The sequence below is a fragment of the Misgurnus anguillicaudatus genome, chromosome 13, assembly GCF_027580225.2.
Source record: "Misgurnus anguillicaudatus chromosome 13, ASM2758022v2, whole genome shotgun sequence".
NCBI lineage: Eukaryota > Metazoa > Chordata > Actinopteri > Cypriniformes > Cobitidae > Misgurnus > Misgurnus anguillicaudatus.
In genome coordinates this window covers 3,765,421-3,909,599 of record NC_073349.2, presented here as the reverse complement: position 1 = coordinate 3,909,599, position 144,179 = coordinate 3,765,421, and the positions used below count along the sequence as shown (strand labels likewise).

Below are 144,179 nucleotides of genomic sequence, written 5' to 3'. Positions count from 1 at the left end.
ATGCAAGAGGGATCTAGGAAAAGAACTAATAACAATTAACTCTGTATTGTCCCATTCATTCTCTCCACCAATCCGTTGGTTTGAGGATGATAAGGGACACACAAGCTTCTTTTAATCCCCAAAATGTCACACACATCTCTGTTTATCTGAAAACACAAAATGTACATATTATGGTTCAGATGGTATAAGCCAACATAAAAATATTTTAATGTTTAGTGCATTTTAACAATTATATTTTGTAATTATTCATTAATAAAATGAAAACCAAGCAAAAAACTAAATGTTTTACAATGGGAAATTATTTGCATTAAGAACAGCAAATGTTATTATACATACAGTATTAACAAATTCTTTCCCTTGATCAGTCAGAATTCGTTTTGGTGCTTCAAACTGATAGAAGAACTTGACAATACACTTAGTGACCTCACTGGCTGACTTAGATTTAAGAGGGTACGCCTGGGGCCACTTTGTAAAATAATCGATTAAAACGCAGATGTACTGATGTCCATCCTCTGTAGTCGTCAATTTCCATATAATGTCCATGCCTATGAGCTCAAAAGGACTGCTGACCTGAAAGTATATAAGAAAACATGCATACAAAGAGAGAATACAAGAGAAATGAGTGAATATTAGTCAAATTGATCAACTATTGAAAAGCCTAATTACTTTAGTACCTAATCTTTCAGAGTTGATTTAAGACTAACTTTAGAGCCAATCTGCAATACCTGTATAGGGGTGTATTCAACCGTCTTCTTTATATCACATCCTTTTGACTGACATACAACACAACTGGTAACCTTCAGTATAACAAACATTATTAAGTTATTACAGTTTTATAAGTAAAAGATCATCAAAATAAATATATTGACATGTGTGAATTAATTTGAGAAAAATTACTGAACATATCTTTATTTACATTGATGGCTTTCTTTTACGTTATGGTTAATACATCCTTTGATTACTTTGATACTGCTTAAAAGAGACTTTGTATGTTCTAATATTGATGTTCATTCACTTCCATTGGATCTTCAATGACTTGAGAAGTAAATTATTCATCTTTAGGTGATCTATTCCTTTAAACTGCATGCATGCGAAGTATAATCACTTTTAGCATGTTGTAAAATAAGTACCTACCCAACCATCAATGTCTGAAGTCATTCCAGGCCAGTAGTATCTCTTGCAGATGGCATCCCTGGTTTTAATTTGGCCGCAATGAGCTCCAAATTGACTGCAGTGGAATTCTTTAAACACCTGGTCAGCAGCCTCCGACCCACAAAGAACTTTAACTTTCAGTTCCTTAGCTGTGCCTTTGTTTCTAACATAGTAAAGCTCTCCATCTATAAATAAGTGCAAACCATGTTAAGTACCCAGAACAGTATGTAGAAAACATATAGTACAGGAACAAAATAAAACCTCAAGCTTTTACAGGTTTGTATATGGATTGTTTATCACTACTGAAAAGACCAGCTAAAACCAGACTGGGAGACCAGCTTAAACCACCCACCCAACCATCCAGGCTGGTTTTAAGTTTTTTTTTTCAGTAGAGTTGGCTGTGTACATTTTTATTCACCAGTAGGTAGGCCAGTGTAGTGTAGCACCCAGAAATACTTAAGTAGTACTTACAAAGCTGTGTTGTTGGTTACTAGTTACTAGGTAATTTAATAAGTTGATAAGAACAATGCATGGTAACATTTTAGTGTAGTTCCAATTCTCACTATTAACTGGTTACTTATTACCATTAATATTACAGAGATATTGGCTGTTTAATAATACTTAAAAGAACACATTGATGCCTGATTCTGTAAAACCTTATTCTAACTCTTTTACCGCCAGCTTTTTTTTAGTTACCAGCACCAGCATTTTTTTATGATTTTCACAAAAGTTTAATAGATACAATATATCAAATTAAAGAACAGACCCTCTGTTTTCAGACAAAAACGTCCTGTCTATTTGATCTCTTTTCAAAAATACCACATTTTGAGAGAAAAGCTGAGATAATTCCATTTTTGTAAAACATACATGGACCTTTAAACTGTTTTTGGACTTAGTGGATGCTTATAAGTTGGGCAAGATCGCCATCTGATGGGTAATAGCGTCTTAATTGACGAGATAACTCGTTAATGGTGAGGAAAGAGTTAATCCTACCCAATTCCTACCAATAGTTAAACTTAACAACTACTTTACTAAGAATTAGTAGGCAGTAATTAGGACTAGGATGCAAAAGTAGTTAGTTAAGTAAAATTATTCGAGCAGTTTCATTTTTTATAATTTACTAAATATGATATATACAGTAATTAGTAACTTAATAATTTTTGGAATTTGTACAGTAATCTAGTTACATGATTGAAGATGTAATTAGTAATTACATTACGCATTAATACTTAAGCAGACACGTGCCTCTGGCCTACTCATAGCCATTACAATGTAGAGCTATATCACAGTTCTCCTCGAACGATATCGCTTAAATACACTTAAACTTTACTGAAGTATACCTAATAAAATAAACTTTATGTACAATGAATGCTTTATTATTAAACCGTGCACAGATATTATTTTTGAAATGTTTAATATCACTGCCTTCAAAGCCACAGGCCAACGTTGCATCTAACTTTACTAGGGTAACGTAATAGGTTATCTGTTTCTAATATATTTGCCAAAATATAGCATCAGATGAGCATTAAAATTGTTATCGAATAAAATATGAATCACTAACTTACTATAACGTGAAATAAGATTAACGTGATCTTAACTCACCTTGAAGGATGTAATTATCTGCCCTTCTTCTGATGACAAATCTGTCACCCTTTGTTGCTGACGCTGGATATTCATTTTTTGAAATGAAATCAACAATTTCTTTAAACATTTTAGGGTCCATTTTCAAAGATTCAAACTAATCACGCAAGTATAATGAGCATTAACTTTAAGATACCGTTAATTGCGATGTGCTCCCCCTAGAGGCTGCCCTGGGATCTATATTAAGTGACCGTTGGTGAAACACACACATTTAAAACATAAAAAAATCTAAATTATGAAGTGGTAAACTGTTGTTACTGTCAGATTGTGTGACCCTGCTGTATGGGTGCTACTGTTAAAATCAGGTAAACATCACCAGAGTGAATTTGGGAAACATTATTGCAATTCTGAATGAAACAGAGAGAGGTCACAGATTTCGGTAGGCTGTTGTTACTGTCCGTCAGATTGTGTGACCCTGCTGTATGTGTGTAAGTGTTAACATCAGGTCAAAATGCATTTGATAATATATTACAGATGAGATTAGACATCACCAAACTGAATTTGGGTAACATTATTCCAATTCTGAATGAAACAGAGAGAGGTCACAGTTTTCGGTAGGCTGTTGTTACTGTCCGTCAGATTGTGTGACCCTGCTGTATGTGTGTAAGTGTTAACATCAGGTCAAAATGCATTTGGTGATATATTACAGATGAGATTAGACATCACCAAACTGAATTTGGGTAACATTATTGCAATTCTGAATGAAACAGAGAGAGGTCACAGATTTCGGTAAGCTGTTTTTACTGTCTGTCAGATTGTGTGACTCTGCTGTATGTGTGTAAGTGTTAACATCACGTCAAATGCATTTGATGATATATTACAGATGAGATTAGACATCACCAGAGTGAATTTGAGTAACATTATTGCAATTCTGAATGAAACAGAGGGAGGTCACAGTTTTCGGTAGGCTGTTTTTACTGTCCATCAGATTGTGTGAACCTGCTGTATGTGTGTAAGTGTTAACATCAGGTCAAAATGCATTTGATGATATATTACAGATGAGATTAGACATCACCAGACTGAATTTGAGTAACATTGCAATTCTGAATGAAACAGAGAGAGGTCACAGATTTCGGTAGGCTGTTTTTACTGTCCATCAGATTGTGTGACCCTGCTGTATGTGTGTAAGTGTTAACATCAGGTCAAAATGCATTTGATGATATATTACAGATGAGATTAGACATCACCAAACTGAATTTGAGTAACATTATTGCAATTCTGAATGAAACAGAGAGAGGTCACAGATTTCGGTAGGCTTTTGTTACTCTCTACCAGATTGTGTGTGTAACATTAAATGGCAACAGCCGCAAGTAAAAAACAAAACATTTGTGATGTTCTGGTATTTTAGAACCGTTTTCGCGTTATTTTAATCGTCGCGTTCGTTTCTCACGAAGTCTGACTGCTTTATTCATACGATAGACTAGAGCGAGCGAGGGTAAATGACGTCATCGCTCAGTGGGCGGTGGCGTATATCGTTAGAAACTCCCTTGCCGCGCTCACGATAATGTGCACGGGCGCCCGGCGCGGTCTCGCGTGAAAAAATTGCTAAACAGCGACCACTAGTCGCAGAGTTCGATAGGTCACAGAATTCGGCACAACACCGGAATTCGCGAGCATGAATTCCGAGCATGAATTCGCGAGCCTGAGCATCCACAGGCTGGGCATGATGAGGGACAGACAGAGTTAACTTCACATCAGCAAGAGGTCCTGTAAGTGCCAGTAGTAGCAGGACACGTGACATTATAATATACACGATATAAAAATAAATAAAACTCGCATGAAAATTAACGTAATGCGCAACTACTGTTAGAGAGAGACGTGATGTGAGTATGTGTGTGTGTATGCGTGCGCGAGAGAGAGAGGTGCGGGCGCGATTGAACAGTGGAAACGTAAAAATAATACATACTCCGTCATTTTGTTCATATGGGACATCATTAAAACTGCAAAGTGATTGCTTATGTTTGTGTACAGTTGCAATAAAATAAAACATTGTGCTTTGGTCAAAGTGTAAACTCTTGTCAAACTGTAACATACAACTGTCATCTAACCAAAATCACACACACACACACACACACACACACACACACACACACACACACACACACACACACACACACACACACACACACACACACACAAGCGCACACACACACACAAAAGCCAAAAACATGTATCCAACCCCATTTAAAACAGTATGTGGGTGGACATTCATGGTATTGCATTGATTTTCATTTCTTTCATTGACTTTATTGAATATGAGAGGTTGTAGTGAGCTCACATTTTTTGCTACAACGAAGACTAAGGTATTGAATTAAACAGGAAAATATCAGGCATGCATTGCTACCACTCTAAACGTGCTGATAATATACAAGAAAGGGGGCTAAATAGTTGACCAAATGTTAGTTTAACCAAAAAATCCTAGCTTGCACTTTCTGTCTGTCTTCCATCAGAGTGCAGTTTTTCTTTGTCTTTCATATTTGTGCTTAGTATTGTGTAATTGGCAAAGAGCAAATTAATAAGGCCTAGCCATTTTCATTATTTCACAGCCTTCTTATACATCAAAGTGTAATATGACATTGACAAAATATTAAATAACTTTGTCTGATAGTATTGTGGCATAGTATCAGGACATCCTTGTGTCTGTTGCGCACGGTTAGGGGCGAATGGCCGGATAATGGGCCTATTCGGGAGAAAGTCCGGGGCTGTTTTTTAGCCCCAGTCCGTCCCTGTGTGCACCCATCCACAAAACTTACTCCAGAACAACCTGATGACATTACTTAAAATGAGTTTGCTTTGCACAACAGTTAAAGGGATACTTCACCGATTTAGCATTCAGCTTTGTATCTGTAGAAACCCGGCAGTATTACTGAATGACCATGTTTCCCTCCCTCATTTCCCCCTGAGAGGAGAGATATCTGCATTTTGGTTCTGCAAAAAAGTCCTCCGATGATGTAATGTGACGATTTTTGCATCATCGGAGGACTTTTTTGCAGAACCAAAATGCAGATATCTCTCCTCTCAGGGGGAAATGATGGAGGGAAACATGGTCATTCAGTAATACTGCCGGGTTTCTACAGATACAAAGCTGAATGCTAAATCGGTGAAGTATCCCTTTAAATATAAGCTCTGGCGTGCCAACTATGACCTGAGAGTGCTCTGGCGTGCCAGCCATGACCGAGAGGGCTCTGGCGTGCCAAATATGACCTGAGAGGGCTCTGGCGTGCCAGCCATGACCGAGAGGGCTCTGGCGTGCCAGTGTAGCAGCGCAAAATACCTCCTTTAAATTCCATCAAGTCAAATTCTAGGTGGACTATCTTACGCAATGTGGGTTGAGTCCCAGCCAATACCATGACCTAAGTAGGGTTGCCACTTTCATTGTGGCAAAATAAGGAACACATTCACACCAAGGCACAGCAGTGACAGCACTCCATCTTATTTAACACTGCTTTACATTAAATCATGTGTTTACATTTACATTAAATGACTGCTTTACATTAAATTATACAATTTCAGTAATTGTTAATTAAATGAATATTTATCAACAATTAAAGCAACACTATGTAGTTTTTTTTACCTTTAAATAATGTCTCTAAAATTATTTCAGTGATAGAACAACTTTTAACTGGACAAATTGTACTGTTCCTGCCACCTGAGCAGCCTCCTAGCTGCTACAAGCACACTCTGAAAGTGGCGGTGGAGGGTAGAGCACACAGCCCCGCCCCTCCCCCTGCCTGCAGAAGAGTGTCTGATACCAGGCACTGTTGCGCTTTTCAACCACATGGTGGAGCTGTACGTCATTTTACATGGAAACTACATAGTGTTGCTTTAATTGTATTGTAATGACACGCTAGGAGACGGAAGCAGTTGCAAGTGAAAACACAATTTATTAAATGACACAATGAAATAAATGACTGAATGAAAGGCCAGGCAGGAAAAGTCCAGTGTTGTTGGCAATTGTCACAGGTCGCAGCGGACCACAGATGTCGTATGCCACGCCCCTTCCTAGTTTCCACCTCGAGGAGGTCCCAAGAACACCCCAATGACCAGACACACGAGAGAAGGTAAGTATACAATTAAAACAAACTTTATTTAAATTAGTTAAAAAGATGGTCGGGGAAGGGAAATCTAAAATCAACTCTCTCTCCACAGGAGAGGGTGGGGCCTGGGGAACCTGGAAGTCTTTCTGTGAGTGACCACCAGGGGGAAGGGGGGGACTCCTTTCTCCTCGCACAGGACTCTCACTGAGATGTCTGACTGATCCTGGATCCTTTCTTGCAGACTTGATTATACGTGGCGCCCTTCGCTTCTCCTGAAGGCAAAAGAAACGCGATGAATAACAGGTGAGACGGAGAGGAATACCTTGTCCCTGTAGTTGTCGTTTCCTCAGAATTCGGCTCGCAGAGCGCCTGAACAGTTTCTCCACTCCAATGGACTTCCAAGTGCATACGGTGCAACCAACACTGGTTCCTGAGGGCACAGGTGAGTAAACAAAGGTAAGTAGGGGTTTAAATTAGTTCACAGGGGGCCGAATCGTCGTGGGTAACAGCCAAGAGCATGTCCAGGACTAACAACTGTAGCTGAGGCGTGTTCAGGGTAAGTAACTGTGGCTACGTGCTACCAGGTAAGTTTTTAATCAGGTGACTGGATCTTCACACTGGGCATACAATGGCGTATTCGAGGTAAGTAGCTTTCAGCTCGTGTAGACAGTTAGGTATTCAACAGGGTATCTGAATCTTCCCACTGGGCTTACAAGGGTGAATTCAAGGTAAGTAGCTTTTAGCTCGCGCAGACAGGTAGGCACTTAACAAGGTAACTGGGTCTTCACGCTGGGCGTACACTGGCGTATTCGGGGTAAGTAGCTTTTGGCTCGTGCAACAGGCATGTATTCAACAGGGTAACTGGATTTTCACACTGGGCTTACAGGACGTATTGGAAGTAAATAGCTTTAACTCGTGCAACAGGCATGTATTCAACAGAGTAACTGGAACTTCACACTGTCCTTACAGGACGTATTCAAGGTATGTAGCTTTAGCTTGTACAAACAGTGTGTATTCAACAGGGTAACTGGAACTTCAGGCTGGACGACGAAGGATAGCAAGCACTAAATACTCCTTGGCAAAGGTGCGGACTCTAGCAGAGAGATGGGGAAAACCATACATCACCTCTTGGCTTCATTCAAGGGGCGAATGGGGTTACAAACTCTAAACTGCTGCTCGTTGGACCTGGTACAGCCGATGGTGTCACGGTGGACAAATTCAGGTAGGTTGGCTACACCCGGTATGTACTGCTGGGCCGACTCGCCCGCTTCCCTTTCCTCTCTTCCAGCCAACCGGACATAGATCTAGATAGGGGCGGACAGCTGGAATCGCTCCACAATACAGTAAATATACACAGCAGACGGTTTCACCTATGATGATCGAATGCTTCCCTCCAATAAATGGTTTTCCCCACAATATCCACACAGTACCTTGTCTTGCGTTCACACTTCGCCTCCTTCAGGCTAGAATATGGGGGCCAGAGTTATAAGCGGGTGTGTATGAAATAGGTGGTCACCACCAAGGAAGCATACGTTCTCTCCAGCAGGAAGTTTCTCGGCCTAGAGGGTGAGTACAGACAACAGGGACACGGCACAGCACTGCAAAACTTCAGGTGTACACACATCAGACTCACCCACTGCACTACACACACTTCAGTGATTTTTAGGGTCGGTACTCCACACCCGGTCAGGATTTGTCCTGGAGGAGGTTAGAGTCGCTGGCACGGTAAGTGATCCAAGTTGAACGTTGTAGCCACAACAAAATAACATCTGTTTATCCTACTTGCCTTTGGCTCACCCACTCATCTCGTCCTCCATGATGGGGCTGCTAAACACGCTGTTACACACTCCAGCAGATATTAGTCATCCATCTCCAGGTATAAACAATGAATGTAAATCCAATGTCCTCACAGTTTTCGTGATACTAATCTTCTCCCACTCTCTGTCTCTCTCCAGTTACTCACAGATACTCGGAAGTGTTGTTGTTATTTCGCCCTGGTGTCGTTGTCCCACGGAGCCTTCATATAACAAACAACTGGTAAGTATCCTCTCTCCAAAAAAACTTTGTCTTTGCAAACCTGCTCTGGTAGCCGTATCTCAATTATCCAGTTCGCGTAGCGAATCTGCTTCGCCCTGTTCCAGCGCCCAAAACACTCCGTCTCACTTGTGGCCTTCTTTGAAAAGCAATTACAACTTCCTGTATTTCCAATGCCCTCTTTACACTCCTCCCGTCGTCCAAATTGCCCAATCTGCGATTGCCACGTTTCTTAACACACCTGTTGTTGATATCCTTGATCTTTGGTGGCCTGGAGTTTCAGGAAGTGATGAGTGTTTTCACATCTCAGTCCGGGCGGAACTTCTTCCCTTACTTTTAGTTCCGCCCTCAAAGTCACTCAGTGACACAATGGTGGCAACAGACTACGGTGGTGAGTTGGTGACAATGATGTTGATGGCGGCGTTGGTGGAGTGGTGAGCAGCGGTGCAAATCCAGGCAGAACAAGGGAACATCCACACGAAGACGACAGCTACAACTTACAATCCAACTTGAAGACACGGTAATCCAGACATGACGACACAGTGATCCAAACAACACGAGAACTGAACATAGATTGAGGATCTGGTGGGGAGTAGAGAGTCATGTGAGTATTTATGGAGAGAATGTAATGATAAACAGCTGGAGCGAGACAATCAACACACAGGTGAACGGGATGAGGCTGATGAGCACATGGCAGAGCGGTGAGTAAACACACACACACACACACACACACACACACACACACACACACACACACACACACACACACACACACACACACACACACACACACATTCTGGTTTCCATGTTTTATGGGGACATTCCATAGGCGTAATGCATTTTATACTGTACAAACTGTATATTCTATTCCCCTTACCTACCCCATTTCCTAACCCCAACCATCACAGAAACCTACTACTTCACATTTTCAAGAAACATCATTCTGTTTGATTTATAAGCTTGTTTCCTCATGGGGACATCAAAATGTCCCCACAAGGTCACAAAAACACTGGTATTCTTAACTTTGTGAGGACAATTGGTCCCCACAACGTGATAATTACCAGGTACACACACACACACACACACACACACACACACAAACACATGACGCGGAGGAAACAATGGATTTCCTACCGTGACATGTATAGCTATTAATTCTATCAGTTATTCTTGAGATCAGGGACAAAACATGTCCACCAGATAAAACCTACCCAGTCTCACGAAATTTCATAGTCATGTATTATTTATTATTTTTTTTTTCGTGATATTGTCACGAATTTTCACCTTTTTCGTGATCGTATAACGAATTCCTGTTTTCGTGTGATTATCACGTATTGGTTACTCAACTGTTTTGTCCTATTTTCTTACCATTGTCGCTTCGGTTTATGGTTAGATTTACCAGGGCAGGCCCTGGCCAATTTGCTGCCCTAGGCAAGATTTCACCTGTTGCCCCTAGAATCCCAAACATTCCGATCATTTTGCTCATAAACTTACACAGAAACAAACTGCACAGCTTTGTCTTGTTTTTCTTTATTTTGAAAACACATGCACACACACACACACACACACACGCACGCACGCGCACACACACACACAATACCCTGTCAGGCATTTGATCTTGACATTGTTAAAATCTTGTCTTTTTTACATGTTTTAACACTGTACTATTAACTTAAAATATTTAATTTTGTAAAAGAAAACAGCTCTTATTTATGAATTATTAGTAGCATATTATGGTGTCTCGGGAGATTGTGCTTATTGTTAAATAGCTGTGTGGCTATACTGCACTGAAGCGCCAGTTTAAAATATAAACCCAGAATTCAGCGAATCAAGAACAAGAAAACGAATACAACAATCAGACCGAGACGCAGGATTTACATAACGTTACACGGATCATGTTTCAATTTTAATGTTTCTGTGCAGAAATACCAACTTGTTCACTTTGTTTGGTATTAATAAGCTGCACATTGGACTGCCGACTGCTCGCCGCGAGCACGATCTCCCGAGATACTATGCTACTAATAATTCATTAATAAGTGCTGTTTTCTTGTGCAAAATTAAATATTTATAGTTAAATGTGTATATACATATTAATAAAAATAATAATTTGGGCGCACGGACGCCCAAGGGGTCGGCGGCGCCAGGGGCGTCGGACTGGGGGTAAAACCAGTACTGATTTCCAGGGCCCCAAATGAATAGAGGGGCCTTGAAAAGTCTAAAATATATTATGGGGTGGGGCATGGGGGCCCATCAGGACTGCCTATGCATAGGGCCCGAGATCTTGTGCAACGCCCCTGGGCGGCGCCCTTAGCATTTGCCTATTCCACCTATGCCCAGGGCCGGCCCTGTAACAGAGAATCCTCCCGGTCCTCCCTATGGCCAATCCGGGCCTGCTTGTTATTGTTTGTTGGTGTGGCTTCAATTTCTTTGAGGAGAGCTTGGACTTCGGCATTCCATTTTAATGTCTGTTTTTGAAAGTAGTTCACAATCCGGATGCATTTTCCATTCTGGCATTCACTCAGGCAACTGCTTATGTCAACACCTGTAAGTGTTTCAAAATGATTGCATAGTCCTCTTTTAGTAAATAAATATGGCCACTCCAGTGCTATGTCATTAATGACAGGAGGGGGGCATAAATTAATCATTTTGCGCTGAGCAATGTAAGTATCTTTCATAAGTTTGTCCACTTCAGACAATTCACAAGACCTTGAGCCTCCAGATTGAAACATTTCTAATAGTGTCTGTCTCTTTATTTCAAGAGATTCAGAGGTCTCTCCGTCTGGCATGGAGGGTAGGTTGCCAACTAATGCACCCGTAATCTGCTGTGATCTGCTGTGTTGGTTCTTTTTGGTTGACGGATTCTGTGTGCTACATTGTCTCTATTAACATGTTCTACTCTGATTCTCAGTTGTCTCTGACGTGAACTATAGCCTTTTCCCAGTTGTTCCCCTTTCTCCGTAAAGTCTCCAAATGTTAGGGGAAATTTGAAAAAATGTTTCTTGCCACTTCCCCACAGTCGGCTAAGCTTCTGTTTGGGCAAAATTTCCTTATAGCTGCTACAACAACTCTTAAAAATTCTCTTCTTGGTCCAAGTGGAGCCTTCTCATTATTGGATGTTGCATGAAGAAGTGCTGGAGGCATGTAGTTCCAAGGAATCTGAAACATATTGAGCCAGTATGAATTTGGAGGAGTGTGAGAAGTGGATGGCTGTTCAGATAAGGACTCTGGTGGTGGTAATGAGGTAAATGTGATTTCTAATGGGGTCTCATCCACTTGGTCTCTCGATGCTTTAAAAATACATACAGAGAAACAAAGTGAGACATTAAATGCATTTATATGAGACATTATATTAGTACATTGTCTAGGACTTTGTTGTGTTTCAGAAAAAAGTCTACGAATATTATGGAATATGATGTTGAAAATAATGATTAAAAATGGAATCAGAATAGATTTGCCTTACCTCTTCGTTTAAAAGCCATCATTAGTTTTCGACATTGTATTGAAAATAAGATGTCCTGAAGGTCTGTCAGCTCTACTAGTGCAAGGTCATAGGCTATGTTCTTTCAACGCCCACCACAAAACAAAGATGATTGACTATTGCATTAACTTTTTGAATATTCAATTCTGGAAGAATTTTTGTGATTTCTTGTCGAATCAGCTCAGTATCTAGTTAAAGAGAACATATTAAGTGATGTAAAGAGACCACAGAAAGGCCTGCCACTTCATACACCAGAAGATTGTCAGCATTAACACACACATACTTAAGATCAGAGTTGTGTAGATAGTGAACTTCAAGGTCAGACAATAGCACAGAGTCAAACAGTTTGACAACAAAGTAGACATCGGCTGGATTTATAAGTATCAGTATATTTTTCCAAAGATGTACCCATAACTGCTGTGATCTACAACAACTACAAGGCCATTGGTATATTTGGTTCCTTTATAAACAACCCCTGATACCTCTGAAGTACTCTGAGTGACACAGTTAGCTGTCCTTATTGAATGTTGTATTTCTGTATTATATAAATGGTCATTGTGTTCGAGTGATTTGCTGACAGACTGAATTTTAGGAGGGAATAAATTACCACAAGCTAGATAGGACTGAAGCAACTGGTGCCTTTCTGCCAAAGTTTTAAAAAGATGAACAAAATGATGCAGTTTCCTTGCACAGTTCTTTAAAATATGAATGTTTACTTTTAAACCTGAGAGTACACAAGCGAATCAATGGGCCAAAATGTAGTATAAGGTCTAATAACAAAGTATAATAACAATTTCCTTCTGTTTAAGGCACAACTGCCAAACCTCACTGTCCATGGCATTTTGCATTTTATGGCCTATATAGATTGGTAAGAGCCTCAAGAGACACCAGTTCTGTGCAGCAGAACCACCAAGTCGTCTGGTATCATCTTTAACCATGCAGGGGGCATTGTTACAGTCACTTTCTAAATGGCACATATTGACAAAAGCGTTCTTTACTAGCTGTGTCAGTGCCTAGATCAGGGGTAGGCAAGTTCGGCCCTAGAGAGCCGCAGTCCTGCATATTTTAGCCTAAGCACTGATAATCTAACCTGATGTCTAAATCCTAAAGACATTGATTAGCTTGTTCAGGTGTGTTTGATTAGGGTTGGAACTAAACTCTGCAGGACTGCGGCTCTGTAGGACCGAACTTGCCTACACCCGGCCTAGATGAATCTTTTTTGGCCCAACAAAGTTAAACTTTCCTTTGAAGAAGTGCTTCCTGGTTTTGTCAGACCTTAACTGACCTTTATTGTACAAAGTTAACAAACCTTGAGACACTAGTTCATCCAGAAGTTTGTCTACATCACATAAGGGTATGTCTGTTGATAACAACAACAACTTTTTCTTTAGTCTGTCAAGCATGTCCTGCATTCCATCAACATGAAGTGCTTGAAACTCCTCAATGAAACACTGAATAGAACCAACAGGCAACAACATTTTGGCCTGCATCTTCAGGTAAAACAGAGCCAAGTTATGTAAAAAAGGCTCTTCATCTATGGCATTTCTTTGGTTTCAATTGATGTTGATGGTACCTCACTTAGACACTGATCTGTAGCAGTTACTTCATTATCAATACTCAAATCTATTGTGGATACTGTCTCACACTGTCTGTGGAGAAAAGACAGCTCTACTGGACCAGGCTGCTTATGCTTCCGTGACAAATGAGTGGTGAATGATGTTCTTACTCTAAAATATTTCAAGCGGCCTTCGACTGGACAGCAAACTTTTCTACCATCTCTGATATGAATACGAAGGTGGACGCACAGCTCTGAAAAAGTATTAGCCGCAAATACACCTCCAGGAACCTGACAGTGGAGGTTCGCCTGAGAATGCCTATGTGTAGCCTGTGTTTGTGACTGTCTGTGATTTCGGTGCATATGTGACCGTGATGAGGAACATTTCTTAAATGTACAATAGCACTGCTGCATTCCACACGCAAACTGAAAATTTGCTCTATGTTGGTGTCAAACAAACAAGTTTATCAAGGAAAATTGGTGACACCTGCACCTGTGTGTGTGTGTGTGTGTGTGTGTGTATGCATGCACATGTATGTGTGTGTTAATGCATTAATCCTTGTTTTCTGACTGAAGATGTAAACAGTTTCCAATAAATAGTGATGTAGTGCATCATGGAATGTAGAGGACAGAAATTTACCAAATAATATTACAGTTATTTCCCTTAATTGGTGCAAAGAGTTTTTTTTACCTGAAAAAAGTTACAGTCGTTCATCCACTCGAAATAGGGTGAACGGCACATTCACATTTGCTTTGCAGCCCTTTATTGGCCAAAACCGCACTAAAGAAGTTTCCAACCGTCGGGTCACGGTCTTGTAGTTCGAGTGAAAACTACAAAATCTTGCTTTACGGCAGACCTACAATCCAATCAGAGCCAGCTATTCTGCAGTATTTACGACAGTGGTAATGGACAATTACACTTCGACTGTAGGGGGAGCAAAGAGCAAAAACTCTTTAGTATTGCTTTAATTGGCGCAAAGAGTAATTTACTGTATTTTATTATTAGTCCAGCAGAACTGCACCTCATATCACAGTAAAATACCTTTTACCAATGTTAAAGCTAAATACTGGCTATTTTACAGTTGTTTACCCAGAAATCTACAGCAAGTGTAGCCTTCTTGTCTATTTTTGCCCCACCTTGCACGGCGCAGCGGCAAGCACGTCGCTGGCGAACGGCCAATCCCATTGAAAATGAATGGTAGCCTGTCGCTCTGTCTCTTTTAGCTAATGTGACTGGCATATGTAACGTAGCTAATGTAACAGCATTGCGACGTGATTATGGTAATACTGATTAGTTTGTGATCTTCTGCACTTTATACAGGAAATGAGCTGACAGTCTGTACCAGTTGTATGAGTGTGTGCTTGCCCTGTATTTGTTGTTTTAATGCCTTGTTTATGGTCTTGCGCCGGCTCTGGTGAGCTATATGCACGTTTTCTTTGCTTACATTCGTTTTATGAATCACACATGCGCGCTTTTGAGAAATGATCGTAAGATCAGATCTAGGCCGTTTTCTATGCGGCATTTTATAAATGAGGCCCCATATGAGGTTACACTTCAGACTCTGGGTAAAAAGGACGTCACCACAATTTTGCCAAATAGGACTTCAATCAATATCTTTTGTTGCTTCTAGAACAACATTCCGGTCAAAGAAACATGTCATAACCTAAAGTTTACATGTCAAATCATAGGACAATAATAGGTTTATAAGAATGGTATATAAGTCCCTAATCCACTCATAAACCTAAATCTAACATTGACTCTACACTTCTACAGTCTCATTTGTCAATAGAAACATTGTTTCAGAACCAGCAATGACGTTGTGAAATCATGTTTACTATAGAAAAGCAATAAACTAGCCTTTGAAAGCCACAGTTTACAAGACAAAAACCATTGAATGTGCATTGATATGTGTGTGGATTTGTGTATGTCTGCAGCGCCAAATCTGAGGAAAAGCATCATGGTCCATTACTCAAGCGTTTGAAAGCCTATGGGAATGCAAGTCTCCTCATGCCTGCCTTTGCAAGCCCACAGAACACTCGACTGTCAATCGGTACCCTCAAGAAACTTTGGCCTCTACGTCCTCAGCTTCAGGTGGTCTTCTTTAGTTCCAGCTACCTCAAGGACTTGGACAGCTTCTGGAGGGAGCATGGCCTGAAAGCGAAGCGCCTCTCCACGGGTTTTATGTTAATTAATGTGGCACTAGAGCTGTGTGATCATGTGCATGTTTATGGATTCTGGCCATTTGACACCAATCTGCAGGAGCAGGAACTCACACATCACTATTTTGATGATGTAAAACCTGGAATAAGAAACTTACACTCAATGCCAGATGAATTTCTGAACTTGCTGAAGCTGCACAGTCAGGGGGTGATAAAACTGCACCTACAGCCCTGCTGGTAAACTCTGTGATGAGGGTTTAAAAAGTCTGAATTAAACTATGCTGCATTTACATGCTATCAGAAATTTGATTATTCCTAATTCTGATGTCGTGATTATAAGATTGTTCTGTTCGGGTGATTTGTTGTTGAAATAAATGGAGGATGTCAGGTTCATACTTGTGTGTTTAGGAAAATGTTATTTAAATTAAATTTTTATCTACTACTTTATCGACAGGGCAAGGCAATAAAGCTGTTGCGGATAAAAACTAATAAAGCATACCCATAACAGGAGAAATCTTTCTCCCATCTGGCATTTTTAAAGTTTTAGAGCTTAGCCCATCTCAAGAATTTGGGTATCAAAAAATATTTCCGAACACGACATGAGAGGGCGTACATATGTGCGATTGTTACCTAAGAAACTTGTGTTTATGATCATTCCGAAAGCATGTGAAGGCAGCATACCAGGCACAATTGTTGGTAACACTACAATAAGGTTGTATTTGTTAACAGTTATTCAATGAAATTAGCTATCATAAACTAACAATGAACAATACTTCTACAGCATTTATAAATTTTAGTTCATGTTAATTTCGGCATTTACTAAAACATTTATAAAATCAAGCATTTTGTAGCTCTTAACATTAGTTAAAGGAATAGTCTACCCTTTTGCCATATTAGACTATTTTATTACCTCAACTTAGACAAATTAATACATATCTATCTTTTTTCAATGCGTGCACTGTACAGTGCGTCGTGAATGTGTTAGCATTTAGCCTAGACCCATTCATTCCTATGGTACCAAACAGGGAAGCCACCAAACACATCCGTGTTTTCCCTATTTAAAGACTGTTACATGAGGAGTTATACCAGTAAGTATGGTGCCACAAAATAAAACTTTTTTTGGTACCATAGGAATGAATGGGGCTAGGCTAAATGCTAACGCATTCACAACGCGCTGTACAGTATGTATTAATGTAACGGGAGGAGAACACTGACCGTTTGACATCTTGTGAGGGTGGGTTAATGTTAATCAGGTGTGCATGTGTGTCTCCAAGCTTTTGTTCGCAGGTGTGTTCAATGTTGCTGATGAGCCAGGGGTGTAACATGATTGGAAGATTCACAGAATATAAGCGACGAGATAAGCTTCACCGCCGTGTGCCGATCGATACATGCAGTGACGACGATTGCGATTGACTCCGGGCAGCGAGAGGTCCACGAGAGACAAACAACGCGCGCTACTTATTCGTGTAGAGGGAAGTGTGAACTCTCCCTGGTTACGAAAGAGTGGACATTGATGTGTAACGATTTGGGACTGATTGCTCTTCCTCTGTTTCACAGATCTGTTCTACAGTTCCGGTTTCTCTCGCTGGCCATCGGGTCCGGGAAATCGTTGGAGCCGAGAGTTGCTTGTGTTTCGCTGTCCTTGCCTCATCTGTAGCGCTTCCTTCCCGCACTACGAGTGCGAAGTGGGCGGGGCCGTGAGTGACGAAACTGTAGACTGTGTTTGATAAAAACCCTGCTTTTTAGACATTATGATTGTGACTTTGTTGCTTATGTAAAGTCTTCCTGATTTTGTGGAATATTGGCTGCTCACCTGTGTTTGATGTATAATTGTGAATTGTTTTTAGAGCTTCTATACTGATCAAACCAAATTAGTCATATTATTTCTAAATGTGTGGGGTTAATTTTGCAGTATTTACACTGATTTAAAATTTGTTATTTGCCCTTGCTGTGTAAATCTCACGTGTGACTGTTTGCCGTGTTATGACTTTATTGGTGTGATTTGTTGAGATAGCCCTTTTCATTCACCGTCTAACCAGGGGGCGCCAGATTGTGATTATTCCCTAACCCTTGAATTTGAATAACCATATATAATTCTTTCCCTTTTAAATTGTGGTTTATGCTATTTGTTTGTTCTAAAATTGTGTATTAATAAATTTTGTACTTTTATATGACTTTTGGTGTAAGCCTGTTACTTGTGTATAACAAGGGTGAGGATCCCTGCATGTAGTTGAATTAAGTTCTCTACACTATTTTGGCGTAGTCGGCAGGGCCCTTGACATACACAAGTAATATGAGTCACGGCGAGCAGCCTCAGGTAAATGCATTTATGCCATGGTTTATGGGGGGGCCATGGGTCCCAAAATTTGGTGAAGGGGGGCCCTCTAAATCTCAAGAATGGAGAAACCAAATTGAGGCTTTTATTCGGGCTCAGGGGCTGAATGAGGTGCAGCGGGTTGATTTTGTACTGAGTGCATTGGAGGGGAATGCTAAAAGGGAAATTATACTATTGGCTGAAGGAGAACAAAATACTGATGTAAAAATTCTAGATGCCTTAGCTTCATTGTATGGTGGTCAACAGTCTGTGGCTCAACTACGTATCCAGTTCTTTAATTGTAAACAGCAACCAGGGGAGGGGGTAGGACCATTTACCCTCCGTCTACGTGAACTGCATCAGAGGTGGCGGGCTAGGGAACCCCTGACTGCTGGAACAGATGATGAATTGCTGCGAACTCAATGCATCATGGGTCTAAGGCATGGACTGATAAAGCAAGAATTGTCAAGACAGATCCGCCGGGCCCCAACATCCACATTTGCTGATACTTGTAGCGAAGCAAAAGCGCTAGAACAGGAGCTGGCCCCAGAGGAAGAGGTTCAGGTTTGTCCAACCTTTTCGATCCCTCCATCAAGGCCAGCAGCGACACCAACTGGAGTGGAGGACGAAAGGATGAGTGCTTCTGACTGGCAACGAATGAAGGATTCATTGCGAACTGAATTACAACAGGAATTAAAGGAACAGCTAACATTCTTGGGGAAATCCCTGGTAGAAGAACTGAAGGGGCAATTGGGCCAAGCCTCAACAACACAATCTCCAGTAACAGAGGCACCGTTCTCATCACATTGGCGTCCTCACTCAGACCGTGATTCCCGACGCCAACGTTTGGGATCAGCCCCCCCTGGCCAACAGCGCTACCAGTGGGATGCTCAAGGCCGCACCATTTGTCATGATTGTGGAGAAGTGGGACACATACAGCGTTTTTGTCCTAGGAGACGTCCAGCTCAGTCGGGTTTTCGATACTCCCGGTCACAGCAGGGCCAGTGAATCGGGAGGGGCCCTTAACCGAGTCCCTACAGAGGCCCTCTATGGCGGGTAAGTGCCCAGAGGTTGAAGTGCTGGTCCAGGGGCGAAGGATCCCATGCATAATAGATACTGGCTCTCAGGTTACACTCTTTAGCCATGCCCTGTTCCAGCGTCATTTTAGCAATTAATGTATACAAGATCCCAGTCAAATATCTTGGTTGGCGTTGAGAGCCGCCAATGGACTTCAGATCCCTTATGTGGGTTATGCCGTGCTGAATTTTAACATTGGAGGCGTGGAAGTGCATGAGAAGGGGGTGGTCATCGTACGAGACGACTGCATAAACACAGAATATGGACTTTTAGGTATGAATGTTGTGGCAGACTGTTGGGCGGGCATTTTCCAGGGTAGACACCCTGGTATTGCAGCTTTTAAATCTGTGTTCTCCCCTTCTGCAGAGAAAGCATGGGATGCAGCCTTCGCCGCCTGCCAGAGAGTAAACAGCTCTATGCCTGAGGTGGAGCTCCAAGGCGTAGCTAAGCTTCAGAGACAACCACCTGTAGTACTACCCCCGGGAAGCGAGATGATTATCTGGGCCCACGTCCCACAAGCTACTAACCAGCCTAATTGTGCCGTCTTAGTTGAAGGGTTGGATCACCATGGTCTGGAGTGGTGTGTGGCTAGATCGCTGAGCTGGGTACAAGATGGGAAGGTTCCCCTACGTGTCTGCAATCCTAACCCATTCCCCCTGGAGCTGCCACAACGGCACCCCCTTGCTTCAGTGACCCAGATAGATTCAAGGAACATAAAGGGACGTTCCAGACTGGTGCTACGAAACATCGAACCCCAGTTGGTTGAAATTGACGTTATGCACGTAGAACAGACGCAGACTGGAGATCACCCAGCCTTTGAGTTGTGTGGTGAGGACCTGACCGGGGGCCAGCAAGCCCAACTGGCCGCCCTCCTACGGAAGTGGTCCCAGGTATTTGCAGCCCATGAAGACGACTTTGGGAAGACTGCAGTTGTCACCCACCAGATCCCCACAGGCACAGCTCCACCGATTCGAGAAAGGTACCGACCAGTCCCTCCTAACCTTTACCCCGACTTAAGGGCACTACTACAAGGAATGTTGGAGAGTGGCGTTGTAAAAGAGAGTTCAAGTCTGTGGGCTGCCCCGGTTGTTCTGGCGAAGAAAAAGGATGGGTCGTGGAGGTTCTGCGTAGATTATCGCAGGCTTAATGCAGTAACGCATAAAGATTCCTTCCCACTGCCACGTATAGAGGAATCCCTCACAAGCCTCACCAAGGCCCAGTGGTACTCAACTCTGGATCTGGCAAGCGGGTACTGGCAGGTGGAAGTGTCACCTGCAGACCAAGAAAAGACTGCCTTTACCACGCCCTTTGGTCTATACCAGTTTGAACGCATGCCTTTTGGCCTCTGTAATGCTCCGGCCACGTTTCAGAGGCTAATGCAACGCTGCCTGGGTGCTCAGGTTTATGACTCTCTCCTCATTTACCTGGATGATGTCATTGTGTATTCGCCCAACTTCAACACCCACATACAGCATCTTGAGCAGGTCTTTCGTTGCCTCCAGGAGCATGGCCTAAAGCTGCAACCTCGCAAATGCCATCTGTTCCAGAAAAAGGTGACCTATCTAGGACATGTAGTCAGCGGCCAGGGGGTAGCAACAGACCCAGAGAAAACTGCAGTTGTTCGTAACTGGGCTATACCAACAACAGTGAAGCAGGTGTGTTCATTCTTGGGGTTCGCAGGATATTATCGGAGGTTTATCCCTGCTTTCTCAAAAGTAGCCGCCCCCCTTAACCAGCTCCTGCAAGGAAGTGCCCACCGCCCCTCCTCGGCCATCCAATGGACCCCTGAGTGCCAGGTCGCTTTTGAGTCCCTAAAACGAGCCCTCCTCAGTGCCCCAATACTGGCCTATGCTGATTTTCAACTTCCATTTCGACTATATACAGACGCAAGTCTGAATGGCCTTGGAGCTGTCCTTGCTCAAGTCCAGGAGGGCAGGGAGAGGGTTATAGCCTATGCCAGCCGTAGCCTCCATCCCTCAGAGCGCAGTGACCAAAACTATAGCTCCTTCAAGTTAGAGTTGTTGGCCTTGAAGTGGGCCATCACAGAGAAATTCAAGGACTACCTGTGGGGAGCTCAGGTTACGGTATACACCGATAACAACCCTTTAGTCCATCTGGAGACTGCAAAACTGGGGGCGACGGAACAGAGGTGGGTGGCCCAGCTAGCAAATTATTCCTACGAAATCCGCTATCGACCAGGAACTGCTAATAGGAATGCAGATGTGCTTTCTCGAATACCAGGGGAGATGGCAGACATTGCGGTACATGCAGCACAGGGCATCACACCTCCGCAGTCACCTGGGAGGGTGGGCCGATGGGAGCATCAGCAGAAGATGGACCCTGACCTGCGGCAGTTGCACATCTGGAAAACACAGGGTGAGCCCCCAATGATAAATGACCCTTCTGTTTTATCTCTACAGCTCTGTTGCTTGCTGAGGGAGTGGGACCGGCTGGAATTCCATAATGGTGCCCTTGTTAGACTTGTCACTGAGCCAGACACCGGAGCCCCAGTGCAACAACTCATTGTGCCAGTAGCTCAAGCTCGACAAGTGTGGGAAGAATATCATAAGGCTGCAGGTCATGCAGGTGGCGACAAAATGGTTTCGCTACTGCGGAGGAGATTCTACTGGGTGGGGATGAGCACAAATGCCAGAACGTGGGCGGCCGAATGTCTTAACTGTGTAGTAGGCAAACGGGGAGTATCACAAAAAGCGCCCTTATGTCCCATCTCTGTCAGTTACCCTTTTGAAATTGTGGCAATAGACTATCTGTCCCTGGGGAGGCCTTCTGACACTTTTCAATATATCCTTGTGATTACAGATTTGTTCTCCTGCTACGCATTGGCAGTGCCCACCAAAGATCAATCTGCTCCCACTACGGCCAAGGCTTTATGGACAGCACTCATTCTTCCATTTGGCTGCCTAGAGTGTATCCTCAGCGACCAAGGGGGAGCGTTTGAGTCGGACCTGATGTACCAGCTTTGTGCAGTGTATGGTTGTAAGAAGAGTCGCACTACGCCCTACCACCCACAGGGCAACGGAGTTTGTGAACGGTTTAACCGTACCCTCCTTTCCCTCCTGAGCACTATGGATGCAGACTCTCACGCTAGATGGCCCAGCCAGTTGCCGGCTCTCTTGCAAGCTTACAACAACACTACTCACTCAAGCACTGGGATGACCCCTCATTATGTGCTTTTTGGCCGCCATGCTAGACTGCCAGTGGATGTGCTCCATGAGGCCGCACCGTCGCAGTACCGGGATGATGTGGAGGGCTGGGTCAGGAACCATCATCAAACCCTCCTTCAAGCTTATGCCACCGTACGCAACAATGTTGAACGTCGCCAGCAGTGGAACCAAACTAGCTACAACAAGCATGCCAGAACCTTGCCACTGTTACCGGGGGAGAGGGTACTGCTAAGGAACTTCCGCCGGAGAGCCAAAGGAAAACTAGCCCCACAATGGCTCCCTACACCCTTTGTAGTGGTGGGCCAACCACGCAAAGATCAACCGGTCTTTAGCATTCGCCCTGAGACGAAAGAGGGCCCCATTCGAACAATTCAGCGCAATAACCTACGACCCTGTCCTGGGGATCAACAAGCGACCAGCCATAGTGAAGAGGGTTGCTCCAGCGAAAGTCAGTATCCCAACCGACGCAGCCTCGGGCAGCACCACTGGCCTTTCACTTCCCCAGCTCCACTTACTTTTGCTCCCCAACACCAAGCCGACCCTCTAGAACAACACCATCGGCCCTCCGCCCCTCTAGCCTCACCCCATTTGGCCCCCCAACTCCAGATTGATGCTCTAAATCCTCGCTGTGAGCCAGTGGACTTAACAATTGGTATTTCCCCTCCATATGCACCAGTCATACAAGCCCATGAAGCCCCTGGGTTTGACATAGACACTCTGCCTCCTGTTGAGCGGGACCCAGTAATGTTGCCTCCTGTAGTTACGAGTCACGACCCCGCCCTAGAGCTTGTTGCAGAAATCGGTAACCAGGACTCTCGTTGATACCCCTTGCGTGCTACTCGGGGCACAAAACCTGCACGCTACAAACCCTAACTGTCTGGACACCCCGTGGCCTTGGACTCTCTGCTTGGCTTTTAAGGACTATGTTCGGGCCGACCATTGTTAAAGGCGGGGGGGAAATGTAACGGGAGGAGAACACTGACCGTTTGACATCTTGTGAGGGTGGGTTAATGTTTATCAGGTGTGCATGTGTGTCTCCAAGCTTTTGTTCGCAGGTGTGTTCAATGTTGCTGATGAGCCAGGGGTGTAACATGATTGGAAGATTCACAGAATATAAGCGGCAGCATGCAGCCCTTTCGAGAGGTTTTTTTCTTTGACGGAGAGGGGAACTGCAACGAGATAAGCTTCACCGCCGTGTGCCGATCGATACATGCAGTGACGACGATCGCGATTGACTCCGGGCAACGAGAGGTCCACGAGAGACAAACAACGCGCGCTACTTATTCGTGTAGAGGGAAGTGTGAACTCTATTCGGTTACGAAAGAGTGGACATTGATGTGTAACGATTTGGGACTGATTGCTCTTCCTCTGTTTCACAGATCTGTTCTACAGTTCCGGTTTCTCTCGCTGGCCATCGGGTCCGGGAAATCGTTGGAGCCGAGAGTTGCTTGTGTATCGCTGTCATTGCCTCATCTGTAGCGCTTCCTTCCCGCACTACGAGTGCGAAGTGGGCGGGGCCGTGAGTGACGAAACTGTTGACTGTGTTTGATAAAAACCCTGCTTTTTAGACATTATGATTGTGACTTTGTTGCTTATGTAAAGTCTTCCTGATTTTGTGGAATATTGGCTGCTCACCTGTGTTTGATGTATAATTGTGAATTGTTTTTAGAGCTTCTATACTGATCAAACCAAATTAGTCATATTATTTCTAAATGTGTGGGGTTAATTTTGCAGTATTTACACTGATTTAAAATTTGTTATTTGCCCTTGCTGTGTAAATCTCACGTGTGACTGTTTGCCGTGTTATGACTTTATTGGTGTGATTTGTTGAGATAGCCCTTTTCATTCACCGTCTAACCAGGGGGCGCCAGATTGTGATTATTCCCTAACCCTTGAATTTGAATAACCATATATAATTCTTTCCCTTTTAAATTGTGTTTTATGCTGTTTGTTTGTTCTAAAATTGTGTATTAATAAATTTTGTACTTTTATATGACTTTTGGTGTAAGCCTGTTACTTGTGTATAACAAGTGTGAGGATCCCTGCATGTAGTTGAATTAAGTTCTCTACATTAATTCCTCTAGGTTGAGGTAATAACATAGTTTAATATGGCAAAAGGGTAGACTATTCCTTTAATGCACCATGAACTAACATAAATAACTGTATTGACATTAACTAACATTAAGTAAGGTGTGTGCATAATTTTTAAATAATTCAACTGACTGGAGTCAATTATTCTGCTTATTCCATGATTACTACAGACAGGTTATTTTAGGACATTTGCCAGGTTAGGTGTGTGTTTATCGATAAATAATGCATACCTGCGAAACATTTCTCAACCAATCAGAATAAAGCATTCAACAGCCCCGTGGTATAACAAGAATTACTACATGCTGAGAGCTGTATTGTTCATTGTTTGTTCATGTATGTTAATGCATTTACTAATGTTTACTTATGGCGCTTTTCCATTGCATAGTACCCCACGGTTTAGTTTAGTTTGGGTCGGGTCAGCTCACCTCACTTTGGCGTGGTTAGCTTTTCCATTGAGTTTAGTATCACTTCGCAGCGGGAGGGATTATAGGCGTGTCGTTATATTTGCGCTGCATAGGGCTGTGACATCATACAATTGAGAGCGTCCTTGTACATTCCCATACATTAATTTATTTATCAGTCCGCCACAAAATTAAAATTGGCCACCACAAACAGATGTTTGCACATCGCGTTTATAACTACCTCTGTATCACATGACAGTTTCTGTTCAAACACCCGTGGCGTCAGTTGACGGCGCTCCGCTGAGCCTCAATGAAGTTGCATCAAAGCATAAATAATACTGACGTGCACGTCGCGAATGTGCCGCCACAAACTGCAAGTTTGGAAAAAAAACTGTTATGTGTTCCTGATTCACAACCTGTGGATGTTTTTCATCGCTAAAAGGGTGTTTGGAAAACTTATAGCAGAGCACAGATGACAACATGTTTGCTCGAGACAGCGCAAGCTAGCAGTAAGCTAAAGCTAATATTTTACATAATAGGATGACGCCGATGACGATTCTCTCAGACCAATCAGTGATCTACAGTGTTTACGCGTCACATTTGGTATCAGCTCGGGTCGCTTGGAACCCCAACCGAGGTGGTACGAAAAAAAGTATCGGGTACTAAGAAGTGATCCCAATGGAAAAGCTCCCAAAAGTAAGCTGACCCGACCCAAACTAAACCAAACCGTGGGGTACTATGCAATGGAAAAGCGCCATTATACAACCTTAATGTAAAGTGTTTTTTTTTATTTCAAATGCATGTAAATGCGATGGAAGCAACAAAGACAAAATAACTGAATAATTTTCCAGTTAAAAGTTTAAGATTTTATGTTTGTTATTTGTTCCCAGATTTATTTGGGGAGGGGGGGTGAACATTTAAGTTTACTACTGTATGAAATTGCCTCTGTAAGAAATTGCACAATTGAACAAAAACATTTCTCCTATAAGAAACATATTGCTCGAAACTGTTCTATTTGTTATCCCTAACAGAAATGAACCATGCATTTTTGTATTAATCATGGTTTTTTTTGGCATATTGACTAACACTGGAAATACCATGGTTTTTGAAACAAAACCAACACTATTTTGTGGTACCTATGGTTTAACTATAATAATCATTTATTTAAAAAAAACATGCTTTTCTCTCTCTCTCTCTCTCTCTCTCTCTCTCTCTATATATATATATATATATATATATATATATATATATAGAGAGAGAGAGAGAGAGAGAGAGAGAGAGAGAGAGAGAGAGAGAGAGAGAGAATAACAGGAATTATTAAACACATTTCACTTCAGAAACATTCAATTCAATTCAATTTTATTTATATAGCGCTTTTCACAATACTTAATTGTTTCAAAGCAGCTATACATTAATAGAAGCAGTAAAAGCACAGAAAAACGACAGATAGCACAACATAATACACAATAGCATAAGCAGTCAAATTTGCTGCGGCTATAACTCGACATTATAAGCGAGCGTATTACTAATGTAACGTCTAGAAGAGGATGCTAAGTTAAGCCCAAGAAGGCTGCCTCCCCGGGGTAAAAAAACCCCTAGGAGAAAAAAACCCCGGGCTGTTTATGAGATATATATGTATATATACAGGGAGTGCAGAATTATTAGGCAAGTTGTATTTTTGAGGATTACTTTTGTCATTGCACAACTACAGTGCTCTTGGTCAACTCAAAATGCCAACAAACCCCCAAACCTGAACATCTAAGCAGCAAAAGGGAAATTTTGGCTTTCTCAAGAGAACACCTCCATGTAAATCACCACTATGCAATCATTAGTGCGCAGAACTACTAGGCAACCAAACGAAAAACAAAGACTTCACCATCCCACTTGTTCCCCTTTCACTTGTTAAAGCGAGAACAACAAACAAACTCCAATCTACAAAAAAAATAATAAAACAATAAAAAACAAAAAAAATATGAAGACTCAGCGACCAATACAGCCACCCTTCTTTTCGATAACAGTCACAAGCCTTCCATTCACGGATTCAGTCAGTTTCTTGATCTGGTCTGAACCAACATTTTGTGCACCCACAACCACAGCCTCCCAGACACTGTTCAGAGAGGTGTACTGTTTACCTTCACTGTAAATGTCCTGCTTAAGAAGGGATCAAAAGGTCTCAATAGGGTTTAAGTCAGGTGACTCATGTCATTAGTTTTTCACCTTTAAGACCTTTACTGGCCAGCCAATCAGTTGAGTACTTTGATGCATGTGCTGAAGCGTTGTCTTGCATAATAAAGTCTTATTGAAAGATGCAGATTTTTTCCTCTACCACTGCTTGAAGAAAGTGTCTTCTAAAAATTGGCAGTAGGTCTGAGTTCTTTTTTATTTCCATTTTCAACCCAAAAAGGTCCAACAAGCTCATGTTTAATAATACCTGTCTGTGCCTGCCTGCCTGTAATGTAGAGGACACTTTATTCGGGCGGTGGTACAGGAAAGGGTTTGCATCTTTCAAGGAGACTGATTATTTTGTAGGACAGCGCTCCATCACATGCATCAAAGTACTCCACTGCATGACAGGCCAGTAAAGGCCTTAGAGATGAAAAACTAATGACATGGCCCCCTTCTTCGCCTGGCTTGGATCCTGTTGGGACCTTTTGGGCCCTTCTTGGGCAGGACGTTTGCAGTGGGGGTGGGCGGTGCACCTCTCTGGGCAGTGTCTGGGAGGCTGTGGTTGCGTCTGCACAAAATGTTGGTTCAGACCAGATCAAGAAACTGACTGAATCCGTGAATAGAAGGCTTGTGACTGTTATCGAAAAGAAGGGTGGCTATATTGGTCACTGAGTCTATATATTTTTTTTATTTTTTATTGTTTTATTAATCTTTCCGCAAATGTAGAGTCCGTTTATTATTCCCACTCCAACAGTCGAAAAAAACCCAAGTGAGATGGTAAAATCTTTGTTTTTCATTTAGTTGCCTAATAATTCTGCACACTAATAGTTGCCTAATAATGATGTACATAGAAATATTCTCTTAATAAAGCCAAAATTTCACTTTTACTACTTAAATGTTCAGGTTTGAGGGTTTGTTAACATTTTGAATTGACCAAGAGCACTGTAGTTGTACAATAACAAAAGTAATCCTCAAAAATACAACTTGCCTAATAATTCTGCACTCCCTGTACACATATAAACGGATAAGGAGATTAAGCAGAGATTAAGCGGGTTCTGCCGGTGATCGTTGGTCAGGCATCAGCTGGGCATCACGTTGAAGGACGACCAGTAGATCAGAGGTGTGCCGACTTTCACATCTACCAGAACTGGGTCTGTTTGTCCCATTGTCCTCGGGGTCGAGGAGGAGACAGGGAGAGAAAAACAAAATCATATTAGCGTAGGGGCCGTTCACATGTAATGCAAGTGTCACACAGTGATGTGGTTTAATCAGCTTAGTTTCAGACAGACTAACTATTGTGCCATAATTATATTATCCACAGTTGAGGATTTTGCAAATTGGGGGCCCACTGCGACGGTATATATGGTAACTAAGGGTCACCTTCCGATCTTTAAGAGAAAATGAAACTTGTTGACCCGTTTGACTAAGGCCTGTAACCCCACTGTCGTCTTTTACGCAGGTTCAGTGGCAAACGGGTCTATATTGCATACTATTTACAAGACCACGAGAAAACGCCAACATCGCAACCTGACCATACGTGTCAACCCGTTTGACTAAGGCTGGAGGCCCCACTGTCGTCGTTAATGCAGGTTCAGTGGCAAACGGGTTTGTATGGCATACTATTCACAAGACACACGAAAGCACCAAAATCACATCTTGTCTGGTCAAACTTGTTAAACACCAAACACACTCTGAAGCCAATCTTACTTTACATGAGTTGACAATAAAAAAAAATAATAAAATATCACAGATGTGCTTTGAACAACTTATAATAACTTTAGATACATGATAAATGTAAAAAACATACTTATTTAAAGTAATATAGACTTTTACACCCCTAAGTGATGTTTTGAGTAATTGTGTGTCATATCAAACTATGTGCCTGCTACAGACACTTACTAAGGGTTTATGATTAAATAGACACGCGTTTGCGAGATACTCAATCTCATGTGAGTATCTCATTCAGTTGTGCCAGCAGCCATATCACCCTGTAGCCCAAGACAGCTTGCCTGCTGAAGCTAAGCAGGGCTCAGCCTGGTCAGTACTTGGATGGGAGACCCCCTGGGAAAACCAGGTTGCTACTGTGTTCTGTGTGGGTCCTAACACCCCAGTATAGTGATGGGGACACTACACTGTCAAAAAAAGCACTGTTCTTTGGAAAAAGCACTGTTCTTTGGAAGAGATTTTAAAACTGAGGTCCTGACTCTCTGTGGTCATTAAAAATCCCAGGATGCCCTTTGAAAAAGAGTAGGGTTGTGTGCCCTGGCATCCTGGCCAATCTTACCCATTGGCCTACTAATCATCCACTCATACTAATTGGCTATAATACACTGTCACTTCTCCACTAATAAGCTGGTGTGTGGTGGGCGTTCTGGTGCAATATGGCTGCCGTTGCATCATCCAGGTGGACGGTCTCATATGGAGCAGTCCGATCTGCACATGTTCCTCTGTGAGGCAAATTGTCTATTCGACCGAATCCAGCTCCATACCGAGAAAGAAGATTCTCTGCATGGGGGAGAGTTTTATCTTTTCTCAGTCAGCTGAGGTGCCTGAACAGTGTGCCTGAACAGTGCACCAGATCCCTGTGTTCACACAATGGATCTTGTGATTGTGCTAGTATAAACCAATCATTAAGGTAGTTGAGAATGCAAATGCCATGTTCTCTAATGGGAACGAAGGTCCACCTCCACAACTTTCGTGAAGACGCGGGGGGACAAGGACAGCCTGAATCGCAGGACCCTGTACTGATATGCTTACCCCTCAAACACAAAGCACAAAAAGGCAGTATTAGTTGAGAATCGAAGCATATAAGTTTGCGTCCTTAAGGGTGATTGCTGCAAACCAATCTTGGGGACGGATGCATCCAGATGATGTACAATAGACAAATACAAAGTTAAAATAAAATAAAAGCTATTTACAAAAACCTTTTGTCCAAAGCAACTTACAATAGAAGCTATTAGAGCAACCCCAAAACAGCAATAACATAGCAACAATAGTGCATAAGTGCACTAGAACTATCAAGTCTAAGCAGTATACATGAATTTTTTTAGACACAAGATAAAATAAAAATATTAGACAATATTTGCACATAACCAAATGACCAGATAAAAATTATCCTTAGCAAGACATAAAACACAAGGAATAAAAATACGTCTTCAGAGAGGATTTAAACAGAAATCGAAGGAGCAGATCTGATAAAGAGAGTAAGACTATTAAAGAGCCTAGAACTGTGAATATAAGTTGGCTAGATGATCTGAGGGGTTTTGAGGCAGTGCGTGGGATAAGAAGATTGTAAATGTATTGAGGGAGCGGGCCAGGGGTTGGGTTTCCCGTCTAAACGGCCACCGCGGGCTGCCTGAAGGATGGCCAGGCATCCCCCTGTAAAGAAATAGACTCAGGAAGCACCTAGAGCTGCGATAAGATGCGAGTGTCCGTTCGGCCCCCTTACTGTCAGGACTCTGCCTTAAAGTCTTATGTTATATTTGTATTGTGTCATGGTGGCAGAGTTCTGGCAGTCCCAGGCCTTGTGTGGAGGTTCATGCCTTGTTTTTGTGTGGCATGTGCCTCCGGTGTCTTGTCTTGTGACCCCGCCCCCTCGTTCTCCTGCTTATTAGTAATCATTGGTTTTCTCCCATCACTTGTTCCCGCTCGTTATCTTGTTAGGTTTTTCTATTTAATGTCATTGTATCTTTCGTTCTGTGCAGGTTCATTGTGTTGTGTTCTCGTGTTTCGTGAACGTTCGATTCTTGCTATCTAGTCAAGTTAACTAGTCAAGTCTTAGTGTTATCTGTCAGTTTCATGTTTTCATGTTGTGTACCCCCTCGTGGGTTTTTGTATAAAATAAAGTGTTTTCTGTTTTTCCCCGACATCATGTGCATTTGGGTTCATCTGTCCTGCTAATCCTCACAGAATGAACCTGCCAGAACTAAACCCAGCAACGGTGTTGGGGTCAGCTGGGTCCGACCCACATCAGAGGTTACCTCAGCCACCGAGCAACACACAGGACCTCCCGGTCTCCCGAAACGTGTTCACGAGCCAGGAGGTTAGGGAATTGAGTGCCCTGATCGATAGGCTGCTTGCTGAGTTGGGGAGATTGCAGTCGACCCAACACGCGCAGTCCGCGCAGTCGACCCAGCCCGCGCAGTCGACCCAGTCCGCGCAGTCGACCCAGCCTGCGCAGTCCGCGCAGTCGACCCAGCACGCGCAGTCCGCGCAGTCGACCCAGCACGCGCAGTCCGCGCAGTCGACCCAGCCCGCGCACTATGCGCAACCACAGCCGGAGCCCGCGCAGTCTACCCGTCACACGACATTTTTTGTAACAATAGTAACATAGCATATACAGTCCTACCCAAAACAGTTTATTAAAATCATTTTCTAGAGATAAAAAGACAGCCAAGTGTAATCACGATAATTAATTACATTTTCAAAAGTAGTTAAAATGATGATGTGCTACAGCCGCGGTCCTCTCTGAAGTATATGAAGTACAGTGGAAGCATTAAAGTTACCAATCTACGAGAAAGTTAATCCGACTTTTCTCTGTCAAGGCGCACATTTCAAATTTCAAAAGTACATCGCCTGAAAGACGCCAATGTCGCAAATCTGTGATGTAGCACGCAAGAGCCAATTAGTATTTGATATCACTGCCATAAAGCAATGTGTCTTTATAGTCGACTCACTGCTAAGAATTGGGATCAAAAATTGGGCACAAGATCGCTGGATAAAGGGCTGACTTTGGATCTGTTCCTTGCAATTGTTTGAATTTTTGAATGTGGATTACAGCAAATAAATATAATTAACATATTTTGTGAATTTATATTGTGTTTTGGTGTAATTATTGTTGCATGGGAAAAAACTGCAGAGAAGAAAACGTCTTCTGTGTGTCATGGGAAACAAACTAAATATTACAAAATGGTTAAATGATTACAGAAATGTTATTCATTTTAAGGTTTTAAAGTGTTGTGTTGTTTAATATTATGTAATGTCCTGAAAGTCATGAAAATTTCATTAGGTATATGAGTAAACTGTCTTAAAGATGCAATTTGTATTATCTGTGCTGCTAGATGGCGCCAGATCAAATCAATAACAATGACGTAGATTAATGATGCTCTGAAGCAGCGTGGACTGATGGGATTTGTTGTCTTTAACTCAAACGCTGGTGGCCATCAATCAGATGGGAACGAGAAATCATGTTACACATGAGGTAAAGTAATCAAGTTTTATAATGTTTGATGACATCGTTTTTTTTCTTCATTATCAGAATAATTTTTTTTTTATTTGGCCAAGTACACTTACATACAGGGTTTTAAATTAACACCTGCCAACCCGCCAAATGCGGGTTAAAATTAATTTTGGCGGGTGTTAATTAAAACTTACCCGCCAGTTTGGCCGGTGATGCATGAGGCATTACATGAATGACACATGAAGCTTTGTTCTCGGACACTTATCCCTCTGGCAGTACTTCCTACATTTCCCATGAACACTGTGCCGTAATGCTACGTGATAATGTTTCATACAGCCACTGGCTGTGCGCAGTTTGAGTGAAACCAGCGCGAGAAACCATGGAAATGAGTGGACCGCGTCCACCAAAACACAAGGAAGGCGGAACGTGCCCCAGAGTAAATCTCAAGTTTAAATTTTAGCAGTTAACTAGTGTATTAATAGCGGTAAAACAAATCTATATTGAATGCAGTTACCCAACTTACGCTTGTAAAAGTGACGCAGCAGTCTCACTGACGCATACATGCACAAATCCGCAAGCGTCTTTGCGTTCATGCATGCACAACCGCATTCAAAAGGTGACGCCACGCGATTGAGTAAGCAGCTTATGAAAACATGACGAAAGTAAAGTATGTTTCTAAAAAATAGTGCTAATCTTATTTTGATTCGATTACTATTGGCTTCTGTAGATGGACACCTGAAATGTTTTATGCAAAGCAGTAAAAGGGAAGCAGAAAGGAGATGATGAGTTTAAAGCGTAACTAAACCCCTGGTCAGAGCCTGACTCCACCCACTGGCAATATTTGAAAAATGCCAGAAAAGTGGGCAGATCCCAACGGAGATAGAGGGGACGAACTAAGCTCGTACCAAGGGTGTGGTGAGATCGTAACAAGGGCGGGGTGAGCTTGAACCTGCTTACGTCACAAGGTCTTTTTTGGACCCAACATCCAATAGGAAAATTCAGCTGCAGTAGCCACCGTTCAACCTGAAGAGGGCAGCACTTTTTTTTACACCATATATTATAGTATTGAAACACTTTATATCCAAATGTCAAAAAACTTACTAAAATCAATGAACAGGACTAATAAAGCATCATTCTTACACATCATTAACTAAAAAAAAGTTGGTTTAGGGTTTAGTTACTCTTTAAGGGAGGTAAGACAAATTACATCCTTACTCAGTCAGGTCTCAAACATTAGAGGAAATATCTCAGGGAAATCTCTTGTCGAGTCTAAAGGATTGCATTGTTGCTGAGAAAATTAACACATTTATGTCTTACACTGTTCTGTATTTTCAGATATTAAATGAATACTTAGTTTACTAATATTTAATTCTAGGACACTACATAACCACTTAGCAGTAACTATGAATGAGATTATTTTAGTATAGCAGTAATAAAATGACTGGTTTCTTAAAATATTGTAAAAATATTCTTGTAAAAATAAGTTATTAATCATTGCTATCATTGTATAATGTTGAAAATATTTCTCTGCTGTCATTATTTCCAAATATTTTATGCCATTTATGCCTCCAAACATGTTAAAAATGTTAGGTATGATGAAGATGAGGGAGACTTTTGGGAGTGAGAGGAGGCAAGGATATAGACAGAGAAACAAAGAAAGCTTGTGTTTGATCACAAAAATGTTGTCATGTTTTGTCAGGATTGTCGCATGAACAAAAAAAAAATGAAACAAACAATTTCGTGGTGGGAACTAATAATTTTAAAGTTGTTGAGGCAGTAAAGGACCATGAGAGTGCCCGAACTCCTCGCAGCCACTCCTAAGATTGTTTGTGTCAGCCCACCGGAATCCTATAGGGCATGTGTTAGTGGATGCAGATAGACTAGTGGTAGGCTTTCTCAAATGGGCTATGCGTCTTAAGGCACCCACTGGGATTTGTAGGTGGTGTTGGAAAGTCTGTGTTCAGCCTTTATGACCCACTGGAGCAAGCAGATATTAGAAATCTTTATATTAAGACGGCTTTTCATTTAGAAGAGTTGATGAGTTGCATGGGCTTTCAGTGAGTCCACAGTGTCTTAGGGCGTTTTCACATATGTTGGCCTCGGACCGCACCAAAATACATTGTATCATTTTTTAGTTAGTGTGGTACGTGTTCACATATGTTGTTTTAACCTTACTCGAAACGCTGCACCGTACACCATGTGACAACGGTCAGCGCTGTCATTGGTCTTTGACAGCTCTTACCATCTCATGACCACCCCCCATGTTTCCACGACAACCAGCCTGACAGGGAGAGCGCAGCTATCAATATGTGGAGATGAACAATGCACGTCTTGGCGAAGTTTCTTTGCTTTAACGCAAAATTGCGCAACTGTTCTATTAAAAGCCCTTCTCACGGAGCCAACACTATTTTTGTGTGTGTAGGACAGCTGTGCATTTATAAAATCATCAGCTCAAACCTCCAGGAGACAGCGAATCTCTGCAACAGACCAAGATCGCCTTGTTTGGTGTTAACCCACAATATAACACCCGGCTCACGTTACGATGGAAGCCCAGTGGATCAAACATGTGAAAAACTTCCTGTATTTGGTTCGGCCTGAGGTCGAGCAGCGTTCACACCACAGATGGGTCGCACCAGAGTTCGGCAGCAGCCGCTCCGAGACCACCTGTTTAGAGTGGTCTCGGAGCGGCCGTTTAGTGCGCACCAGAGTGCGGCTGTTGTGTTCACACTGACCCAAACAAACCGTACTCGGATCAACACGTCATTTGGGCCGACCTAAACAGTGTATGTGTGAATACACCCTTAGATGGTGGTAAGAAGGCCACTTTGGCTAAATCTAGCTTTCCAGACCAAGGTATTTTCAGTGCTGTTTGCAAATCTAGCTGTAGGATTTGACAGAGAACGTTGATGATCAGCTTCATCGTTCCAACAAGACCTGATCGCATTGCTATGGTTTTGTCAACTCTAAACTAATCCTGGACTGTTTGGCAGTGATGGACGAATTACACAAATTGTGTACTTGAGTAAAAGTAAAGATACCCAGGGTAAAATATTACTCAAGTAAAAGTAGAAGTATTTGCTTAAAATTTTTACTTGAGTAAAAGTACAAAAGTATCTGCCTCAAAATGTACTTAAGTACAAAAGTACTGTGATTTATTATGGCCGTATCATTTTTGTCACAAAACTCAAATTATGTGAAATAACTCTCTTGGCTAACCAATCAATTAATAAAAGGACATTAATAAATCAGACACTGATGTATATTAAAATTATCATAAGCCTAAAACCTTAAAAACAAAAAATTTCCTTTAGCATCAAATGAAATAACAGGATCTGAAAGCAGTAAGTCTCATTTCAAGATTTATTTGTTAAATAATTTAACAGTTTAAGTTGACTTAAGCACAGGTTCACAATAGTTTTCAAAACATTAAATACATAACGTTATCTAGAAATCAGTCTCCCTTTCTTTGACAAATAAAACAAGCCTTACAGAATATAATTTAAGAAACGTTTCATGTGGTTTAGCATGTCATATGTATATTGTAATACATAATTAAATGTATTTATTAGGGCTGTCAAAATAAACGCGTTAATAACGCGTTAACGCAAATTCATTTTAACGCCACTAATTTTATTAACGCGCGATTAATGCAACGTGCGATTTATGTTTGACCCTTGATCTAGCCCGTAGTTGAAACAATTGAGAGACGCAGGCTTAATAGACAGTAAATTGTGCAGCAGCATACAGAAATGGAGGTAGGAAAGGGTCTTCTGAACGGAAAATTCATTTATAAAATGATGGCTGATGGTTCTGTCGACAAGACAAAAGTTATCTGCACTTATTGTCGATGTGAATTAAGTTATCACCGCAGCTTGTCGAGTTTAAAATATCACTTGATGGCGAAGCATACAGCCGATGCAGACAGCACCCCTCCCCCTCGCCAAACGCAGACCACACTGACTAGTTTGCAGCGGAGACCGATGGACAACTCAACAAGGAACAAAGTCACTACAGCAATAGCTAAATGGGTGGCTACAGCTTGTAGGCCAGTTAATGTAGTGGAGGACGAGGGTCTACTTGAAATTATCCACATCGCATCTAACGATTATACATATGAACTACCTTCGAGAGCCACCATTACAAGTAAGATTCACAATATCTACGAAGAGGAGAAGACTAAAATTGAAGAGGCACTGAGACAGACAAACACGGTGGCGCTTACCGGAGATTACTGGACTTCCCTTAGTAACCATAGTTACCTGGGAGTCACGGCACATTATTTTGACACACACTGGAATCTTCAGTCACATGCTTTAACCGTTATGAAGACAGAAGAACGACACTATGCTGACGTTTGCGCTGAGCACTTTATGCAGGTAGCCAGACAGTGGAACATTGAACTAAAAATTAGCACACTGACCACAGATAGTGCACGCAATATGATTGCAGCTGCCAGGCAACTCCCGTTCGATCATATGCCTTGCACTGCACACAGCCTCCACCGAGCTATCACAGTATCGCTCCAGAACAGCCCATTTGACAGCGGTTTGGCAAAATGCAGGAAGGTAGTGGGGCATTTTAAGCATAGCCCAGCAAACGCAGCCGAGCTCGAACAGCAGCAGGTTGCACATCATCAAAAGAAACAGTCACTCACACAAGAGGTGTCAACTAGATGGAACAGCACGCTGGAAATGATTTCGCGTGTTCACAGAAATCAAAAGCCATTGAGAGATGCACTGGCGCTACATGCAAATAACATCAACATGCCAACAGCAGCTGAACTGGATAAACTGAAGAGGTTGGAGAATGTGCTGGAACACTGCAGGTAATTTATTTATACTCTCATTTATTTTGTAAGGATGTATCAAAAGGTGTGTATGTGTGTGTGTGTGTGTGTGCGCGCGCGTGCGTGTGTGCGTGCGCGCCCGTCCGTGTGTCAGTGAGAAATTGAAAGTGAGTAAGAGACTCATTATAAACTTAAGTGCTTCTCTATTATTGCAGGTATGTGAGTGAACTTCTAGGGGGGGAGAAGTTTGTTTCTTGCTCAGTTGTGCTGCCAGCATTGTGTCATCTATCACGTGTGATGGAGGTCTCAGAAGATGATCCAAGATACATGATTAAGTTTAAAGAAACTTTCACAACAGACATGGACAAAAGGAAGGACGAAACCAACATCACATGGCTGAGGGTTGCAACAGCACTGGACCCTAGGTTTAAGGACCTCAAAAGTCTGAGCAGGGCTGACAGAGCTGAGGTTTGGAGTTCAATCTGTGCCTTGCTCCGGGAGAGGGGGGACGGGCTTGCACAGCGAGATAAACCAGTGCTAGCTGAGCCACTTAAAAAGAGATCATGTCTCATGTCTGCGCCGGACTCTTCATCTGATGATGAAGATGACTGTATTGAAAAATGTGTGGAGCGCTACAAGGCAGAGCCCCCTATTGGCATAGAGGACTGTCCCCTGCAGTGGTGGTCTAAACATGAAGGGGCACACAGTGAGATGGCCTACCTTGCACGCAGATACTTAGCAGCACCTGCCACATCCATACCTTGTGAAAGATTGTTTTCACTGTCAGGGCATGTTGTTCAAAAAAAGCGAGCTGCCCTGTCATCTGAAAATGTTAACAGGCTTGTCTGTTTGAGCAACTGGCTAAGTGCAAAGAAAGAGAAGTAAAGGTAACCTGTGTTTTTATTTTTCCCTGTGTTAAATAGACATGAACAAGTTCTTTGAAAAACATGTCTACCATATTTAAAACATGCTATGTTCTGTAAGCTCTGTTTAGGGTGATTCAAATAATAATAAATGTACATTTTGCGTGTTCAGAAGAATTAAGCTGCCCTGTAATCTGAAAATGTAAACTGCAACTGTAAATTGCTCAGTGCAAAGAAAAAGAAGTCATTTAAATCTGTGTTTTTTCTATCTTTTCTGTATTTTGTTCCCTATGTGTTTGATAGACATGAACAAGTTCTTTAAAAAGCATCTCTACCATCTTTGATACATGTCTATGTTGTTTATGTGGAGTATGGTTTCACTTATAAACATACATTTCCATAAAACATCTATATTTGTCCATACCCATGTTTAGTAGAGTATTAAAAACTTGAAAATTGGTAAATTTAGAACAGATAAAAATGTGCGATTAAAATGCGATTAATCGCGAGTTAACTCATGAAATCATGCGATTAATCTAGATTAAAAATTTTAATCTATTGACAGCCCTAGTATTTATATATTTTGGAAGCAAAACTTTTGAAAATATTAATAACAATCTCAGTTAATAGGGAGCACTCCAATCCACCTGCCTGTTTAAGCATCATACACTGCATGGCTAGTCAAAATGTCATTTACTGTATATTTTACAACAGTGTTGATAGTGATTAATTGTCATTTCAAAATAACAGAGCACTGAGCTTCAAATACAATGAACTTAAGTGAAACAGCTAACTATACGGCTAAAAATAGCTTCAGCCAGCATAGCTTAAAGTTCATTCATGATAACGTCGTATATATTTTAGCAACACAATTAACAGTTTTCTGCAAGCTACTGTTAAGATTGCTCATTTAAAAATATAACCAGAATAAAAATGGCTTACTTAGATTTGAAAGAGTATTCTTTTAAAACGAAATAGCACAGTTTCAAGGCAGGCAGAGAAGACACGAAGGACTCGTTCTTTTATTCAAGGACTTAAAAAAACGCGCGTAAATAAGGCCATTGTTGTTGTGACGGGTCAGTTATCTCCTCCGTTGTATTTGAATGCAGTTTCATTCTCCAAACGATGCATTGGCTGGCTGCTGCACTCGCGTGACTCGCGTAGCTTACGTGAAACAGCGCGGCAACCAAAACAAGTTTAAAACGAAGCGCATGCTGTACCCTGATTGGTGGTTTGATGCATCACGTGTGCATCTTAGTTTTTTTTGTGCAGCTTTAGTTTGCCCAAGTACGTTTTTTATCCACTGATAAATAAAAAGGAACGACCGATTTTTTAAAATGTAGTGGAGTAAAAAGTAAGATATTTGACTTTAAAATGTAGTAAAGTAAAAGTAAAAGTCTCCCAAAATAAAAGTTGTTGAGTAAAGTACAGATACGTGAAAAAACTACTTAAGTACAGTAACGAATTACATTTACTTCGTTACTGTCCACCACTGCTGTTTGGTGTGGTCAGGGATTAGACTAGTCCTAGACTAAAATAAATTTAAGAGCTGTCAAAGCTGAAAACAACTTGCACTGACATCTTAAAATACATCAGTGCCCTTGGTTTTTCCTCAAAATGCACGCCAGTAATGTTTTTAGTAAGGCCTGTTTGTTAAAAATAGTTCTATTTCCTGATTAAACTAAGGCCTAGTCCTGGATTAAGCTAATCTCTGTCCGGGAAACCACCCTTTGTGTTTACATATAAGTGCAAACATCTAGAACATCTTAAAACACTTGACAAAAAAACAGCACAAATCTACCTCCCCAGATATCAATAGACTCTGGGATGAATCCACCCTGGAGTCTATTGCTACATGGATCGTACATAAAGGACAACATTTATTGAAAATTAAATGAATGCATGTTATAATGTCGGCACGCCTTACTTGGATCAAACTCCAACCACAGGAACACTTTAACTAGAATTCTTCCTTGTAAAAATAAAGCCCCACCTAATAAACACTGTGAACAACATTACAGCTGAACAACACACTAAAAAATACAAGTGTGAGATGATTTTATATCATTCTTTTTACTGCTGTCACAAAAATGTATTGCTGGAGTTTTTTCTGGATTCCTGAAATTGGTCACATGATGTACGTGTGTGTACAGTATGTGGAGGGAAAGATTTCAACAATATGTCAGGATCCCATAGTGCAAACAGCCACACCCATCTAAGCTTAAATGACCAAAATTCAGTTAATTCCTGTGATTTTCCACTAAATTGACATCATATTTAACAGTAAGTCAGGGATTAATTTACCTTTGTGTTTTTTTTTTTTGGTCTAGTTTTGTGTCTGTTCAGGATTTCCATGTAGTTTTGTGTTTCCCTGTAACTAATTTTTCTGACTCTTTTATTATTTACACACAACGGCCTTCCTTGTTTGCTTCTATGATCTTTGCTTCCTTTAATTTCCATTGTAAATCCTTTCATTTGCTGAATCAACGGACATTTGTACATACTCGTTGTTTTAATAGAAATGTCAACACTTTGTTGTTGTACTACAATACAATCTATCAGGGGCGTGCAAGGCCCTTCCAAAAATTAACCATGGTTTTATTGTGGTAAAAGTGTAGTAACCATGGTGTTTTTAGGTGTATTGACTACCATCAGGATAACTATGGTTTTACTACACTAACCATGGTTTAACTATGATTTTTGAAAACCATGGTTGTCAAAACCATGGTAATTTTGTGGTTGCAATGGTTTTACTAAAATAATCATGTTTTTTTGGTTGTAACTGTAGTAAAACCATTTGGGGGGGTGGCCTGGTGGCTAGAGCCACTGCCAATCTGCCCTAATCGGCTGAGGTCCCCCTCTCATCAACCGCCAACCCCGGTCAAAGTGTTCTGTTACCGCTTGTCTAAAGATCCACTGTTTCTGGTAATCCACTTTATGACTTCCCGCCCGCTCCGCAGCATCTCTCACAATCTGTGTCCACTCTTTGAGGGCGGAGACGACAGTTTCCGAAGTTTGTTTTATTAACAGGTAGATTCATTACATTACCTCAGTTGTTGATCAGCTGAATTAGAAATTTGGTAGTTTGTTTTTGTATTTCTGTCAGTAATGATTTGCTCTTAGTCTTCTAAAAGTGCTAACAATTTAGCAAGTAAGTAACAAAAAAAAAATCCACATTCTGTGAATTACAGTGCTTGTCTAATCAAATAAATGTACACGATGAGATCTAATATAAATAACAACAAATTTGCTGTTGTTGGCACACTTTGTAGACAAAAATAAAAAAAACAATGTTTTCACAAAAAAGAAGACAGAGTGGAAAGGAAAAGTTGCAAAGGCAGTTCAACATTGGAAACATGGATTCAAAGCTCAAGCAGGTAAATCATGATGGGGCGGTTTCCCAGACAGGGTTTAGATTAATCCAGGACTAGGACTTAGTTATTTTAGGGCATTTAAGTAGTTTTTACCTTACAAAAAACAATACTGAATTGCATTTTGAAACAAAAAAGTGGCGCTGATATATGTTAAAATATGTCAGTACAAGGTGTTTTGAAATTAAGGCAACTCAATCATGCATTTTAATCTGGGACTAGGATAAACCTTGTCCGGGAAACCACCCCATGGAGTATTAAGCAGTTTTGTCACACTTTAATTCTTGTTATTAAGTATATTATAATCAATTCTCTTAGGTAATACTAATCTATCATATTTATAATATTTTGTAAAAAAAAAACATATAAATTGTGCCCTCCCAGTGCCTCCTGTTTGGTTTGGGACACTGCCCCTCAAAATGTTTGTGCACGGCCCTGCAACTTCCTGTACCCAAAATGCAATCCTGGAAGATGAAAACAACAATATTCTAACATAGCACATCAAAAGATGAAATTCATATGAGCCCAAACTCATTTTCGTTTATTTGTGACTGATTAATTAACTGCACACTTGCTATGCTGCTCTGAATGGTTGTTCATAGTTTACTTAAGAAGACCCAAGGTACTGCTAGCTAGGGAGTCAGAGCCCTTTTAAAGGAAAACCCAGGAGGAAACTTGACACTCATTCTACAGTTTTGGTGTCGGGTCAGATGGAACAGAGTGGGTGCGGTCTGACTTTTGGACTGTGAATTTCTCAGAGGATATCATTACTGAGCCCCTGAGTTATGTCAGGGAAACAGCCACATATGGATTGTAACCAATCGATAACATCTGTTAAATTGTGCTGGATAGAAACTTGCATGTCTTCCATCTTCCAATCATTCTGTTTCTCACTCATTTCTTAAGAACATTGTACTAAGTGAGGACATTAGAAGTCCTTCATACTAGACTCAATCTCTCTATGGGTTTCCAACATCTCAGGTTCCTCATTGTTTGCATCACACCACAAAACAGATTACCACAACATATCTATGTCACATATCTTGAATGGCTGTCATGCTAACAAGGGCATGACACAACAGTATAGTGGACTTTATGAGGAAAAACATGTCATCTTTCACCTTCAGTGAAAATTTACATTATTGTGTAAATTCATCTGTTTTAATCTTGTAATAGTAATTGTGATCTTTTCACACCTGTCTGCTAATATACCAGATATTGTAGTGATTAATGAGGAGTGCAAAGAGATGTTTGTTTTGGAAGTTGCATGTATCTTTTACTTTAGTATAATTGTGTTGAGATGCAGTTTAGTGTGGGAAGTGTAGAGGTTCATGCCCATTATTAATAAGCCCATCGAGGGAAGTTTATTTAACTAAGTTCGGGAGAAGCATGGTCATGTGATCCAACCAATCATCACAAAGAGGTGCCTAAAAATAGCAGTCACTCACCTCTTTCCCATTAATGTTTTTTGCAGCATCTGGGCTGAAATTGAATTCTTCCCGTCAGACGATGAATCTCTAATCTCTGCGTAAGCTGCTGAAACGGAGCGAATCCTCTCCTCCTGTTTCCCCTGTCGACCACCAAACTCGGGGGCGGCAGCCATACTTCAACTCTCTTCGCACACGAGATGCCCGCCATATTCCTCTTCATCATTGGCCTCCTCTCCAGCCCATTCAACTATTCAGAAAATGGACAGTCAAAGTGCTAAGACAAACGTTGTTAAACTCAAACACCAATTTTTCAGGCAAATTAAATGAAGCTGAATTATACAATCTGTATGTGTCTCTTCAGACCACTAACCCTTCTCCGTCAGCATCCAGCAAAGCTCATCGGGCCCAGAAGCTGCTTCTCCGCTCAAGCCCAGTGCAGCGCCAACTCCTCCTTGCGTGCCTCGCCGCTGCTGTAGGCCCCCAGCAAGCCTGGGCTGCGCCCCGGATTCCCAGGCAGCTGAACCTCAGTCAGCTTCCATGTCCGCTCAAACCTCCAATCGCAGCTTCGTCGATTACTGCGCCGCTCTGTCCAGTTCCAACCCCCAGCTATCCTTTGTCTCTTCCTACCATGTCAACTTTTTCTCATTCATGGCTGCTTACTCTAGCGTGAGGTTGCCTCCATTACAGTGCTAATTTTGGCAGCAAATTCTGATTTAGTCTTAGTCTTTTGAATAACACACCATTTAGTTTTAATCTTATTTTAGTCATCTGAAATCCTTTAGTCTTAGGCTTGTTTTAGTCGACTAAATATCATAAGAGTTTAAGTCTAGTCTTAAGTTTTTTAGTCATTAGAAGTATCCTCAGCATGGGCGAGGCTAGCCCCTTTTTAGGGGTGCTTCAGCACCCCTAAAAAGGAGCTCAGCACCCCTAAAGATTGGGGCAAGAAATTTAATTATTCTAAAATGTTCGTTCGTCTTTGACCAGGTTAAATAATGTCCAAAACATACTCCGTAGTTTGTGGTTTAAAATGTATAATAAGGTAGAAAATGAAAACCTCCCCGCTTAGCAAATGGTGTCATCCTCTTCTTCTACTTCTTTGTACCTGCATCGCTTAGCCCGTCCGTCATTCAGGGTGAAACACACGCAGAGTGAGAATCAGTTAAAAGTGTTGTGATGCAACTTTTTTGTTCAAATCTTACAAAATGTTTACGTTATGTTTATAATGAGCGATTACATCACAAATCAATCTTTCAAGCCGTGTTTTTGTCTTATAATGAATCACCATGGTACACGTATAATAAGTGTTCATTTTCGGCTTATTTTAGTCCGGCGGGTACCCGCGTGCTGCGGAGTAGCACAGTACCTGGGTGACTCGTCCATAGACTTAAACGGAGAGAAGTAGCGCCGGTTACAATGTTCTTCCGCAAGACGCATGCAGTTTTGTGTGTCTCAGTGGGTATTTGCATACAGTACGTGTGTCTCCGTTGTTAAAGTTTATTGTATGATTTATTGTTAATTTGAGACTTATTTTAACAATCGGGAGTCATGTAAACATGACATCACGTGCGTCTTTTCTGGTCAGTCGTAATGAAAACATGCCGTTTGGAACAGATGAAAACAAACTACATATCACTGTATACTGTACCACCAGTAAGTTATGTGTGAAATCACTAACTGTCTGACTATCAAACTAGACAATAAATATTTTTTTTAGTTTGTCACATGTAGACTAATATGAAGGGGATAGCGTTTTTAACCCTTAGTGCAGGAATCACAAGTGTTTTGTTTTAGACATATAGTAAAGGTAATGGTTCAATTAAAGGACTGTTAAAAGAAAAGCTGCAAATTAACAAACTATTAATAAACCTACCATATGTTGTAGGCATAAAAGTTATAAATTAGGAGATTTGTCATTCAAAGGCTTAAAACGATACACTGTATATTCACATAAAACCATGCTCACACTGTTGCTGTAGCCCACCTTTTGTCCTGAGACTTTAAGAATGTGCTAGCTCACCATTAATTAGAAATTAAAAGGTTGGCAAAACAAATGCATCTGAAAACTCAGATTGATGCTTTAAAATATGTTATTTTAAAAGAATTCTAAGGGGGAGCATGCTCCCGGACCCTAGAGGGGTAATATTGTTCTCATCTTTTTCACCCCTGACCCATTTTCATGCCTGAAAGGTCACCAAAAAAATCTTTATTTTGGAGTTAGTTGAACCAATGTTAAAATGATAGCTATTTTACAATAGACATGTGGCAATGTGGAGCACAAAAGGGAACTACAAATTATAATGTCCGACTACGCCACCCAGAATCTACCGGGAAATTTAACAATAAAGCACGAAGGTTCGTTTGCCATAGATGGGGCGAGGAGGAAGCAACACAAAATTAAAAATATAAAGTCTTTATTTTACATATTTAACAAGAACTACAATAACAATGATAACCATAAAAATAACAACAACAGACAGGACCAAAAGACAATAGAATTTAAAGTGGATGGTCAGCAGGGAGCGTGTACCTTACACACCACACTCCAAAAATACCACAGCAACGTTCGTAAAACACTGCAAATTACCAAACATATCACGTTAATTAAAAACATTAATACAAACACGAATTTACGCGTACAGCCAACACTTACCATCCATTCATAAAAACCCGCGTCCACCGAAAGGGCGGTAACGCTGGATGACGCTTCACGTTTACAACCCACTCAGAGCTCTTATAGCCTCTAGAGTGCTCTCTAATTGGTTCGTGGATTTGCCACACGTCAACCAATAACTACGCTATACGTCATCCTGCTACAGACATATTATTGGTTTCTGTAGGAAAAGAGAGCGGGTGGTGGCAGTGGAGCTCATTGGGTGCTCAGCACCCCTAAAGCTCAAACCCTAGAATCGCCTCTGATCCTCAGTCTGTTATGGAATGGTAAAGTTTGAATATGCAATACAGACACAGATTTAATAATTTAAAAGATAATCTCACATAAAATAAGCATAAGGCCTGCTCTACCCAAAAAATATACATGGTCCCTGAAAAAGATATGCATTCTCCCTAAATGACATGCACAGACACACGCGTGCGCAGAAACACACACACACACACACACACACACACACACACACACACACACACACACACACACACACACACACACACACACACACACACACACACACACACGCACGCACACACTTTGTCCAGTCATGTAACAGCACAACATCTACTATAATAGTAACGTTACACATTTCATTCAATTTGAGGACACTGAATATTTATACTCCGTATTAATTCAGGCAATCCAATACAATCAATACAGTTCAGATATGTATTCCTTTAGTTTCTATGTCATTCCAAGTTTAGCGAAAACACGGTGGTTTATCTGATAAAATAACCTTAGCGCGTATGCTTACCTTCGCATGTATTTCTGGATGAGTCGTTTTTACAGGCAGTCTTGTTGTCATATTTGAAGTGTGACCAGATTAGCTCTGATATTTGTGTTGTTATTGAGACATGTCTTCGGACCGGGTGCACCGCAAAACGTTAGCGTGTTGCTAACGAGCGAAGTCAACTGACATCAGCCAAAGCTGGGTAACTAAGACTGTACAACTAAATATAATGTAAACAACCTGTTATGAAAACAAACTTTGCCGTGGGTTTTTAAAAAGCCTCTGCTGCCTGCTTCTGCATAGATCAACTTACCCCCAAAGATTTGCTCTGATTGGATTTCTTCACAACTTGTCCCACAAAATGAGTAGCTCTGATTGGATCTCTTCTCCATTCGTCCCTCCCTAACATTTTCATCTTATTTTTATTCGTAGACTAAAGTGTCAGTTATATTTCGTTATAGGCTTTGTCATGATATCTGACTTTTATTTAGTTTTCGTCCGTGAATATTTTTCGTAATCGTCTTCGTCAACGAAATTAACACTGCTCCATTAGCAGCTCAAGCTTTTCCCTCTTGCAGGACGCAGCCCTTGTGTTTGTTGTCTTGTACGGGTTCGTTTTGTGCATACTGTGAGTACTTTGTCTAGTGTTTTGAGATCTAGTTCAGGTTATGTTAAGTGATTGTTTATTTGTGTAGTGTAGTGAAAGTTTAGTGTTGATTTCGTGTTTACCCAGTTATGTTTTGCCCTCTCGTGGGTTTAGTTTTTTCCTTTTTGTTAATAAAGTCCTTCATTTTTCATTCGTGTCTGCACTTGGGTTCATCCTCCTGCAAATCCCTGACAAGCGCAACTTGCCACATAAAAGAAGCTTTTATACCACTTCTAAATATAATTTTAGACAGTGGTTATCGGAGTCGACTCCGATTTTTTATATTTGTTTTATATTTAATAGCTTTATTTACAATGGAAATTAAAGGAAACAAAGATCATAGAAGCAAACAAGGAAGGTGTGTGTGTGTAAATATCATGAAATGAAATGTCAGGAAAATGAGTTTCAGGGAAACACAAAATCCATGGATCAAACAAAAAAACGTCTCTAGGTTAAGTTTGTAACCTCTGCTCCCTGAGAAGGGAACGAGACGCTGCATCACAAAGCTGATGCTTTGGGAACGTCTATAGCGTGACAACATCTGAGTATGTATGTAATGACCTCGATTAAATCATCATATGCTGGGGTAGAATAGCTGTACATACACTCTCCCCAGCCTCAATACTCATAACATCAACCTTGGAGGAGAAAGATAGCATGAGATCGTGTCCCTCCTTCTGAGGGGAAGTAACTGCACACCTAGAGAATGAACAGCAGGAACCCCTGAGGAAGGAAGAGATAGGGCAGAGCCTGTCTCAGCCTACTTCGAGGAGATCCATCTGCGAACCCTAAGACTGCAGCCCCGAGCTGCCTCAACAGCGGCGGGATCTTAACCCTGAGGAACACCCCCTCAAGAAAGGCGTGAGCGTGCTCAGTTGCTAAGCACACAACACACATGTTATGCGAATTCTCCCCAGTGATGAAGCGGGTACAAGTAGGAACGCACTGCCCAAAGCCTTTGTTTTCTTTATTGCTTTCATTATCAGCCACACAGTTAAACTATTCAGACACTCTGATATGCACACACACACAGATAGCGGCTGAGGCATAAAAAAGCTAAAGTGGCCGTTTCTTTTCATCCTTTTATGCTATCTGGCTTCCAGTAGTGACGTCACGCCCAATCATTTGTCGAATTTAATATACATACTCGGACGCTGTCATGATGTAGGTATAGCTGTCATATCATGGCTGTTTTTTCCGGAATTTTCCACATCTTAACATGATATCCCGCCATCATCCCGTTTAAATAATTTCCTGTATTTCTCCCATTCTATAAACAATCCCACTGACTGTATTTTGTGTTTGGTACATTTACCTCCTGAATGCATGTGGCGTGGTTTTTTATAACTTTGTGTGTTGGAAAACGTCTCAGGTTACGTATGTAACCCTAGTTCCCTAAGAAGGGAACGAGACGCTGCGTCGCCATAGCAATGCTTTGGGGAACGCCTCGGCGTGACTGATCTGAAGCACGTGTAACACATAATCAATAATTTGATGATTGGATATAGGCTGGATGCCGTGTGGACCAGGGGTATAAGAAGGCATCCCACACAAACACACTCGCTACCAAGTGCCGAAGCAAGTGCCTACAGGGATGCAGGGAGTATGGCATGGAGACGCAGCATACGTAACCTGAGACGTTCCCTTTCGAGGAACTCGAGCTGCATCGCCATAGCAACGCTTTGGGGAACGAGATGCCCCACGCTTCCATACTACCAAATGCCAGTAGCGTGTATAACTGAACACAGTCAAGGCAAAAGAACCTGGGACCCTAAAGAGGAGTCTAGGTCTAAATTATAAAACCTAATGACGGTGAGCGGCGAAGACCAACCGGCCGCATCACAAACGTCCTGGAGTGAAGCGCCTGACCCTAAGGCCTTAGAGGCAGCCATATCCAGGGTAGAGTGGGCACTCACAGCGACGGGTGAGGGCATACCCTGGTGTTCATAAGCCAGTGAGATGGCATCCACTATCCATCTCCTGAATGGGGGAGGACAAAGTAGCCTATGCCACACCTGTACCATGGAAACCACAGTGGGCAAAGTGTGGTGTCCTGGGATGCAAACAGATCTACCTCTGCGCGTCCAAATCTTTTCTAGATGTGGTTCACCACATCTAGAAGTAGTCTCCACTCCCACCAGAGATGTTGGTTGTCTCAAAGGGGCATCTGCCACATTCAGGTGGCCTGGTATGTAGACTGCCCTCAGAGAGTCCAGAAGTGTATGGTAGGCAGAAACTGGTGCCACCTATACCTTAAAGGTGGAGTAATGATATGGTCTCCACAACCTCAGTTGGTAGCATGACATTCTTCCAAAGGAGTATGGTAGGCAGAGACTGCTGCCACCTAAACCTTAGGGTGGAAGGAGTTGATTCAGCAGAGAATTGCTCCTGCAGAAACCTCAGTACCACGTCAAGGGGCAGTTGACTGGATCTGTCAGGTGAGCCGAACACAGAAAGGTGAAGTTTCTCTACTGAAGGGCATAAGCTTCCTCATTGAGGGAAGTGATCATCTGGTTCCCACAAACTCATTCGGGAGCATGAGGTCCTTCCAAAGGAGCATTGTAGGCAGAGACTTCTGCCACCTAGACCTTAAGGGTGGAAGGAGTTAAGTCAGCAGAGAATTGCTGCTGCAGAAACCTCAGTACTACATAAACAGGGCAGTTGACTAGGTTTGTAAGGGGAGTTAAACACCAATAGGTGAAATATTCTCCACTTAAGGGCATAAAGCTCTCTCGAGGGGTTGTCCAGACGAGATATGAGGTCCTTCCAGAAGGAGTATGGTAGGCAGAAACCGCTGCCACCTAAGCCTTAATAAGGGAAGGAATTAAGGCAGCAGAGAATTGCTCCTGCAGAATTCTCAGTACCACATAAACAGGGCAGATGACTGGGTCTGTCAGGTGAGCTGAACACCATGAGGTGAAGTTTCTCCACTTAGGGCCTAAGCTCCTGAGGGAGCTCTGGAGTAATCATATAGTCTCCACAACCTCAGTTGAGAGCATGACATCCTTCAAAAGGAGTATGGTAGGCAGAAACTGCTGCCACCTAAACCTTAAGAGTGGAAGGAGTTAAGCCAGCAGAGAATTGCTCCTACAGAAACCTCATCACCACATAAACAAGGCAGTTAACTGGGTTTGTCAGGAGTAAAGTATGGTCTCCACAACCTCAGTTGGGAGACCTGAGCCTACAAGCCTGGCCCCCTCAGAGGCCAAACCAACAGGCCATATCTCTGGCAAGCTTCCTCCAGAACGTCTGTGCAGAGTGAATGGGGAAAAGAGAAAGCCACATTGGGCAGTGTGTGTGGTCCTGAGACGCAAACAGATCCACCTCTGCGCGTCCAGATCCTCTCCAAATGTGATTCACCACATCTGGCTGGAGTCTCAACTCCCCAGCAATGGGTGTTGCCATACAGGGCATCTGCCATATTCAAGTGGCCTGGGATCTAAACTGTCGTCAACGAGCACAGTTTGTCCAGAGACCACAATGCCATTATCCAAAAAACAATAATGTAGTGATTTTGGCCCTCTCTGCTCTCCATACTGTACTCCAACCTGTGGGGAGTGCGTCTGGTCAGCGTCACACGCCAGTAGCATGCACCCAAAAACAGGCCTTAGGATGGAAACCAAGGTTTTCTCCACACCACCAGAGCACGCAGGCAACGATGCGTGACTTTGATTGCAGACCTCCTTAGAAATTTATTTAAGAAACCACCAATGTGATGCCTGTCTAGACAAACACGTGATGGCTTCAGGTCTAGAAGGAAATGGGACTCCAACCCATACCACCATCATTTCCATGGCAATTTCAGTGCCATAGCCGATAATGAGTTCCAGCGAAATTGACCCTTTTGGCTTTCCATATGTCACGGCCGGAAGCGGACCCGAATATGCTAAAGGTCACGCCCCTCTCAACTCTTCCACCTCGAGGAGTTTCCCAAGACCACCCCAATGACCAGACAGACGAGTAGGCTATAGTTAAAACAAACTTTATTAAATATTTAAAAAGGAAAGGGGGAAGGGGAAAAGGGCAATTTAAAACTAGTGTGTCTCTTCTTCGCCTCCAGGGCCACTTGGGGGAAAGACTGGGGACAGGGGCTCCTTTGGGGGCTCTGGCCCAACAATCCGTGGCGCGCTCCGCTTCTCCTGGAGGCAGAATCAAATAATAGTCAGACAAGGGTAAGGTACTTCGTTACTAGTCGCTGTTCGTTCAACACGGGACCTTCGTTGGAACAGTAAGTGATGGCTATAGCCACAGGTCAAGTTCTCTCCACAGGTTACGTTACCCACAGCACTGGAGGATCTTCGTTCCCACACAGAGCTTCACCGGCCTTCGTTTCGCACAGAGCCTTCGTCGAGACACAGATAAGTGGTTGCTGTAGGCACAGGTCAATTTCACTTCCCAGGATACGTTACTCACAGCACTGGGGATCTTCATGCACACAGAGCTTCACTTGTACAGGTAGGTAATTGCTATAAGCACAGAACAGGTTTACTTCACAGTTTACGTTACTCACAGCACTGGGGATCTTCTTGCACACAGAGCTTCACTTGAACAGGTAGGTGATTGCTGCAAACAGTGGATTTTCGCTACAGTGTCGGTGCACCGTATTCCTTCGCCCATCCACTCCGGCTGTCCGGGCGTCGTAGGGACTAGTGGGTCCGATGACACGGAGCCGAACGCTTCCCAAACTCCCCCTCCTTCTTCCACGACCGGGGTCACGAGTTGGGGCGAACCTTCGTCGGGGCTCCGCTCACCACGAGCTTCTGTTGGAGAGGTCAGTACACACACCGTTACTACCCACAGTCCGCACGGTACACTCTTGATAATACTCACTGGGTTTCACCACTGTCTGCTCTATGGACAAACGAAGCTCTCGTTGACACACCCCGGGCACAGGGCTCAATTTTCTCGCTCTCCTTAGGACCCAGGCCACAACGGATGTCGTCGTCTCGTGACTCGTCGGAGGCTAGGCAGTTTGAACGCTACAAGCACAGCATACACACAGCAAGTAAAGCGTAAACACCATCAATCAGTGAAACTCACCCACAGCACTCTTATACAACTTCACGTGATTTTTAGATCGCCCTTGCCACCTGGCTACGACGACCTCGAGAGGATGGTTGGGCGATAGCTGGACCGCCAAATGAGAGTGAGAGGTGTGTTATTCACAAGCCCGGCGTGTTGATTATCACTCCTCTGGCTCACCTGCGCTTCCTTTTTCCCACAGGGCCACTGTTTTACTGGTGAACGGTGCTTCCTACCAAGTGCTTCGTCCGTGCTTCCGGTCAACCCGCGGCTCACCCACGCTTTCCTCTCCAGTGGGGCCAGGGACCTCAAAAATACAAAGGCACACACCAAAACAACTCTTCGTACCAGTATTGCACAGATAAGTACCACAGCTGTTACTCACGCTTGGTTGTCAACAACTGCTATTAACTGCACTCTTGATGGCTCTGTGTCCACTCTTTCTCGAATGAAACTCCACAATATTCCTTCGTCAGCTGACTATCTCTTCCTCTCTTCTCCAGGAGAGCGATCCGACCAGCGTGGTTTGTCTGCAAAGCAGCAACACAGCGTATACAAAGTATAGCACAAGCACACTCCGGTGCAGTGCTCCTTTAAAATCCACCGCTCCGTCCTTTTCGCCTTTCTTGGCTGCCGCACTCTTTCCATGCGCTATAAGCACTTCCGTGGATCAACGGCGCCCTTCGGCTCCTCCAAGGACGGAGCGTGTGATCGGGTCTGCCCTAGGCAGTGCAGCAACTCGTGCCCAAAACAACTTCTCCTCTTTGGGCTTCTTTGGGCCTTTTTATGTGCGTCGTCTGTTCCATCCTCCAATCATGAGTGCTCAGCTTGATTTGTCACACCTGTTGCTCGTTTGTCCATCATCTGTGTCGCTAGGGAGACCAGGAAGTACAATGGTGCAGTTAAAAACCGGGCCCGGGCGGAAACCATCTTCAGGCGGAACCTTTCTTCGCCACTTTTGGTTCCGCCCTATCATAGTCACCCGGTGACATCCCCCCCTGCCAAACCGTTCTCGTCCCGAGAACGGTCTGCGGGACAACAAGTAAAAATAGAGTGGGGGCTTCAAGCCTCTCGAGCACAACGTGGGGTGGGGCTTCGGGCAACTCGTCGTCGGCCATTGGAGGGCCTTGGTCGCTCAACCCGAGGTACCCTGCCGACTACGCCAAATCTGTCACGGCCGGAAGCGGACCCGAATATGCTAAAGGTCACGCCCCTCTCAACTCTTCCACCTCGAGGAGTTTCCCAAGACCACCCCAATGACCAGACAGACGAGTAGGCTATAGTTAAAACAAACTTTATTAAATATTTAAAAAGGAAAGGGGGAAGGGGAAAAGGGCAATTTAAAACTAATGTGCCTCTTCTTCGCCTCCAGGGCCACTTGGGGGAAAGGCTGGGGACAGGGGCTCCTTTGGGGGCTCTGGCCCAACAATCCGTGGCGCGCTCCGCTTCTCCTGGAGGCAGAATCAAATAATAGTCAGACAAGGGTAAGGTACTTCGTTACTAGTCGCTGTTCGTTCAACACGGGACCTTCGTTGGAACGGTAAGTGATGGCTATAGCCACAGGTCAAGTTCTCTCCACAGGTTACGTTACCCACAGCACTGGAGGATCTTCGTTCCCACACAGAGCTTCACCGGCCTTCGTTTCGCACAGAGCCTTCGTCGAGACACAGATAAGTGGTTGCTGTAGGCACAGGTCAATTTCACTTCCCAGGATACGTTACTCACAGCACTGGGGATCTTCATGCACACAGAGCTTCACTTGTACAGGTAGGTAATTGCTATAAGCACAGAACAGGTTTATTTCACAGGTTACGTTACTCACAGCACTGGGGATCTTCTTGCACACAGAGCTTCACTTGTACAGGTAGGTGATTGCTGCAAACAGTGGATTTTCGCTACAGTGTCGGTGCACCGTATTCCTTCGCCCATCCACTCCGGCTGTCCAGGCGTCGTAGGGACTAGTGGGTCCGATGACACGGAGCCGAACGCTTCCCAAACTCCCCCTCCTTCTTCCACGACCGGGGTCATGAGTTGGGGCGAACCTTCGTCGGGGCTCCGCTCACCACGAGCTTCTGTTGGAGAGGTCAGTACACACACCGTTACAACCCACAGTCCGCACGGTACACTCTTGATAATACTCACTGGGTTTCACCACTGTCTGCTCTATGGACAAACGAAGCTCTCGTTGACACACCCCGGGCACAGGGCTCAATTTTCTCGCTCTCCTTAGGACCCAGGCCACAACGGATGTCGTCGTCTCGTGACTCGTCGGAGGCTAGGCAGTTTGAACGCTACAAGCACAGCATACACACAGCAAGTAAAGCGTAAACACCATCAATCAGTGACACTCACCCACAGCACTCATATACAACTTCACGTGATTTTTAGATCGCCCTTGCCACCTGGCTACGACGACCTCGAGAGGATGGTTGGGCGATAACTGGACCGCAAATGAGAGTGAGATGTGTGTTATTCACAGGCCCGGCGTGTTGGTTATCACTCCTCTGGCTCACCTGCGCTTCCTTTTTCCCACAGGGCCACTGTTTTACTGGTGAACGGTGCTTCCTACCAAGTGCTTCGTCCGTGCTTCCGGTCAACCCGCGGCTCGCCCACGCTTTCCTCTCCAGTGGGGCCAGGGACCTCAAAAACACAAAGGCACACACCAAAACAACTCTTCGTACCAGTATTGCACAGATAAGTACCACAGCTGTTACTCACGCTTGGTTGTCAACAACTGCTATTAACTGCACTCTTGATGGCTCTGTGTCCACTCTTTCTCAAATGAAACTCCACAATATTCCTTCGTCAGCTGACTGTCTCTTCCTCTCTTCCCCAGGAGAGCGATCCGACCAGCGTGGTCCGTCTGCAAAGCAGCAACACAGCGTATACAAAGTATACCACAAGCGCACTGCGGTGCAGTGCTCCTTTAAAATCCACCGCTCCGTCCTTTTCGCCTTTCTTGGCTGCCGCACTCTTTCCATGCACTATAAGCACTTCCGTGGATCAACGGCGCCCTTCTGCTCCTCCTAGGACGGAGAGTGTGAGCTGGTCTGCACTAGGCAGTGCAGCAACTCGTGCCCAAAACAACTTCTTCTATTTGGGCTTCTTTGGGCCTTTTTATGTGAGTCGTCTGTTCCATCCTCCAATCATGAGTGCTCAGCTTGATATGTCACACCTGTTGCTCGTTTGTCCATCATCTGTGTCGCTAGGGAGACCAGGAAGTACAATGGTGCAGTTAAAAACCGGGCCCGGGCGGAAACCATCTTCAGGCGGAACCTTTCTTCGCCACTTTTGGTTCCGCCCTATCATAGTCACCCGGTGACACATAATCGCAACAACCTGTGAGGGATGCGTCTGTTGTCAGCATCACACATCGACAACGCGCACCCAACACAGGACCTTGGGAAAGAAGCCATGGCTTTCTTCCTGTTACCAGAGCATGCAAACAACGGTGCGCGACTTTGATCATGCGAGATGGGTTTCCCCTCAGGAAAAACCCTCCCGTGTTAAATGGAGACATAAACTCTAATGTAAGGAATCAGTCCTCGGATCTGATTGCATCACAATCGGTTTCAGTGACAGCATAGAACTGAGCCGCATCACTGAACGATCCCCCTCCTTTTGGAACAATAAAGTAAAGGCTGTAAGCTGTCATTTCTCATGTGGAGGTTCTACAGCCTCCTGCACAAGAATGTAGCCATGCTCCACTACTGGAGCCAGCTGTATGCAGATGAAGGTTAATGGCGGCTGCCTGTCGTACTACGGACCGAAGGGAAGCAGGCACCATGAATGAGGTGTGAGCTGCTTTGCTTCAATAAGAAAGTGAGTGCCATGAACAAAGACGTCACCCGCCTCAGCAGATGAGGGTCTCGAATCGTAACACACAAAATCATTATCTGACTTATGGCGCACCAACGGCCGTTCAGGAGAATAAATGCTGTGCACAGCTGTACAAGCAACACACAGCATAGACACAAATTCACTGTTTGACTCATCAAACAATGACAAACAGCTCATGCAGGCTGTGACAGGCAGATACACATACATAGTCTACACATACAGGTGTAAAAACGTATAACGTATGTATATATAATACCTCCATACTGTAAAAAGAGGAGGCTTCACGTGGAAACTGCACGTTTAGCTTTAAACAATAGGCGGATAATGAAGAGGATCCATTGGAGATAGAAAATATATGGCTCTCACGCAGGGCGCCTTCCCGATCCGGCGAGAGAGAGAGAGGGACTTCACGTGCAGGCGAAGATACCGCCGCCTGAACGAAATCATATGGCGACTCCCACGAGTGCAACCGCCGCTGAAAAGCGGGATCGCAACCGCGAGCCAGGCTTCCTAGAGAGTGAGAGACAGATGTCACCCGTGTAGGCGGGGATACCGCCGCCTGCACGCACGAGTGCAGTCACCGCTCTGCCTTGACAGAAACGGGACCGGATCCGTGAGGGCGCGAGCTCGATATATCCTTTTCTAAGCACGAAGCTGGAGCGCAACACGTGCACGGGAATGCTCACAGTGCACACAGCCAGTTTCCTCAAAAGCCAACTGTGCGTGCTGCGCTAAAGACACATATACATCTGTATCCTTGTCTGTGATATCGCGCCGACAGGGAGATACACATTACTTGAACTTCTTAAACATACTTCAGATTTATGCAAACATACACGCAGTCACTTGCTGAGGCACTAAAAAGTGAGTGTGTTTGTGTGGGATGCCTTCTTATACCCCTGGTCTGCACGGCATCCAGCCTATATCCAATCATCAAATTATTGATTATGTGTTACACGTGTTTCAGATCAGTCACGCCAAGGCGTTCCCCAAAGCGTTGCTATGGCGACGCAGCTCGAGTTCCTCGAAAGGGAACTGCTGTTTGTGCTTTACTGCTTAACTCAGAAGGTGTTAAGGCAGGGGTCTCCAACCTTTTTGTGAGCAAGGGCTACCACAATGGATAAAACAATCTGGAGGGCTACTTTTTGATGTAGTCTACTCAAAACCTTTTTGTTTTACTTGTTGATTTTATTTTACTTGTTAATATGTTTTATTATGGTTTAAAATGTTAACATACATAAAAGAAGCCAAGCTTATATAAAAAAATGTAATAAATAAATATTACAATTGAGACTATTAACTCTTTCCCCGCTGTATCTGCCTTACAGTTTTAGCTAAGTTTGTTATTGTCTTTTTGATTCATACCTGGAAATAATAGGAGATCGTTTAGGCGGAACTAATTAGCGCCTTTCTGGTGTTCTGCACGCAATTACAGGGGACACAACGCCTGAAGTGAAGCACTAAAACAGCATGACAAGAGCTCGTCAAGCTAAGTAATATTAAGAATATAAACATCTGGATGTATATTATCTAAGGAGAAAGGAGACAAGGAAGAAGATTTGAAGTTTAGCCCCTCTTAAGTAGAAAGCAGCCTACGAGGTATGTTTCTTTTATATCCGGTTTTAAGATATTTCACGTGCATCGTTTGTGTTAACTTGTGATATGTTTCACATGAATCGCTTGTGTTAACTTGTGATATAATTCACATGCATAGCTTGTGTTAACTAAGTGTGTAACTATAGTGACACGATCTGAATTCAAGACATACATTCATTTTATTTATAGTATTCTTTTATTTTTTGTTTTCCTTTAACCCAGTTCTCAAGGGTTGACATGACATGTTGGAGAAATAAAACCCCGTTTTTTAAACAAGATCTCGTGCTTCGTGTTTACTACTGGAGGGAGCTACACCCGCCAGCGTTTAAAAAAAGTTGCCAGCCAGCGCCAGCATTTTCCATGATTTTCACAAAAGTTTATTGCCTTCCAGAAACCTACCTGTCACACCACGGGGGCGGACCCGACTATGCTAAGGGTCACACCCCTCTCTACTCTTCCACCTCGAGGAGTTTCCCAAGACCACCCCAATGACCAGACAGACGAGTAAACTACAGTTAAAATAAACTTTATTAAATATTTAAAAGGAAGGGGGAAAAAGGGGAAGGGATAATTTAAAACTAATGGGTCTTTTTCTCGCCTCCAGGGCCACTTGGGATAAGGACTGGGGACAGGGGCTCCTTTGGGGCTCTGGTCCAACAATCCGTGGCGCGCTCCGCTTCTCCTGGAGGCAGAATCAAATAAAAGTCAGACAGAGGTAAGGTACTTTGTTCTCGATCGCTGTTCGTTCATACGGGACCTTCGTTGGAACAGGTAAGTGATGGTTATAGACACAGGTCAAGTTCACTCCACAGGTTACGTTACTCACAGTACTGGAGGATCTTCGTTCACACCGAGCTTCACTTGTACAGGTAGGTAATTGCTATAGGCACAGAACAGTTTCACTTCACAGGTTATGTTACTCACAGCACTGGGGATCTTCGTTCACACAGAGCTTCACTTGCACAGGTAGGTAATTGCTATAAGCACAGAACAGTTTCACTTCACAGGTTATGTTACTCACAGCACTGGGGATCTTCGTTCTTACAGAGCTTCACTTGCACAGGTAGGTAATTGCTATAAGCACAGAACAGTTTCACTTCACAGGTTATGTTACTCACAGCACTGGGGATCTTCGTTCACACAGAGTTTCACTTGCACAGGTAGGTAATTGCTATAAACACAGAACCGTTTCACTTCACAGGTTATGTTACTCACAGCACTGGGGATCTTCGTTCACACAGAGCTTCACTTGCACAGGTAGGTAATTGCTATAAGCACAGAACAGTTTCACTTCACAGGTTATGTTACTCACAGCACTGGGGATCTTCGTTCACACAGAGTTTCACTTGCACAGGTAGGTAATTGCTATAAGCACAGAACAGTTTCACTTCACAGGTTATGTTACTCACAGCACTGGGGATCTTCGTTCACACAGAGCTTCGCTTGCACAGGTAGGTAATTGCTATAAGCACAGAACAGTTTTACTTCACAGGTTGTGTTGCTCACAGCACTGGGGATCTTCCTTCACACAGAGCTTCACTTCCACGGGTGGGTGTTTGCTGTGAGCGCAGAGCGGTTTCACTTCACGGGTTGTGTTGCTCACAGCACTGGGGATCTTCGTTCACACAGAGCTTCGCTTGCACAGGTAGGTAATTGCTATAAGCACAGAACAGTTTCACTTCACAGGTTATGTTACTCACAGCACTGGGGATCTTCGTTCACACAGAGCTTCACTTGCAGGCAGTGGATTTTCGCTACAGTGTTGGTGCACCGTATTCCTTCGCCCATCCACTCGAGCTGTCCGGGCGTCGTAGGGACTGGTGGGTCCGATGGCGCGGAGCCGAACGCTTCCCAAACTCCCCCTCCTTCTTCCACAACCGGGGTCACGGGTTGGGGCGAACTTTCGTCGGGGCTCCGCTCGCCACGAGCTTCTGTTGGAGAGGTCAGTACACACACAGCTACAACCCACAGTCCGCACGGTACACTCTTGGTAATACTCACTGGGTTTCGCCACTGTCTGCTCTGTGAACGAACGAAGCTCTCGTTGACACACCCCGGGCACGGGGCTTAATTTTCTCGCTCTCCTTAGGACCCAGGCCACCCAGGTGTCGTCGTCTCGCGACTCGTCTGAGGCTAGGCAGTTTGAACGCTACAAGCACAGCATACACACAGCAAGTAAAGCGTAAACACCATCAATCAGTGAAACTCACCCACAGCACTCCTATACAACTTCACGTGGTTTTTAGATCGCCCTTGCCACCTGGCTACGACTACCTCGAGAGGATAGTTGGGCAATAGCTGGACCACCAATGAGAGTGAGATGTGTGTTATTCACAGGCCCGGCGTGTTGATTATCACTCCTCTGGCTCACCTGCGCTTCCTTTTTCCCACAGGGCCACTGTTCTATTGGTGAACGGTGCTTCCTACCAAGTGCTTCGTCCGTGCTTTCGGTCAACCCGCGGCTCACCCACGCTTTCCTCTCCAGTGGGGCCAGGGACCTCAAAAACACAAAGGAACACACCAAACAACTCTTCGTACAAGTATTGCACAGATAAGTACCACAGCTGTTACTCACGCTTGGTTGTCAACAACTGCTATTGGCTGCACTCTTGATGGCTCTGTGTCCGCTCTTTCTCTAATGAACCCCTCAATATTCCTTCGTCAACTGACTGTCCCTTTCTCTCTTCCCCAGGAGAACGATCCAACCAGCATAGTCCGTCTGCAAAGCAGCAACACAGCGTATACAAAGTACACCACAAGCACACGTTTGATGTCTTCAAAGGTCTTTTTATACACTGACTCTTCTCCTTGTCAGCCTATTAGCAACCGCTGTGTAAATTATTCCCACCTGAGCGTGATCATGCTTAATTTTGGTTTCGGGGAAACCCCGGAAATTCCGGTGTTCTAAGTGAAGTGTCCGGGCGGAACCATCGTCGGGCGGAACCCGTCTTCCACACTTTTGGTTCCGCTCTCACAAAACGTCACCTGTGACATACCCATATTCAAAAGCTGATTACAAAAGAACTATTGAAGAACTACTGTTTTTGTTTGAAAGCAGAGGATCTGTTCTTTCATTTGATATATTGTATGTTTATATATTTAAAGAAGAACATTTTCTGGAAGGCATTAAACTTTTGTGAAAATCATGAAAAACACTGGCGCTGGCAACTTTTTTAAAAAACGCTGGCGGTGAAAGAGTTGAACAGTGTTGCATAGTGTTGCATGACTCGTACTCGCTCCTCCCGTGGTAGTTACTCCTCCTTCATTTTTCCGTACGTTATCGGAAAGAATCGTTAAAGCTAATCTTTCTTTTATAAATCTGATTAAACTAAAGACTCTTCGGAGTTATAAAGGATGTAATAATACTCTATAGGTTCTCCAGAATAACATCAGAAATGCAGAAACAGCATTTGTTATGTAAGCTTTAAGTGTTTTGGCAGAAGTCTTAAAGTTTTGGGCCAAAATTGACAGATTTTTGGAGCTATTCATCTTTTCACCCAGCATAGCATGATTGTTAGAAAATTGGAGGAGGCGAAATCTAATGCAAGTGATTTATTGAAGACAAAATAGAGATGAGCAGATGAACACAATGCAATCACAGCTGGCAGTAGAATAATCAGATGCTCAACGGTATACGTCCTGAAGTCGAGGAACACTGCGGCAGCGCAGTCTCTGGAAAACTGGGGCTCTCACTCTCTCTGAACAAACAGTACACAGATAATCCTCCGGTATACGCCCTAAAGATGAGGAACACCGGCAGGGGCACCAGGAGAAACAACAGTTAATCTAGAGCAGAAACAGAGCAGGAACCGAATCCAGAAACCACACGGCACGACTGCTAATCCTGGTGTAAGAAGACGACAGAGGTGAGTAATCCAACAAACAAACGCTAAACAAGCGCTGAGCAACAGCGTGGCTCGGGTCACCTGGAAGAACAAACAAAACACGCACGTGACGAGAACGACAAAGGAAGGGGTTTAAATAACGCGCGAGAAAGACGAGACACAACTGGAGAGTAATGAGAATAACAAGGGGGAGGGAATAAGGTGAACATGCGAGGGGTGATGGCATACACAAAACAAAACACATAGCTATCGATCAGACAGAGGTCTGGACAATAATGTTACCACCTCACATGCTTTGCTGTGGGAATGGTGTTCTTTTGGTGATGTGCTGTGTTTTTTTTTGCACCAAAACATATTTTGGTATTACGGACAAAGTTCAACCTTGGTCTAATCAGACTATAATACATTATTTCACATGGTTTGGGGAGATATAATTTTTTTTACAACCTGTAGATGCTCTAGGATGTTTTTTTGTTATAAAAGGCTCATAATCTAAACATGAAGAATTTGGGAGATTATTGTCACATGTAGGGAGCAACCAGTACTTTCCAGATATTGTTTATTATTTTAATGTTGCTGAAGGCCTCTTGGCAGCCTCCTTACCTGTTTTCACCTGATCATCTCAGCTATTTTAGGTGGATGTTGTAACAATGTACTCCAAAGACAACAGAAGACAGATCTATATACAGATAACTTTAAAATGAATAACATAAATCCATGGCATGGCATGGCAAGACAAGAAACAAGACAATAAACAAGACATAATGACAAGCAATTGCAATTACAAGCAACAACCCACTGCGCAAAGTGACGTTGGAATGACATCTTTTTCATGTAATATTTGGATGTCCGAATCCAGTCCATAAAAGGGGTTGTTTTGTAACGCCAGGCGACGTCTTTTTTTCGACGTCTTCTGCACATCTAAAGGTTGACATCCATATGACCTCCGTGTAAGGAAAATAGACATGAAAAAAGCAAAAAGAGATAATTGTCTCTGCAGTTCACCCATCCATTGCAACACCAAAACACTTTAGTCATTTTGTGCTGGCTGCGGGATTCAAACTACCGATCTCTGGGTGCCAAGCAAGTCTCGCTAACCACTCGGCCACACGGCCATATCTTCACATGTTAAATTGTTAGTATGATCATATACTTTTAATATAACGAACTACACATTTAATTACAGATTTTTAATTGTACATTTAGATGAATTTGTATATAATTCAAGAGAGCAGAAAAAACAGTAATGTATAAATAATATAGACTATTCGTAAGTATTAATCATGTTGGTACAACAATCTTGATATTTATAAAAAAACATTTTTATAGGCCTAATCATGTAATATAGACATAGGCCTGTCATAGACGTCCAAATGACGTCCAAAGAATCACCCAGTTCAAGCATTAAATGTTGCCCGTAAATATGACGTCCAAAAAATTACCCAGTTCAAACGTCAAATGTTGCCGTAAATATGACGTCCAAATGACATCAAAAAAATTACCCAGTTCAAACGTCAAATGTTGCCGGTAAATATGACGTCCAAGTAGGGTCATGGTTGGACGTCCAAATAGTGGACCTAGTTTGGACGTCAAATTGGTCATGGACCGACGGACCCAATATAGACATGAGCTGCACGTTTATCCGACGTCCTGTGTTTAGTGGGAATAACCAAAGGACAATGGAAACATGAGTGCTATAAATACAAACAATGAACCAGTGAGAACATGACACATAGGACAAGGGAACCATCAGGTAACAGGGAAACTAGAGACAAACATTAACACAAGTCCATGGGTGGGTGGGTCAGGACCTTAAGGCATTGGCAGGCCTCTGCCATAAAGTAAAGGCAGGCCTGGGCTGTGGAGCACTGGCTTAGACTCATTGGCAACCTCCTCTGTGCTCTTGGCCTCATCCCTTCTTACCCTCCCCCAAATAATATTTAGGGAGCAACCATCTTGGTTGTGGGCTCTGGTGACGCATGGTAACGCATGGTGGCGTCTATCATGGGAACAGGTTCAGACGTGGTGGCAGCCATCTTGGGAACAGGTTCAGGCATAGTATCAGCCATTTTGGGATCAAGTTCAGGCGTGCCAGCGGCCATCTTGGGAACGAGTTCAGGCATGATGGCCGGTGGCTCAGGAGCCTCAGGTTCATGGGCTGCAGTGAACTCTGTGGGAACTGTAGTGCAGTGTGTGGCCCGAACACACCACAAAGCTGTAGCCCCCACTGGTAGCACTGCAGACAGGGGATAGATCTCTGATGTCTCTGGAGATACCTGATTTGGGACCACAAGACCACAGGCTTAATGTGAGCAGACTCTGATTGAGCAGACATGATGTGAGCAGGCTGTGGCATGGCAGGCATGATGTAAGCTGGCTGTGGCATGATGGAAGCAGGCTGTGGCATAGCAGGCATGACGTGAACAGTCTCTGGCTTGAAAGACTTGGCATCTTATGGGTAATCAGGCCATAGCACTCAGGGCATCTGCTAGATCCATATTTGTGGTTGGTCCAAATGCAGATAACTTTAATAATTAATGACATGAATCCGTGAGAACAGGGAAACTAGAGACAAAATGTTACAGCGAGCTTCTTTTATGTGGTGAAAAACTAATTATATGTCATCCATTTTTTTCATAAAAATCTTTTTGCAAACAATTCCATTTCTCTTGTGTCATTGATACTGTATTGATAATGTTCAGGTTACACATTATTTTAAAGTAAACATCATTAACAACACAGTTCAGGCACAGAGAATTTTCACTGTCACAGACGATTGCATCAAGAAGTGGATTATGTTTTAATTTGGTTTTCAGCAAACCTAGCCATATTGCTTTGTAATATACAGCATGAGTCGCCTGATATCATTTTGTAACGCTTGTGCATCCTTTTAAAACACTCGCACTGTGAAAAGAAAACATAAAGACACTATTCATCTGTTTTGGATTTAAAGAACAGAGAAAAACATCAGGGGTTTGAACAACACGTGGGTGAGCAAATACATTTCACATACAACTAACCCTTAAATGTCAACATGAAATGAAAGTTGGAATTGTATTTTATTCCTAATGTGACTTATACCCGAGGGAAATGGCTTCAGGGATGAAACACATGCATGATGACATTTGACTTCATCCTGTAGGATTGGGACTTTGGAGTCGAAAGCAACAGTTAATTGAGTCCCACCCTCATGCCGGAGCATACAGTACTGTATGTGTCATGCAGAGAAGAAATGATTTATAACACTACAATATTGCTTTTACATTACAAACTGGAAAGACAAGTGTGTGTGTGTGTGTGTGTGTGTGTTTGTGTGTGTGTGTGTGTTTTTATAAGTATGTGTGTCATGATACATTTGAGTAGTTAGACAGAGAAAGACAAGACGGATGTGACGGGGTATGAGTCAATTAAACACACACTGCCAAAAAAACTGAGGGAATGTGGTGAGGCTCAGTATTGTGAAAGCAGTAATGTCTATGCTGTGGTCACCCTGTTAAACAGTTAATTGACTCATGCCAGATACTTATAAGAAACAGCTGGGAAGATTGCATGCAAGTATGTTCAGACACACACAATACAATACTCAGTCCATCAAGAACATTCTCACAATCTCATGAAGGTTCGAGCCACACGGAGTATGTTGATCTGGTGGTGCTGTGTATGTACCTTAATCATATCAGATTACATTTTACTGATTTCCTTATTGATGGGTTTTATTTCCAATACACCTACAAGTCTCTTTTCAATAGAAGAGTTCTGGCTACATGTTTTATTTATTTTACCATTTAAAAATGACTGTTTGACCTGACCTGGCAAATCTCTGTATGCACAGTATTTCTTGTTTTCCAATAAACCAACATGGGCATTTCTATTGAACTGTCAGCTGTCAAGATGTCGTTTTGTAGCCTACTCACTGTCTACAGATTTGACCCTTATAATGCCATGTAAGCCACACCAACGTTTAATTATATCTAGAACGTGTAATATCAGCCTTCGAATTCGGACAGCCTTCGTTGCAGCCCTGTGACGTAATTTGCCATCATATACAGCCTTTGAAGGCCGCAGCCCCTGAATTGGGATGCATCCTACGTGTTGCCAAGTCCGCGGCCTTTGGGCAGAGTAAAAAATTGGGCTACTAGGATAAAACATTTCTGACAAACAAGAGCTTTTAGTTGTTGTTATAATGACTTAATAAATGGGTGTGGCCTTATTAAAAGCATTTCCCATGTAGTTCAATGTGCTTTCCTTTTTTGAAAAAATGCCTTAAAGTTGGTGCAGGTTTTCCGGCATGTGGCCCAAACTGCATAATGTGCCTTTGTATTTCCTAAGATTATTTGACATTAATGTGAAACTTGTTCATAATTATTATTTGTAACAAGTAGGTCTGGGCAATACTTGTTAATGTGATACATTTAATTTTAATTGAGTTTTAAATGGTTCATACAGTTTGTGGCATTAGAGGAGCTAATGTAGTTCTCCAAAAAGATAACTAAATGTAACTAAAATCGCCCCCAGTTTCTATGGTGCGCACATTTAAAAAATCCGGTGGTCTTACATATAGTTTGCATTCAAGCTGCATTCTCTGCTCTGAAATGCTGGGAGCGTGGTTTGAGCGTTGACAGTGGACACGCCCCCAGCATTGACAGCAGAGAATGTTGCCATCTCTCTCAACTTTCAAATACTGCTACAACCTGAATGCATGCTTGCGATTGTGTTAGGGGCAGGGCCATGCTCGGGGGCTCCAGTGCATCATCGAGCCACCATTTTAGCCCCACCCAAATAATCCTGAACACAGGAAATATGGTAAAACTGTTTAATGCTGTAGTACTACAGTGTACAGTCTTTGTAACGTGTTTCAGCAATATTTATTTACAAATAAGTCTCTAAAGTGACATCAGACTTTAAGATGTTAAGGGGTTAAAATCATAGACTGTAAAAAAAAGATGGACGACGCGACGTCGCCTCCCACCATTGTAATGATTGAAGCCCAAAAATGTCCGACCACGGTCGCCGCCATGTTACGTAAAAACGTCAGTTTGGAGCCAAGGCATGCGCAGAAGGAATCGTCCGTGGAGCCAGAGGCGGAGCCGCGGTATCAAACTTCCGCCCAAACGTTCGCGCGACCAATTCAACCACGCCAATCATAACGACACGTCCCGTTTCTGTAGCATTAAATTACTAGCTATAATGAAACTTACCACAATAATGAACACTTCAACATATATCAGCATGATAAGAACTACTTGAAAGCACCAAAACCATCTTTCGGAAACTTTTATTGGAAGTGTAATTTTTTTTTAAATTTAGAACAGAGTCCCGTTCGTTTCAATGGAGAGGGCGGTGTTTATGACTTGTACTGCAGCCAGCCACCGGGGGGCAATCAAAGAGCCAGAGGCTTCACTTTTCAAGGCTTATGAGGCACACCTGGGCTGCGTTCAGCCCTGACAAAACGTTGCACAACGTTTATTAAACAGAAACAGTGATGCGTTGAACGCCCTGTTGTTATGACGTAAGCGTTGCAACTACGGTAGCTGAGAGGCCATTCTTTGTGTTCTTTTTTAAATGTTTCTGAGGACTGATGAAATCGTTATAAATGTGTGTTTAATACTGTAAAAGACCCTCAATGTTACAGTCAACTGACCTTGCCGTCCAGAATGAAAGACAACATTCCAACTTGAACCCATTGAGCAAGCTGTCTCTTTACTACCGCGTGGTTTTATACATCTTGCCGCTGATTGGGCCGACATTTCTGACACACCCACCAAACAAGAGAAAATGCTTCTAAAACCTGTTGCATTCCGTTGCACACCGTTTCCAGGAAACATGTCGTTCAACCCGGAAACCGTAGCAAAACGTTGTGCACCGGTGTGAGATTGAACGTGCCCCTGGTTAAAATTGTCACTTGTATCAAACATTATGACTAATCAGCCATTGTCTGCTGACTACTACAGTAGATGGATCGACTAGCTTTCACACAAATGAGTCACAACATCCTTGACCTCTGTGTGGCAATTCAAAAAAGCATAAGCATGCACAAAACAAATATTTTGTAGTATAGTAGGCCTCCCTCGAAATCAATGGAAAATTCCCCAGCAGATAAAAATTATTATGCAGAAGTGCCTGTGTTACTTCCTGTTCACACAAACTGTACAAACAAAACGTTTAGACACTTTGTGTGAAATGTACACTGCAAATAGTATAAGGCATGTCAGAACCTGCCTCATCTAATGGGTAAGTGTAAAATTAAAGGTGCTGTATGTATTGTTCCTACTTAAACTAATCCCTTTTCAATTGCCTTTGTGTGAAGGGGTTGTAATCTCACATTAAAATGATCCACTTTGCAGGTTTTGCTATTACCTCTGAATTTTTTTAAAATTATTTTAATGTAGAAGTACCGGGTCGTATTTGTCGTGAAATCCAGTGATGTCACCTGCATGTGCGCTTCCGAGCCTCTCGCCTTGTCTACTGACTTTGCACTCAACAGCAACGACACTGCAACATGTCTGATAACTAGGGATGGAAATCTTCTTAAGAACCGGTGCCCAGTGAATCGATTACTTTGAACCGTTAGCATGCCTGCTTAACGATTCCGCTTATCGTCCCGCCCGTTGCAAACGTGTCGTGACGTCACACACACGCTGTGTTGTTTTGGTTTAAACATTGCATCAAGGCAGAACGATCCAAAGTTTGTTTATATTTAATGGTGGGCAGAGCGAGGCTTCGTGAAACACTGAAACAGTTGAATCAATAACTTATATTTCACGCGAAAATACAACAATACGGTCGCGTGTTTGGTACACTATTACACAACAACACCAGCGAGTCAAGCACCAGCGGAGCTAACGGGACGCCATCTGTTATTAATGCCGAAGGTAGGCTATGTGTTAATGTTAATGTGAGCGCCATTTCATTATGTAAACTTTTACTAAATGGATAATCTCCGTTGTCATTGTCCATCAAATTGATGATGGCCAGAGTCTGGCTGGCTCTCACACTGGCTCAGAGAGATTGCAGAAAGTATCTCTCGTGCACCTCTAGCTTCTCCATTTATAGAGGCAGGGAGGAATAAAATGACCGAGGCGAGGATAAACAAATTTCACCGAGCAGTAGAGGCGGACCCTACTTAAGTATTTCTACTTAAAAGTACATTTTCAAGTATTTGTATTTTATCAGAGTTTTTTATATCTTTTTGAAAACATACATTCCAAAGCATATTAGCATAATTTTAACTACACTACATTTCATACTTTCAAGTTTTTGGTTTATATTTGATATTTAAGTACATTAAACATCTAGTATTTTTTTTACTTTTACTCTAGTAAAAAATACTTTTGTACTTTTACTCAAGAAAAATAAAAGTACACAATTTTTATGAAATTATGTATTAAATCAATTTTAATATGCAATATTAAAGGAATACACAGTATGATTCTATGCTTTAGAATGTAGTGAACATTTTTTAGTAAAGTAATTTTTTTCCCAAGACAAACACTCTGATAAAGCACAGATTCTTGGAAAATGAAACTAAAATACTCAAGTAGTGTCTGCCGAGCAGTGACTAAGTTTGTGGTAAAGGGTTTGCATCCGTTTGCCACAGTAGATGCCTCTGCATTTCGGTAGGTTAATTTGCTGGTCCAGCATCATGTCTTTTCAAAAGAAAATAACAAATGCACGCATGACCAAAAGTTGCATGTTTTATGTCAGTCTAGTTATGTTTTATTAATTCCTAGTCCTATGACATATGTACTGGTTGAGAAACACAGCCCTAGGCTATAGGTCCCTGGACTTTACTTTAAGAAGTAGCTCACCTACTTTTAAGTTTGTTCTGAGGTTGCTACACATAATTTGTGTATACTTTGTTCTGTGTCTTCTGAACAGATATTAAAGCGAGTTAATACAAACATACAAATTTGTGCTTATTCCCTCACCCAATGAGAATCGATAAGAGAATCGATAAGGAATCGGATCGATAAGCAACATTGATAATGAAATCGGAATCGTTAAATTCTTATCAACTCCCATCCCTAATAACATTAAGAAACGACCTGCTCCCATCACAACACAGACTTCAACACAAACTCCACATATTGTGAAGAAAAAAAAATTCTGCTGAAGCTCGTAAAGCCAAACGTGAATCGGATCAACTTCGTACAAAAACACGGATTAACATCGGTAGGGCATTTGAATTATGGAGAAACCTCCGCTTTGTTTTGGGTATAAAAACGGATCCGGGGTTGGCTTTTATCCTATTGGACAGGTAAGCTAACATTACTACAAAGCATTTAAAATATATTTCGATTTTGTGCTTTAGTTCTTTAGATGTTGTTTCGGTTTGCTAGCCTTCGCTTTAGCGTGTGTTTGCCCAGCCGTCGTAGATCGATGACGTAAAACTGCGGACGTGTTTGTTTGCGTGCGGCCAATTTTTAAAAGTCTTTAAACTCGTACAGTCTGACATTGATGGAAACTGAGATTATACAGTGTGACATGGACTTAACTACGATATTGATCGCACAGTGTGGCCAGCAACAATCCTAAAGGACTATTTAAAATAACACAGTGTATCCCGGGCTTTACTGTTACACTGACATTTTTCAGTGTTCACTTACCGTTTTCGTTATCTTACCGTAAATGTACCTATGTAACACCACATAACATAGGCTAAATGCAGTCAATTTAACGTTGCAGTGGGAGTTTACCTGAGTTTCCAGCATGTTGTGCTTTCTCCGTTGTGTTGCATCTCCCTCTGGCCATCGCTCATGAGTTCGAGCATGCGCTTGTAAACTTATTGGTTGCAATCTGAAACATCACCGCTAGAGGCCGCTGAAAACTACATACAGCTCCTTTAAAATAATACATTTATTTCACCTAGCAGCTACTGAACCGAACTGGGGTGCGTTTCCCAAAAACATCGTTAGCTAACTATGGTCATTGTTACCATTGAACTCTATTGGTAACAACTAAGTTTGTGATCATAGTTACAGATAATGAGGTCAGGCAGGTACTCTCTCTACTTTAATACAGATTATATAATTTTTTTTATTACAATTAGTTTGTTTAAAAGTAGACATTTGAGGCTTTCTTTGAATATTTGTATCATGGTTGTATTCACGGAGTTTCAGTTGAGTTTTGTAGCATGTTTTGAGAGACAGCTGGCCGTGACAGAGATGTCTAAATGTGCACCCTGTTTATTTTCTATATTTGACAAACACACAACGATTTGTTGTTATTGTGAATGTACACAAATTAAAGAAGACCCTTCAAATGACCTGCAAAGTATTGATTTCTGTGTCTGACACCTTTGTTCTAGTCACCCCCATATTTGACTCGGGGTCACCCAGGAACTCAGCCCAGCTCTGCCACTCTCCCAATATCCAGGGTATCGGATAAAAGCTTTCAAGCCCACTCTATAATGAGCTTGAAAAGAATCCAGAAAAAGCTTTCAAGCCTATATGGGGAAACCTTTAAGTAAAGCCCTCATATGCCATAGCAAATAATTTGATGACACTGACAGTGGGCCTATTACATCAAGAGGAGGCAGAGTTTAACTTTTGCACAGTAAAGTTCAAAAGAAGAACTGCCCATCATTGTCCCAACTCTTATTTGTGTTTCTCATTAATTATAATATAAACACAAATAAGAGTTGGGACAATGATGGGCAGTTCTTCTTTTGAACTTTACTGTGCAAAAGTTAAACTCTGTAACACCATTACTTGTTTCTCTTAGATAATGAACTGGGCAACATAACTTAACTCTGTGATCATGCCTACCATGGCCCAATGTTCAATAATAACTCTATACACAACAATCACCTCTGTCCTAGACCCTGACCATAAACTTCTCTCTTTTTGCATAGAGAAAGAAGATGCAAAAGCAAAACTTGCTTTAGAAATTGCCACTGTGGTAGATGAAAAAGAGACAATCCCCCCTCTTTGGAAATTAATCCTCTGGACTGATTGCTGCTTATTGATAATGTAATGTTGAAAATGTGATAATTTCTGAATCCCTAATGTGGTTGATCTGTTGCTGCTGTTTGCACATTCAAATTAAATAAAATGTTTGTATTGTTTTTATCGGGTCACAAACAACCATCAACTGTATTTTCACATGACAATTTAATATTAAAATCAGTTAATGTTTGGTTAACAAGCTGCAGTTGTTGTTCGGGAAAATTAACTGAAATGAACATAGTATGTATGTGTAAAAACTGAAACATATACACAAACAGAACAGGATAAAGAACACACAGAATAGACAAGCATTTCTGTGAAATTAACTCTCAATGTTGATGTATACAGTTATCTGGAATATCAGACAATATTATATATATTATATATAAAATAAAGAAAACTGACAAAGTTTTGCATTCACTTTGCATATTAAAGTTAACTAAACTCTCCTTAAAGGCTCTCTAAGCGAATCGCTGTGTTGATTTTTGAAATGTGTTTTTCAAACAAACTGAGCGTAGTTAACTCCTCCCCTCCCCCCCTTCCGTGCTTTCATGAACGCGCCCAAACCCAACCCCCAAATCCTTCTTGCCGTTTTCGTATATAGACAGGTTATTTATTATGTCTTATTTGTTTATTACAGAAACTACCTCAGTTGTATACTGACATGTGTACAAGGTTGAAACTTGCATAAATAAAAGTGGAAACGAAATCTGATGATTCCTCCCTAATCAGAGTACTGAAGTGGTTAACAGCCTTTAAAACTAGCAATCAGTGGGGCAATTCCCAACAAATGGTTTATTGGCTGGAACACTTTGTTTTGTTTTGTGGTGCAGGTTTGGCCACTGTGTTTATATTGAAGTTTGTAGAGCCGGGGCTGTCTACAGAGATCGCGTTTTTTTACAGTTTGATCAGCGGACAGGCAGCAAGCAGATAGTGAGGAGATGTTTGCTGTATGTAACAAACAATGTTTTATGGTCTAAACGCGTGAATTCATTGGAGTTAATAAATGACACATTTAAAAATTGTCTACTGGTTACTGTTATTCTAGTTACATTTTGACTCAAAGTCAATATTAACTTCAAGTAAATATTGTTTAAGTCTCAATGTGCCAACATTTTCAAAAGTTCTAAACTTACTCTGTTGGGAATGGATCTCTTGAGACACTTATAGAGTCTGGAAATTAAGTTATTTTGTCTTTCTACATTTTGCTATGGAGCCTACAGTGGAGATCTGAATTAGAGAACAACCCACAATTTCCTGCTTAGAGTCACTGCTTAGTCCTATTTGAAGTTATCCTAACAGGTTTTTAAGCATATTTCATGAGAAATATTAGAAAAAGAACGCTGATCGAAATTAGAGACCACGTCAGGGCTCAACACAAATAATTTTTTATACTGGCCCCATCGGGCCAGTGGTTCAAGTTTTCACTTGCCCTTCCAAAATGTTCGGTGGCCCCACCAAAAAAAGATTTAAATGTCACATATTTAAAATAATTATTCAAAAGTCAAATATAATTGTTTACATGTACATTTTATTCCTCATTTGTTAAGAAAATGTGCAATTTTAAATAAACTCTAATTCTGAAATTTCAGAAGAATATACAGACAAACGGCCACAGGCAAAAAACATATTTAAGTGACTGAGAGCAAAGCACTGTCCCGATCGGTCAAGTGACAATAGTGTTTACTGGCCCGAGCATCTCTCACGCTGGCCCCGGACCACCAGGCAGTCCTTTATGTTGAGCCCTGCACTGTCAGATACCTCCCAGTTTTTGGTGTTAATCTGGCACCTAATGCTAATTTCCTTAATTACCTGACAAACCCACTTGACTGGCAGCCTTACTTTCCACTTTTTACTAATTTGCAGGATGGTGAGGCATTCTAAAGTCACTGAAACCTTCAGACAGCAGGTTGTCCAGATGAAGGCCAAAGAGATGACCCTTTAAGCCATAGCAAGAGAAGTTGGTCATTCAAAATCTGTGTCACTAACTTAATCAAGTCCCCCAAAATGGCTGGTCAGTTCAGTTCTGAACAAGGTAAGGATCTGCCTTGGCATACAGCGTTTCGACGGTTAAGAGATTTTGGACTTTAAGAGAAAGCCCACTTTGCAGTAACTTAACCAGAATCAAAAGGCTAGACTAACCATTGCTGAGGATCATGTTGTGTGGACATAGGAGAACTGGTCCAAGTTCACTTCAGCGATAAAACTAAGTTTAAGTTATTTGACTCTTAAGGGAAACAATATGTCTGTTGTCAAACTGGGAAAAGTCTGAACTCTATGAGTGCGTTTACATGCACAGTCTTACGCCCATTATGTTTAAAGGCGGAGTCCATGATGTTTGAAAGCCAATGTTGATATTTGAAATCACCTAAACAAACACGCCCCTACCCCAATAGAATCTGGACCTTCTGTTGATAGACCCGCCCCACACATACGCAACCCGGCATTTGATTTGATTTGATTGGCTATTAGTGTGTTTTGGTAGTCGGCCCGTCTTCTTTTCCAAACCGTTTTTCAAACATCGTGGACTCCGCCTTTAATAACCTGACAACGTGTGGGGTCATGTAAACACGTAAAACGGTTTTCCTTTATCGGAGAAAGCCCCAAAAATGATCAGCACAGGTAGTTTTTTGCTCATTACGCCGATTTCGCGTGGCATGTTAACACCTTAACCGGCTTTCTCACGGTTTTGTCCATGTGCGCATGTCTCCGCGTGTGACGTTTATCTTTCAGTAAGCGCAAAGTAACACATAAAAGTCACCGCTCGACTAAAGCAGTTGGCAGAGAAACTGTTAAAATAGAAGCTCATGTTACATTTACATTTTCTGCAGATATGAGAAGAGATACAACAGTATAGCTTAAGACAGATATTCCGTCGGCTTTTATAAACGACTATTATGTACTATAAGTGGTGACGTCACTGCCTGCGAGAAAACTGATAATTCTTCAAGTCCCATGTAAACGAAGTTGTCTGCATAGCCAGCTTATTGATTTGCATGTAAACGCATGAAAACAGGTTTCTATAATAAGCAGATTTGTAATAGTTATCTGCTTATTCTGTGCATGTAAATGCACTCAATGTGTGTAAAGAAGTCACTGGCTATGTTTACATGCACAAAATTTTGTCAATCCGACTGAATTTAATACGATTGAAGGTAACGGAGATACAGTTTACATGCACCCTAAACATTGCAATCTGATTTAAATGTTCGTTTACATGTACATTATATAGAATCCGAACCGAACTTCTGCGCAAGCGCACAGCCAGGGTTGCCAGATTCACGTATCAAAACCATCCAAATGAATGTTCAAAACTAGTCCAAAAGCACCCCAATGACTATTCACAGCCCAACTACCAATAACTAAACAAAGGACTTGGCAACGCTATGCTGCGGACAGCATCTCTTGAGTTCACGCTTTACCTTTGGATAAAAGTCAAAACTGAGTTGGAGAAAGTTGTTCTTAAAGGGCGATTTATAGTCGTGTAAGTTCTACCGTAGCCTGTGCGTAGCTCTGCGTAGCCTGACCTCGCACCTCGCAAAATTTTTAACAGCGCGGCAGTTCTACGCAGACCGCAAGCGCTGTGATTGGTCCACCAGAACCCCTCCCGTCAGGTAAAAAAACTGCGTCATAGTTATTTCCGTTTGCGACGGTGAAAACAAAGAATGGCAAAGTTGAGGAGTGATTTAACTCAAACTGCAACAAAAGTCGCTGTTTATTTACTTCCATCCAGTGGTGTCAAAAGTACTCATATTCATTAAGTAGAAGTATAGATACTAGAGTTTAAAAAGACTTTTGTAGAAGTTGAAGTATCAACTCAAGCTTTTTACTCAAGTAAAAGTGAAAAAGTACTGGTTTCAAAACTACTTAAAGTATAAAAGTAAAAGTAATGTAAGGAAAAAAAATGTCATTACGGAAAAAAGCCTAGGCCGCGCCACAGGGGCCTATTGTGCACTACCCTATCTCCTCTAAAAATGTTTCTAAAGGCCATAATAACTATAGTGTTATATTAAAATGTTAATGTTAAAAAATGTGGGATGCACTAGGGCCAGGGGTATGCAATGTCAGTCCTGGAGTGCCGATGTCCTGCAGATTTTAGCTCCAACCCTTACAAAACCTTGGCTACCTGTAGTTTCAGGTGACTTTTTCAGGGGCTTTTGATTAGACCTGGAGCTAAACTCTGCAGGACATCAGAACTCCATGTTGCCTACCCCTGCACTAGGCTATCTGTTTCAACTGCATACAGTATATGCCCATTAAAAATGAACGCATTTTAGTACAATGCAAACAAGTACATTAAAGCAGTGGTTCTCAAACTGGGGGCCGCGAGATGGTGCCAGGGGCCCCAGTTTTATAATATTTCATGAAATACATTACTTTATTATAAATTCTGTGTAATTAAACCTCAGAACAATAAGGCTACTAAACAAAATCAATACATTGTATAATTTAATATGTTTTGTTTAATTCAAATTTTATGTTTTAGAATGATTTATGTCATACATTTTTGGGGGGGGCTGTGAAGGAATCCACTGTACACAAGGGAGGCCGCAAAAAAAATGGTTTCATAACCACTGCATTTAAGAACCTTATATGTGTACTACTGAGCATTATATATAAATATTCAAATATTATAATTGTGCAAAAAGTCAAAATTCAGAGCAGGGCCGCTGCTGGCCAAACTTTTACAGTGGTGCCCTCTCTAGTTAAAAAACAACAAACTATAGTATGTGTGAGGATAGAAATATGCTATTGTTATCATTTATAATTGTATTTTGACAGCAACACAAACTACAATTACACACATATGCAATTATATATTAAAGCCTATATTTCTGCATCTGTACCAGTGTAGCTAATGGACTTCAGCTTAATCTAATGTGACAAAGCTGATCTTACATGTCAGTGTAAATCCAAGTAATTTTGAAGACAGTCTTTCTTGTAAGTAAATTAAAAGTCAGGTTTAAGGAAACAGCTGATGTCTATTAACAAAAGCAAAAGTTGGTATGTATGTTTATGTGTTTGATTGATTTAACACTCAAGCATTTAGCCAAGTAGGTTTTGTTAATGCAAATAAAATTTAGGGCAGTCATTACAAAACAACAGATGTCTTTAGCATAGATAAATTTGCCATGCTTCAAAACGCAACGCAGCACAATGTCATTTAAGTTGAACAACTGAAGTTACATGATATAAATTGGTACATTGTTATACTATTTAAATCACACAGATGAGTTGGTGTCAGCAGCCAGCTATATATTTACACAGGCTTGTGAATGTGAACTGACCTGAAAGTGATTCGCGAGTTTTATTTCGTCGTTTTCCATTTGAAGGCAGAATGCCGCGTTCTGTTACTGTACAAACGGATGGTGGCGGATGATATCAAAGCATCGCGAGAGCAAACTGCTCCAACTGCTTCGCATGCGTTCTAATCGCTCTCGCGGTTCTTTTATGTTTATCTTTGCAGCGCTATCAAACAAACTTTTGATCATCTGCAGTCAGCTGGGGGGCGGGGATTGCGTACGGCGGGGGTGCGTACAAACCAATAGGGTGTCGGAATGGTGTATGTTTATACTTCTCATCCAACCACAGTCGCATTCATCCGGATGATGCAATTTATCAAGATAGTTTTTTTAATGTAAAAAAAAGAAAACAAGCCGAAATTAAAAGAAGTAACGAGGCGATTTTTAAAATGTAAGGAGTAGAAAGTACAGATAATTGCGTGAAAATGTAAGGAGTAGAAGTAAAAAGTCGTCTGAAAAATAGTTACTCAAGTAAAGTATAGATACCCAAAAAATCTACTTAAGTAAGGTAACGAAGTATTTGTACTTCGTTACTTGACACCTCTGCTTCCATCATTGCTGGTCTTCTCAAATTATACACAACAAGTTGCTGTTTCTTCTTCGCTTGTGGCTTAACTTGCAAAGCTTCTTCTTCTTTGGCGTTCGCACTGCTACTGGTTACACGCGTGGTTACTGCCTACCAGCGGCCTGCGCACGTGTTTGCACGTCGACGCGGAGGACGACGCAAACGTATAAATGAAAACCGACGCGGATCCTACGCCGTCGCGGCTACGCCGTAGGACCTACGCACGACTATAACGAGCCCTTAAGAAGTTTTCAGATATAGGTAATGAAAACACACTTTTCAAAAGCCACAATGCTATTTTTATAACTTTAAGTAGCCTATATTGTTTTAAAGGTTCCGTTCTTTCTGTGTTTTTGAAGCTTTGATTGTGTTTATAGTGTGCAATATAACATTGTGTTCATTTTTCACGTGTAAAAAAACGCGGTATTTTTCACACAATTTACTTATCTCTATAGCTTTGTTTTCACTGTCCTAAAAACAGTTTGTTTAGTGTGTTGTGATTTGATAGCAGCTTAGCTTGCCGTTAGCTAAGCTGGCGACTGACGTATTCCTGTGGGCGGAGTTTAGTCAAAAAACTGTTCAGTGACGTCATTAAAGCAGGAAGTATAGGGCTGTAGTCCAAACCGGCTGTTCGCTGTAGGTTTTGAAAGAGGAATTATATTAAAGAAAATATGAAGGGTTTCATTGCAAAACGAGATAACCACCGTTTTTTTTTATTGTTCAGAAATCTCACCAGAGCAGTGTGAGAGTATAGTGATGTCCTGTGGACGCAGATGTGAAGTCGTCATTCAAAACAAGGGCCTTTATACTTCCTACTAATGTTTTACTGCTGTAACATTCAGAAATTTTAGTTGTAATGTTTCTTTGTACAACAAACAAATCTGTTCTCTTATTTTAATCACTGTGTTTTCCACAAAATATAGTTTTTCTTTCTTTGTTGTTGAAGTTGTTCATTTTCTAAAACACTGTTCTACTAGCATGGTATAGCCACAACTAAAACAATGAAGATTACATTATTTCAGGGAAAAAAATCAAGTGTTCATAAATTACTTTCTAATTTTGATCTCCACTGTAGGTTTATTTTATAGGGCATGTTCAAGCTCAACGTTCTGTTCTGTCTAACCCTTAGCTGTGATATTTCAGTTTTTCTTTTTTAATACATTTGCAAAAAATTTCTACATGTCTGTTTTTTCAGTCTTCTGTTTTTGATTTTAGCAAGTGATTCCAGTTATATGTTCGTCTTCTGTTGTATAATGGGAAATAGTGGGTGATTCTCAATTCTTATTTGTGCATTCTCGTTTCCTTTTCTTGCAAGGACAGAGGAGATGAATCATTACGTGAAATGGCATATCTTCATTCCTTAACTCTCTGTATAAAGTTCATTCTTTATGATCAGGTGCATTAAAAACCCAATATATATACACAGTAACAAGAAAAATAAAGTTAAATACACACTTGAGTTAGAGGTCATAGCCTTGATACATTAAAGCTCCCATTCTGTCTGTGATTTTGAAGCTTTGATTGTGTTTATAGTGGGCAATATAACATGTGTTCATGTTTCACGTGTAAAAAAACGCAGTATTTTTCACACAATTTACTTATCTGTATAGCGCTGTTTTCACTGTCCTCAAAAGAGGCTGATGTCTTCCTTGTTATGTGAAGTCCCTCCTTCAGAAATACGTATCGAGTTCTGATTGTGTAGTTTGTTTAGTGTGTTGTGATTCGATAGCAGCTTAGCTTAGCAGAGCCGTTTGAACCAAAGCGGGTGACTGACATATTCCTGTGGGCGGAGTTTAGTCAGCGAACTGTTTTACTGACATCATTAAAGCAGGAAATAGAGGGCTGTAGTCCAAACCGGCCGTTCGTTGTAGGCTTTTAAAGAGGAATTCTATTGAAGAAAATATTTCGCCTGGCAGTGAACTTTGAGCTTTATCATTTTACAGGTATTATTTATGCTATTATAGCAACATTACACACAGGCTCGGACTGGTAATCTGTACAACCGGGCAAATGCCTGGTGGGCCGGTGGCCTCCGAGATTTTTTTTTTTTTTTTAATGACAAAATGTTTAAGTTATTTATTTTCGGCATGTATAAATGCAGTTGCATTTGGCTTGGGGGCACTTGAGCAGAGTTGTATGCATTAGAGGTCTTCATGAAGGACCCGTACGGTTCCGGGTCTATATTTTAAACCGGCAGTTGGGTCTGGCTTGATCCCAGTTTAATTACTTCGGGTCCTGGGTCTGATCGAACAGCCGTGATCAGAGTCATTCGGCGCTAATGCGTTAGTGCAATTATAGCTCAAATGGGCAAACATTCCTTATAAGCTGACTCAATATATAAAAACGCAAAGCTGTAATTTAAAGTCACCCGTCACAGTGACAGCAAGTAGAATTTTGAATCTGACATAATGAGTGGATTAAGCTCTTTTAATCTGCAAGAGAGGAATAGAAAGAGAGACACTTTTACTGCTTCTGCTCTATCTAATAGAAAGTGAAGTAAGCTACATAAACCATTATAACACCCGTCACATTTATAATCTATAGACCTATTTATAATCTATAGACCTGCACTGTCTGTCATTAATATACTTTACATATTATTGTATTCAATAGAGTTTGATTAAAGGGGTCATCTACACAAGTATTGCTTCATATATCAGTGCAAAAATAGTCAAGTGGTATGAATGTGACCTTTAAAATAAAGACATTTTTTAAAGTGCTATAAAATTAATATATGTGTCAACCACTAATAATTAATATAGACACCTGTAACTTACCGTAGTTTTAAATTTATATTATTACTGGCAACGTTTTGTTCAAAGTTAAATGAACATTAAACATTTACAAGTCTTTGTCTTTACAGAATAAAACTAGAAAAACAGCATCAAGCTAAACATTCTGGGAAACAGAATCTGAAGCAAAAAACAGAAAAAGTTTGATGATGATTTCTGGCTCCCAGAAAGCTTTGCATGAGGCTGTTATTGTATAGTTTTATTCTGTAAAGATAAAGACTTGTTAATATTTAACATTACTCTTGCCAGTAAATAGCATAAATTTAAATCTGCTGTAATTTACCGGCAACCCAGCTGCAATACCATTGTAATTTTTACGGATTTTTTTACAGTGTATGTTTTAGCGAAAATACAGATTTGAATAACAACACATTTTTGGTAGATTGTTAATGGACGTTTCTGAGTGGAAAGTTTGTGTGTTTTTTTTTTCAGAATGGACCTGCAAAACGTATTTGTAAAGTCGATAATGGAACTTAATGCTTGCAAATAGCATTAATTAGCATGTAGCGCTAACTGAGCAGTCACAACTTTGTTTTTAGCATTTTAACATCTTTGCACTTGATTAAATGTGCAATTCAATGTTGGGGCGCACATCTCGACTGTGACGTCACAGTTGGTGTTATGTTGAGATTGCACAAGGTTTACATGAAAATGAGGAAACAAACGCATTTGAGGCTCACAATATGTCATTACCATGTACAGAACTCTTATTATTCATCTATGCCTGGGTAAATAAAGTTTTTATTTTATGGCACCTTTAAACTTAACTTATTTTTTATGCCAAATGCATTAAATTGAATTCATAAAAATTATAATGTCTTGGCATGATATGTTTTCTAAAATGTTTAAAAATGAACAAATGAGTTGTGTGAAACTACACAGAAATAATTTTTTTTTAAAACTAAACACATTCAGGGGTTTCAGTGGCTCATGGTGGGGTACGTTGAACCGCTGGTTGAGTTTACACCACAGCATTTGGTTCACTTTGCCCCACAGCCACCATTTTGGGAAAAAAAGTAATTCAGGCTAATCTTTAGCTAAATTATTCACATGTTTTTTATATATTAGCCTATCACCAATATGTATGTGTCATGACACGGAAGTGGAGTAAGGACGCAAACGCAGAGTTCGAAAATAAATAACATTTAATGATAAAATAGGAAACCAAAAACACGAGGAATGACGAACAGGTAGCAAACACAGGAACATCCAAAACATGACACTGGAAACAGACTGGGTAGTAATGACAATCTTCCGGCGACAAGTGTGACACAGACAGCAGTATAAATACACAAAGACTACAGGGAGTGCAGAATTATTAGGCAAGTTGTATTTTTGAGGATTACTTTTGTTATTGTACAACTACAGTGCTCTTGGTCAATTCAAAATGTTAACAAACCCTCAAACCTGAACATTTAAGTAGTAAAAGTGAAATTTTGGCTTTATTAAGAGAATATTTCTATGTACATCATTATTAGGCAACTATTAGTGTGCAGAATTATTAGGCAACTAAATGAAAAACAAAGATTTTACCATCTCACTTGTTTTTTTTTCACTTGTTAAAGTGAGAATAATAAACAGACTCTATATTTACAAAAAAAAAAAAAAAACAATAAAAAAAAAAAAAGATATAGACTCAGTGACCAGTATAGCCACCCTTCTTTTCGATAACAGTCACAAGCCTTCCATTCACGGATTCAGTCCGTTTCTTGATCTGATCTGAACTAACATTTTGTGCAGACGCAACCACAGCCTCCCAGACACTGTTCAGAGAGGTGTACGGTTTACCTTCACTGAAAATGTCCTGTTTAAGAAGGGATCAAAAGGTCTTAATAGGGTTTAAGTCAGGTGAATAAGGGGGCCATGTCATTAGTTTTTCATCTCTAAGGCCTTTACAGGCCAGCCATGCAGTGGAGTACTTGTGATGTATGTGCTGAAGCGTTGTCTTACAAAATAATCAGTCTTCTTGAAAGATGCAAACTTTTTCCTGTACCACTGCTTGAAGAAAGTGTCTTCTACATTACATGCAGGCAGGCACAGACAGGTATTATTAAACATGAGCTTGTTGGACCTTTTTTTAGGTTGAAAATGGAAATAAAAAACAACTCTCAGACCTACTGCCAATTTTTAGAAGACACTTTCTTCAAGCAGTGGTACAGGAAAAAATCTGCATCTTTCAAGAAGACTTTTTTATGCAAGACAACGCTTCAGCACATGCATCAAAGTACTCCACTGCATGGCTGGCCAGTAAAGGCCTTAAAGGTGAAAAACGAATGACATGGCCCCTTCTTCACCTGACTTAAACCCTATTGAGACCTTTTGATCCCTTCTTAAGCAGGACATTTTCAGTGAAGGTAAACAGTACACCTCTCTGAACAGTGTCTGGGAGGCTGTGGTTGCGTCAGCACAAAATGTTGGTTCAGACCAGATCAAGAAACTGACTGAATCCGTGGATGGAGGCCTTGTGGCTGTTGTCGAAAAGAGGTGTGGCTGTGCTGGTCACTGAGTCTATATCTTTTTTATTTTTTATTGTTTTGTGATTTTTTTTGTAAATGTAGAGTTTGTTTGTTATTATCACTTTAACAGGTGAAAAAAAAACACGTGAGATGGTGGAATCTTTGTTTTTCATTTGGTTGCCTGGTGGTTCTGCACACTAGTGGTTGCCTAATGGTGATGTACATAGAAGTGTTCTCTTAGGGAAGCCAAAATTTCGCTTTTGCTACTTGGGTGTTCGGGTTTGAGGGTTTGTTGACATTTTGAGTTGACCAGGAGCACTGTAGTTGTACAATAACAAAAGTAATCCTCAAAAATACAACTTGCCTAATAATTCTGCACTCCCTGTAATGACACACAGGTGGAATGAATGAGGTGATAATTAACAATTGTCCAGGTGATGACAATATGGAACAGACACAAAACATGACACGGATCACCGTGACAGTATGGTATTAATATTTAGACCTGGATAAATCTGCTTTGACATAACAGCCATTATACGTGACATGTATACTTATCTCTTTAACATGTGCTTCCCTCTACCATAGCCAAATAAATGATGGTTGCTACCTGGATCTGTGGTCACATGGCTAAAAATCCTGATAAATGGCTGATAAATTAACACTTGCAGACAAGACATTTCTGATTTAACATCGCAGGACTAGGGTGAGCGGCACAATAAATAATAACACAGAAGGTGTGTTAGTATAGGGACAACACATTTAATGTGTTGTCCCTATACTAACACACCTTCTGTGTTATTATTCATTGTGCTGCCCACCACGGTCCTGCAACATTAGATCATGAATGTCTTGTCTGCAAGTGTTCATTTATCATAAAACAGAGTAAAGCGAGTAACAAACTCATTTAAATTTCAGTAATTGGAACTTGATTTAAAAAAAATACGTTGTTACAGGTATATTACCGCCAAATGTGGGGGAATTACAGTAACGGAATTACTTTGTAACCTGTTACTCCCATCACTGTTTTTAACACAACTTGTGTTGGCCCTTTCATTTATTTTAACATGAAATAACGCCGTGACACACACAATGTGTAAAAAATGAACACATAATTTTTTGCAGTGTGTGTCTTCCATGCTGAAAAAAATAATTAAACCATTACAGAAAATTCTAATGGTTTCCATTAAAATACCAATAGGAACCATTAGCTTTTACCATTAAAACCACTACACTGTAGTGTGTTTTGGGCCATATTCCATTAGAACCAATAAAATTCCCAATAAAACCATTAGAATTTTCTGTAATGGTTTTATTGTTTTTTCAGCAGGGTTGTTTAGTTCCTCATCAGTTCTGTGTATTTATACTCATGCCTTAGTTTTGTTTCCTTGTCAGTCCTCATATAACCTTTGTGTTTAAAGTCTAGTCTTATTGTATTATTTTGTTTAAGGTTTTTAGTAAAGTTTATTTACATTGCCTGTCTCCTCTAAACCCTGTCTGAGAAACCACCCCTATAATTATTAATATATGATGACGTATGCAGCTTACAAATGCGACCTTCGAAGGCTGCAGCCTTCTGATAGAGTGTTTTTAGGCACTAGGGTGCAGTATTGGAGCAGAGCAAATGTGTGCGTGCGTGCGTGTGTCACTGACTCATGCTTAAAGAGATAACATGAAGGGATGCATGCGGTTATAGTGCCTTGGAGTTTTTCCTTTTGTTCCGTCTTCATTCCACGAAGAATTGGAGGAAAATGAGCAATGCTAATTCAGCCAACATTAACTTTATTGTACGTTGTTAGTTTTTATTCTTGCTTCTTACCCTGTAAATCAATGAAAACGCGATATAATTTTGCCATTAGTTAAACATCAGTGTCGTAGTTATCAAGCAGATTTTTACTTTAATGATGGCTTATCAATTGACAGCGTCGTTACGGAATACTACAAGCGACTTCGGGAAATCCACCCATAAAGTCAGAGAGAATTATGGGAACTTAATTATTTTATTGCCGCTTTATTCAGTAAAACGGCACTGCATGTGAAACAAAGTCGCTCCGCCTCTATGTTAATGACTGACCATATCTCCTCATATTGAAACCTACTTATTTTCTATACAAGAAGATATCTTGTAACTTATCGTCATACGGATTTTACACCCACACTTTAGCCAAAGTTTCAGATGGACCACAGGTTTATGAAACTGATCTTCGCACTGACAGTTATTCTGCTGACCTTAACAAGCGCTGTTTTATACTACAAAATAAATACGGCCACGAGGTGAGAGATTATTTATTCCTATTCATTTAATATTGGGGTAATGGGGTAGTTCTTACGTGATTACATGTATACTGACTAGTTTGTTAATAAAGACAGACATGTATAGTAACAACCTACTCTAAAGTAACTAATTTATTTAACTTTATTTTCCGTTCGATTCCTTATATGGGTTTAAAATCAGGTTTATATTACTAATAACAGTTAGTTATGTGATTTTCAAATCAGTAAACCAAAGTACCAAAAAAGATGCTGCCAAAATCCTTGTCTATTTGTTTAGTATAATGACCAATACTGCTTTTAAATTATGACTCTTTAGGACTACATAAGTAGTATTCACTTGGCTTATTGTCAGATTTCCAGATATGTTTTATGGTAACTGTGGGTCAAGACGTCTTGCCCAGTCCTTTCCATATTTCTTTGGGTTAAACAGTGGAATTTGTATGCCATAAAGAGTAATCAACGTCAAGTCTATACTATTTAAAACAAGAATCGAAGACCTCTTGTTAATCATGATTTCTATAAATCTGGAAATAAATTGACATGCTGTATGTGGCAATAATAGGTGGAAACAGCACATACCTGTGGATTAACATTGTTAAGTCTTTACTTTACAAAGAGAAACTAAACCTCTATTCAAATTACTGTATGCCACAAGTCGGCCAACAATCAACTTCAATAATGTGGATTTTAACCCTTGCTGATAAACAAACACATACATACAATAACACTACACAACTCTGATAAATCATTCTTTAATCGTTAATAAAAATCCCAGCTGTGCCCAATGTAAAAGAATAGATCCCAGTACCGTCGACAATATTTCACAAAGTGCATATACTTTTTTTCAGATATTACCTCAACATTGTTACTGAACGATGCAAGTTTTAAAATTGTTTTACTGCATAAATGTTATAAGAGTGCAAATTTGCAATGACAAGTCACAACAGTTTGGGAAAAAAACATTATCATGTAATTTCAATATAGATTTTATGAATTTCTGTAACTTTGGAAACACAGCATCGCAGTGTTTGGGGTAAAAGATGATTTTTGAAGTAAATGTATGTAGTGGCAAACAATACCTTAAGATTTTTAAGCAGAGTTAAATTAATTAAGAACACTAAAAATATATATTATAAAGAAAAGGAGAATACAGAAAGCTTGTGACTCACTGGAGGGCTATGGAAGTGATTTTTGATTTGTTTCAATTCATCGCCTGTCATGTAATTCTTTTGTATATAAAAAGCTGCAACAGATATGTAAATAAACTGCGACACACCACAATGTCATAGGCTGCGTTTACACCTGGCATTAACATGTGACCTGTATCCGGATGTTGTCCACATACACATTGGGGCTGTTTACACTTGGTTTTAAGATGTGTTTTCATCGATTGGATCACAAGTGGACGAGAGAGACACATTACGTTTACACCTGGTATTTAAATCCGTCTCTTTTGTCCACTTTCGACCGCTTCTGTGCTGAATACTATGAGGAGGTGGTCTGTCAGACGGTGGGCGAGTCTCTCTGCTGTCATTCAAACCCGAGCGGGAGTAATTATGAGTTTATATGGACGCAAACTAATATTTTGTCGGAGTGCACTGCTTGTTTAGCAAGTAAACATGCTGCACAGTGTTTTGTACATGAGTATGTAAGAGCTTTCTTTGAATTTTCAGCGCAATTGATGAAATAGGATCGCGCAACTTTCACACGCTTTCAAAACAAAACTACGGAGATCAGCCACTTAGTTTTATCAATGAAAGGCTAAAAATAGCGCTGTTCACCGAATGTTCACGCCAGAAGTCAAAAAAGACATAAAACTTGTGTTTAATACCTCAGATTAGATAAATGGGTGGAGAGAAGGCGGTCGCGTGTGGCTGTTCGAACGCATTAAACCACATGTGCGTTCCGCAACTCCAAAGCGATCCGATCGAAAGTGGTTTCGACCACCTCTGGATGTGGTTGAAAGTGGTCGAAAGTGGACGAGCTCAAAACGTTTTGAACACCGTTTACACCTGGCATTAACGTCGTCCACTTGTGATCCGATCGACGAAAACACATGTTAATACCAAGTGTAAACAGCCTCATTGAAAAGACAAGTGTAAACGCATTTGTGATTGGAATGTTATCCGATCTGTGTGTCCTGATGCAGATAGTCGAGGACCAAGGGCGTAACTTTGGGTCTACCATTGGGGAGGGTTAAACTTGTGGCATATTTATTTATTTATTGAATCATTTTCTTGTGGGTAACATGCTAATTTGCCGTTCCTGTAGTAGAAATACATTGTGATACTTTTACTGATTTAGACTACTTAACGTAAATGCAGCTGTTCACTTGACTATTTATGCCATATTGACACAGTAGTTAAATTAAGTGTTTAAGCACTAGCCAGCTATTGCAGTTTCCACATTTTTTGTTTGTTCAATATTTTATCAAAAAAGAAACAAGAACTTAAAGATTAACCAATTTCATCAGTGTATTGTTGGGCATCACCAAAACTCACCATCCACTAACAAATCTAAACAAAAGCATGTAAATACAAAAGAAGGCCTAAATCACATTTAAGGTATGTTACAACATATTAGGCTGCAACTTAACACACATACCATTCAGCACCAAACACCCATTTACGTCTCAGTGTAAAAGAAATGAACTGTGCACACACTGACTTTAGTTAAGAGGTCCAAGTTGTCCTGATGGATGTGACACTGCAACATAGTTCAGCCTCTGCTGTGTCATAGTTATGCGTAACCTGGGGTCTGTTTACACTTGGTATTAAGATGTGTTTTCATCGATCAGATCACATGTGGATGAGAGAAACACATCACGTTTACACCTGGTATTTAAATCCGTCTCTTTTGTGCACTTTCTACCGCTTCTGTCCTGAATACTGTGAGGGTGGTCTGTCGAGACAGTGGGCGAGTCTCTCTGCTGTCATTCAAATGCGAGCGGGAGTAATTATGAGTTTATATGGACGCAAACTAATATTGGCCCTCATTTATCAAAAGTGTGTACACCAAATTTCCAATGTACACCTGGCGTACACCCAAAACCACGGTGACTTTGAGATTTATCAATATGGACGTTGGCGTACGGCACGCTCAAATCCTACGCCAGCTCAGGAGGTGGTGTACGCACGTTTTGAGTTAGGAAATGCACAGAAAAAATTCCTAACACAACAAAACGCACCGACAAACTAAAATAGTATATGATATATTATGACCCACTGTAAAAAAACAACAACAACATAGTAATTATAAAAAAAAATTTTTATTGTAACACGAACTTCAATGTTTAATTTGTGTGACTCTACCAAAGCATTTGATTTATATGTATTCCTTAAGTTACGAGCCGTTTCAGGGCAGAGCACGTGAGCAGAGCGGAGCGTTGAGCGGTGCGGTAATACCATCCAACCCTATATCACACAAATAGGTTACTATTTCACGTATGGACCAACGTGAAAATGTCACGTTTTGCGGCGTTTGAACGTGAGCATGTCACGCTTTTCTGTTTGTGTCACTGTCACGTATTGGTTACTCAACTTTTTTGTCCTATTTTCAAACCATTGTTGCTTCGGTTTAGGGTTAGATTTGGTGCTTGTGTTATATGTCACTTTAAGTATTTGTCACTTTAAGGATTGGTTTATAAAAAAAGATACAAGACTTATTCTTTTATATTTTCTAAACTTTAACCAATTGTCGCATGACGTTGGGGTTAGAGTTTGTTTAGGTAAGGATGTAATTTTATGTAAATCCAACCCTAAACCGAAGCGACAATGGTAAGAAATTAGGACAAAAAAGTTGAGTAACCAATACATGACAGTGACACAAACAGAAAACGTGACATGCTCACGTTCAAACGCGGCAAAACGTGACATTTTCACGTTGGTCCATACGTGAAATAGTCACGTATTTGCGTGATATTGGGTTGCACCATCAGAGCACCTTTTCCGAAAATTCCACTCGCTCAGCACCGCGCGTTGAACCCAGAACACCCTTTGATAATTTGCTAGTTCAAGAATCTGTAAAAACGTCTAGCAATAAGTTATGGAATTCAAGCCTTATACATAAATGTAAAGTAAAAATCAAAGTTAAGATTGGACAGGAAGAAAACATTGAAAGGGAGTGCGAAGAGGCTGTAAAAGTTAGCAAATATTCATCCTGGAATCTGAAGCGACACATTGCAAGAAAGCACAAGGATGTGCTACGAAAACATGGTAATGCATCAAAAGGAAAGCTAGTTACATACCATTTGATGATAAATAAATAGCTACACATGAATAGGTAAGGTATGCTTGTGTTGAATGGAACCATAAATCCGATCATTTCATTTCAAGTTTATTTAATGCACATCAATAATACATTTAAGTAATGTACAATGTGCCAGAATTAGCCAAAAGGCTATTTTACATCTGTTGTCCCTGGACAGATCGCATGATGTCACACCTAAAAAGATAAAAAATATTATGACCATACATACAATTATAATACAATAAAAAAATATGAGTACAAGTATACAAAAAATAAATAAAAAACAAATAGTCAATATAAAAAGTTCGACTCAGCACTTTGCACATGAGTGACGATAACACAAGTGGCTCAAGCAAACTGACAGGACAGGAAAGATGTGGTGTCTATGTGTAGTGCTGACAGGCTTGTTTACCTATTAGCCATTTCTTTAAGTGAAATTTAAAAGAAGCGTAAGTTTTAAAATTCCTAATGTGTATTGGAATGAGATTCCATTCACGAGCTACCCTAACTGAAAAGGCTGTTTAGCCAAATGCACTCTTCCTCAATGGAACAATACAATCACCTCTTGTTGCACTCCTTGTAAATCTATGTGTGTTTGGTACAAGATTTACGAACTGGTTCAATACACGAGGAGCCAGTTCATGTTGAATTTTGTACATTAGACAGAGATTTGTGAATTTTATCCAATTTTCAAAACTTAAAAGTTTATATTTTTGTAAAACATGACAATGATGGTGATTTATGGGCTTCCTATCAAGTACTTTAAGAGTTTCATGAGATCATGATGACATGCAGACAAAATCATGGCCACAAATAATCTTTTATGCTACATTATGGACACTCACTTCTTTTTCTTATTTAGTCTAAAGTATGGCCATAAATTTAGAATTTGTTACCAATATTCAACAGTTTGTTTCTTGGAATTAATTATTATAATATTTCGTAATTACTATTACAATTATTATTACTTCAAATTATGAATTAGCTTAGTAAAACATGTGGATGTCGTGGAAACAAATTGTTAATTTAAATTATATCCGGAGCTCCGTATCAAACTGGATCTTAGCTAACAAACAACTGTATGTAAATACAGAACAATACACTACAAAAGTTACTACATCATTTTAAAATATTATTTAAAAAATGGTAAATGGACTGCATTTATATAGCGCTTTTATAGACCAATGGCCATCCAAAGCGCTTTACAAGTTGCCTCACATTCACCCATTCACTCACACATCCATACACCGACGGCGGTGTCAGCCATGCAAGGCGCCATCCAGCTCGCCGGGAGCAGGTGGGGTTAGGTGTCTTGCTCAAGACAAAAAACTTAACCGAACAATTAAGCAGACATATAATTTAGATGTAGACAACAGTAAATAATAATAATAATAATAATAAATAATTATTCTTTTAAATATCAATAATCGTCATTAATAATAAAAATAATAACACAAATATTACAAATTGTCATGCAATTATTAATGTGTTTTTAATCCCATTCTTTAAACTCCCAAATAAAACAACTTTGTTTCTTTCCACTTCCCCGATTTCTCTTCTTTGCCGTCTTCCTTGTGTCAATGGCGTAACATGAGGGCGTGGGGGAGGCGGAGACTTGAATTTATATGGGCATGTTATTCTAATGACAATCACAGCTCGTTAGGTCAGCACGTTAGGTCATGGAGCACAGGTGAGAGACGCATAAATTCATATTTGTTAAGCAATGCTAGCTAAGCTTAAAATAAATCGATATACAAAATCATTTTAACACTGCTGACTGTATTAAAGTTCAGGCATATGTTTAATATGTTACAACTATTCATGAAGAGATTCAATATTTAATGGCAGAATTGAATGGATCGTTATAATGTTTGAGTTTCCATGGCGACATATCAAGGTCATTACGTGAATGTTGCGTTTCTTTCTGGTCAGTCGGCTGTTTATCTTTCATTGAGCACATTTTAAGTTACTTGAAAACACGTACAAACCATAATAACATTAACCAAATACATTTATTCAGTGTTGGTTTTATGCAAAGTTACTTATAAATGTGTTTGTAAATTACGTTACTTCTTACACACTATATGAACAGGAAATTTAGGTAATTGTTAGCTCTTTTATTTAAATCATATTAAAATTACCAGGAAACATAACTAACAACAGTTTATGGGTGATATAGAAATATATGAATAAACAAATACAGTCTTGTTCAAAATAATAGCAGTACAATGTGACTAACCAGAATAATCAAGGTTTTTAGTATATTTTTTATTGCTACGTGGCAAACAAGTTACCAGTAGGTTCAGTAGATTCTCAGAAAACAAACAAGACCCAGCATTCATGATATGCACGCTCTTAAGGCTGTGCAATTGGGCAAATAGTTGAAAGGGGTGTGTTCAAAAAAATAGCAGTGTCTACCTTTGACTGTACAAACTCAAAACTATTTTGTACAAACATTTTTTTTTTCTGGGATTTAGCAATCCTGTGAATCACTAAATTAATATTTAGTTGTATGACCACAGTTTTTTAAAACTGCTTGACATCTGTGTGGCATGGACTCAACCAACTTGTGGCACCTCTCAGCTGTTATTCCACTCCATGATTCTTTAACAACATTCCACAATTCATTCACATTTCTTGGTTTTGCTTCAGAAACAGCATTTTTGATTTCACCCCACAAGTTCTCAATTGGATTAAGGTCTGGAAATTGGGCTGGCCACTCCATAACATTAATTTTGTTGGTTTGGAACCAAGACTTTGCCCGTTTACTAGTGTGTTTTGGGTCATTGTCTTGTTGAAACAACCATTTCAAGGGCATATACTCTTCAGCATAGGGCAACATGACCTCTTCAAGTATTTTAACATATGCAAACTGATCCATGATCCCTGGTATGCGATAAATAGGCCCAACACCATAGTAGGAGAAACATGCCCATATCATGATGCTTGCACCTCCATGCTTCACTGTCTGTGAACTGTGGCTTGAATTCAGAGTTTGGGGGTCGTCTCACAAACTGCCTGTGGTCCTTGGACCCAAAAAGAACAATTTTACTCTCATCAGTCCACAAAATGTTCCTCCATTTCTCTTTAGGCCAGTTGATGTGTTCTTTGGCAAATTGTAACCTCTTCTGCACATGCCTTTTTTTTAACAGAGGGACTTTGCGGGGGATTCTTGAAAATAGATTAGCTTCACACAGACGTCTTCTGACTGTCACAGTACTTACAGGTAACTCCAGACTGTCTTTGATCATCCTGGAGGTGATCATTGGCTGAGCCTTTGCCATTCTGGTTATTCTTCTATCCATTTTGATGGTTGTCTTCCGTTTTCTTCCACGTCTCTCTGGTTTTGCTCTCCATTTTAAGGCATTGGAGATCATTTTAGCTGAACAGCCTATCATTTTTTGCACCTCTTTATAGGTTTTCCCCTCCCAATCAACTTTTTAATCAAAGTACGCTGTTCTTCTGAACAATGTCTTGAACGACCCATTTTCCTCAGCTTTCAAATGCATGTTCAACAAGTGTTGGCTTCATCCTTAAACAGGGGCCACCTGATTCACACCTGTTTCTTCACAAAATTGATGACCTCAGTGATTGAATGCCACACTGCTATTTTTTTTTGAACACACCCCTTTCAACTAATTCAACTAATTGCACAGCCTTAAGAGCTTGCATATCATGAATGCTGGGTCTCATTTGTTTTCTGAGAATCTACTGAACCTACTGGTAACTTGTTTGCCACGTAGCAATAAAAAATATACTAAAAACCTTGATTATTCTGGGTAGTCACATTGTACTGCTATTATTTTGAACAATACTGTACATACTTTTATACTTTACGCGTTTCTCATCTTCTATCCAGTTTTCCTGACCTGGACACCTGATATCTAAGACCTTTATTCTTATCTTTAATTTGTTTGGTGTTAATTTGGAAGTTCCCTTTCAGTCAGTCACACGAATTGGGAACGTGCCTCGCGGGACCAATCTACTTCGAGAAACTTCAAACACGCCAATGAACTTGGCATGCAGGCCGCCTCACCGCTCTGGTATTTAACGAGAGGCAGGTGCAGAAATTAAATCAGCTTTTTTGCTTCGAAAGCTGGCAGCAATTTGCTCACAAGAAGCTCTCTTTACTCTCAGACTGATAGATCTCTGTGCTTTCTTGGTCAAGCGAAGGCACTTCAGCGAAGCCTACGCATGTTCCACCTCTTTACTTTTTTTCTTTTTTTGGAGAGTGTGAGTAGCTATTTCCCTGTGTGCTGTATCAACATGTAAGCACCTAAAGACTGATTTCCACTAAAAGAGTGTGCCGTGTTTTGCGTCTTTTTAAAGACAGCACTCACTTTATTGAGTCCGGGAGCGTCTTTTTAAAGATGTCTTTCCGGCCGTGTTCGACTTCTGGATGCGGCAAATACATGGGTCCTCGTGATGGACACGATCGTTGCGTCTTGTGCCTTGAAGCAGCACGCAGAGGAGGTGTTTGTGGGAGGTACATGCCCCACTTGTGAGTGCATGACTCTCGCTGATCTGCGTGGTCGGGTGGAGATCCTTTGGGATGCTCGCCTTCCGGTGCCTAGCGCCCCTAAGAAGGCAGCTGTGAAGCTCCGAAGAGATGACCTTCGCATCACGGTGCTGGGTATGACAGCTGGTTCGTCTAGCGACCCCCAGCGCCCTGATCAGCGGCCAGTTGAGGTGCCGATGGAGACGAAAAGTATGTGTTCTATGTTACCGCCGTCCACTGTTGGTCCTCCCGGGGATTCTGTGTCTGTCGTAGCATCAGATGGGGGGCTGTCCTCCTCGGACGCCAACACGGACCCCCCTCACCTCCCTTGATTGCTGGGCTGCCAAGGGATATGTCTGCTTACAAGGCTTGTGGGGAGGCAGCTTCTGCCGTGCATGCAATGGCTTTGCAAAAAGAGCGAATTCCTCTTCCTCCTCCAGGTCTCCAGAGGCATGTAAGAGTTTCGGATGGGCTCAAAACCCTACAAACTCCTCTTCCTCATTTGCCAGCGGATGTGTCGAGCGTCCCGGGACATCTACAAAAAAGCCCCTGCTTTACCATCCATTGCGCCATTGCCATTGCGCACGCTCACTTGAGCACCCCGTCTCCGCTCGCTGCGGATACATCGATTGTGCCTCTGATTCCCCTCGCTCGGCATCTGGGGGCTTGGGAAGAGCTTCCCAACCCATCGCATTGGCTTTTACGCACGATTCGTCTCGGCTATACAATTCAATTTGCCCGGCATCCTCCCAAATTCTCAGGTGTTCGCTTCACTATGGTGAAGGCTGCCGATGCGCACATACTGCGTGCAGAGATCGCTGTCTTGCTGGCGGAGGACGAGATCGAGCCGGTTCCTCCAGCCGAGATGAAGTTGGGGTTTTACAGCCCTTAATTCATTGTACCCAAGAAAAGCAGTGGGTTGTGACCGATCCTAGATCTGCGCATACTGAATCGAGCACTTCACAGAATGCCATTCAAAATGATTACGCAGAGGGGCATATTTCAATGCATCCGCCCACAGGACCTGAAGGATGCGTACTTTCATGTTTCAAAACTTCCCAGACACAGGCCGTTTCTCCGCTTTGCATTTGAGGGGAGAGCATATCAGTACAAAGTCTTACCGTTCGGGCTCTCTCTCCCTGTGTCTTCACGTAAGTTGCGGAGGGCGCACTGCAGCCCCTGAGAGAGAGCGGTGTTCGCATTTTGGCGTATCTAGACAATTGGCTCATAATAGCTCAGTCTCATCATGCTGTGCACACACATAGATCAGGTACTCAAACACCTCGCCCTTCTTAGTCTTCAGGTCAACTGGGAAAAGAGCAAACTTTGCCCTACACAGAGGATCTCTTTTCTCTGTATGGAATTGGATTCGGTCGATTTAACAACACGTCTCACAGAAGCACGTGTTCAGTCAATTCTGACTTGTCTCAAAACATTCAAAGGCATGGCTGCGGTTCCACTGAAACAATTTCGGAGGCCTCTGGGGCATATGGCAGCATCTGCTGCTGTGACACCACTCGGGCTGCTCCATATGAGACCGCTTCAGCGTTGGGTTCACGATCGAGTCCCGAGGACAACGTGGCTTACCGACTTTCAACGTATTATAATTACACAGAGATGCCGTCTCACTTTCACCCCGTGGTCAAACCCAGCGTTTCCCCAGAGTGCGGGGGTGCCTCTGAGATAGGTCTCCAGGCATGTTATTGTTTGCACAGATGCCTCAACCACAATGTGGGGAGCCACGTATGGCTGTTTTTTGCTTCGGGGGTCTGGTCGTCACCCCAGCGACATTGGCACGTAAACTGCCTTGAGCTGTGGACTGTATATATTGCGCTCGTCCATTTCATCAATGCAATTTGAGGCAAAGATGCATTAATGCGCACCAACAACAGTGCGGCTGTAGCATATATCAAGGCGGTCTGCGCTCTCGTCACCTGTCGCATCTCGCCCGTCAACTCCTCCTTTGGAGTCAGAAGAATCTGAGGTCTCTTTGTGCCATTCGTTGACCCAGGAATACACAATCAGAGTCGTGCTTATTTATCTCCAACATCGCTTGGACAGAAGGCTGTCTCCCTCTACCATTAAAGTATATATCGCAGCAATATCCGCGCACCATGCTTCAATAAACGGTAGGACAGTGGGTCAGCACGACCTGGTTGTTAAGTTCTAAGAGGCGCACGAAGGCTGCATCCTTCTCGTCTTCCCTCTATTCCTCCTTGGGACATGTCCGTGGTGCTGAAAGCCTTACAGGACGCTCCCTTTGAGCCTCTGCATTCTGTGAATGTAAAGTTTCTAACTATGAAAACTTTAACACTCCTTGCTTTGGCGTCGGTTAAGAGGATAGGAGATCTTCATGCATTTTCGGTCAACGATTCGTGCCTTCAGTTCGTGCCCGCTGAATACAGCCCCAGCCCAAAGTTCCCACTACTCCCTTCAGAGACCAAGTGGTGAACTTGCAAGCGCTGCCCACGGAGGAGGCAGACCCAGCCATGGCTTTGTTATGTCCGGAAAATAACACAGTCATTTTAGAGTGTTGATGATGTGATCAGATAGCAACCAGCTCAGAGTGAGAGGCACACAAATGCTTCAAACATGTTGGTAAAAGCATTTTAACATGTCAGAGAAAGACCCAAAAACATACAGTTTCATTTATCCTTTAAAATCAAGAAACAGCGGCAGCGATTCTTGGTATTTGTCTGCTTAATGCACAAGCATGGAGAACAAGAGACTTTAGCTCTTCTTCTCATGTCATGGATGAGAAGAGGAACGATGAAGAGTAACTGCAGTATGTAATAAAAACTTCCTGGAACCAGTAAAGTCCTACAATGACAAACAAGCTTATATTAAACCAGAAATAAAATGTTTATAACAAAAGCATTTTGTCAGATAGAAGTGTTTAGTTGAGTGCTTTTTTTCTCTGTCATGCTCCTGAGTTATGTCAATAATCGAGCCATCTCTTACTCTTCTCTTTCTCTCATTGTGAAACATTAGACCAAAGCGCTTTGTCGAGCGCTTTTTCTTTGCTCATGCTCTCTTTATCTCTCCATGTGCTCTTGCTTGACCGTGTCGGCTGCTCAACATACAGTTCAGTGCTGCAAGACATTTATCTTTATTTCCTGTGTTGGGTGCGCGTTGTCAGCATGTGATGCTGACAGATGTGTCCCTGACAGGTGCAATTATGGAAGGCCGAGAGGGTCAAAATCATTGAAAAAAACTCATCATCGGCTATGGCACATAAATTGCCTGGAAATTATTGCGGTATAGTTTGGATTTATTTCCTTCCATACATGAGGGGCCATCGTGTGCTTGTTCGGACAGACAACACATTGGTGGTTTCTTAAATAAATTACCAAGAAGGTCTGCAATCAAAGTCACGCATCGTTGTCTACATGCTCTGGTAGTGTGGAGGAAACCTTGTTTTCTGTCATAAGGCCTGAATTGAGTGTGTGCTAAAGATGTGTCCCTAACATGTTGGAATACGTTTATGGAATGCAGAGAGGACCAAATAATCACAAAAAAACCCCATTATCGACTATGGTTTGTAAACTGAGGGGAAGAATTACAAAACCGTGATCACAGATTGTCGTGGATTTTTTCAGGAGAATCAGAGACGGTTGATATCTAAACTTCTCTTCAAAGTATTTTATTAAAGTATTGTGTCAGCTTGGAACACAATACTGGTAATAGGGTGGACACCTGGTAAAATGATAATGACAATGACCCCGTTCTGAGTTTTTCAGTATATTATATAGTGGTCCAATATTGGTCCAGTAGCCCTGCCTTTCTTTCACTCTGTACTGTCCCAATGCCCAGCACTCAAAACCTTCAGGCCCCTTAGCTCCTTCTCATAACTCATGACAACTTGGTGATGCTGTGGCTTTATCTCTATAACATTCCAAGCTGGTACATAAATCCTCCCATGGGTGGTAAAGCTCAGTGTCTTTGTTCTCTAACACATCATACAACTGTTTCTGCAAACTGTTTTGGTTCTGCAAAAAAGTCCTCCGATGATGTAATATGACGATTTTTGCATCATCGGAGGACTTTTTGCAGAACCAAAATGCAGATATCTCTCCTCTCAGGGGGAAATGATGGAGGGAAACATGGTCATTCAGTAATACTGCCGGGTTTCTACAGATACAAAGCTGAATGCTAAATCGGTGAAGTATCCCTTTAAGAGTTTATAAACAGAGAAAAAAATAAAGATATGATAAAACATTTTTTTTTCAGCAGAGGGTCTGTTCTTTCATTTAATATTTGCATGTTTATATTTTAGAAGAACATTTTCCTAGAAGGCATTTTGTGAACTTTTGAAATGCTAGCAGGCAACTTTTCAAAAACAGGCTGGCAGGGAATTAGTTAATATAGAGTTTAAGCCCATGTCAAGTACCGAATTCAATTTGAAATCAATGGTGTGCTAACTCATAAATAGATTTTGAGACTATAACCTGGATTTTACACATGCTCTTGTGCTGGCTTATGCATTGACAATGATACTTTAAGAGCAATTGTCTAGGTCAGTGGTTCTCAAACTTTTTTGGCTGAAGTACACCTTTTTAATGATTTTTTCAAGCCGAGTACCCCTTAACCAGACAACAACATTTAGCTTTAAAATGCAGTGAAATGAGAGTGAGACAGTTATTATATCTGATGCCCCAGAGCAAGTTTATTGCTTATTCATCACGAAACTTGTGGTATTTTTGAGGATCTGTTTTTTTCTTTTCTTTTTAGCATCCTCTTTTAAGAAGCCACCTCTACTAACTTAAATTATTTCGCGCAGACCCTGCTCCTGATTCTGGATTCATGTCTCAATAAATACTGTTAATGATCTTAGTACTGAACATATTAATTAACAAAAGGTTTAAACTTACAGCAGTAAGCAAGTAACAATATAGCAAAGTATAAACTGCAAGCTGCAAGTTGAATATGGCAGTATTAAAGCTTAGTCTGCTGGCCTCTGCTACTGCAGCTGTAACATACATTTGAACAAATATGGCATAAAGATATATTTAAATAGATTGACATTAAGATTGAATTGAAAATAAACCTTTGAATTATCGATTTTGTGTGGATTACAGCTGCCCAAGGTTATTATGGAAGCTCTAATGAGGTACATTTAACCAAATAAAACTCATACATATTTACAACACTGACGGATGTCACTTACTCGAATATATATATATATATATATTATCCTTTAAACAAACAGTACTGTAAATAATCATGCAAACATACCTTTATCTTGCTCTTTTTTCTCCTTCTCTGTCCTTTTCTTCTTTCTCTTTTCGGCACCAGAGGGATACATACTTTTTTGTGACATGGCTTATCATTTATTACAGTTACGCGTACTGCACGCCGGCGCAAATTGTCAATGCACGTGAGGTGTCTATATTGAGCATGACTCACACACTAGCACTGCAGACATACAGCAGTTGTCTTCAAAGCATATATTTTTTTGTCTTGAATTATTAATTTATTCATTTGTGTTCATTCATTCATTCATTCATTCATTTATATTACTTGTTTAAGTTATATAATTGTTAAAAAAAAACAATTGGGGGCCAAGCAGCTACTAAGTTCGCTTATGTCTTGGGCTGGCCCTGCACAAACGTTTTAAAATATGAAAAATTAAAGGATTAAAAAGTAGAGGATTATTATTGAGTCTCTTGGACATAAATCAGAACTGATCATAAGACGTTAGAAGGTGTAAAGAGCAGCTTTACCTGTAGCCTGGTAAGTAATTAAATGCTTTACTTAAAGAGCCACATAGATCCAAAATCGAAACTGACCTGTATTACAGTGTGTCATGTAGCTGTCCATCTACAGTATAAACAATGTGCAAAGTGGTTGAACCAAAAAGTGCACGATTAAGTTATTGGCTTCTAAAGTAGGGAGTCGACTCTGAATCGCTGAAACGAGTCGTTATATGGATTGGATATCCCACCTGACTTTTTCCATGTCACACAAACGCTTCCACCTCACACGAGATACTAATCTCCGCCTACAGCCTTGCCCACAGGAGAAACGAAAACTATTACCTGCCCACAGCTAGTTAGTGTGTAAACATCATATCACGCTGTGTTTTCGGTTTGTGTTGTTTTCACTACCAAAAGAGACTTTTTCAAGGAGGGATATACTAAACATGTCTGGCTGTGAAGAATGAGTGGTTTAATTTTTAACAGAGGGATTTAGACGTTTGAAAAGTTGAGAAATGTTCAACTTCTGCCACGAGCAATTGCACTGATGTGGCGCCGACGGATCCACAATTCAGTTTGGCAACGCATGACGTCACCCATTAAAAGTGAATGCGAGAGGCACTCGGGAGACGGTTGCTTGTTCTCCCGACAGCATCTGTGAAGTTTATGTGATTCTAACACATTGACCCCAGGTGATCTTATGAAAAACTTTCCATTATTTTAAGTCAACGAAAATCGAGCAGGACCAAAACATTTTACAGCGGATCACTTTGAAAAATGTTAAGCGACGACGTCAAGTATAACCGCAGCAATGACAGTGTTCTTAATATGACAAAGTAAGTGTTTTGATAAATGGCATTAATGTTTATTTTTTTAGTCAGTGTGTTCAACTGTTCAACAAAATAAATATAAAATGGTAAAGATGAATGCACATTTATACATTGATTGAATAGATTTACAGCATTTCAAAAAAAAACTTGTCATGGATTTATTGCATTTTGTGGAAAAAATAATACGTTTTTATAATAAATCTTTGAAAATCAAGTTATGGATTTGAATTTTTTATGTTTTTATAACCTAAAGATGCTATGTGAAAGTTTGTAACAGAAAATAGTGGTTTTCATCTTGTCACTTTCTTGGTATAGAAAACACGTTTTTACCTAAATTTGTCAAAATGGATTTATTGCGTTTTGGAACCAAACTCTTCGTATTATATTACTGCATTTGTAACTGTGTACAGTAGCTAATGGACTTACATGTCAGTATAAATCCAAGCAATTTTGGAGAATTACTAAATGTCTTTCTTGTAAGTAAATTAAAAGTCAGCTTTAAGAAAACAGCAGATGTCTATTAACAAAAACAAAAGTTGGTACACAGCAAACTCTGGAACCTCAGAATAACTCTATAAGAGTTAATTTCAACACTTTAAAAGTGTCTCATGGGGTCCACTCCCAATAGAGTTATTTTAACACTTTTGAAAGTGTTGGCACGTTGACTCTTTTAAAGTGTTAGCAATTGACACTATACAGAGTTAAAAATCTAACTATAAATTTACACTAATCAGTGTTAAATATTTTTTATTTGTTAAAAATTAACTCCCTCTGTGTAATTTGTTAACTCCAATGTAGTGTTATATTTTTTAATATGATGTTAATATGGTAAATGTAAAGACAGAAACATATTAACCCCCTGGGGTCCAAAAACGCGGGGCCGCGTTTTGACGCATTTTTTCCTGTTTCCTGTGACATCCACTTAAAATACTCCGTCATTCATAATCATACACATACATGTAATACATCATTCGAAACTGTGAAGTCTCTACTTTAATGTGAGTGCCTTCATAATAACAACAAAACTGTGTGCTTTTGGCAAATAAAGAAAATAAACAGGGAGTGCATTTCGACATCTCTGTCTCCTTGACCATTTTCCTCAAACACGTTTCAAACATGAACTGATAACTCCGCCAATACTTGTCACACGAACATGATACATATGTCTAAAGAAAGCCTGAAATGTCTACTTTTACATGATGTAATTAAAATCTGAAGAACTCATTGTCTGTTTGTGTAATCGACATGTAAGTAAAGAGAGGTACAGTTTTTCTGGCTCGACCTCATTAGCGCTAATGTAATCCCACCTTCCCTTGTGCGCGCCATTCAAATGGAAATTACCTGATGCGGGCTATGCAAACAAGATCAACGCCCACAAACAATGCTTTAAGAAGCAGCGAGTTTTGACAGTTTCATCCACTTATCAACGCGTTCGGAAGATGACACGCTTTACAGGTGAGGAAGCTCTATGCTCCTGGACAGCGAGGAAGAAGAGTTCACGGTTTCTTCAGACGAAGAGCAGGACTCCGACGATGAACGTTTGTATTTTGAAGAGCGACTTGATCCAGCTGAGGATATAATTTCTGAAGAGTAAGTTTTACCTACATTTGTTTAAATGTTGTGTAACTTTTATATACTGTATACTGACTGTTTGCAAGCAGATATTCATAATGACTTTATAAAAAACGTCTCGTAATTGGCAATTTGTATTAACATTAAAATTATAGTTCTTACATTAAACCGTATGCTGATAAGTGTAATGTGAATGTTATAAAGCAATATCACTACTATAACTATAGTGTCCATGCCGACTTATCAATAAGGCTTCTTTATTTGCTTGGGTGTAACATTGTGCTGTAAATGAGCCCGAAGATATGTCATGCGTTAAACAGTATGATTGTATGGTGTAAATATTCAATATGTCATAAAACAATATCACTATTTAGAATATATTTTGACTAGTGTGTTTATGCCTCAACAAGTCTTGTTTACGCGACTATCTGTTCGGGTGTAAATGTATCGATGTAGTATCGATGTGCTGTAAATGTGTCCGGAGATTTGTAATGTGTTAATGTTTAGCCATAAATATGTCCGGTAATGGCCCGTTAACAAAGATATACCGCATCTATGTACCCAGTTATCTTATCTCAACTATGCTTTACCGCCTTAGTATTGCTTTATAAGTTTGTTACTGTGGAGAATACATTATATTAATTATTAAAAACTTTTGTAGGAATGTGACAGCATCACTCTCCTCTTCAGCGGGCATTTGCAGAAATGCGACGGACATTCATACAGGGTAAGTCACATTTGCGGGCTTTTCTGTTTTATTAGTAGACTTTTACTGATGTTTTGCGTAGTAATTTGGAAAATACAAGATGTATATATATAAACATATCTGTATTTTCCGAAAATACATGATACAAATAATGTTTTTAATTTTTTTTAGTAACGTGGCTTCATCATCATTTACTCGCACGGGGGCATGCAGAAACGAACCCGAAATAAATAAAGTGATACAATTTATATATATATTTTTTAAGGTAAAATGTAAGGCAAAATTTGTTTAATTATTCCTCATAACATTTTTATGCCACGATCTACAGAACATCACACAAAAAAACATTTTGAGAACTAAACCTAAAAAATAACAAAGGTGATCCTGCCTTGGAAACCCCGGCTACAATTTAGTATTTTTATTTAATTCGGAGATTAAGCGCGTCAAAGCCATGACCAAAAAAAGACAAATGACAAATAATTTGTGATTGTTACTGTAAATGATAAAAACTATAAGCTATAATGTATACAATTCATTAAACGTTAATTTATAACAAGAAAAACACTGAAATTAATGATTTTATAGACACTCCGCGTTATTGTTTAGCACAGAAATACCTGCTTGCTTGCTTTGACTTTGATCATCTCTGTATTCACTTTAGATACAGAAAGACCTGATGATATTATTTATTTCAGGAATCTCTTTGCTATCATTTGAAAGTGAACACCGACCATAATAGATAACCACTCGGTTTTAAATACATTTTAAAACTTATGCCCGCCGCAAAACATCCGTTTTGTAATGTTTAGTTTGATGAAATTCTAAATATGAGACGCAGAGCACCTATAGCACGTTCGGCAAAATTGCATGCGCAAACATGGCCAGAACGCAATAGCGCAATATCGATAGAACGAAAAACAATCCAAAATGTACAGACTTAAATTATATCAGAATTTACGTTTATAATAAATACATTTTTTAAATCAAATAAGGTCAGAAGTAACAACGTGCAGAACAAATGTGCAAAATGCCTCAAGTGCACGGAAACAAAACACAAGCCAAATAGATAAATCAGATAAACCAGAGTGATTTATAAATAAAATAAATAAATTAATAAAAAAACGAAAGTATTGCCAGAATTGCCAGCTTCGTCTTTTAAATGTAGAAACAAAGAGGCAATGGTTTATTAACATAGGAACCTCTTTTTGGACGTGTAGCCCTGTCACAGGGATTGTTGGATTTATTAACGCATTTTAAAAATATTTATTGAAAGCTGCTACATCACATATTATTGGCAGCATTATAATAATATGCTGTATATCAATATATTGGGAGAAAGCTGTTATGTGCGAAATCAGATAATGTGTGCACCCATATACGGCCAAAATTGAATGATCCTCATTTCATAACACATCTGCAACGATTCGACTGTGAGATTGGTAGTCGAATCCGGCTTCTCCGATGCATCGAATCTTTAACTATTCGGGGTCACCCCTATTAATTATTAAAAAAAGTTCTCAATATTAGTAATACTGATGTGTTGCTTTGTACTTTGAAAATACATAATATTAATTAAGATATGTTTTCAGGAATGTGTCTGCAACACCAACTTCGTCTGGTACTCGCATGTTTTGAACAATGGCACGACAACATTTAACTCCATTCCCAAAGACTTACAGTGTGTGATGGTTTACAAATGTATACCTTATTTTTTATATTTGGAAGTATTTTTAGATGCACACCAAACTTTCACAGCTGACATTTAGAATCATTTTCTTTTAATTAGAGCCATATTGTACTGGTCATAGAATATTGTTACATGTATACATATTGTTACTTTATTATTTATAATTACAATTAAGCTTCTTTGTTTATAATTACAATAAAGCTTCTTAAATCTATTGTATTGTTCATGTTGTTAGCATTTTTTGCAACCCTGTAAGACTTTTATTTTACTTAAAAGGCCTTTTGTACTTTATTTTAACCTATTTTTTTTTAACTACAAGCAAAAGTTTTTCTCTTTAAGTCTCCCCACAGTCACAGTTCTTTTGTCCCAACATTCCTCACTGAGCCATTAGGGGGTTGGGTCTCCTCAGGTGTAAAACACATCAATATTCATGACCATTGACCCTCCCATGCATATTGCCTTTACACAGCAAAAAGTGTCTTACAAAAGTTAAATCAATGTATTTTTTCACGTGAATGAGTGGGTTAAATGGTTTTTACATCTTTTCGTAGCAAATTCTCTACTCTACAAGAGTAGATAACTTTTTTGCTTGTTAACAAATGTTTAGGGTGTGTTTCTTGGCCTTATTTCAGCAACTTTTTGTTTTCTTGTTTTTACTAACCACGCATAAACATCATTTACTTAAAAATACAAACATGTACATACATTTATCTTACATATTATTATAGCACAGTTTGTGCTGAATACAGTGTTATGTGATATTGGCCATTAATGTGTTTTAAAGCAACTGAAAAAAGACCAAATGTGAGAGCATGTCAGAACCTCTGACTGTGTCCAAAAAGGGTCCGACCCCAGAGGGTTAAGGTACTTTAGGGATAAAAAACTTTATTTTAAACAGTTTTTTAAATGTAACAATCTAGCAGTATAATCTATCATTCTCATTATAAAACTGTTAAGGATTTTGTTTAATGTCATCTGATCAACATTTATTTATGACAGAAAAAATGTCCTCAATGTATCATGCATTTAAGTGTTCATTAAATTAACATATTAACATCCGAGACAACTAAAAAGCACATTCCCAATGTATAACAACAGTAAACACAGTTTATGGGATGCTTCAGTTCATACAAACAAGTTTGACTTCATTTCAATCCAAAATCCATGTTGGTCTTCACATAATAACAGCAGAATATGATGAACCAGTAGCTGTAAGGTGGTGATATGATCCTCGACGGTCAGACCTTCAGACTGGATATTGAACTTTTCTGTTAATAAAACAAAATAAAAGGGAAAATTTCAGTATTAAAAAACAATACAAAATGCAAAAAAAAAAAATAGTTTATGTTTTGCACAAAATACTCACTTTGTTATAAAATTGCTCTTCGTCTGAAGAAATTTTCATGTAGGCCTATTTCTGTGCTCCTCAAAGTCCCCAAAGCAAATCTCCTGCACACATTAATGGATTTAAAAATATATATACTAAACTTAAACAGCATATAAAGCAAAAAAAACAACAACAACAAAACTCCCAAAAACATTATACGAGTATGAATTGCTCTACCTGAGGCTAAGACCTAAACTCAACTGCCGGATTCATATAATGACAATAACACATGACACTTAATGTTAAACTTGATACTAACAGCAATATAAAACCTCGCAACTCACAAATATTATTGATCAAAATGTTATTTATTGAACATTTACTTACCATTTACAGTAAAAGAGATGACCTTCTGCTTGTACTGCATCATCCAAAAACACGGTTCAGTGTGTGCTTTAAAAAGGGGGAGGTCTTCTCTATTTAACACCCTAAGAGTTAACAAACTCCACTAACATAACACTGTAGGAGTTGATTTTTAAAAAAAGTGGTAACACTCTGTTTTGACACCAACTCTTTATTTTTATAGAGTTAAATAAAATAGTTTTAACTCAATCCAGTGTTAAATTAACTCCGAACTCTTTATATTTCCATTAACACCGTACACTGTAAAATGTAATTTGTTGACTTTACTTAAAAAAACTTAGGAAACCGATTGCCTCAAATTTTTAAAGTAAAGTTGACAATCAATTTTTAAGTTGTTGTAGCTGAGAAGAAATGTGTTAGGACAACTCATATCATGGTAGTACACTTGAGTACAGTTAACGCAAAATCATTAGTTATGATGACAAAAAAATTTTTAGTCAAGACAACTCATGTCATGGTAGTACAGTGAACTTAAAAATAATTAGCTCCCGTCACTAAGGAAATGTCAGTTCAGACAACTGAGTTATGTTCAGTTAGCAGTACTCATTAAGGCAAGTTATCCTTACAAGGCTAAGTGTTCACATTACTAAGGAAATCTTAGGAAACCGATTGCCTTAAAATATTCAAGTAAACTTTACTCAAAAGTTTTAAGTTGTTGAAACAAAGAGAGACAACAGTTTGAATGAATCAATGAAACACTTTATTTGATTGAAACAGATCAATACAGTGAACTGCACATCCAATAAGAGAGAATTTGAATTTTGAAAAAAGACATAAAAACCCAACAAATCACACATTCACCATTACACAAAACCAAGACCAAATGACAAAAAGAAAAAAATATATATTTCCATCAATAATGTAGATACACCATAAATGTAAGTGTGTGTGTGTGTGTGTGTAAAACAAAGAACTTCACTACTCACTGCACAGAAGATTTTTGAGTGAAGTAATTTTGGGCCTTAAAGGAACACGCAGACATTTTGGGTTTTTACCAGAGCCCGACCGATATGCGTTTTTTGGGGCCGATGCCGATACAGATATTAGGGAGTAAAAAAAGACCGATAACGATATATCGGCCGATATTCTTTATGTGTATATTATAGTTCAGTATATACTACAGTATATTATACTAAAGTACTGTACATAGAATACACTATATACTTTAACATAATATACTATGAATAAATACAATGCAATGCAATGATCACTCACATATGTGGTGATCACTCACAAATGTGGTGATCCAACACTTATATTGATGTGACAAAGATATGTACTATAGGCAAGAAGTTAACAATAAACTTTATTATCCAAAATTAGTTGGATATCAGTGCACTAAACAGTAAACTTGACTTATTATAAATAACTTTAAAACACAAAGAGAACAAAATACATAAAACTTGCATCATTTGCAGTTTTGACGAGAACGTTATAAAGAGAAACTTATGAAGTCATTGATTAATATTAGCTTTACAGTAAGTTGTGTTCTTCACAAATTAGTTAACGTTAGCCACTCACAGTTACGAAGACAATGCTTGACGGAGCACATACTAATGTACACTATGTTTAATGTTGTGCACAACGTTTTTATAACACAAACCCAGGGTTCCGTGCAAACTTTAGACTTTTATAAAAATAAAGCGTCTTCGCTCCGCCTCTTTTATTTAGCAAGGGTGTAGAGTTGCGCGAGCTTATTGAATCAATTGCTCTGAAATGAGCATGTTACCTAACAACACAAGCAGCAGTAATCTCATATAGTGTTATATAAGTGCACGGCTGCGCGTAGTTTAAACGTGTCATTTCTCCGTCTCGCGTCATTTCTCCCGCTTGCGTTTTAACTCGCAAGTCGACAAAGAGACGGATTAAAAACACCAAATGTAAGCGGGAATGCGTCTCTCTTGTCCATTTATAATCCAATCGACCAAAGCGCGTCTTAATACCAGGTGTAACAATGTTGTGAAGAAGACACTGCGTGACTGCAGCCACCTGAACTGAGAGACTGACTGACTGAACTGAAGGGGGTTGGGGATTGGCTGGTGTCACTACAGTGAGTGATCTGGGTCGCCATTAGCAACCAGTATGGCGCACTCTGCTGGACAAACAAGTACTTACATCTTTCAAACGCATTTAATGTGTTCTGTAACAAACGTTCATATCGGCGCATATCTGCGGCTTATACGCCGATACAGATATATCTGCGACATGCTCATATCGGCCGATAAAATCGGCAAAACGATAAATCGGTCGGGCTCTAGTTTTTACCTTATTCACCGTATCCCCCAGAGCTAGATAAGTCCACACACACCCCCTTCATCTCTGTGCGCCCTGCAACTCCGTCCGACGCACCCACCGCCAGCCCGGCCCAGCAAAAAGACCGGAAGTAAATGGCTCCAGCCAGCACACTGCTCCAAATAAGTGACAAATCAACACGAACATTTTCCTATTTACATGTTGCGATCCGCATAGTCACAGTGCGCAAAAACAACAAGGTCACATGAGACAGACATCCTCCAACAGTATACATACAGGAAACTATATTCTCAGATGAAGCACTGATACTTGGGCGGAGTGATTAGCACAACTCTCTCCTCACCAGGGGGCTTCTCAAGTGCTGCGAACAAATCACTCCACCCAAGTAGCAGTGCTTCTATAGTTCCCTGTATGTATATTGTTAGAAGATGGCTGTGTCTCATATGACCTTGCTATTTGCACACGCTGCGACCACACAAATCACAACATACAAACAGGAAAATGTCTGCGCTACTTTGTCACTCATAGGGAGCAGCACGCTAGCTGAAGCCATCCACCTACAATCCCTGTGCCAAGCCAAGCTAGCGGTGGGCGCGTCAGACAAAGCCACAGGACACACAGAGATGAAAATGGCATGCATGGACCTATCCAACTCTGGGGAATTCTGGTGAACAAGCCAAAAACCCAAAATGTTGGTGTGTTCCTTGAGGTGGGGTACCTTCCGGGATTACTGTTAGGATCTCAATGGAGGTGTTGGCCAGTTCCGGTTCATCACAGTCCTAAAAACACAAATTACATGAGATATTATTACACAATTCCACATTGATGTACAACCTTGCATTTAGGTAGAAAACACAAAGCAGCCACTTTAGAAAGAAGGTTGATAGGTAGTTCTGATCAGGACCAATTGAGGGTATCTCACATCTGCTCATATTTACATCTGAAGAGGCATTGGCTGATGACACATTAGCCTTATTGAGTTAGCCCCACCATTTGCTCCAAAAACGCGACAGAACACCACCTCCAATGTCTTCGTTGTAGCGAGATATCTCAAGACAACCTTTTTACTAGTAAGTCACCATTGTTTGTTTGACCCATAATGTATTATGGACCGTGACGTAGACCGGTCCAAGCGCCGCTACAAACAAAAGGCAAATAAACTATAACATTATCAAGTGAAGCGACCACCTCAATTAGCGAGCGAAATGTCTGCCATTCAAGACTTTCCAATTTGAGCCTAAACATGCCGTAAACACGGAGGAAGGTATATTTCGCTCGCTAACTGAGGCAATAGCCTATCCTGACAACGCTATTGTTTATTTGCCTTATGTTTGTAGCAGCGCTTGGAGCCATCTACATCAGTCCAGAATGCATTATGGGTAAAAATGCTGTCTTTAAATATCGCTACAACGAAAACATTGGTGTGTTCTTCTATCACGTTTGTGGGGCAAAACGTTAGGGCTAACCCAAAAAGGCTAATTTGTTAAACTAGCCAGAGGTCCTTTTAACTAAAATTTCCAATAAGCATAACCTATGCATTACACATTGTACTGAGCAGTAGGGCTGGGCGAGAAATCGACTGCGATTCTCATGCGTATCTCATCAGTAAAGCTGGCTCCGTGATTAATAGTAAATCACCATCACCTGCTTTCAGGTGGAGCAGCATTTACTACACAGAGCCGTATTTCACAGAGAAGCTCGGCAAAATCTCATGCATTATCAGAGGCGATTTTCCACGATTACGAACACGATTTTGCCTAGCTTCTCAGTGAAATACGGCTCTGTGTAGTAAATGCTGCTGCATTTAAAAGCAGGTGATGGCGACTTACTACTAATCATGAAACCAGCTCCACCGATGAGATACGCATGAGAATCGCAGCCAATCTATGGCCCAGCTCTACTGTGCAGTTTGCATTGCATGTCGAAATTGCATATGGCATATATGAAAATAATAGGCCACTTTTATGACACTGTTGTTTCCAAATCTGGAGGTGCTGTGGCATTTGCAATGCATGTGTTGTGACCCCTCTCGGCCATAGGGTTGCTGCGGTGACAGAATTTTCCCACCGGTTAATCGGTGCGTGACAACCCCGATGATACCGGTTTCACAGGGTGGGAGGGGCTTACTTTCAATTTGAATTAGATGCAACTGTTTAAATGCAGTGCTTGCGTACGCTGTCTTAAAGGAATAGTCTACTCATTTTCAATATTAAAATATGTTTTTACCTTAACTAAGAAGAGTTGATACATCCCTCCACCATCTGTGCGCGCGCACGCAAGCGCTGGAGCGCGCCGCGACGCCCCGACAGCACTCAGCCTAGCCCCATTCATTCAATGGCACCAACCAGAGACAAAGCCAGAAGTGACCAAACACATCAACGTTTTAACTATTTAAGACGAGTAGTTATACGAGCAAGTTTGGTGGTACAAAATAAAACGTATCGCTTTTCTAAGCGGATTTAAAAGAGGAACTATATTTTATGGCGTAATAGCACTTTTGGGTGTAGTTCGACTCGGCGCAGTAACACCCTTCCTCTCCCATTATGAGAGTGAGAAGGGGAGCGGACTTTTCAGGCGAGTCGAAGTACTCCCAAAAGTGCTATTACGCCATAAAATATAGTTCCTCTTTTAAATCCGCTTAGAAAAGCGCTACGTTTTATTTTCTACCACCAAACTTGCTCGTATAACTACTCGTCATAAATAGGAAAAACGTTGATGTGTTTGGTCACTTCTAACTTTATCTCTAAACGGTACCATTGAATGAATGGGGCTAAGCTAAATGCTATCGAAGCGTCGCAGCGCGCTCCAGTGCTTAACGTGCACGCACACAGATGATAGAGGGATGTATCAACAATTCTTAGTTAAGGTAATAACATATTTTAATATTGAAAATGAGTAGACTATTCCTTTAAACAACATATATCTATATTATAACAAAAATGAGTAAGCATACGGCTTCTGCCATCGTCTGGTCAGTCGCTCGCCTCACACACTCTGAAAGGAATAAATGAAATCTGACACCGGCTGCTCTGTGATGACGCGCGTTCAGCTCTGCTGAATTCAGGCAGAAGACACATTCATGTTTGCTCTCTCTAACGAAACTAAATTATTTAATTACAAAAAAATATCAAAACGACGGTGAAAGACGGTGTCGCGGTGGGCAAGTGATCTAACCGGTAAGAGGCTGACACACTGGTAATCACCGTTACACAGACTATCGCGACAAGCCTACTCGGCCACTGTAAATTAGCACCTGAAACTACTTACAAAGTATGTCTTGAAGAAGTCTTTGTTCTCATCTCCAAGGAGGATGGGAAGGCCACGGAGGACTGCTGTTCACTAAGCAGTAACATCTGTATTCTGAAAGATAATTTCATACATATCACCAATAAATGGTCAAGGACCATCAATTAACAGCTCTGAAAATACAATGTGGTTACACTATTTTGCTGACACCATTAAATCATTAATGTGCATGAGAAACGTACCCCCAGTGCGATTTGATGATGCAAATACGCCTTAAGTATCTGGCCGGTACATCCACCCTTGGACTTGAAAATGTCAAGACAGCGAGGAGTGTATTTGTCCAGTTCTTTGAAAAACTCGATTTTGAGGTTTTTGCTGGTTAAGCGAAAGAACTCTGACAGAACCTAAAGAAACAGACAAATGAGCATTTCATGAAGTCATTTTGGATGCGTTTTAATAACAAATCACTAGGTCACACTGGCCAGAAAACTAGTATTACACAAGCCTCGAAAATGAATATATTACTGCAACTTCTGCATCCAATCAGCTCTAATTAACGCTTGCTTGTAAGGCATAAAGGATACATGTATGTATATTACCCTGCTACTCATTCCATTACAACAGGCTATCTGAATATAACAAATTGTATATGTAAGTTATGTATTTTATGCTTAGAATTAGTCAAGGGGGTTTTATAATTATTTGGTTCATATCATAACTTTCTATTCTGAAAGTTTCATTAATTTAGGTTTAGTATCTAGTATTTTTCAGTAATGCAGTTATTTTGGGAAAATTTTAAATAATTGCAGGCTGAGTTGAGGTGCCCTTAATTTTCTGCTTGGGCCAAAATGTTAAATAAATAACCTTAATTATTTTAAAATCACAAAAATACCAAATGCCCTTTCAATAGAAAAATATATCCCACCTTTAATATTGGAGCACATTAACAGTAAGTTACAAACCTTGAGCGGGAGCGTGAAGTGCACCTCCTGCTTGGCAGTCTCTGCATTAACGCTAATGTTAAAAACAGAAAAAAAATTCGAATGTCAAAATTAAAAATCGAATGAATATATGAATATTCTGATACAGACCTCCTGCTTAACAGCTGAGCTAGCAGATAAGTTAAAGTTTTACTGTGCCATCGCCAGTTATAGCCGATGCACGCAACAGTTAACAAGCACATTGCGTTTGGCGATATGAATTCATATTTAACGTTACAGTTTAAGAAATTTGAGATTTACAAGGTGGGACTATGACAAGGTGGTTAGCTAGCTTTAGCTTAAACCTTACCTCACAAACAAAACTCAGCTCAGAACATTAACAGAACATAGTCCTGACTTTACTAAATTGTAGAAATACATTTAACCTACAAACAGACTGAATTATTACATGCATGGCCTCTCCAAATTAACATTTTGCATGCTCTTACCTTCAAACCAAATTCAGACAAACGTTCTTTTGCCGCGTGATGGTTCAAATCCAACGTCTCAGGAGGAACTGCGCACGTGCAATCTCTTCTTCGTTGATTTGTATTGGCGGTTGGCATCCAGCATGGTGCATTACCGCCACCAACTGTTGGGAGGGTGTGGAGACACTCATACTTCTCAAGTAAAGGTTACTGAAGTATGATCAGTTTAATTACTCTCCTCACCAAAATGCTGTGTCAACTTATTGTAAGCTAGTAGAGTCAACAAATTATGGAGCAACTAGTTATGATAACTATTTATTTTTAAGTAAAGTTAGCTATTACATTTTACAGTGTAATTTTAACTCTGCTAAATTTGCTGTGTATGTATGGTTAAATTGTCAATAATACAGGTGATTGATTGATTTAACACTCAAGCATTCAGTTAAGCAAGTTTTGTTAATTCAAAAAGTTATTAGCATATAAAACAAATGTTTTAGCATAGATATCTTTACCATGCTTCAAAACGCAACGCAGCACAAAGTAATTTAAACGATTGAAATTACATGATATAAATTGGTACATTGTTATATTATTTTAATTACGCAGATGATTTGGTGGTGTCAGCAGTTAAAGCCATACATTTACACAGGCTTGTGAACTGACCTGAAAGTGATGCACAGGATTTATTTTGGACTTTTTTCCGTTTGGAGACAGAATCCTGTGTCTTCCCGGTCATAGCGGTCCATCAATTGTGATGTGTGTTACTGTGCAAACGGAGGTGTATGATATCAAAGCATCGTGAGAGCAGACTGCTCCGCATGCTTTCTTTTCGCTCTCGCAGTACTTTTTATTCATCAACAATATTGCTTTATATATTTAATTATAGTCATTGTCACATGACCAGCCTTTTCGCTGCATCTCATCTCGTTTTGATCACGTGATAAAGGTTCGTTGACGACTATATTTAGTAATACTTTTCATTGATGAAAGCAACAACACTACATGGAACTAAACCCCTGGGGTAAATTATAATTTTTTATAAATGAATGTACAACGACATCCAGTCTGGCAAGGAAGTAATAGCCTACATTTCGGTAGCTTGATTTTGCGAGCTGTAGCTTTTGTCTAGAAGGGATACAGCAAATGCTGAAAAGTTTAGGATTAGATTTGAATGTAGGATTAGGATGAAAACAGCAACCCTGGCTAGATGGGATACAGCTACATTCAAAAACTCATAAAATGTTGTGTTTAGGGTTAGGTTTGGGTGAAGTATTGGGATAAAACAGCGCTCATCAGGCAAGATTTCGTTTTAAAATAAACAGCCTGTGGTTATGGCTAGAGGAAACCACAAGTGGTTTATTTTAAAACGCACTCACCACGGCAGAATGCATGTAGCGAAAACACTGCTACCTACTTTTAGCTAGCATCCTGGTAACCTAGCTCAGCAACAACCAGTGACAAAGAGCTCTCACTTACACATACACACACAGACACACATACATCATGAGTGTGTGGTCACTTTTGAATTAATTACTTGTACATACTGTCACGTGTTACTAACTGCACATACGCTTCTTTAATCTGTGTAACCTATATGGGACAAACTGTGCCATGTGTGGCTTTAATATGCAATGTGACTTTGATGTCCTAAATATGGGACAATTGGCAACCCTACCTGCAACCCTTGGTCCAGCAGGCTTTACAGTAAACGCAGAGCATTGAATCATTTTCATATCGAAGCTATGATCCATGTTAGGGTATACCGGCAGTGAAGGTGCAATGACTATGGAAGAGAATATACAATCCAGGATGTTTATTTTGGTGCAAAATCATGGTTCTCAAGCAAAATGAAAAAGTAAGCAAAGCAATAAAGTCAAAAAGAAACAATATGTGTTTATGTTGACTATGCCAATTAGTGATGGTCGTTTTCGAAGCACTGCTTCATGAGGCTTCAAAACTTTTACGAATTTTGTTTCAAATCAATGGAGCGTGTTTCCAACTTGCCAAGTCACGTGATTTTAGCAAACGAGGCTACATTATGTCATAACTGTTTCGAAAATCCGATTATTCTCCACTAGGGGGAGTTTATCACAAATAACCAGTTTCTAATGCAGGGGTGGGGATTCCTGGTCCTGGAAGGCCACTGTCCTGCAAAGTTTAGCTCCAACCCTAATCAAACACAATTAGGGTTTTTATTTTAGTTTTATTTTGTTTGCCCTAAATTTTGTTTGCCCTAAATAAAACGTAATACACAGAATGCACTTTTAATTATGTCTTAATTAAGTTAAAAGTAGTTTCTCCCATCACTAATTCCAATATCTAGGCCCCAAAACACAACAGCTGTGTCCCAATTCAAAGGCTGCGACCTTCTAAGGACATATTTTAAAACCGATTGCATCACAGCAGCCAGACTTGAGGCCAGTAAGGCCGTCCCAATTCAAAGGATGCTTAGAATGAAGCCTTAAAATGCGTCCTTATTTCTCCGCGCTGTTAAGGAGAGAACAAATGGATCCTTAACAGCCGAGGATATCTCAAGATTCATTGCACGCCTGCAACGGCTGCATATAATGGATGGATATTCTAAAATATACCATTAAAACCTTTATTAAATAAAAGTGTATTTATCAGAAAACATTTTTCTTGTCATTGTTTTAGCATTATAAGTTATGTTTTGTGTTAATATTATTCTTTTTATGTTGTGTATATTTCTAAGGTTGATTAATTTTATATACTGTTGAATAGTTTAATCTACATCAATGTGTCATATTTTCTGAGACGTTTCTGACTTATTAACATAAACATGAAATCAGAAAAATATTAATTTATTTTAGAAAATATGACACGTTGATGTAGATTAAACTATTCAACAGTATATCAAATTAATCAACCTTACAAATATACACAACATAAAAAGAATAATATTAACACAAAATATAACTTATAATACTAAAACAGTGACAAGAAAAAATGTTTTTTGATAAATACACTTTTATTTAATAAAGGTTTTAATTGTTTATTTTAGAATATCCATCCATTATGCAGCCGTTACAGGTCGCAGCCTTTGAATTGGGACACAGCCTATGCAAAAAAATCTACCCAAACCTCTTCTTCTTCTAGGATTTAATGGCGGTTGGCAAACCAAGTTAAAGGTGCATTCCCGCCACCTACTGAAAAGGAGTGTGAAGTGCATAACAGAAAGGAAGTTTAAAGCTAGAACTACTCTTTAAAAAAAAATAATAATAATAACCTGCCCAAAATGGCTACCAGAGGAACTTTTTTGTGGAACTTACCATGTGGTATTTTATAAAACATCATGTAACTATACAAAATAAATGGTATTAAAGGCAGGGTATCTGATTTTGAAAAATTCTAACGGTAGCCTACTAGCACTGAAATCACCATCCCACCCTCCATTCAAATTACCATCCAAAGCCACACCTCCTCCAAAACACATGAACACAGATCAGACATCCATGGTCCACATCCCATGTCTCATAGAGACAGAGCGCAGTTATGCTAATTTGAAAACCACGCCCACCAGGGGGGAACAATCCAACCGTCTCAATTGACTTTGTATTGCGAGAGGCGGCGATACAAAGTCAATGGAGACGGATGGATTGTTTCCCTCCTGGTGGGCGTAGTTTTCAGGTTATGATGCGTTGCGCTCTGTCTCTATTCACCAGTGAGAAAACTTTGCAGTACAAAGTGAATATCATTACCAAAATAACAAACATAAACAACTTTTAAAATCGGAATTAGTTAAAGCACGTTGTCGGTACTGTAGACATAACTGTTGGTAGTATATCCTTACCCTAATTCATAAAGGAACAAAAACTACATTAGCAACACAATGTTTCATCAAAGCAGAATATCTGAATCCATCTAAATACAAACATATCGTGTACCTACCTTACCAAAATAAACAGTTCAACGACCCTTTCAGACCATTTGCCTCCCGCAGCTGTTTGAATCTCATGGTAAAGCAGTAACGATGCAAATTTAGGTTTTTGTTCTTTGCTGATCCAGATGTTTTTTTTTTGTGTTTTTTTTAAACATTTCTTTTATTTTGTAAATGTATAAGTTAATTTTAATTAACATTGGCAAATAAACTGTTGTTTGTAAAAGAGTTTGGTGAATTTTCTTTGAGTTGTGAATCTAACAAAATATTAAAACAAAGCAAACATACAACAAAAGAAAAAAGTTACAAATAAATTAAGCAAAGGGCCACAATGGCATATGACTACACATAAACCAAATTAAACACACTCTACAATCTAGGGTTGTCAAAAGTACCTGGTCTCCAGTACCAAGCCGGTACAAAAAAATAAAGTCATCGGTGACAAACAAAGGCGTCAGCTGGATTCATTAGAGTTCAATCAGGTGTGCTTTAGTTTTAATAGCGTTTGCATTACGAGTGTTGTAGCCTTTTCAATGTTGGATTGAAATAAACCCCTGTTTGCAAACTTAATAGTAAGTGCAGTACTAGTGGGGCTAATGCCCTGCTGAAAAAAAACAATAAAACCATTACAGAAAATTCGAATGGTTTCCATTACAGTTTTTCTCGATTGATAAAACACTATGGGCCCTATTTTAACGATCTAAGCGCATTGTCTAAAGCGCACAGCGCAACGTCTAAATGGGTGTGTCCGAATCCACTTTTGCTAATTTAACAACGGGAAAAATGGTTTGTGCGCCGAGCGCATGGTCGAAAAGGGTTGGTCCTATTGTAATGGGAGTATTTTGGGCGTAACGTGCAGTAAACCAATGAGAGTCTCAGCTCTCATCCCCTTTAAAAGAAAGTTGCGCTGGCGCTATGTCTAATCCCTATTTAGATGACGAACTTTGTAAACTGAAAAACAGTTTAAGATTAATGTTAAATAATTGTGTTGTTTTTCACTTGTATTGAAATTGTTATTTTTTTATTTAAACCTTCAAAACCTGTTTTCTTTTAGTCATGGAAGTAAAAAAGCAGGCTTGTAATTGCTTTAAATGTATGGCTATCCAATATCATCAAAAAATAATTTACAAGTATGTAAGATAAGGTTTGTACTCTAAAAATACTTTATTTGTAACAAACAGGAGATAAAGAATTTACAAACAGCTCTCCGCAAGCGTTTTTTTTATCAAAGATTTTTTTTTAAGTATTACTTAAAAATGTTTCTTATCTCACCATATCCACAGGTACAGAGTCATCATATACAATAAATCCGTGAGGTAGCATTAAAAAAAAAACATTTAAAAACAGATGCATTTGTTTAAAGCAAAGCATTTATTTACTTACAGCTACAGGTGAAAGCAGCTCTTTGCGCGTTCTAACGTCTCATAATTAGTCCTCATTTATGTCCAAGAGACTCAATAATAATCTTTTACATTCAATCCTTTAATCTTTCATATTTAAAAGCATTTTTGTGCTGCTGCGCATTCATGTACTTTGTGATAAGCAAACCCGCGTTGTCCTCCCCTTTATAGGTGCATATTACTAATGCGCTCTTTAAATAACAAAAAAAACATATTGCGCCATTGACTTTAGACTTTAGACCAGGTTTTGGTTGGTCAATGGCGTAGTCTATTTTAGTTGCCTCAAAATAGCAACGCGCCAACAATGCGCCTGAACACACCTCGTTTTCAGACAAGAACGCCCATGGGCGCAAAAGGGGGCACAAATGCATTTGCTATTTAAACAACGCGGCACTAAACGTGAAAATTAGGGTGGAAACTAGCGAAAGACACTTGTGTCGCACATTGCGCTGCATTGCGCCGGGTGTAAGATAGAGCCCTATAACTAGGCTTTTGAACTAAAATTTCCAAAACCATAACGCCATTTTTCAAGAAGCACAATCATTTTGCTAAACTATAAACACTACTCCCCTGTTTTAACACATGAGTCAGATTTGGTGAACTTTTACTTCAAAACTCTACACACATCCCTACATTTCTCAGTGTTTACATCATCTGGTCATATGGAAAGCACTAGCATTCAATACTGAATCGTACGAGAGCCGTACATTTTTACAGCTTTTTACTGAATTTTTGGTACCGTGACAACACTACTACAATCTATTATTACTTATGTTGTTTTGCTGGCATCTAGATTGTGTGATGGTGGAAATTGTTAATGTGAGTGCATGCACTTTAGCAGTCTTTTTAAAATATAAGTTATAGGTCACAGTCCATCTGTGACAATCCACATCTCTTATCTGTTACTTTAGACGACAAGTTGGGGACACACCTAATGATTTTTACACAGTAATTTGATCTTAGCGACTGATCATGTCTATAGTCTTTTCCAACTGTGCTCAGTCTTATATCACAAATTAAAATAATTTATGCAAGAAACACCCTTTAAGTGTGTTGAGTCCAATCTTTGTATGTTTCAGAAAGTTGTTACTGTAGGTGTGTCCCCAGCATTACTAAACAAATCTCCCAGTGCTTTTTCGTCGCTCTTTACATTAAGAGTACAGATTGGTTCCCTGTCACGTGACAGCAGAGAATTGTGAAAGTAAGTGATGAACAGCTAATATTTACGGTGCCCAGTAGTGCACATACTTCAACTTTTGAAAAGCAAACAGAAGCACACAACGAAACCCGGACTGTGAAAAATGCCTTCCAGAAAATGTTTATTCTATAAATATATAAAAATACAAATATATCAAATGAAAGAACAGACCCTCGGCTTTCAAACCAACCATGAAACAAAATGGGAAAAACATTTCATCCTATCTTCATTTGATCTCTTTTTATAAATATGGGTAGGTTTCTTCAAAAATACCAGATTTTGAGCAAAAAGCTGAAATAATAGCTTTTTTGTAAAGGAATTTTGTTAGAGATCAGATTCAGAATGATTATCAAAACATACTGCTGCTGTAACATGGCTGCAGGAGGTGCAATGATATTACGCACTGCCTGAAAATAGTCCCCTGCAATTGAAAGTTACTAAGGGGACTATTTTCGGGCGGTGCATCATATCGTGGCACCTCCTTGTACCGCCAGACCCGGAGATTGGCTGAATGGAATCCAAAATGGTAAAAATTAAATATTTAACTCAAGGGGAGCTGGAAAATGAGCATGTTTTCAAAAAAAGTGGAGTGTCCATTTAAAGCAACAGGAGTATCTATTTTCTGATCAGAAAAATGATCCAATCTGTAACTGGAAAAACATTATATGAGCACAAACCAATTTTAGGGGTGTGCTGTGTCTGTAACAATCTAAAAATAATGTCATATCCATTATGCTGCAGTTGCCCAAGACAGTAATATAGTATATATTATGCATACCGTATTTTCCGGTAGTCGCACTCTTTTTCATAATTTGGCTGGTCCTGAGACTTATAGTCAGGTACGACTTATATGTCAAAATTTATTCACACTGACTTACATGACCCATTACCGTCTACAGCCACAAGAGGGCGTTATATGTTGCCTACCCCTGAAAAAAACCTGTTACTACTGAAACATTAATTTGGACAATGGACAATGGAGAAAGACTTAAAGGAACAGTATGTAGGATTGTGGCCAAAACTGGTATTGCAATCACAAAACTTGTGGCTAAAACTGGTACTGCAATCACACAACTGGTGGCCAATACACAACATGACAACATAAACATCATTTGAGGGCTGCAACTCCACTTTTTAAATGACAATATCCTGGCCATACCACTGTTGTCAGTGATATAAGTATTTAAAATGAAAATGATTTCTTAATGTCTAGTGACATATCAGGCCCATTTCATGATTAATTGATATACATTTCTTACATACTGTTCCTTTAACATACAAAATGCCCCCAAAAGAATAATAATTTTCTAAATAAATATGACTTATAGTCCAGTGCGACTTATATACAGTCTTGTTCAAAATAATAGCAGTACAATGTGACTAACCAGAATAATCAAGGTTTTTAGTATATTTTTTATTGCTACGTGGCAAACAAGTTACCAGTAGGTTCAGTAGATTCTTAGAAAACAAACAAGACCCAGCATTCATGATATGCACACTCTTAAGGCTGTGCAATTGGGGTATTAGTTGAAAGGGGTGTGTTCAAAAAAATAGCAGTGTCTACCTTTGACTGTACAAATTCAAAACTATTTTGTACAAACATTTTTTTTTCTGTGATTTAGCAATCCTGTGAATCACTAAACTAATATTTAGTTGTATGACCACAGTTTTTTAAAACTGCTTGACATCTGTGTGGCATGGAGTCAACCAACTTGTGGCACCTCTCAGCTGTTATTCCACTCCATGATTCTTTAACAACATTCCACAATTCATTCACATTTCTTGGTTTTGCTTCAGAAACAGCATTTTTGATATCACCCCACAAGTTCTCAATTGGATTAAGGTCTGGAGATTGGGCTGGCCACTCCATAACATTAATTTTGTTGGTTTGGAACCAAGACTTTGCCCGTTAACTAGTGTGTTTTGGGTCATTGTCTTGTTGAAACAACTATTTCAAGGGGATGTCCTCTTCAGCATAGGGCAACATGACCTCTTCAAGTATTTTAACATATGCAAACTGATCCATGATCCCTGGTATGCGATAAATAGGCCCAACACCATAGTAGGACAAACATGCCCATATCATGCTCCATGCTTCACTGTCTTCACTGTGTACTGTGGCTTGAATTCAGAGTTTGGGGGTCGTCTCACAAACTGCCTGTGGACCTTGGACCCAAAAAGAACAATTTTACTCTCATCAGTCCACAAAATGTTCCTCCATTTCTCTTTAGGCCAGTTGATGTGTTCTTTGGCAAATTGTAACCTCTTCTGCACATGCCTTTTTTTTAACAGAGGGACTTTGCGGGGGATTCTTGAAAATAGATTAGCTTCACACAGACGTCTTCTAACTGTCACAGTACTTACAGGTAACTCCAGACTGTCTTTGATCATCCTGGAGGTGATCATTGGCTGAGCCTTTGCCATTCTGTTCTATCCATTTTGATGGTTGTCTTCCGTTTTCTTCCACGTCTCTCTGGTTTTGCTCTCCATTTTAAGGCATTGGAGATCATTTTAGCTGAACAGCCTATCATTTTTTGCACCTCTTTATAGGTTTTCCCCTCTCCAATCAACTTTTTAATCAAAGTACGCTGTTCTTCTGAACAGTGTCTTGAACGAACCATTTTCTCAGCTTTCAAATGCATGTTCAACAAGTCTTGGCTTCATCCTTAAATAGGGGCCACCTGATTCACACCTGTTTCTTCACAAAATTGATGACCTCAGTGATTGAATGCCACACTGCTATTTTTTTGAACACACCCCTTTCAACTAATTCAACTACTTGCCCAATTGCACAGCCTTAAGAGCGTGCATATCATGAATGCTGGGTCTCATTTGTTTTCTGAGAATCTACTGAACCTACTGGTAACTTGTTTGCCACGTAGCAATAAAAAAATACTAAAAACCTTGATTATTCTGGTTAGTCACATTGTACTGCTATTATTTTGAACAAGACTGTATGTTTTTTACCTCTTCATGACACATTTTTTGACTGATGCGACTAATATGTTATACTGCAATATACAATATTTTCATATGTTTTTAACTGTTAAATTTAAGGTCTTACTCTGTAAAAATAATTACAGTTTTTCTCCGTAAATTCTAAGGTTATCACATGTTTTGTGAAATCGGTTTTATCCTGTAGCATTTATATGGTATTTTACTGTTAAATTTACAGACATTTTGAAATGATATAAACTCCTTGTAGCTAAGCCTGCAGCATCTTGTCTGCATCGAGAAGGGCTGTGTTTCATTTCATATAAAGCATTGAAAATAAAAATGTGTACCAATCAGTTTTGCAGTGGCACCGGTGCAATCTCTTAAAATAGTTAGTAATGGAGTCCTGCATTATGCCTGCATTTTAATGCACTAAGAAAGTCCAAATAAATATATAATTATATAAATACGGGCTTCATAGAAAGTGTTAACCAGTTTTGCATATTGAAATATATATCTTGCTAGATTTTTGTCATTTTACACTTCTGTCAAGTGTAAATCTTATCTCTACAATTGGTTAGCACCAGAGATGTTAAATTTAAAGCAATGCATTAAACATTTAACTGTGATTGAAATGGTTTTACATTTATTTTTTTTAGTTCTGCTATGTAATACATGAAGTTGTTCTTTTATTTTGCAGAGTGAGATATACAGAAAGAGAGACGCAGTACTGCAAGCAACTCCGTCACAAGTTTTCCATCATCACTTCAGACAGGTGTGTATAATGACAGAATAATCCAACACAGTAAGGCTACTGTCACACTGCAGTCAAGAAGTTTCTCATATGTGACCCAGATATAGGTTTTTTTTTTTTTGCATGACTGTGAGAACAGCACAAAAATCTGATCTGATTTTGAGCCTCTTTCATATGTGCTTCTAAATCAGGGCTGCACGATTATGATAAATCAAAATTGTTGTTTATTCCCATTGAATCAAACAATACAAAAAATTATACTATTTAAAACAATATTTAATATATTCATATATTTCATATATTATGAATATAACATACATTCACAAAATGTATCACTTTATTTCCTAAACTGTAATTCTTTTATGTTTTTTTTTTCTAAACACCAAATGGCCAAATTCAACACATATAAATATCTAAAACAATTTAAATCAAATTTAGATCATAATTTATGTGAATTTTTCATAAAACATTTATATTTTTTCAGGCAAGCTAATGGTGTAGTTGAGGAATTGAGTGGTAAACGGGTACAAAAGAACTTCATATCTCCCAAAACACAGCATTATAGTTTTTTACAGACGCTAGGACACATTTCTCAATACTTAGGTCACTTTTGCAAAACTCTTCACACAGTGAGCACAACAGAAGTCTATGTGGGCTAAACTGAGGATCAATTATCATTGCTTTGGCATAAAATTCATTCAATGACTACATCTCTCAAATTTCATAAATTCTTTTGTCACTTAGACACAACAACTGCCAAAACTTTTTATACGTACAGGACAATTTGCAAATGCTTACATACTGTTTTCAAAACTGAAAAAAACGTATGTTCAAAACAATAGCATAATACAAAACTGAATAAGGCAGCAATTTGCTACACTTCTACAGTAATATTTTAATAAAATATATTTTAAATCTTAAAATTAAATGCTATGAAAACAATTGGCCAAATGGAGAAGACTACTAGAACACTACTATTGAATCTGTATCAGTGGATGGTATGTATACAAATGATTGTATTTTGGAATTACTTGGAGTGCAAAAAACTAAAAATAAAATACATAAAATATTGAAGAATTCTTCATCATGTCTGATTCATTCGAGTAACATATATTGTAGTGAATTATAAACAGAGAAAACATTGTATAATGCTACATGTTGTTAGTGTTTTTTAGGTCATTGTTTTATGGGTCAAAGTGTGTTTGTCGGCTGTCAACCTTTGCTAGTGTTCTGAAAGAATGAGTTGATTTGAGACCTGAATAAAGCGTTTTGGTAGTTGTAGTGCATTTTGAATGTGAAATGAACTGCTTTGCCAAGCTGAAAGTTGGTTAGGAGAACTGTGTGAAGAGTTTTGCAAAAGTGACCTAAGTATTGAGAAATGTGTCCTAGCGTCTGTACAAACTGTAATGTATAGATGGGAAGTAAGCAAAAAAGATATATTATTTGTATCATTAAAAATGTATATATTTTTTGTAATCACTCTTTTAATCTCTGGGGTCATTTTTACCCCCAAGGAACTGTAACGTATACAGGAAAATATGGCTTATGAGGGTTAAACAGTATTCAAATCTATTATGGGCCATTTTTGGATGCTTTCATTATTCAATCAAAGCTATTAATTTCAAAAATATTATTTTGAATTTTACAACTTTTGCTTTGTTTAAAACATTTTCCTCTGAACTTACTTTATTTTGTTTTAAACTAAAACTAATTTTAACGGTTCAGACATAGCCTAGGGTTTTATTTCAAAAGGTTTTAAGATCATGAAGTCTACAGTATGAAGGAGAATGATTTGTAAAGATTTTTGTCCAGCTACACGTAAAATAAGTACATTTTGTAAAGACACAGAAAATGTAATAAGGTGTCCGTGAGTTTGTGCTTGTCACTATCACATCCTAGCAGAGTGAAAGCATGTGTGTGAACGATGCGTTCTTAACTATTAACTTTAATGCTGTTTGCATTTAATCTAATAATAAATAAATGCATGAATTTCTGGTTTATTGTTATAGTTGCAGTTGACATATGCACACAGTGGTTCAGCTGCACACGAGAGATGCTGACGGATTAAATGCGTGTTGATTTCACGCTGTTAACACGCAGGTCACACTTTGCTTTTAAAGCAGTCTGTGCAAGACAGGCGTTAAAATAGACGCACCCACATTAATGCTTTCGATAAGGGTGTGATTTGTGAAGAACTCAGAGGGGAGATGTTTTTTTTATTCATATTGATTATTTAGGGTATTAGGCTATTTCTTGGAACTGTTCAAATAAAATATGTATAGAAATGTAACCAGTCCTACTCAGATTCTAATTGCTCTGGGGTGCGTTTCCCGAAAGCAACTTTGGTCGCAAGGTCTGTCATTACCAATAGAGTTCAATGGTAACAACGACCAGTTATCTAACGATGCTTTTGGGAAACGCACCCCTGGTCTGGCATGAGAGTCGGACGCTCTAACAATGAGGCTAAAAGGCCATGAGCTTTAACATCTGTCGCTAGAGCACTTCTTGAGGTTGGAGAATGAGGTTTACTTTTGCTTCACAGATCTTACTGACTAGCTGGCCTCTGTTACAGGGCATGTGTCCCCTCAGTTTTTTCATTTTTAAAACTAACCTGTCGAAAAAATCTTTTTTTTTGACATTTAGTTTGATGAACTCCTAAATATGATTTTAAATATGACACGCAGAGCACTAATGGTGTTTTTGTATTGCATAGTACCCCACGGGTTGTGTCGGGTTAGCTTATTTTTGGGGGCTTTTCCACTGGGTTCAGTAAGCAGTACCCAATACTTTTTAGTACCATCTCGGTTAGGGTTCCACTACCAGCGTAATTGCTAACACAATATTAGCTTTACTTTTGTGCTTGCATTGTCTTGAGCAAACCTGTTGTCTTCTGTGCTTTTTTGTAAGTTCCCAGACTCCCTTTTAGCAGTGAAAATCATCCATAGACTAAGAATCAAGAACACCATACCAGTGTTTTCCTGCAGTTTGTGGCGACACATCTGATATGAACATTTTGATATGTTCTTACAGAGCCTGCCAGCCTCTTTAAATGTAGTAACCCATGTGTTTCTCTGAAATCCTATGACCTGTCAAAGTTGGCCCCAATGTTAAGTCGATAGGATTTTTTGAGTGGTTTTACGGTCCCCATTCGGAAATCCTGTACCCGATCGCTTATAAAAGTCACAGCCAGGGCCGCCTTAACCTAATGTGAGGCCCCGGGGCTAAGAGGTTTTGTAGGCCCCCCTTCCCCTCGATTTATGGTCTATTTTTTTTTAAGTGTAATATCTAGGTAATCTACATATCAAAATGCATTAGTTTCTTTCGAGACATACAACAGTGAGTTTTCCCTCTTTGAGCCAGAAAACACCATAATATTGTTATTAACATATCACTGAGCCTACTTGAGCATAAACACAAGACACTTTATTTAACAACCACACAGCAACATGTGGTGATAATAAAACCAAAATGTGTGAAAGTATATATGTTTATAAGCTTTATGTTTATATAGTTTTTGGAATATACAAATTTGCAGAAAATTGCCACTCACTAACTAAATGCTCACCACAGTTTTAAAAATATAATGGGCCCTATCTTGCACCCAGCGCAATTGACTTTGTCAGTGACGCATGTATCATTTCGTATTTTGCACCGGCGCACAGCGGGTTTTTCCCTCCACAGACGCACGTCGGCAAACTAGGGAATGAACTTACGCTCCCTGGGCGGTTCAGCGCAAAAAAGGAGGCGTGCTCCGGCGCAAACCATCTCTTATGCTTTTTTGCAGTTTCAAAAAACATTTGCGCTACTAAAAAAAAAAAACTAGTCTAAAGTCAGTGGCGCGTTGCGCGTGGTTCATTATGCTATTTTAAGGGCGCATGCTTGACCATAATGTATAGCGTGCACAACGCGCATTGCTTATCTAATCTACACAGATGCAACAGTTATTTTTGCAAATCATAAATTCTTACAATAAAAAATATAAGATAAGGGAAATCATCATAAATTGTTACAATAAAAAATATTAAAAGGGAAATCATAGTGGTGAGCATTGTGGTGATAGTTTTTATTTATTTTGTGTGGCAGCGTTAAACAATTATCATGCAAATAACGATTAAAATATTTTCATAAGTTTGTTGTGTGACTGTATTACGTTTATTTTATGTAAATAATAATTAAAATGTTTTCATAAGAAACCTTTATGTACTGTATATGAACTTGATTTGCAAGTGTAGGCTACTTTGGGGTTGGACCTTGCGTTTCTTGTGTCCGATTTCAAAGCCCCCAAACCCCTTCAGCTGTGAGGGTGGACACAGCGATGTCCTCCTGTGTGCCCGGCGTGCCCGATTTATGCTGGCAAGCTTGGGATCCCTTCGTCTTCTGACATCATTGTAGTGCTTGGCGCAGCTGATGAGACAATTGCGGCTTTTCCTCTCACGCCTGTTTAACCGCGATGCTGGTTCGGGTGGGTTTCTCCCATCCTCATACAAAACAACTTCTCTGTCTTTGACTGCTCTTACAAGAACGTGGGTCTCCTCGGCTGTGAACCGCTCCTGGGGTGCGCCTGGTAAATCCGTCATTATAATAGCAACCCGCCATGGAACTTGCGCCCTTGCATTTAAAGGGAATGTTGGATAGCGTTCTGATTGGTTTATTTGACGTTACGCCCAAACCACACCTATGAATAATGAACCTACTTCAGACCAACCCCTTATTGATTTGCGCCCGGCGCAAGACTTATTTCTCCCGCCGAGAAAATAGCAACAGCGCCCAAGATCCGCCCACAAAGTCACTTGCGCTCTGCGCTTCGCACTTGCGTTTCAGATCGTTAAAATAAGGCCCAATAAGTTAAAGTTAGTTTTAAAGTGAAAATGCATTAATGATAACAAAAGATAAGTCTTTATAGACAGAATCTTGTTTTTTAATTATTTATTTATTTTGTAGGCTACTGAAGATATAGTATGCATTGTATTTAGTATTTATGCATACATAAGCATGTGAAACGACCAAGTATGAATATGCACAAGACAGACAGGGAACATACCTATATATAAGATCTTTAGATAATGAGATTATAATGGTGCTATCAGGGGATGATCATTTGAGATGGTCTTGTCGCTCTTTACTTTCTTAGACTTGCACCTTTACCGTTGCGTCTCTTTCTCGTTTTTCTAAACCAACAGATGTGTGTACTGAGCTAACGTCGCGTCAAACTACATCGCTGCAGGAGCACAGAGAGAGCGAACGAGCGAGCGCGCGCACGAAAGAGAGAGAGACCTGCACCTCACTAATGCTTAATATGAAATTTCAGAAATTACTCTTTCATTTGTTGGTGGATTATTTCCCGTTTCTCTGTCACACTCAGTCGAACGTGCAGGAATGTCAAGTTGACAACGCGCACTTAATTACATTACGCGGAATAAAAAATGTTACGTCTAACATTTTATTTCACGTTAAGTTACAACGGACCAATCAGCAGCCATGTAACGTGCAATTAGAGTGATTGACAGAAAACCTGACAAGTTACAAAACAATATGACCTTTTCAGCTCATCATGAACGCAAACTTGGGAGGCCCTTGAACTTGGGAGGCCCTTGAACTTGGGAGGCCCCTGGGCTTCAGCCCAGGTAAGCCCGTGCATTAAGGCGGCCTTGGTCACAGCACACCTCTCCTCAATAAGCCAGATTTGAGCCCTCTTGCAGGGGTCAACTACAAATGCTTAAAGTGCCCATATTATGAAAAACTCACTTTTTCTGGGTTTTGGGGTGTTATTTTGTATCTCCGATGCTCCCACAAGCATACAAACTTGGAAAAAAATCCATCCATGCTGTTTTGAGTGAGATACAGGTTTCTGAATGTCCTCTGCCTTGAGTCTCAGATTGCGCGAGTTCAAACTCAGCTCCGTTGTTACGTAACTAACCGTTTCGTCACATTCAGTTTGAATTTTCCTGCCCACCACCCCACTCGCAGGTCTCCACCCACCAGGGAGCTAGAGAGAGCACAGAGCAGTCAGTCACTTCGCTGATACCCTGCTGTTATCATGTCTCACTGAAATAACAGCGCTATTTGGATATTATGGATTATACTCCCGCCCAGTGTTGGGGAAAGTTACTTTTAAAAGTAATGCATTACAATATTAAGTTACTCCCAAAAAAAGTAACTAATTGCATTACTTAGTTACTTTTCATGGAAAGTAATGCTTACGTTACTTTTAGTTACTTTTGCGTTACTTTTTCTTGGCTAAAGCTTGATCTCTTTCAGGCCTTGCAGGTGTTTTTATGACTGAAAAGTTCTGCCTTCAGAAATTGCATATTTCATCACAAAAATTTTTAGCTCTGGCCTGCCATCTCAGTTTCTGACTCAAACTGTTTCCACACAGGCACAGAGAGTGCATACGTTTAGTTTAATTCAGTACATATTTTTTAATCAAATTAATTAATATAAAAAAGTAACTTGAGTTACTTTTTTGAAAAAGTAACTCAAATATTAATGTGTACATTTAAAAAGTAATGCGTTACTTTACTCGTTACTTCAGAAAAGTAATATTATTACGTAACTCAAGTTACTTGTAATGCGTTACCCCCAACACTGCTCCCGCCTACTTTTAAAAACAAAGTTTTAACGCGTGGTTATTGGAACCCGGAGTAATCTTATATACAGTGTGTTACGACGCAAATAATCGCCTACAATCTGAGGACAAGACGTCGAAGATGTGAAATCTGATGTAAACAACAGACTATGTATCTATATTTTTCACGGATTATACGCATTTGTGGACAAAAATGGTCATTGGATTTATTTTATTGGACTTTCATGTATCATTCACACATCTGGAATAGACTGGATTCGATTCGCGATCGTTGTATTAACACAAAAGGTAAGAAGTCACGTTATATTTTACATGTTGTCATCTTCTGTCACAAAATACTACATTACTGAAGCTAGACTGAGCATCTGTATCTCAAAACAGAGATCCTACATTCATGCTAATCCCGTAAATTATACCTTTTAAATGTATAGTGATGATAAAATTGGTTGTAAACAGTAAGCTATATAGATATTTTTGCAGGCTATATAGTTTACAGCGTGGTTTCGAAAGTAAAACAAAAATTAACGGCTTTATTTTACAATTCTACAAGAACTAAGTAATAGTGCTTTGCCAAACTAAACGTTTTTTGCCAAACTAACCGAGACCGGGCCTTACCGCCCCGGCTTTTCTGTCGAGGCTAACATACCCCCGAGCCTCTTATAACTTTCCGGTCCGGACCTCCCGCTAGCTTCTAGCAATTAGCACGCGGTCCACAAGCAGTATACATCTCCCGCCGGGTCTTAATTTCTGTAATTTGCGAAAAGGTTTATAAAAGGAATATGTTAGCATTGTCCAGGGAAAACGAGTGTATTGTTAAGACTGCTACATCACAAATTACTCTGGAATCATTGTGTGTCATGAGTTTCTTCTCCTGTAGTGTACTTTTTAGTGATACTTTTCTGCATGATTTGTCTGTTGGCAACATAAACCGTTAATAATAATATATAAAATAATAACACAGTATGGTCTGTACTGCTCACGATATCACTATGCACGCGCACATGACGTTAGTAGTGGGGCGTGATCAAAGGAGCAGCAGCTCATAAATATGTAATGACTAGCTCAAAACGGCACAATCTTAAATGCCCTGAAACAGAGGCTCCTAGAGATGGGTAACAATCTTTTCCTACAAGCTATTTTGTGCAAACAACTTTTGAAACATGCTTTATGGAACTCACACACCTATTTAACTTGTGGAAAAGCAGTCATAAGATGGGCACTTTAATAAATGTTTATAGATAAATCCTAGTAGAATTTCTGAATGGCCGGTAACAAAAAAAATGTAGTTGCCAAATGGTTGGTAAGTGAAAAAGTTCATTTCAATTACAAGGTATACAGTTTTTATCTGTGTATGTTCCATGGGTTCGAACTCGTGACCTTTTGCACTGCTAACGCCTTGCTTTACAACAGGTCTATACAAGTGCATGAAAAAAATATTCCCAAAAGAAACAAAAAACAGGTAATAAACTTCTTTCTTTCTGTCTCAGTACTGAAATCAAGAACCTCACAGAGGGCCTCTCAGCATTGATGAGGTGTCCACCAATGTCCAATATCACCCAGAAAGAACTAAACAGGTATGTACCACATATACACAAGAAATCACATTTACCTTAATAAATACTCAAAATATGAAGTTTTATTGATGTATTACACATAAACTGTTTAGGTAAATTGTTTCCTTTCTGTCACGCACATGACATTGTGTTGATGTAGTAAGCCTAGGGCTTCGCTTTTAGGAGGCCCAATCAACTCTGATTTTTTAATAAAAGGCCAAAGAGAATTTGACGAGTGAAATATGCATACCAATCTCCGCCCTGGTTTTCTGGGTATAAAAGATGGCATTCAGCCACTTATTCAAACTTTTTCTACTTTCACCTCTGTGTTGTTGGGTGTGGCCGTTGTATCTCAATGTCACATTGGACGACCATGATCAATGTCTCTAGTGTTTGGCTTGCCAGCATGACAAGGCAACAAAAAGGTTATGGATTGCAGCTGTAAATGTGTCAGAGAACTGTCTCTCTCCCGGCTGAGCCTGTTTCTCAAAAGGTTTTTTCTCATTTTATACAATTGGAGTTTTGGTTTCTTGCCACTGTCACCCTGTTTACTTGGCTTGTTTACTAGAGCCCTTTTTACTGACAGACTACAGAAAATACATGAAACATAAGGAGATTAAGCGGGTTCTGCCGGTGGTCATTGGTCAGGCATTAGCTGGGTATCACGTTGAAGGACGACCAGTAGATCAGAGGTGTGCTGAATTTCACATTTACCGGAACTGGGTCTGTTTGTCTCATTGTCCTCGGGGGTCGAGGACGAGACAGGGAGAGAGAAACAAAATGCAAGTGTCACACAGAGATGTGGTTTAAATCAGCTTGGTTTCAGACAGGCTAACTATTGCGGCATAAGTATGTTACCCACAGTTGAGGATTTAGCAAATTTGGGGCCCAAAGCGAAGGTATCTATGGGGCCCCCATCTGATCTTTAAAAGAGAATGAAACACGCCAACCCGTTTGACTAAGGCCAGAAGCCCCACTGTCGTCGTTAATACAGGTTCAGTGGCAAACATTTCTGTATGGCACACTATTCACAAGACCACAAGAACACGCCAAAATCGCAACCCGACCATATGTGCCAACCCGTTTGACTAAGGCCAGAGGCCCCACTGTCATCGTTAATGCAGGTTCAGTGGCAAACTATTTACCGAAATTAATTTTGAAGTGTTCATGATGATAAGGTTTTTATTTATTTATTAGGTTGGTTGGGAGCCCCCTATGCCTCTATGTTAAGACCGCCTCTGATTACCCAGATAAATTATGTGAGTGCTTTGTTCCGTACAAACTAACTATTGCAAGATAAGTACCTTTACTAGACAAATTATATGAAAGCTTTGTTAAAGAGAAAAGTCTTAAGTCTAGATTTAAAGTTATTGACTGTGTCTGATTCTTGGACATCGGTTGGTAAATCATTCCAGAGCTTAGGGGCTAAGTAGGAAAAGGATCTACCACCTTTAGGCACCGTTGATATTCTAGGGATAATCAAATGACCATAATTTTGAGACCGCAGTGTGCGTGATGGATTGTATTCTGATAGTAATTCTCTAAGATATGAGGGTGCTAGGCCATTTAAGGCTTTGTAGGTGATTAGTGATATTTTAAATTGTATGCGATATTTAACTGGTAGGCAGTGTAAAGATGCCAGAATTGGGCTTATGTGGTCATACTTCTTAGATTGAGTAAACACCCTTGCAGCAGCGTTTTGAACTAGCTGAAGCTTGTTTACCTGATTTGCATGGCATCCCCCGAGTAACGAGTTACAATAGTCTGTTACAGAGGTCATACAAGCATGGACAAACTTCTCTGCATCTAAAGCAGACAGCATATGGCATACTTTTAAGATATTTCTAAGATGGAAGAATGGTGTTCGGCAGACGTTGGAGATATGACTATCGAAGGATAAATTGCTGTCGAACACCACACCTAAGGTATTAACCGTGGAAGATGGCGGTAGGCGGGGAGGGGACCAGAGCATGTTTCATTGTCTGACATTGTTTTTGCAATTTCACATGTATCTTACAAGTATTTCACAAGTATCTTTGATGATCTTCGACTGGCGGAGTCTGGTGCTATTCATGCCGCTTTGAATAACAATCTTAGAAAACACACGCTTAGCATTAGCCAGCACTAGGATCTAATGTCAGATGCTCTGGCTCCCGGTATACATTCGCCTATTATGGCAGGTGCCTCAATGTTCACATTCCTGAGAATAGAATCACCAATAACCAGGGCACTTTTAACAGACGTCTCAGCTGGTATGCTGCTGATGGGGGAGAATCTGTTGGATAGAACCACAGGAGCGTTTTGTGGGTGACAGATACGACTATGCCACCTGACAGTCATCCAGTTAGTCAGCTGTCTTGACTCTTGCCTTGATGTTTGTAACATTTAAAATTAGTGGACTTACTATCCTCAACTAGCGTTTGGATGCACGCTTCTAGTTCTGCAACCCTCTCCGTCAGCCATACTAATTCTTTACACTTAGTGCATGTAAAACCCTGTTTGCTGGCGGGGAAGGCTAAACTATACATGTGGCATGAAATGCAGTTTACAATAACAAGCAGAGTCTTACCGCTTTCATGCTGGGAGATTGCATCTCCGTTCACCCGAATGTTTTCGGACTGCGTTCACCCGAACGCAGTCCGTGAAGCTGCATCACGTGGGGGACTCGCTCGCTGCATGCCTCGATTGCTTGCGGGCGGCTGGAGCCAGGGTGAAGTGGCATACATCGGATAAATTTGCCCTTAGCTCGACAAAGAAGGCAGATGTACAGTAAAGCAAATGCTAACTGTAGCCGGCACCGTTTGGTGATGCTAGCAGGCTATATGCTAACAGTGGGTGTTACTAGTAATAAATCGTTTCGCTTAGTATTATTATTTAATAACTGTCAAGGTAAAGTATTCCTAAGATAAACTAATAAACTAATAAGTTATATTATATAGATAGAAACAATATAGTAAATTTTGAACATAACTGTACATTACAAAATTAATACAATATACCCCATCCAAATGAATGCGTTTACATTTTCTACATCATCTTACTCTTTTTAACTCTTTTTACAGAGTAAGACTGCGCACCTGTTGTAATGCAACAGGTGTTTTATACTACACAAAGCAGAACACAGCTGTCAATCAAAGTGTTCCATATGAGACGAGCTCAAAACTGAAATATCAAATAAACGAGGAACTTCACAACATGCTTCCTGAGGTACAAGTGACATTTTTATATTTTTGACAAGGGACGATTATTTCAGTTCATTTAATAATTAAAATATTTAAATTTGGAGCTATTTAACCCTGCTCCTAAACTTTGCAGGTGAGTGGGTTGAAAATATTCTCATTGTTAAATAAACAAATTAATTTCTATCTCATGATTATTTTCTATCATCACTAGTTTATACTAGTATTTGGAAACTGTCCTAAAATGTGAAAGCACCTTATTATGACGTAAAGTGACGTATTAAGGGATTAGTGTCCTCTAGCGGCAGTAGCTTATACAACCTGTTGTTAAGGTTTAAGGTTTTTGCATTATACATCAGATTAGACACATTTAATTTTATGAATTTGTAAATGTAGAAATAGTTTTATAAACATTTATGGTTTTAAAGATATTTTGGAGCATCTAACCCCACCCTCAACCTTACCCTAAACCAAGATTGCCCAACCAGTCGATCGCGGTCAACTGGTAGACGGCGGATTGATTCCAAGTCGAGCGTGAGGGGTGTGTGTTATACTTTTTATTAAATGTACACTACAGCCTATATCATGAATCCTTGCCAACACATCCATAAAAAGTATTTAAAAAAAGAGAAAAAGAAAAAACTAGGTCACGTTTAACCTACACGCTCGAGCGTGACATGCATGACAGCGAACAGCGGTTAAACGCCCCTAAACGTTAACATGGCTGAGGGTAAACGAGCCAAGACATACCACTTTCACCCTAATGGGAGGAAGATTATTTTTTTGTTTATTCTCATTCAAAGCCTGTTTGTTTGATCTGTAATGCAATGGTGGCTTTGGCAAACAAAGGAAATCTGGAGCGGCATTTTAAAAAGGTTCACTTCTCAACTATATAAAATACAACACAAGTAAAAGTACAGTCAGGTATTTATTGCATAAAAAAGTATTACAAACCATTCCCGTTGCAAACCTTGCAAACTGAAGCCATACGATTACTTTATATGAAGAACTCCATGATTAAAACGCACAGTCAGATCTCATTCAAACATAAACCAGCATGACGTAGTCGGTCACAAGAGCCAATAGCGTTTCACATTCTTAGCTAACGTAATGATGCAATCGGTCACAAGGCACACGAGAGCCAATGCCTTTTCACAATCATAGATAACGTATCATTGCTTCTTTTGGCAGCAGTTTTTGAATAATTACGGATCTGATATTTACAACGAATTGTCATCACTTTTGCATCTTTTCTTCAAATAAATGAAGAAATGAAGTTTGAACTCAGTACACTTGGAATATTTTAAGTACATTTTTAAAAAGTTGTGACTGTTTTGTATGCTGTGTTCATATCATATAATAAATAAAGGGGTTCGTTATTTGCCCTAAATGCCTGAATAGTGTAATATGTAATAAAATACTATTTAAATTGAAAATCTTATCCCAGTACATGTCATCATAGCAAAATGATACCCCAAAATATAATTTTATAGCCTATGATATTAAGTTACCTGCTGCCAGTAGAGGCGCTAATTTAGTGAATGCATCTATTGGTCGTATTTGGTGAAATGGACAAACGACCAAAGCAATCATATTGTAAAATGTACAGGTGCATAAAATGGCTTGTAAAGGCTAGTAAACTTTTGTCTTTAAAGGATTTTCCCTGGAGTGGACGTCCTCTTAGTCACTGTGCTGTGGTTGGGAGTGGAGGGATTCTGAAGAACAGTAGCTGTGGAAAAGAGATCGACTCTGCAGACTATGTTATCAGGTATTAAAGGACACATCTCTTCTGTAGAGCAGATACTATGTGGGTTTTGCAATAGTTGTAAGAGTTTCTTGCTTGATCTGAGCCATTAAAGAATGTATAACCTAACATAAGAACTTTCACAAAATATAAAAACAGTCATTGATCATCCAGGTAACATCAAAGTGTTAAAAATGAAGTGTAGGTAAACTTTTGAACTGGGTTATTATTGTATTCATCTGTGACTTCTATGTTAGCATGTTCTTAATAACTTATTCAGGGCTATACTAAATACAGAACAAGCTGCAATTTGCAATCTTTTTTAACCTAAAGAGCACATATTTCGTTGCTAAAAAACAACGTTATTTTGTGTATTTGGTATAATACAATAGGTTTGCTTGGTTTGTGGTTAAAAAGACACACTATTTTCCACATACCTTACATTATTGTTGCTCCTTTATGCCCTGCCTTCCTCAAATGCTCTGATTTGTTACAAAGCTCATTGATCTGAAAGCGCTGTGTCCCCGATTGGCCAGCTTACCAGTGCGTTGTGATTGGCCTGGATACCTCTGACGTCAGCCTGAAATGTGATGCTCTTTACCATGTTTTGAAGATTAGCTCACAATGCAATACTGAAAGGCGTTATCGTCTTTACTACCTTTCAATATGAGCCGAATCTGACATCGGCTGTGATCTGACATCGAATCTCATCTCCCTCACATTCTGCTTGTCATTGAATTCTATCCTCTACCACTTTCACAAACTCTTCAGTGGTCTCTCTTGGACTGTTGGAATGATGTAATTTTTATCCCAAAACAGAACTGATACATCCCTTCCTCAATACTTGGTTTCTGGACTTCTGGTGCACACTCTTTTTTTATCTGTTCTCACAAATAAATAAACACATTTTCACTTGTATGGGATTTTTACAACGTCGTTCATCAAAAACATGACTCATCTGGTGTGTGTGTGTGTGTGTGTTAATGAATACTTTGATTAGTTCATTACTGATTTAAACTCACATTATACTCAAATTTACAATATACATTTACATTAGCATGAAGTACATTTATTTCATGCTTTAGTTGACTCCAACAGTAACATTTTCAGCATTTTAGCTAAGCAGTAATAATATTCATCACCTGATAAATGGCTATTTACAGTCCTGCATTACTACAGTAAAAGTTTGATTTTGAAATTGTGTGCGCCCCCCAAACATTTTTAGCAACAGCTGCCACTGGTGCCCAGTCAATAAGCTTAACCAGATTCTCCAAGATCCACCTTCCTTCATGCATTGATTTTGCAGTAATGGTGAGGTCATCCATAAATGCTTTTATAGGTACCTGCTGGATGCCACTTGGCAACACTGCGCCTCAGCACATTTTCTCCACTGATTTAATAAAAGTTAATTGCAGCGAAAAACAAGTTCACTGAGATTATGCAGCCGATGACAATGTGTCCCTTTAGCCTCTGCCATTCAGTGGTAAAGTCTCCATAGGTGAATCATATGCTGAAGTTGTCATAATAGCACATGATAGGTCTTCAACGTCAGATCCACCAGCTTTTGATGTATTGTCCCATACTCATTTGTTAAATCCAGCCACAGAACTGCCAATTCCCCATGGTTCTTCTATGTGTCTTCAATAATCTTGGTGTGCTCAAGACACCCTGTTACCCCTGGAATTCCCCCATTTGGACAGACGTGCCAGGATCCCAAGAAAAAAAATTGCCTTCAATATTGAGGAGTAAGATGGTATGGAATTCCTTGATCCCTGTGGAATGAAGGGATCTTTTGTTATGAAGCATCCCTCTGCGACCAACCAACTATCAGTAAGGAAGTTCTTCTTCCATGCCAATCTCAGCAGCTTCCAAAGACATCTCCTAAGCATTTCATGCTGCTTGTACACCTTTTACGGAATGCCATTCAGCCATGTGGCTGATTTCCTCTCGAGTTTCTAAGAAAGGTGTTCACCTCCTCGATTCCTCTGCTCCGAAGGGAATTGCAGGTTCTATTGGTTTATAAGTTTCTACATCACCCATGTGAAAATGAAGATTGTTTCGCTAGATAAATGTGTTCTTATGTCTCTGTTGGGTGTCAGTTTGAAGTCAATTTATATTGAGAAAAATCCTAGGTTTTCTTCAAAAAACTTTTTCTTATGAAATCTGCGTAATACGTCAATTCTTGAATACTACCATTTTGGAGATTCTGCAAGGAATACGTTTTGATTGTGATAGTTTAATGGAAAAACACCACGATTTTGAGAATAGTTTGGTCTATCAAAAAGACTTTGGTAACTTTTTGTCACGGGTGTCTCTAGGTGCTACATAACAACTGTCTTGCAAATCATATAAATGTTCTATGCAGAGTTTAAAAGGTAGGTTTTTCAGAATTTCAAAATTGCAAAGTTTTGTCATGATGGAAAACAATGCTTTCGACTCTTTAAAAAAATTAAAGAAAATGCAATATACCTGTATGAAAAATAATGCCAAAGTACCCTAAACATAGTGTAATCCCATCAAATCTGGAAGTCAAATCAGTTTGGAGGCTTGTAAATTTACACAGAAATTATATTTTGTGGAAATCGTAGTATTCCTTTAACCTCCTGTCTTTTTCTGTTTCTGCAGGTTTAACATGGCTCCCATTAATGACAGTGATGTAGGGCTAAAGACTGATTTACTCACCATTAATCCTAGTCAGCTCACACGGTAAGAATCCAATAACAGCAGTTACTAATGATAATTCAAACGATTATTTTTGTTTTCTGTAAATGCGCATAACAAAAACACATGTCTACAGTTGGAGGCTGCTCGAAATTTTATGAAGGCGACAGCCTCCGAATTCTCCACCCTGATGTGGAGGCCAATTTTAAGAGTTTTTACTCGTGACCCTACGGTGCTATTCAGTGGTCTAAAAATATGTGCACAATGACTTTTGCATTGATCCCCTTTAATAAACTCATATGTGGATTTAAACAGCATTTCAATTACCGCATGACCTTGGTATTTGTAAAAAAAAAAAAACAGGTAATTCGGCTGGGAATTTTTACACGGGTGGTCAAATAAAGACATTCTGGATTCAGCCGAATCAGTGACTACACCCTGTAAATGAAAATACCTTACATCCCAGAGAAGCAATAACCATCCAAAAAATCTAACAATATCCTATTATATTCAGTAAACCTTCTTTTACCAGGTAATCTAGTTCATCCAATTTATCTTCCGTGCACTTAGAGGACTTTGCTACTAAGTCATTGTGTCATTTAACAGATTTTCCTACTTGTATGTGTTTATATGCCAACCTCCCCAGTATGGTTGTGCTATTGACCTGTCACAGCAATGAGCCAAAGCGCTTAATGTGGCAGGTATGTATCTTTATGATCACCTGACTTCTGGAAGGTCCCTATGTAAAAGAATTCAGATTTTCACTTTCATTTGATAAGCCCCTACAAGTATTGCCCCCTTCCTGAAGCAGCCTTCAAGGGCACAAAAACAGTTTGGAATTGGCACAAATTGTTCTTGGAAAAAGTCCTTGAATCTGGTGTTTATGAAATAGTGGGGACCCTGTAATGTGCTAGTTCTTTAAAAATTAAAACGTTTAACATGCAGGTGAGGTTAATAATTATTTGGCCATGTTACCAACAGACACAGAACAATTTTCTGTTTTGACCCATTTTAAAAATGTGCAATGCAAACTCCATAGAACTGCAGGCTGCATTTGATGCTAATTGTTAAATATTAAAGGGTTAGTTCACCCCACAATAAAAATGTTGTCATTAATTACTCATCCTTATGTCGTTCCACACCTGTAAGAACACAAATTAATTTATTTTTGATGAAATACTTTCTTAGCCCCCATAGACAGCAATTCTTTCAATAGAGTTGGGTTCGAGTCCACCTTTGTCGAGTATGAGTCAAGACCAAGTCCTTAAACATCAAGTCCGAGTCCAAGTCCGAGTCCAAAAGGGCCCGAGTTGGACTCAAGTCCAAGTTCTTAAAGGCCGAGTCCAAGTCGAGTCCACCCAAGTCCAGAAAGTAATTAAATTGAAAAAGATACAAAATTTGTATTGTAAATTGTTACTTTCTATTAGTACTTTAACCTTTCAACCCATTAAACCAATGGCAATATAAAAATGTAATAAAAATACCTCTATTGCATCTTGTCATTGCCATTGAACATTTTTATTTTTTTGTCAACTAGTTTCCTATCAAAACTGATAAAAAAGAGAAAGGGATATAGAGGTATCTTCTTTTTACCAGATGTCTTGCAAATAAATTCTCTATGATTTTCGTAAGCAAAACAAATTATTGCTGACTTTGAGGACATCGTGCTAGCCATGCATTGATGTGTGTGTTTGTCTGCACATATGATGCGACTGGCTGCTGCCTGCCAGTGTGTTGCAGTAAAATAACGGACTATCTAATAGTTAATCAAGTGTTTAAGCATGCATCATAAACAGATCTCTCTTCTAAAAAAATAAAATCCTAGAAGGGGAAAAAAGTCTTCTGTTCAGAAAATGACAGAGGCACGAGGTTTGCTGACTAGTGTTGCCTAAGCTTGCACTAAAAAAACAGCGAACAAGAAAAATCCAATAATAAACCGAAATAAATCGAAATGCTTTACTTCAAAGATAAAAATATTGTGACTGGCACCTTCAAACTTTATTAACACCATAAACTTGATCGCTTCATGAGCCAAAAGCCAAACGGTTAAGCGCCAAAACGATATTTACGTACAAAAAAGCAGAGGACCTGGCAACACTGCAAGACCGTGCGCTGTGAAGCAGCCTCACAAAAGAAGCGTACAAACACAACGCCAAGACGGAGGTTTATTGCAAAACACAATGCTGTTAGATTATTTTGGTCAAAGCTGTGAGTTAAAAGCACGCGAGACGGCAGAACGTTGCTATGGTTATTTCTGTGTCAATCATCACATTTTCGGGAGTGAGTCTTGTTCCGTACAGACATGAAACGAACATTTTGGGGATTCACTCCCGCATTTAAATGCGGTTGTCACTCCCGAAAGTTTGCAGTGTGTACGAGACACTGAGACATTAATTAATTTCTCATCTCAAGTTTATGCTGGTTTATTGTTACACATGACGTGGACTCGACTGTACTCGGGATATTTTCAGAGTCCAAAATGTCCAAGTCCGTGTCAAGTCCGAGTACAAATTCACCCGAGTGCATGACAAGTCCGAGTTTATTCAAAATTGGACTCGAGTCCAAGTTCGAGTACCCCAACTCTATCTTTCAAATCAACTTTCTGGACCTAGAAAGGCAGTAAAGACATTGTTAAAATAGTCTGTGTGACTACAGCAGTTCAATCTTCATTTCATGAAGCGACAAGATTAGTTTTTGTGCTCATAAAGTCAGTCTCTGATGTGTAATCACGAAAACAGCACATGCATTTAAACACCTGCGTTGTATGTCAGCCAATGATATATGCATCCGCAGAACAAACATTAATTATTTATATATATGGTTGACACACGACACCAGTGTTTAACAAATGCATGTGACTTTTTTATTTTTGGAACTTTTTGAGCATAAAAACGCTTCACAAGATAAAGATTGAACTGCTGTAGTCACACAGACTATTTTTACAACCTCTTTACTGCCTTTCAAGGTCCTGATTAGGTCCTAGTTGAAGCTCTCTGATTTCATAAAAAATAAATGAATTTGTGTTCTCACAGTTGTGGAACGACATGAGGGTGAGTAATTAATGAGAAAATCATTTCATTTTGATCTAACCCTTTAGGTGAATTTGAAATATTATTCGCTTTGATTTCAGTGATGATTTTACTAGTTGTTCCATCTAATAGTACTGATATATGTTAAACTCAGTTATCAGAAGAGATCACATTTGAAGCAGATGCACCAAATAAATCAACACACGCCCTTATACTGCCGAGCTCCACATGTTCCTGGGTCAACATCCTTATTGATCCTTAAAAAAAAAACATTACTGACAGTCATCAGATTTTAGGGTTAGGTTTAGTGCTGATGGCCTAGGACTGCTTTACGGGGTTGTATAGCTTTTATATGCACCTTTTATTTCCTTCTACTGTAAGTTGTAGGTTATGGTTCCATTTCTATGGCAGGATGTATTCTTTTAACACCGACATAAGATGTTGACTCAGGAACGTTACTTTGCTTAATTAAAGCGCTAAACACAACCTTGTCGACTGTCCGCATGTGTACACAGACCAACATTAAAAAAACTGTGCAAATAGAATCGAAGAGCATGCGCCCTTTGTGAACAACTTTACCTTCATAAGATTGACAGACTTGATTACAAAATGGATAACTTATGTTTGATGAGATGGAAATTAAACAAAACACTGACACCCAATACAATTTTTACCTTTAACATAAATGTAATATCTTTAAATCATCTTAGCTTGAAGGCTTTTCCTAGCAAACTACATATGCATTTAACTGTGATTTTATTTAAATATTTATTATATCATACTGTTCAATTGAGATATCAATGTATCGCTAAGCAAGGCAAGTTTATTTGTATAGCACATTTCATACACAGAGGTCATTCAAAGTGCTTTACATATAAATGAGAAAACAATGTATAAGAGACAAAAGTATGTAGAAATAAGAGATACAAAAAAATCAAAGATACATGAATTTAAAATATGAATTAAAAGAAAATAAATGTGATTTTAATCAAAACTGTTTAAATGTGTGAAACAGATCAACTATTGTTTAAGATGATTGTGAATGTGTCTCTTTTGTGTTTCTCTACAGCTATAAAAAGTTGATGTCTAATCCAGGTCCATTAGTGGAGCGTGTGAGTGTGTATGGTAACTCGTCAATCATCGTTCCAGCCTTTGCATATGCAGCCTACACTCAGCTATGCGTCAATACGCTCAAAGTACTTCGGTCAATTATACCTCAAGAAGAGATGGTCTTCTTTTCCTCCAGTTACCTGAAGAACCTGGATGGTTTCTGGAAGAGGCAGGGCCTGAAAGCCGTTCGTCTCTCCACCGGGTTCATGTTAATTAATGTGGCACTAGAGGTGTGTGATCACGTGCACGTTTATGGATTCTGGCCATTTGACACTAATCTGGAGCAGCAGGAAATTCCACATCACTATTTTGACAATGTAGGACCTAAACGTGGCGTTCACGCAATGCCAAAAGAGTTTCTCAACTTGCTGAAGCTCCACTGCCAGGGGGCGCTAACACTGCACCTACAGCCCTGCTTATAACAGAGGTTCTTCTGTTACTGATTTGAATGTACTGTATTATTTAATAGTTGATTGGCGAGGAGGGAGGCTATGAATGTTTTCTTACCTTTGGTCTGCTCTTTGGTATATAAAGCTATTTAAATGTTTTCTATTTTAAATTGTGAACTTGGACAATCTCCTGTATATTTAAATAAATACATTTGGGTTATCTTCCTTTGCAGAGTTTATACTTCATCCTGGGTTAATAATGATTCCTGTGTGTTTAGAGTTTATTATTTCATGCTGTATTTAAAAACATAATTATTTGCTTATTTATGAGATCGCAAACACTGATTGGGTGATTTCTGTTCGCATATTTACGTTTTCTATTTAAAAAGTTACTTTGATTTGTGTGAATGTTTCTGCAAGTGTTTCACTCATTTTCCTCAAACGGTAAATACAAATCCTATTCAGTGCCATTAAAACGCCTCACACTGTGAATGTGAATGTACTTATTGTTATAATAAGGTTAACTGTTAAAAAACTGCAATCAAGTTTGTTGAAGTTTGCTGACACAATCAATCCCCATACTTCCCTATATGCAAACAATGCAAGGTGCGTAGGATTCCTAAACCATCAGCTTGCTTTTAAAGATGGTTTATTGTCTGTCTGAACTGGAAGAGGGTGTGACCGACTTCAGTATTGTTATGTGGAATAATAATAAATATAATTTAATGAGAAAAATATAGTATTTGGCTTCTTTTTATTTCACTTCTCTGATCTAGAGTAGTCTTCGATTTATTCTAAAACATAGCTGACAGTTGGAGGAGTTAGCAGTTCCCTATGACACCATGAACTTGCCTGAATAATAGCCGTTTCTCAATGTCAATGATACTTCCTTGGCAGGACTAGTCCTTACAAGTCACTTCCTTTAGAGGCTAGGCGAGGCTCCTCTTAAACATTCGGAGAACACGTTAAATGGAATAGGCTAGCAAGTGCACGTCATTGCATGGTTGAAAGGTGTGCTTTTGGTGCTGCGGCCATAGGATTGTGGGTGATTTCAGCGTGCGAACGATACACATATGCATCCTTTCCTGTATATGGGATATTTCTCGAACGAAGGACTCAGTCCTTGGCTGAAATTTCGAGGATCCTCGACATAGGAACAGTCCTTCGACGGACGTCGATGACATGGCATCCTCGCGATTCTGGCTTCCGAGGATCCTCGAAATTCTGGCTTCCGAGGATCCTTCCT

The 144,179-nt window shown here is 40.1% G+C and overlaps 2 protein-coding genes, 1 long non-coding RNA gene and 1 pseudogene across 3 annotated transcripts; 2 read left to right on the top strand and 2 right to left on the bottom strand.

Moving 5' to 3' along the window:
- Nucleotides 1-10,915: 10,915 nt before the first annotated feature.
- On the bottom strand, nucleotides 10,916-12,423 carry LOC141369369 (uncharacterized; annotated as a pseudogene).
- A 23,609-nt stretch (nucleotides 12,424-36,032) lies between these two features.
- LOC129427995 (E3 SUMO-protein ligase ZBED1-like) lies at nucleotides 36,033-38,687 on the top strand. The gene is made up of 2 exons (XM_055184829.2): nucleotides 36,033-37,295; nucleotides 37,472-38,687. Exons 1-2 carry the CDS (start codon nucleotides 36,220-36,222, stop codon nucleotides 38,139-38,141), a joined length of 1,746 nt encoding a protein of 581 aa, XP_055040804.2. The 5' UTR covers nucleotides 36,033-36,219; the 3' UTR covers nucleotides 38,142-38,687.
- A 45,707-nt stretch (nucleotides 38,688-84,394) lies between these two features.
- On the top strand, nucleotides 84,395-143,668 carry LOC129430997 (alpha-2,8-sialyltransferase 8E). The gene is made up of 7 exons (XM_055188672.2): nucleotides 84,395-84,604; nucleotides 122,629-122,703; nucleotides 130,756-130,842; nucleotides 133,884-134,028; nucleotides 135,656-135,768; nucleotides 138,370-138,450; nucleotides 142,504-143,668. The coding sequence occupies exons 1-7, from the start codon at nucleotides 84,507-84,509 to the stop codon at nucleotides 142,964-142,966; spliced, it is 1,062 nt and encodes a 353-aa protein (XP_055044647.1). The 5' UTR covers nucleotides 84,395-84,506; the 3' UTR covers nucleotides 142,967-143,668.
- On the bottom strand, nucleotides 107,855-112,610 carry LOC129414524 (uncharacterized). The gene is made up of 5 exons (XR_012372825.1): nucleotides 112,520-112,610; nucleotides 112,053-112,104; nucleotides 111,333-111,494; nucleotides 111,112-111,204; nucleotides 107,855-108,623 (listed from the first exon to the last, which is right to left on the bottom strand). It is a non-coding gene; the product is annotated as an uncharacterized lncRNA (long non-coding RNA).
- Nucleotides 143,669-144,179: the final 511 nt, after the last annotated feature.

Coding starts and splice junctions, on each gene's coding strand:
- LOC129427995 (XM_055184829.2), top strand. CDS start 36,220: ATGGAGGTAGGAAAGGGTCTTCTGAACGGAAAATTCATTTATAAAATG. Junction 37,296..37,471: donor AATGTGCTGGAACACTGCAG/GTAATTTATTTA, acceptor CTATTATTGCAG/GTATGTGAGTGAACTTCTAG.
- LOC129430997 (XM_055188672.2), top strand. CDS start 84,507: ATGGACCACAGGTTTATGAAACTGATCTTCGCACTGACAGTTATTCTG. Junction 84,605..122,628: donor AAAATAAATACGGCCACGAG/GTGAGAGATTAT, acceptor TTTATTTTGCAG/AGTGAGATATACAGAAAGAG. Junction 135,769..138,369: donor TCTGCAGACTATGTTATCAG/GTATTAAAGGAC, acceptor CTGTTTCTGCAG/GTTTAACATGGCTCCCATTA.